This window comes from Rhinatrema bivittatum, chromosome 1 (assembly GCF_901001135.1).
Source record: "Rhinatrema bivittatum chromosome 1, aRhiBiv1.1, whole genome shotgun sequence".
Taxonomy (NCBI): Eukaryota; Metazoa; Chordata; class Amphibia; order Gymnophiona; family Rhinatrematidae; genus Rhinatrema; species Rhinatrema bivittatum.
In genome coordinates, this window is record NC_042615.1 from 315,931,082 (window position 1) to 316,075,260 (window position 144,179).

Here is a 144,179-nt window from a genome sequence, read left to right on the forward strand (position 1 = left end):
CTACAGAACTCATTTACTTAAAATCCCATGAAAACCCCTCAAAACCCACTTCAGTTCAATGTCTGAGTTCAAAAACATTTCAGAAGAATTTTAAAAGTAGCCAAAAGCTTTTTTAACACTTCTTTAGATGTTTATCAATACAGAACAGACTTTTCCTATGAATCTGTATTTTATAACTGGTCACCAGAACTTATAAATATAACTTTTTAAATACATTTTTCAGTCTCATTTTTACATGAATCACACTCTAAATAAATCTTATCATGACCACAACTAACAAAACTCTGAATTTTTAAAGTTTTATAGGTCCTCTGACCCCCTCCCACAACAAGTATTAAAATGAATGTGTAACCCTTTAAAACAAATTATGGGAGCCTCCTTAAATATTACATATTAAAAACGCTAGGTTTTTGAATTTTAAAATGTCTCAACTACTGTTATTTTTACTTAAAAAGAGAGCATAAGAACATAAGAAATTACCATGCTAGGTCAGACCAAGGGCCAATCAAGCCCAGCATCCTGTTTCCAACAGAGGCCAAACCAGGCCACACGAACTTGGCAATTATCCAAACACTAAGAAGATCCCATGCTACTGATGCAATTAATAGCAGTGGCTATTCCCTAAGTAAACTTGATTAATAGCCGTTAATGGACATCTCCTCCAAGAACTTATCCAAACCTTTTTTGAACCAAGCTACACTAACTGCACTAACCATATCCTCTGGCAACAAATTCCAGAGCTTTATTGTGCGTTGAGTAAAAAAGAATTTTCTCCGATTAGTCTTAAATGTGCTACTTGCTAACTTCATGGAATGCCCCCTAGTCCTATTATTCGAAAGTGTAAATAACCGAGTCACATCTACTTGTTCAAGACCTTTCATCATCTTAAAGACCTCTATTATATCCCCCCTCAGCCATCTCTTCTCCAAGCTGAACAGCGCTGCCTTCTTCAGCCTTTCCTCATAGGGGAGCTGTTCCATCCTCTTTATCATTTTGGTTGTTCTTCTCTGTACCTTCTCCATCGCAACTATATCTTTTTTGAGATGTGGCGACCAGAATTGTACATAGTATTCAAGGTGTGGTCTCACCATGGAGCGATATAGAGGCATTATGACATTTTCCGTTTTATTATCCATTCCCTTCCTAATAATTCCTAACATTCTGTTTGCTTTTTTGACTGCTGCAGCACACTGAGCCGATGATTTTAAAGTATTATCCACTATGATGCCTAGATCTTTTTCCTCGGTGGTAGCTCCTAATATAGAACCTAACATCTTGTAACTACAGTAAGGGTTATTTTTCCCTATATGCAACACCTTGCACTTGTCCACATTCAATTTTATCTGCCATTTGGATGCCCAGTCTTCTAGTCTTGCAAGGTCCTCCTGTAATGTATCACAGTCTGCTTGTGATTTAACTACTCTGAATAATTTTGTATCATCCGCAAATTTGATAATCTCACTCTTTGTATTCCTTTCCAGATCATTTATATATATATTGAAAAGCACCGGTCCAAGTACAGATCCCTGAGGCACTCCACTGTTTACCCTTTTCCACTGAGAAAATTGATCATTTAATCCTATTCTCTGTTTCCTGTCTTTTAACCAGTTTGTAATCCACGAAAGGACATCGCCTCCTATCCCATGACGTTTTAGTTTTCGTAGAAGCCTCTCATGAGGGACTTTGTCAAACGCCTTCTGAAAATCCAAATAAACTATATTTACCAGTTCACCTTTATCCACATGTTTATTAACCCCTTCAAAAAAATGAAGCAGATTTGTTAGGCAAGACTTCCCTTGGGTAAATCCGTGTTGACTGTGTTCCATTAAACCATGTCTTTCTATATGCTCTACGATTTTGATCTTGAGAATAGTTTCCACTATTTTTCCCGGCACTGAAGTTAGGCTCACTGGTCTATAGTTACCCGGATTGCCCCTGGAGCCTTTTTTAAATATTGGGGTTATATTGGCCACCCTCCAGTCTTCAGGTACAATGGATGATTTTAATGATAGGTTACAAATTTTAACTAATAGATCAGAAATTTCATTTTTTAGTTCCTTCTGTACCCTATGATGCATTTCATCCAGTCCAGGTGATTTTAGTTTGTCAATCTGGCCTACTACATCTTCCAGGTTCACAGTGCTTTTGTTCAGTTCGTCTGATTCATCACCCCTGACAGCCATCTCCGGAACTGGTATCTCCCCAACATCCTCATTAGTAAACATGGAAGCAAAGAATTAATTTAGTTTTTCTGCAGTGGCCTTATCTTCCTTAAGAGCCCCTTTAACCCCTTGGTCATCTAATGGTCTAACCGACTCCCTCACAGGTTTCTTGCTTTGGATATATTTTAAAAAGTTTTTATTATGAGTTTTTGCCTCTATGGCCAACTTCATTTCAAATTCTCTCTTTGCCTGTCTTATCAATGTTTTACATTTAACTTGACAATGCTTATGTTTTATCCTATTTTCTTACAGCTTACAGGAACTTTACCAGGCAGCCATTGATGCCATTAGTGATGTCACTTAGGTCCTCACTCCCCATGCACTGGGAGCTCTTCCCCAGTCACCAAGAAAATATTTATTTTTTTATCTAATTAATCTTTTGTAACTTCTGCAACTTCTGCAAGCTCAGGGCTATAGAGAAACCCAGAGCAGCAGCAGTGCTGGCTATCTACTGCATGCTCTGATCTCATCCTCTCTCATGCTGTTTTTCTTTTTTTTTCTTTTTACTTCCTCTGTGCCAGCGGGAGACCCCACTCTCTTGTGGCACTTTAAACAAATGCTGGCACTCCAGCGAGATCGGCGCGTGAACATCAAGATGTAATCAGGATCCGTGGAGCAACCATGACACTAAAAATAGCCACCTGCTCTGCTCCCGAAGCCTCTCTCCGCTCTCTTGCGGCAAACGCCGCTCGCTTGCTGCATTCTGGCAGCCATCCCATGGCACTCATGCCACCTTAACCCCAAACGCTGCTCGAGCCTCTGAAATACTCCTGTATACGTAGCACATGCCACTCTCATTTAAACAACGTAGCCACAAGCTGCTTCAAAAAAACAAAAAAAACATTGCGGCGACCATGCCACTGATAGACTTGTTTCTTTAGTGGCCCTTCCTCATCTAAAAGTGGTGATTAATCCACTGGAAGCCTTCATCGTGGCACTTGTTGCTTTCCTTTTAAAACACGGCAACTAGCCACTGATGCTCAGGGCATACTCCACTCCCACAGTTTTTTCCCTTCGCGGCTCTTCAACTGCCGCTCCCAACTTTTAAATGGAGCAACCAGCCACTGAAGCACCCTCTCCTGGCCCCAGACACAGGCATTTAATTATTATTTATTTTTCTTTCACCTAGCTACACATATTATCAATAACACACTGTAATCTGTATTTTATGAATTTTCTTCCTGAGCAGCACCTCATTACACTTGGGATGGAGTGAATGAAAGCATTGTTAGCTTGACTGAATGAGTAGATATATAGACATCGGCTAAAACTAGAATCTACACCAAAATAAGGACCTGTAACTCTACCTAAGAGAAGAGGTAGGAGGTAGGGATATACATTCGTTTTCAACGCATGGGCAATCCGCATCGCATAAGTCCCTATTCGTTGTATTTGTGGGTTCATGAAACGCATCGCGATCCCCCACGAATAAAACATATCATATTAGTTTCATTCTTTTGGAGCACAGTGATTTCTTAGTGGCCATTTGAAATAGGAGAAGGCCATGTGGAAGTATCCATAGCAAAAACCAGCCCTTTCCTGTGAGTCATAAGTGACCTCACAGCTCTGTCATAGAGTGGATCAGAGAGGTTGGCAAGGAGACGAGAATGCAACCTATCAGAGGTAAGCATTTTTCTAATGCAGCCAATCGCTGCTCTCACTCAGTGCTCTGTGATGCTATTCCTGATGATGCAGCACTATTTATCCCTTAAGCACGCGGCGTGCCACACACTTTCTTTGCGGGGATGGTCTGGGGAGGTGGTCTGGGGATGGTGGCTTTACTCATTGCTAGTCTGAGTGTCTCACATCTGTATTCAATTACTAGCTACTTTGATAGAATTATCCATTGAAAAAGAGTCCATTACCTGCTATTAATTAAGTTGACTTAGAAAATAGCCACTGCTATTACTAGCAACGGTAACATGGAATAGACTTAGTTTTTGGGTACTTGCCAGGTTCTTATGGCCTGGATTAGCCACTGTTAGAAACAGGATGCTGGACTTGATGGACCCTTGGTCCGATCCAGTATGGCATGTTCTTATGTTCTTATATTTGTTCGATTTGGCTGCAGTGCCAGCTAGCCATGTTTTTTTTTTTAGCACACTTTTTTTTTATTGATCTGAGATGGTATCTCTGTCTGTGCCACTGAGAGAAGCTACTAGCAGAGGCATTTTTCTGCTTATTTTACCCCCTGTGGTACGTTGCAAGCAGAATTTGGGTGTTGTGGGTGGGAAATATATTCAATTTCTAGCTAGTTTGATAAAATTGTCATTGAAAAAGATATTTCATTGTTTTTTCTGCTGTGCACGTCAGGCTTTTTATTTAACTGCAGTTTTTTTTTATTGTGCTTTTTTTAAGCCAAGAAGGTAGCGCACTGGGCATCAGTGGGCACTGGGCAGTTTTGCAGACTCACATATATTGGGACAGCATTCCACTTTTAAGCCAAGAAGGCAGTGCACTGGGCATCAGTGGGCACTGGGCAGTTTTGCAGACTCACGTATATTGGGACAGGGGTGATTTCTGAAGTCAAATCCCCAGTGGGCCTCTTTTGTACTTACAAGCTTGGTGTGTGCACATACAGCAGTCCCAGTTTCAGTATACATCCAGGCACAGCCTCATGTGCCTGTGGGCAGTTTTGCAGACTCACGTATATTGGGACAGGATATCTGGACTGCCATGAATGATGCACACTCTTACCTCTCCCTGACAGCTCACTGGTGGGACCTGGCTGAGGCAGGGGCAGACAGCAGCTCCATTAGTGAACAAGTATCAGGGTGGAGGTGGGCTTTACTGCACATCCACCTGACGGACGAGGTCCATACCTCAGCCAATATTCTAGCATGCATCAGACAGATGCTGGCAGGCTGGCAGCTACACCAGTGGATGAATATTCAGGCAGGATTCTTTGTCACAGACAGTGGTGCAAACATGGTAAAGGCAATATGCAACGGGCACTTTCAGAACATCCGATGTTTTGCACACTCTCTGCACCTGGTAGTGAAGTCAGCTCTGGGGTTGGAATCCAAGCACCAACAGAATGAATACCTGCATACGTTAATACAGAAGTGCAGGAACATATCAGCGCACTTCCACAGAAGTGTGAAGGCGGGGCAGGTTCTCCGTCAAAAGCAGACTGATTTGGAGATGCCTCACAAGCGTCTCATTCAAGACATTCCCACCCGGTGGAATTCCACCTACATGATGCTGCAGAGGTTAGTGGAGCAGAAGACACCCTTTCATGAACTTTCTGTGGCAATGGACATAGATGTGCAGAACCCCCTAAGGCATCAAGATTGGTTAGTCATGACTCAGCCGGTAAAAATCCTGCAGCCCTTCAAGCATGCCACGGAGGAGCTGATTTCCAGAAGTGCCACCTTGGCTGACATCATCCCTATAGTTAATTTTGTGGAGGAAAATTTGAAAGGCTTTAAACAGGAAGAGGGAATGACAGCAGAAGTGCTGCATTGTCTGGACTTTTTGCAGAAGAAGGTACAAGACAGATTAAGGCCTTTAACAGAAGACAAGGCATACATGCTCACCACAGTCTGTGATCCCCATGTGAAAGGGAAACTCACCCTACAGTCCAATTGTCTCACATTTGTGAAGGATCTGCTCTTACTAAAAGTCCGAGAACAGGAGCACCATATGCAGAGTCAGATTAGGCATGAAGCAAAGGAGGAAAAAGCGGGCACTTCAGAGAGTTGTGCTAGCCCAAGCAGGAGCAGCACTCTGTCAGCGACAGCTAGTACTTCCTCCTCCTCCACTTCAGTAGGCCAAAGCCTTATTGCCCTTAAAGAATCATCTGTTCTGCTACAGGCTAGAGAGAAAGGAGCTGGCATGAGTGACTCTCAGCCCACCCAAGCAATGGAGACACCAGCACAAATGTCAGTGACACGGTATCTCTCAGAGCTCACAGAGGACATGCAGACAGATCCACTGGCATATTAGGCACACAAGTCCACTGTCTGGCCACACCTAGCCAAAGTGGCTTAGTGATATCTGTCATGTCCACTAACCAGTGTGCCCAGTGAACATGTATTTTCAATGACAGGAGATATCATGAGCCCTCACCGCTCAAGGCTGGCCCCAGAGTTGATGGAAATGCAAGTGTTTTTGAAAATAAACATGCCTTTGCTTGGGTATCCAAATTTTCCCTGTGAATGGCAAGATGAATAAAAGCAATTGAAAGCCTATCAACAGCTCCAACTGCATCCTAAGCTCCATATAATATCAGCACATGTAGCTGATCTGAAATGCTGTGCCAGTCTGTCCACTGTCCAAGCCGTACATCCCTACAAGGGCCTGACTTCAAACGCTGTGCCTGTCCATCCACTGTCCAGGCCATACGACCCTACAAAGGCCTGACCTCAAAAGCTGTGCCTGTCTGAGTTTAGTTCTGGTATTTCTAATTTCAGTTTCATGTATCTGTGCATCACTTCTTTCCAGAATATTCTTTATCCTGTTTTGCAACATTTGGAATGTAAGAACATAAAAAGCTGACTTCAGATGTTTGGAGCTTGGATATTTCATATGCTCAATAGTTTTCATGACCTTCATAATATGGGCCATTTTCCTTAGATGTTTCTTAGGTGCCAACATTAATGTTTCTAGTGCTATAGAAAACTGGTGGTAGTTGCACTCTAGTTCATCCTCTGTGTTCCCATAGTTTACAGAGGCACTGTGTAAACTACAAAGTCAACATAGGTTGATATTGTAGATTTGGAATTGAGTAGAGGTTTTCTTATTTCTGAGAGCTCTGCAAGTTCCTTTATCATCAGCTGAAGTGCATAAGTACAGTTAATAGCTTCTGGGTATTTACAAGGGCCTAACCTCAAATGTTGTGCCTGTCCATCCAGGCCTTATGTCCCTACAAGGGCCTGACCTCTAATGCTGTGCCTGTTCGTCCAGACCTTATATCCCTATAAGGGCTTGACCTCTAACACTGTGCCTGTCTGTCCGGCCTTACGTCCCTAGAAGGACTTGACCTCTAATGCTGTGCCTGTCCATCCAGGCCTTACGTACCTACAAGGGCTTGACCTCTAATGCTGTGCCTGTCTGTCCAGGCCTTATGTCCCTACAAGGGCTTGACCTCTAATGCTGTGCCTGCCCGTCCAGGCTTTATGTCCCTACAAGGGCTTGACCTCTAATGCTGTGCCTGTCCATCCAGGCCTTATGTCCCTACAAGGGCTTGACCACTATCCTCTAATGCTGTGCCTGGCTGTCCAGGCCTTACGTCCCTACAAGGGCTTGACCTCTAATGTTGTGCCTGTCGGTCCAGGCCTTACATCCCTACAAGGGCTTGACCTCTAATGCTGTGCCTGTCCATCCAGTCCTTACATCCCTACAAGGGCTTGACCTCAAACACTGTGCCTGTCTGTCCAGCTTGGAGCTTGGATATTTCATATGCTCAATAGTTTTCATGACCTTCATAATACGGGCTATTTTCCCTAGATGTTTCTTAGGTGCCAACATTAATGTTTCTTTTTTTTTTAATTGAAATATTTTTATTAAAGACACATACAGACTTTTGGCATCATGTATCAAACTCTGTAACATATATACATAGCCCAGATTGGGTAGATTATCGGAAAAGCATGTATACCTCTCCTGAATCTGAAACATCAAGTATAAACAAAAAACAATGTATACAAAACAGTCCAGTATAATAAAGTAAATAAATGTATATATACCACATGTCTTTGTCTCTATTTATATTATAAAGTACTTAATCATCCCCCTAACCCCCCCCCCCCCCCCCCCCACTACCCTCTCAAATATTACTAGTTCTATGGGTGACTAATACAGAGACAAGATGCAATAGAGTATTGTTAATCCAAAGGGCACAGGAAATAAGCCCTGATTAACATGAAAAGTTTCCTCATGTGGCAGTAGCATGCTCACGCTCCTCTTTCCAAGTTCTGTAAACTGTCCAAATGTCCTGGAATCTCCGAAGTTGCTTCTGAAGCCGGGCTGTGATTTCTGCCATGATATAGATATGTCCAAGTTTGACTTGTACTTCGGTTAATGACAGTAAGATAGCAGACTTCCACTTCTTGGCGATTTCGTTCCCTGTGGCAGTACATATAAAATTTACTAGTCTATTATAGCCATCTTTTCTCGGAATCATGGGTAAACCCAACAGAACATGTTGTGGGAGGAGCCCAACCGAAACGCCACACATCTGTTGAATCCAGATTTCAACAGCCTCCCATATTGGGCAAAGTAAAGGACAAGCCCACCACATATGAAAATAGCTGCCTTCACTGTGACACCCCCTCCAACCTAAAGCAGAAATCTGTGGCGACATATGATGTAGGCGAATCGGGCAGTAGTGCCATCGAAACAGCACCTTCAAAGAATTCTCTATTAACTATGCAACTATTAACCCCTTACCAAGGCCCAAGAATATCCCCTCCCACTCTGTAAACAATAAAGTACAATGTAAGTCATGTTCCCAAGCCATCATGGCTGTGGTTTTCACCCAGGGTTCTAGTCCCAGCAAATTATACAGCACTGATAATAACTTGACCGTAAAATCAGCTTTTTGACAATTCGTCTGAAACTCATACTTCCCTAGTTGTAAATATGAGCACATATCTGAGAGGAACGTGCATAATGACACAATTGTAAGTAAAAAAAAAAATATCAGGCCCCTCTAAACCGAACCTCAATTGTAAGTCCTGAAAGGAGATAAAACCTTTGGGCCCCAGGACTTGTCCCCATTGATGAATACCCCTTTCCTTCCACCTATGGGAGGCCTGGCTCTCATAGCTTGGTGAGAAATCCTTATTAGCATATAAATAGGTGGAAGAATGATATTCACGAGTCCCAAGGAATAAGCTTTTTCTGCTATACCAAAGCTGAAGGGCTAGCAACATAGATGGAGGTAGAACCTCCTCAGGACATACCATCCAGGTACTCTTGGGCTGCCACAATAAGAACATAAGAAACATAAGAACATAAGAAAATGCCATACTGGGTCAGACCAAGGGTCCATCAAGCCCAGCATCCTGTTTCCAACAGTGGCCAATCCAAGCCATAAGAACCTGGCAAGTACCCAAAATCTAAGTCTATTCCATGATACCATTGCTAATGGCAGTGGTAGGGATGTGAATCGTTTTTTGACGATTTAAAATATCGTCCGATATATTTTAAATCGTCGCCTGAGAAGTCAATCTCTGATTTAGTGAGCGGTAAAAATCCACCTTTTGTGAGGTAGGTCCATAAGTAGACACCAGTGTATATACCTCCCCCCTCCCCCTATAGTTATTTTTACAATAAGGAATCAGCCATTAGGATCCTCATAAGTTTCTTTTAGTTCAAAAAGAAAATCCTTATGAAGCATAATCCCTACCCCGGAATATTTAGAAGCAACTGTAGCGGCTTCCCAGTATTGGTGAGGGTATTTAAGGTTGCTCATCAGCCGCTGATACCTCTTCCATAAATGTGTCTCTTGTAACATTACCACATCTACCTTTATTCGGTATAATTCTTTAAACAGTAATGTCCTCTTTCGTGGTGTATTGAGACCTTTCACATTTAAGGAAAGAAATTTAAAGGTAGCCATCATGAAAATTACAAATACCCTCCTCCCAGCATATACGTAAACAAACCCACAGGCATCTGCCCCCAGACCCAGAAAGATATAAACACCCATCTTGCATACTGCCACTGCTTACCCTTACCCCATACCCCATCCCCCCCCATCCCCTCTCTGTACATACTGGGCACATTCTCACTATGCCAGCGACCCATGGAGGAAGACAGAAACCACTCCCCATGATGCTCAGCCTCTGGGCTTGCTCTGTAATACCTCAACATAACAGGCCCAACAAAATTAGAATGCAAAACTTGAAACCCAACTACAGGTATTGCAAAAAGGATGTATTTTTATTTATTTATTTAAGGTTTTTTTATACCGGCATTCATGAAGCATTCACATCATGTCGGTTTACATAAAAACAGGGGTGCAATGAATACAACAATGAACATAAATAAATGTGATGAAGAGATGCAGTTACAATTAACAAGGGCTGTTGAACTGGGGTGGAGGAAATAAAGAGAGATAGAAGTTAATTATATACATGTATACAATATATACAGTGTACAAAATATACAGCTGCTGTGTAGAATGTTTGCTGGTGAAGCATATTAGTTGGAGTCAGGGAATGCTTGCCCATGGTCCTCCTGCTGTGTATCTAGTGCCAGGACATTCAAAGGAAACAGAATAGGCACCAAACAGTCAATCAGGCAGGGGCCTCCCCCTCTCCATCATCAGCCAAATTCCTTTGTAGTCTACGCCGGCCTTTGGGGATCTTTTGCCACCTTGGTTGTGGTGCTCTCCAAGAAGCGAGCCCTCCCTGTTCACCAGGCACTGCTGGGGAGGCTCAACAGTTATTCCTTCATGTTTTAAATCTCAGCGGCCTCCTGTACGGACTTAGTGCGATGGGTTGTGCCATGGATCGTAAAGGCCAACCCTCCGGGGTATAGCCAGCGATATCTGATGTGGGCTTCAGTTAACTTCGTAGTGACACAGCAAAACTCCTGCCTCTTCTTTAGGGTTGCAGATGAGAGATCTGCAAATATAGCGAGTTCATATCCTTCCCATTGCCAAGTTCTCTGTTTTCTAGCAAAGTTAAAGATTTTTTCTTTCTGTTGGAAGGAGTGGTAGCAGACCACTATATCTCTAGGCCTATTAACTAGTTTAGGTCCCAGTGTCCAATGAGCCCTTTCCACATGAATAACAGCCTCTGGTGTGGTGTCTTGCTCCTCCTCCTGGGCAAGAAAGAAGAAAGAAATTTTCCTTACCACCTCCATACAATCTGTAATGTCCTCAGATTCTGAGACCCCCCGGATCCTAAGGTTACACCTCCGGCTGCGGTTTTCAATATCTTCAAGTTTTTGTGACAGGGAGCTGTATGACTGTTGTAGCTGAACATGCTCCTTCCTCAAAGCATCCCAGCCTTCTCCCTGCGTGTCCAGGTGGATCTTGGCCTCATCCACGTGGCGCCCCAGCTCAGCCGTCTCCTCTTTCATTTCGGCCAGCATCCCAGCTATCTCTGATTTATATGATTTTAAATCTTGTCGGAGTTCTCCAAACCACCTCCGCATCTCGGATTTGGTCAGAGAAGAGTCATCTGCGGCATGCATATCGTCGTTTTCCTCCTCCCTTTCAGCGAGGGGGTCCGCCGTCGCCATCTTGAATTTCCCCAGGTCTGATTAATCGTCGCCGCGGGCATATGAATACTTGCGCAGGTCCGGCCATTTTTTTTTTAGAAGCCATCTCCCTATCTATTATTGAGCATGCAGGAGTTGTTGGATCAGCTTTTAAACTTGTTGGAGTCGGTTTATCGCGTTATAAGCCCCAGAAGTGTGAGGAGCAGTGCAGAGAGACTGCTTACATGGGAAGTGACGTCACTTACTCCTGACATTAAAGTTTCTAGTGCTATAGAAAACTGGTGGTAGTTGTACTCTAGTTCATCTTTTGTGTTCCCATAGTTTACAGAGGCAATGTGTAAACTACAAAGTCAACATAGGTTGATATTGTAGATTTGGACTTGAGTAGCGGTTTTCTTATTTCTGAGAGCTCTTCATGTTCCTTTGTCATCAGCTGACGTGCATAAGTACAGTTAATAGGTTCTGGGTATTCACTAGACGCCAACGGAACCACCACACTCTAGGGGCCAACCCATTCCAGGGAGCCCTTTCCTGTGCAAAGGAAAGGAAATTCTCCCTGGGTGTAGCCAGCCTATATCTTAGCACCCTCTGACCCATGTTGAACCGCTGTTCACATGGAAACCTCCTCCACATCGACTCGCCACATTTGAACGCTTGTGCTCCACTCTAGGGGCCAACCCATTCCAGGGAGCCCTTTCCTGTGCAAAAGAAAGGGAACTCTCCCCGGGTGCAGCCAGCCTATCTCTTAGCACCAGCTAACTCATGTTGAACCGCTGTTCACATGGAAACGTCCTCCGCCTCTGTTTTGAATATTCTCATTTGTATTTCTGCTACATCCACCAGATTTTAAAAGACCAGCGAGAGCTCACTAGACGCCAATGGAAACACCCCACTCTAGGGGCGAACCCATTCTAGGGAGCCCTTTCCTGCGCAAAGGAAAGGGAACGCTCCCTTGGGCCAGCCTGTCTTGCCCCTATCAAAACCACAGGGACCAGACTACCTCTGCTCTGCCAGCCTGTCTTGCCCCTATCAACTTTCTGCCACTCTGCCTTGCTGCCATACACCAGATGACTCACTCAACTCCTTGTGGTGTTCTTGCCACTCTCATGGTTCCTCAGTGTGTTGGTGTTTGCTAAGGGTGTGCATTCGTTTTCGACGTATTGTGAATCCGCAATGTATATGCCATATTTATTTTATTTGTGGAGGTTCTGAAACGTATGGCGAACCCCCACGAATACAACGGATCACCAACGAATAGACCCCCCACCCTCCTGACCCCCCAAGACTTGCCAAAAGTACCTGGTGGTCCAGCAGGGTTCCTGGAGTGATCTCCTGCACTCGGGCTGTCGGCTGCCGGTATTCAAAATGGCGCCGATAGCCCCTGTGACATAATAAGGGCAAAGGCTATCGGCGCCATTTTGAATACCGACAGCTGATGACCCGCATGCAGGAGATCGCTCCAGGACCCCGCTGCACCACCAGGGACTTTTGGCAAGTCTTGAGGGGGGGGGTCAGGAGGGTGGGGGGTTGTAGATAAATAACTTTAAAGGGTTGGGATGGGGTTTTTTGGGGGGAACAAATTTATTTTTGACATATGAACGGATTAGGGGCCTCCGAGAATGGATGCAATGGATTTGGGCCCCTACGAATCTGAATCCCGAATGGGACAAATCAGTCCCTGCTGCACATCCCTAGTGCTAGTCTTTCTGCTTCTATGTTCCCTCTTCATTGTGCTGTAGGATGTTGATGCCATTTGTCTTGCCACTTTGCCTGTCGTGCTGCATTCGAGGGTTCATGCGTCTGTTATTGGTGCTTTCTTTTGAAGCTGTGGTGTGTTTTTGACACTCTCACTGCTGCTTTGCACCTCTGTTAAAGCACTCTTGCCACTCCTGGTACCCCTTTGCCTCTTTAAATTACCTTAGGCTATTCATGCCACTTTGGTGCCACTTTGCCACTGTCTAAGTACCTTGGAGCTCCTTTCTTGTTCTGATGATTGCTCCCCAGAAGTTTCATCAGAATTGATAAGAAAACCCCAATTCTGCAGCCAAAAATAGGCTGCAAATGTTTCCCCCATTGACTTTAATGGAAAAACGGACAACGAATAAAACTAATCAATGAATTGGTTTTCCCCCTGTGAAACGAATGCAACAAATTTGGTTCCCGGTGAAACGAAAACCAAATCGAAACAATATTTTTCCTTCTGCACATCCCTAGTAGGAGGATTTTGGTAAAATACAGTGTGCTACAGTCACACTAGTACTATGCCAAAATTCTGTACAAAAACAGAATTTCAGCTTCTAAACTACAGTGTGCCCTATAATAGACTGTGGCAACGTATTTATTTGCCAATAGGTAGTTTTTCTTAATGTTTCATAATAGAAAACAATAAACCAACAATTGTGTGCCTGGAATATTTTCTATTATAAATCCCAGGTTGTTTAAAAAGCATGAAATCATCTTTCAAGGCCATGTCATTGACAACTGGAACACGATAAAGCTTTTTCATTGTTTGGAAATTTTCATTATAGAACGAAAACCCTTTGAATAACGCATCAAACATTATAAAAATAAATAACTTCCTTTGACATATTTCATGGACAGTTCAGAATTTCTCTTCTATGGCATGCATTTTTTTTTTTTAAATAATGTGGTATGAGGAAAGTAGTTTGACATATTAGTATGACCATGTGCAGTGCAAAGCAATAAAATTGATATTTACTCTCTGTTTCTTCATATTTTTCATATGAATGTCAGTAGCTTTCAGGTGTATATTGCATTCCCTGTGGAGATTTCAGGACACCATTAACAAATGGTTTACTCCAGTCAAGATCTAAAACAAAATTTTAAAAAAATTGACAGTTTTCAAACACCTACCCAGTCAATTGGTTGTCTGAAAATTGTTTTACTCTAATCTGGCTAAAAGTACACAGAGCTGTACAACTTGCTTAGGTTTAGCTGCATTTGTGGGAGGCATCTCGGGAGATGGAGGGGACATGTTTTGTCAGCATCCGAAATAAAGAGCACACACACATTGTATTATCAAAGCTGTGTATGCTATTTTCTATAGCAATTTTAATCACGCAAATCTCAGGTGTCAAAATCCGTACCCACTTTGCACCCACCGCAGTTTTCAAAGGATGATCACACAGTATATCCTTATACATTTTTTTATTTTTAAATGTCTGTGCAAAGTCTGAAGGAAAAAAAAAGTACCCATAGATTTTGCTTCTTTGTGGGCTCATTTGAAAACTGCCCGTTTATCTCGCATTAAAGTGACACAAATGCCCATTAATGCTTTTGCTTTAATATTAAAGCAGATTTCCCCCATAATGCAGATTTTATTTTGTAATTAAATGTAAAAGGGCTATTTTATCTATAAGATATCTTTAATCTATATTTTATGCTGATCTTATATCATATTTTTGTTTTGCATGTTTTGTATTTCATGTTGAAATTGTATTGCATTATTTTTCAATTCTGTAAACCACTCTGAAGCTTATTTTGACAAAGGACAATCTATATATGTAAAAATAAAAATGAAAAGTTGCACATTTATGCTAATCAGATTATTTTAATTGACTGCAACTTGCATGGACCCAAAAATCCATCTCAATGAGCCAATTAATGCAAAAATTAACTATATCTTAAGTGACTAGTGTGCTAAAGCACTGCAGTAATACACATTAAAATGTATGATAACATATGCTTGTAGTGAAAAAAATCTTTAACTAGAGATGCAGATGAAGTTTTATGTTAATGGCCACATTAAATCTGATTCAAATGCACTTTATTTAACTGCACTGCTTTGCATGATTTTTTTACATTGTATCTGCTCATTTAAATATTTTACATGTTAACATGCATGAATGGAAAACTCTCTATATTATTAATGCAAACCCATTAACAGTAGCAAAAAAAAAGTAAGACACTGAGAGCAAAAAATCATGGCACCTGTTCAGTGTAGCTGTGCAGTCAGTCCTCCTGCTACTCACATGGAAATTCAGGGAAACCAGCTTTCCACCAACTCTGGTGCAAGCAGTGAATGATGTAGATTCATGATGCCTCCTTCTGCCATTGAGAATACCCATTCACTAGACTTGCTGGTTGATGGGAGAGAAAGGACAAGCTATGTGACATTGGTGAGTCCTGGTCATAATGTGGCCTTTTTTACCCAGTATGCCAAGGAGTCTAGGGCAGTGACTTTGATGGGCTCTGCAAGGTACCATGTGACTGATATTTGTACAGGGGTCTCCTTTGGTGGGGCAGGATACTGCTGCCAACTGCTGCTGCTATGGCCTGTGTCAGGAGAGCCCATCCTGTAGTTGCCATGGAGGGTGGTAGATAAAGGTGAGGGAGGAAATGGTGGCAAAATGAGTGCTGCTGATGTTTACACTACTACATAGGGAGCACACTCTTTTTTTTTTCCTGCTGCATCACTACTGCCCCTCTGCCTCTTGCATTCCCATTACTACACTGTAGCAACCAGCTTCTCCTTTCAGTAAGTTAGGGTGTAAAACTACAGGGCAATGCAGGTTGCAAAGGGTAGCCAGCATATAAGTATTCAGCTGGATGAGAGGTTTGCTCACTGGCCGTCGGAGTGAGGAAACTCACTCCAAGAAGAGATTTGGGCTACGTTCTCTCCACCTAGCTTGTTGTTGCCCAGGTAGAGTGTCCATCAAGCTAGGTGGAGAGAATGTTGCCCAAATCTCCTCTTGGAGTGAGTTTCCTCACTCCGACGACCAGCAAATCTTCACTAGAGACCACTGTTCTTTCCGTACGTCTCATGTGGAATGCAAAAGTGGCCCCCAACCCCCGACGCTCATACCTAATCCCCACCTCGAGTTACTAGGTGGCCCTTCCATAGGGATACAAATACTTGTCTAGGGCATAGGCATTATAGGAAGTCTCTCTCTCTCTCTCTCTCAAAACATCACCACCAGGGTTTTATACTCTTCTATCACTGCTCCCAAATGGGGAGTAGTGCTTCTCCTTTGCACACTGATACCATGCTGGCAACACAGACATGAAAAGGTCTTGTCAGACACTCAGATCAGCTGAATCCATTTCCTGCATGCTTTTAAAAGGCATAGATACTGGAGCAAATTGTGAATGATGGTAACTATCTTGTCCTATGTGCACAATACTTATTTTAATAGCAGTGAAGATGAGAAACAGAAGAAAACGTTTTAGCACAGACCACCATCCTTGATGCTGCTGGATAGGAAACAGGACTAATTACAAGAGCTAGAAGACCTCTGAGTCTTTTCAGTTTCTAAGGGTTTTAAAACTTTCTCTTTATTATCTTATGCATAGATAAAATGACAGTCTTTGATCTTTCTTTTCCTTCTTCCTTTGTCCTGATGCATTTAAGCTGCTCAGGCTGACCTTCACACCTGAAAACTGGGGGAAGGATTAAAATCAGCAAAGCAAGTTCAGAGCTTGGAGGAGCCATTCACTATCCTATTTATATTTCAATATTACTTCTCTTAAAAAAAAAGTGATTTAATGCAACAGTTTCAAAACAGTAGATAATGCATCAATCTGAATTCTACACACAATCATAAAAATATTGTAAAAAGCCTACTAATAAAATATTTTCATACTATAACTATTTCTGCCAACCTAATCTATCCTTTGTTCATAAAACTTCTTAAAAAGCCAAGAATTTGTACCTTTGTTATAAACCAAATAATCTTGCTGCATTTGCAGTTCGCACCGGAATCTATTCCATAAATTACGGGCAATTATAGAAAATGTACATTCTGAAGTGTGAGTCAAACATTCTTCCTTTTTATCTCAGAAATACTAACAATTTCTGCTTTGAGGACCGAGGTTGGTGGTTTGGCCTGTATTTAATCAATTGTTCCTGAAAATGCAATGGTACTAACCCATGAAGAACTTCAAAGGTCATGATACTGACCTTCAATAAGATCCTAGCTGTGAGCAGGGACCAATGAAGACATTGAAGAGCTTGTGTGACAGACTCACTGGCTCTCCATCCAGCAATAACCCTTGCTGTTGTATTTTGGATTACTTACAATCATTTCAAATTTATTTTTTCTGGCAAACTAATCAAAAGGGGATAGCTAAAATATAGAATCTAACAAACTGGAGTATGCTTCCAGCCTAACGTGTTACGGTCTGGGCGTGGATCCTTGGGCCGACCGGCAGGATGAGACAGTCGGAAGGCAGACACACTCAGCGAGGGATGGATCTTCACCTGGAAACCCGTGACCCCACCAGAGGAGCTGTTAAGGCCCGGGTCGCTAGGATTTAGGTGGCTTCGCCCTGGAAGTCCGAGGTCCCCCCAGGAGGAGCCCGTAGGGACCCGGACCGCTGGGACTTAGGAGAGACACTGGCGTGAAGGAAAACCTGGAGCGGACTGGGGCCAGGACTGGCAGCGGAAGACGGGGACGAGGAGGCGTACCGGAGTCTGGGCAGGCAGCAGGAAGCGGATCCGTGAGACGAACCAAGGTCAGGACAGGCAGCAAACAGGCAGAATCGTGAGACAAACCAAGATCAGGACAGGCAGCAATCAGGCAGAATCGTGAGACAAACCAAGATCAGGAACTCAGGAACTCAGGAACAGCAACTAACTCTCTCCAAGGAGTGACCACGTTGCAAGGCAAAGCTGAGGAGCCAGGTGCCGGTTTAAATAGTCTGCCGGCGTCTGACGTCAAGAGAGGGGCGGTTCAGCACTTCCGGGTGCTGGACCTACAAAGGCTGGCTCTTCGCGCGCGCGCGTTCCCCAGCAGGGGGAGGGGCCGAGTACAGGACGCGACGGCGTCTCCACGAGGGAGACGCCGCTGCCATGCGGCCCGGAAGGCCTCTTGCCACGCGGCTCGGGGTGCGGTCAGGGAGCCCGGAGGCCAGGTAAGGACCCGGTCGCTGCGCAGGCAACTGGGGTCGCAACATAACGTGAAGTAAGTACATTAAAATGTATTAGTGATGTGTATGAAATGATGCGAAGCAATCATCATATGATTCCAAGTTTCATGGTAATTCCATGATTATATGCCTCTAAATGCAGATGATTAAGATAGATTGACAACTGTATAGTTATAAAATCAGTTAAACTTTTATGTATGTCTTGATTTAATATTGATCAGTTGCATGTAAATGTCTATTAGTTTAAATGTTCTTTATGAATGTACATTTGTAAACCACTTAGAAGTTTAGATAAGTGGTATCTAAATAAAAGTATAAAAATAAATAAATAAATTATAGTCTCGTGTTTTGTTATTTTTATGGATTTTCCAGCAAGATCAAAGAGTTCAACATACGGTACGGAGAAAGTTCCAGGTTAGGGGGAGCCAGCTTGTAACATCAGCAAGGTTTAAGCAGCTTTGACCTGGAGAGAAACTTTTAAGGAGCAGCAAATCTTTTATACTATATTTCTAAAATATAAACAGTTAAATAATCATTTTAGATATATTTTCTGACTATGAACAGCCTCATTTTGGTTTTTCTTATCAAAACTGGTAAAAATTCAGAGTCACAGCATATAGAAAGGTGACTATGAATAGAGAAGCAGATAAGCAAACAAAACAAATTATGAGATGTGTCTAAAAAGGAGTGATTTCATAGAATAGCATATCCCTAGTTTTAAACCTTCCCTGAGTCTAATATTTTGCTTTTTCCATCCAGCTGCATTTTACACATGTTTATTTTTTTATTATATATATATATTTTTTTATTATATATATATATATAATCACTTTAATGCATGGGAATATGGCAAAGAACAATACAGCAGAACTCCAACTAAAATAGATTAATCATGCTTATCATTACTAGAAAGCGGCAAGCATGTATTTTCTTTCATCATCTTAGGACACGTTTTATTCAAACCCCAGAGATCCTTTCCCTAAGCATCTGATATAATCTTCAGTAGGTTCTATCCTCATACCATATCACTTCTGCATTGCAATTTCCTTGCATATTATCTCCCCTTTGGTTAGGCAATAGATAGGCTAAATATGCTCATGATCCTGTAGTGATGCCCAAAAGATTTTAGCATTTTCCATGGTTATACACCTGCAGTTTTTATAGTTTTGGATATAGCTCAATTACAATCTGTTATGCTCTGAGGCTAGAATCAAGAACGCAACCATTTCTGGACCTGGAATGAATATCACTTATGGTGAACCATCAGCTATTGTTCTGCAATGAGCATTGTATGGAATTCACCTTTGTTTTTGTAATACCAGAGTCACAAAAATATTTATGTTAATACTGATTACTATTGTATTCAATATTTTCAATATCCAGATGAAGAGAAATGTCCAAGTGATTTTTTTTTATTTAAAATGAATATTTAAATTTCACTGAAAGATATATTGTAAGCATTATTGTGTAGAGAAGAAAAGCAGATTCTTAATATTAAGCAACGGACACTAGAAATGCTGTTGTAACAGAACTCTATTTGTATAAATGGAGAAGATTATTATCTTAATAGAAAACATTCAACTTTATACAGGGAAATGATAAAAAGTAAAGATCAATTTACCATAAAGCATAGCCATGTAGACTGGAATATATTCTTATAACCATTCCTTTGCTAATATCAGAAAGCTCTCTCTGAAGCTGACACAATCATTTGAATGAGTTATCAGAGATCCAGACACTGAACTTTCATTTAGATATATTTTTCAGAATCTCTTAATCCATTATAACAGAGATTAATAAAAGCTGATACAAGGTTTTTTTTCTAAAACAGAAGGGTATCTCTCTCATAAACTCCTTGATTTCAGAAAAAGAGATAAAAAGAAGCAAGGGAATTTCAAGAAAATAGTAAGGCTTGATTCACAAAGGGGGTAATATTCAAAACATTATATGTAGTTAAATTCAACTTTTAATCACATAAATGTTATTGATTTAAAATATTTCCTTGTGCTAAAAGAGAGGATAACTTTAAAACAATTCCATGTGAGCCCATATTCACAGGCATAAGGGCTTTCACACTCATACACATGTATTTTATATCATGATCATGCATTTGTGCACACAATATAAAACATACATAAATTTAATCTAGAAGTTGTATTTGTGTATTTGCATATGATCCTACATTTGCATGTGTACACTTCTGTGCCGCACAACTTATGGTTCTTCCAGGATGGGTTTCTAGTAGGGATGTGGAGACCAAAAAATTAATTTTGGTTCATTCATTTGTTTCATTGGGACCCATATTCATTTCATTAGTTTCAAAAGGAAAAAAAATATATCATTTATTCGTTTCATTTGTTCTCCATTAAAACATATGGGAAAATTATTACAGTCTCTAGAATAGTGAATTTTATATCAATATTCAAAATGGCGTCGGCGCTACCTTTGCCCTGTCACATGGTAAGGGCAAAGGGCCATCGGCGCCATTTTTTTTTAGCGCAGCTGTTAGCGTGGGAACGGGAGATCGCTCCCCGCGGCCCCCCTGGACCACCAGGTATGTGTAAAAAGTTTTTTTGGAGGGGTCAGGAGAGTGGGGGAGGCTGAGGGGGTAATTTTAAAGGGTCGGAGTGGGTTTTTTTTATCGGCGCGGGCCTCACTAAAAAAAATTAGTGATGTGAATTAGAATCGGAATGATTCCAATTCACATCTCGTAATGATCATATTCCCCCCCGCCCCCCCAGCCGAACCCGATCGTTAAAACGATCGGGCACACGATTCACATCCCTATTGGGGACTACTGCTGCTGGCTTGTCACCTTAATAGTAGAAGGAGCCAAAGTATTGGAAGGAGCTTGAGGAATACTCATCCCTTTTTCAAAGACTAGTGTCCTCTGTCTTGCAGAAAGGACCCTCTGACTATTACTACCATCCCCAGGTTCATATTGAAGGGGATGCTGCTTCTTCAGGTGATGCTCCATTCCAGCATTGTTTAAGTCACCCAGTTGCGTCCCTTGGCTGATGTCCTTTGCACAATAGTTACAACGAGCAAAGTGTGGGTCCTCCCTCATTTGAAATTGGCTCCAGATCACAAATTTCTTTAGTGATCCCAAGCCTCAGTCTGCATACTTTGGGGTGTGGTGCTGCTAGCAGTGAAGTGGGGGTGGTCACAGATGGAGCCTGAGGAACTGAAGGAGAGAATTCACTCATCCTCTGTTCCTGTACTGTCAGTGTGGCCTGATCTCCCTCACTACCATGTATCCCACCTCTCTCTCCTCTGTCAGTGAAGTTGAAGCTAGCACAGTATTGACTAATAGAGATGTGCGTCGTTTAAGGTTTTTCGGTCAGGCTGCGGTTTGGGCGCCTCATGGAAAATGTAGTTTTCCTGCAGCTCGTTTTTTTTTATTTCAGCGATTTTCCATGAAAAAAAAACTACCCCAATCCTTCAAATTTACTTAATTACAACACCCCCCCACCACCACCACCACCACCATCCTGATCCCCCCCCAAGACTTACTAAAAGCCCTGGTGGTCCAGCGGGGTCCCGGGAGCAATCTCTCCCTCTCGGGCCATTGGCTGCCACTAATCAAAATGGTGCTGGTGGCCCTTTGCCCTTACCATGTGACAGGGGCTACCGGTGTCATTGGTCGGCCCCTGTCACATGGTAGGAGAAATGGATGGCCGGCACCATCTTAGAAAATGGCGTGGGCCATCCATTGCTCCTTCCATGTGACAGGGGCCGACCAATGGCACCAGTAGCCCCTGTCACATGGTAAGGGCAAAGGGCCACCAGCGCCATTTTGATTAGTGGCAGCCGACGGCCCAAGAGGGAGAGATTGCTCCCGGGACCCCGTTGGACCACCAGGGCTTTCAGTAAGTCTTGGGGGGGATCGGGATGGTGGGGGGGGGTGGTTTGTAATTAAGTAAATTTGAAGGTGTGCGGTGGGTTTGGGGTTTTTTTTTAAATTAAAGTGCCCCTCCCCCCCACGCTAACCCGAAAAACAATTCTCCCCAAATTTTTGGGGAAAGCCTGATCATTTTTTGGGTCCTCTGATCCATGATGAATTGGACAATTTCATTGAAATTTTCCAATTCGGCAAAAACAAATGCACATCTCTCCTAATACAGGGTCTTCAGCTAATACTTCTCCTATCTCTGCTTCAGAAAATCCTTTGAAGGGAGATTCATCAAGCTCTGAACTAGAAGAGGATGACAAAACTGACCTTATTGCTTCTGTTGCACTAAAGGTTTGCGGTGCTGGTTTTGTTTTCACCATTTGCACTTGTACTTCTCTAGGCACTGGGGGTTGTACTCTGCTTCTACTAGTACTACTAGTGCCTTCCACTTTCCCTCTCCTCTGAGACGGCAGGATCTGTTTGAGACACTGATGGAACAACTGGAATATCCTTCCCAAATCTAAACTTCTTGCGCCATGACATGCCTGTCTCTCCTGCTGATGTTTGGGATTTGAAACAAATCCATATTTATCTTAGTAGGGGGATTTACTGTTGTCTGTCTAGCAAATCCCCTGCCAACAACTGTGGGCTTCCCACGTATTTGCCTGACATGATGGATTTTTCTTTCTGCTGCACTGCTGGTCAAAAGGTGTTGTCAATTAATCTTTATTTCTGAAAATTTAGTGGTTAATCACATTGACTCTAGTGTGATGAACTACTACAGTGATCCTTCTGTGAGTTTGATTGAACAAAACATAGAGAGAATATACTACAGTAGAACAATTTTAGTATTTTGATCTGCTAATGACTACAGTGCATGTTGATGCACACAACACACATAAAAAGCAAAGAATGATATAATGCTATACTATGTGTGTGAGCTCACTATTAGTAAAACAGAAGTAAAAGTGAGTGTACAAGTAATTTAAATGCAGTAGCAAAATTAAATAATCCACAAAGTGGTTGGCTGTACCTGTGATGGTAACTGGCATAGACCTAGGCACTCTTTTTGGATGTGCTGACGTATCTAACAGACACATACCCAGGTAAAGAGAGTTATTTATTTATTTATTTATTTATTTATTTATTTAGAGTTTTTCTATACTGGCATTTGCGATGAGAATCGCACCATGCTGGTTTACAATTAACAAGAGGTGAAGGAAGATAACAAATAATAAGAAACTTTAACAGGTGCTCAAAAAGATTGCAGTTACAATAAAACAAGGGAATTACAAAACTTGGGCAGTGAAAAGGTGAAAGGAAAGTTATAACAACCTCTCATACTTCTAGATTCATCAAAATTCTATAATATTGCATGCATAATGCCCACACTAAGAGAAAGGGGCATGTTTAGGGTACTTTTTAGAATTACCACATAGCACATAGTGCAGCAAAGTTTCTGCACCTCATGATACTTCTATTTTGCAGCTCATGAAGTGCCTAGACAGGCTATGAAAGAGTGAGAGTGAAAGAGAAAGCCTCGGGGAGGGGGGGGGACGGGGGACAGACTTTACAGATTCAACTATTTATATGACTATAGGAGGGCCAGCTGATAGCTTGAGGTAAAGTGTTGTGTTGGTTTAGGGTTTAGGGGCCTGTTTTACATGCAGAGTAAGATGTACAAACTGCACAGTTCACCTCGGTGAAGATTTGACATTATTTGGATTGAGGAAATTCTCATAAAGGTGAGATTTCTACAGTGTTCTCTCATCCTAGCTTGATGGAATCTCTAACAGGGTACTATCAAGCTAGGATGAGAGAACACTGTTAAAATCTCAGCTTTATGAGGATGGAAACAGTCCAGAGGAAGGCAACAAAAATTATGTGGGGTCTTTTTCAGAAGTCCTATAAGATGATATTAAAGGACCTAAATATGTATACCCTGGAGGAGAGGAGGTGCAAGGGAGATATGATATGGACCTTCAAATTCCTGACAGGTATTAATGATGCACAAATTTCAAACCTTTTCAATTGGAAAGGAAACAGTAGAACTAGGGATCACGGTATGAAAATCCAGGGGGGGGGGGGGGGGGCGGGGAATGACTCAGAACCAATATCAGGAAATATTTCTTCATGGTGATGGATGCCTGGAATGCCCTCCCAGAAGAGGTGATGATGATGAGAATAGTTACTTAATAAAAAAAAACATGGGACAAACCACTGTGGATCCCTAAAGGCTTAAAAAAGGGATGATGTAATATTTTTGCATGGAATAACATGCACAGAGCAGCAGTTACTATTCTTAACAGATTGGGGATAACCTGCATGGAGCGGCAATTAGCCAATTACTACCTTTAACAGAATGCATGGGGTAACCTGCAGGGAACAGCAGTTATTACTCTTAACATAAAGCATGAGGGTAACCTGAATGGAGTGGAAGTTACTATCCTTAATAAAACACATGGGGGTAACTTGCACGGAGTGGCAGTTACTATGATAAGCAAATTGTTGGGCAGACTAGATGGACCATTTGTTTTTTATCTGCCATCATTACTATGTTACTATGTCAATCTAACAGCTACAGTGCATACTCAACTTTGCAATCCTATTTCTTTCTATAGATTGACATCTGAAGAAGAAGGCCTGGGAGCTGCAGCAGAAGTAACAGAGGTGACTGGACCAGCTGAGAGTGAAACAGGATGGGGCCAGAGGTAAATTTATGATATGGCCATGAGGGAGATTTTCATAAGTTCTGTCTATGTCTTGTTTCCATCACCAGCCACACTATAGGCCTACTATACTGCCTCTAGCTTGAGTTTAAACAAAACCTCATGCAAGCATACTTGCAACCTGGAAATTATCTGGGTCATGGGTAGTACTGTCATGGAAGGTACCCTCAGGCCTAACTAGAAACCCTTCAGGGTGTTCCTGCCCACTACAGTATTTATGACTACTGCCTCTATCCTATACTACTAGGTGTTGCCTCATAGCCTTAGATGCCTTGCTATGTAGACCACAACTCAATACTTAAAAAACTCTGACACTGAGTCTAACTCTAGTAAAATACCACTGAAATACAGCTTATGTATGTCAAGGAATCATTCTATGGTCTTTCTACCTCCTATATGATGTGGGTGTCCCATAGTAGGACCACTTCCTTTTCCCTACACCTCTCCTAGAAAAGGAAAAGAAATGCCTCTAACTACTATATGATTGTGCACATCACATCCTAGAGCATATGAGCACACCAAGTGACACAAATTTGCTGTTCTCTGGTGAAAATGCCTCATTGCTGTCAGAAGAAAAAGAGCAGGAGGAGGAGAAAGAGCAGCAAAGTCCAGGTTCCTCCTGTACAGGCAGTCAATGCCATAGCTTGGTAGAAGTAGGCCACGTCTCCCTCATATACTTGGTAGAAGTAGGCCACTTCTCCCTCATATACTTTCAAGAAAAAACTGAAAACATGGCTCTTCCAGCAAGCTTACCACACATCACCCTCCATTACATAAACCCCCACTGTTTAACTAAAAATTGAGTAACTAAGAATTTGCTACATGACTAGGAATCTCTTTCTCGGAATACGTCTCATGCCCATCGATTTTGTACTTTGACTCGGCTACTTATGTACTTAGCTTTTGTAAATAGTTGTGATGTTGCTGTATCTATTTATTGATTTCACGGACGCTGCTCGGCATAGTCAGCTCTATACCCTATCCCAGTTTTAACCTCCTTGTTCTCAGTTACATGTAAGGGCCCTGCCCAAAAGTTAACCTGTTTTTTCAATGTTATATGTAAGGGTTCTGCCCAATTGTTCCTTTTTAACTGTAAACCGATGCGATGTGTAAACGGTCATCGGTATAAAAGAAACTTTAAATAAATAAATAAATATACTACATACCAGGGGACCCTGTGGTGGCTGTTCAGCCCTTCCACGCCCAACTGGCAGGCCCCAGGTCTGAAAAGAATATTATCCCTCTCCCCATCCTGATAAGGCCTCCTCCTTGTTCTGTCCAGGGATATAGGGATGCCAAGACTCAGAATGGCCAACTGAGACTTGGATCCCCCTCCACCTCTTCTACCATCACCTGCTGCCAGGCCAAGGGCTCCTAAATCAGACCCATTCCTGATCCATGTAATAAGCCTGTGCCTCAATGTGTTTTTGGGAAGGATATGCAGATGATGATGGAGGAGATGAGAGGGATCCAAGCAGACCTTGATATGGTGGGCTGCTTCAGTGAAAAACAGGGGTCTCCCACCATACTGATCCCACTCTTAAGTCTGAAGCACCTAGCTTCCCTAGTTCCCTGTTTTGTTTTGTTTTTCAAATACTTTGTACCCTAGATTGCTCCACCCTGTCCATTATATTTTTATATATTGCAAATAGTTTTTGAAAAGTGTTATATTTTTTGTTATATAAAAGTTTTATGATTTTCTCTAAATTTTCAGTGTGTCTCCATTATTTACTATCTACTGGTTTATTTTCTACTGCAATAAATACATTTTACGCATATTATATAGCCATGACTATTTGAGCCACACATAGCTCTGCATTTTACTTGGCATACTAGTTTGTCCAATAATTGTTAGATTCCTCTGATCTACCCTTACATCAACAAAGGGCCCTAGATGTGAGTGCAGCAAAGCCATAAGCAGGGGTTTTGTGTATAAAGTATTTGGTATGGTAGATATGCCCTTAAATGAAATCACAGCAAAAGGAGATAAGAAGTATACTTGAAGTGGCCCTTTCTGAGTCACTTCATTTTACAACAGAGAAGATGTATGCTATGCATGTGTTAGGATATGCCTTCACCTGAAGCAGGCAGCTGCTTAATGGTCTATTAAGTAATCTCAGTCAAAGTCTCATGGACTTCAAATGAAGCAGAAAAGAAATGCTATATTTCTAATACTACAGAGATGCAATGCTTAACTACCTTAAACCTGCTATCTGATTTAATGACCTGCATCCAGCCTACCCCTCTTCATGTTCACAGGGGCTACCTTACAAGAAAGCCCATGCTTTTTAGCTGAAGGTTCCCATTAGCAAATCACTTCAAAGACTAAAATAAATATTTACTCTCAAACATCTACCTTTCAAAATACATCAGCCTGCTGGAAGACTGCTATGCTTGTGTTCTACAATATATCTAGGATCTTGTGCTTTTTAGGACTCTTACAACAAGGCTCCTGGATGAGAGCAATCAGCCACTTCTTGGTGATCAAAATATTTGGCCCACTCACCCTCTTCCATTAAAGGTAAAAAGAATGGACTAGAACAATGGCCTGATTTAATGGAATCCTCAGAATTTGTCTAGCACCTGGAGATTGGTGTTAAGTATAATTGTCAGCAGCAGTTTCCCATTCATACTGATTTAAGAGGACAAAGTGATGGAAGGATAGAAGAAAAGAAGAATGGAAAGCATGGCCAGAAATAAAGGGGATAAAAGACATGTAAATGCCTAGGAGATACATACTGAGAAAGATAAGGTCCATTTGCAGATAGAGGGAAATACTGATTCACAGAGAATAAGGTCAATCCCAAATAAATATTCTTTCAGATCTCATTTATTCATTTACCCATTCCATGCTATCCTAAATCCCAAGATCTACCTTGTGATAGTGAAATAGCAGCTGGATGCTGCAGTTTGTCTCATAATGCAGGAAGTTGTCAGTTCCCCTCTCCCAAGTTTCCTGTTCTTTCTTTTACATTCTAAACTCCTTGCCCTAATGGGATCCAGGAATGGGATGTACTTCCCATAACAAGAGTGTTATTGGAGCACCTGCTTCTTTTTAGCATCCATCAGAAAAATCTGGTAAATCTACAGCAAGGTCCCTATCTTGCAAGTCACCTGCCTGAAATATATGAATGCCAAGGCTTCATCTCAAATTTCTACAAATATCTTTGGCCAAGTTTGTTGCCAATACTCCCAAATTGTCTGGTATCAACCACATCCCCAACCCCGTCAAAGCTCCTTAACCTGTTAGGACTGTACCCTCCTACAGGAGAAAAATTGGACTCTGTAAGACAATACTGCAAGGTTTGTTAGTGAACTCTTGCTGTGTGATCCTATTTTTCTCCAAAAAGTCTAGATCTTTGTAGCCTTTTCTTGGATGCCCCTTTTCTTGCCTCAATAGCAAAGTTTTATGTGTATCATGGTCATTTAGGTGACTCTGAGGATGCTGACATCTGATACAATTTTTTGCTAAATGTGTTCCTTGGTCACCAGCAATTTTACAGTACAGTCTCTCCCTAATAGATTGTGGAGGTTAAGAATCAGCTCCAGAATTGTGTTCTTTTTTTGTTGATGAAGTGAAATATCTATTGCCATGGTTATGCCCCTGCATCTGTAGTATTTCATCTTGGATGCCCCTTTTATTGCCTCAATAGCAAAGTTTCATGTGTCTCATGGTCATTTAGGTGACTCTGCGGATGCTGACATCTGATACAATGTTTTGCTAAATGTGTTCCTTGGTCACCAGCAATTTTACAGTGCAGTCTCTCCCTAATAGATAGTGGAGGTTAAGAATCAGCTCCAGAATTGTGTTTTTTTCTTGTTGATAAAGTGAAATATCTATTGCCATGGTTATGCCCCTGCATCTGTAGTATTTCATCTCACCTCTGGCTCCAATTCCTCTAGCATCACCTGCATTCTTTCCTTCTCCTTCTCTTGCTCCTCCGGTGTTGGGTCTGGTTGCACTTCTCTGGTCTTTTTTTTGCATCCTCTTGGTTGTCAGTTCTCTTTTGTTTCAACAGCTGAGCACTGACAACTAAGCGCCAGGCTTATTTTTATACAGTTTTAGATCAAGAATGAAGTGCTATGAGAAAAAGGGAAGTAAGAATGCTTAGCTTAATGCATTCATGTGCATTTTGTATAGTGTACTAGGGATGTGAATCGTGTGATCGATCGTCTTAACGATCAATTTTGGCTGGGAGGGGAGGGAAATCTGATCATCATGGTTGTTTTTGTTAAAAATCATCAAATCGTAAATCAGCGGCAAAACTGGCACACCAAAACAACCCTAACACCCACCCCGACCCTTTAAAACAAATCCCCCACCCTCCTGAACCCCCCCAAAATGTTTTAAATTACCTGGGGTCCAGTGGGAGGGTCCCGGCGCGATCTCCCACTCTCGGGCCATGGCTGTGTTAATAGGTGGCCCTTTGCCCTTACCATATGACAGAGCAAAGGTAGCGCCGGCGCCATTTTGGTTCCTGTCACCCGACGTCACGAGTGCAGGAGATCGCTCCCGGACCCCTGCTGGACCCTCAGGGACTGTTGACCAGCTTGGGGGGGGCCTCCTGACCCCCACAAGACTTGCCAAAAGTCCAGCAGGGGTCCGGGAGCGACCTCCTGCACTCGGGCCGTATTGCCAGTATTCAAAATGGCACCGGCGCTACTTTTGCCATCACTATGTCATACGGGTCGTATGTGCTAAAATGTATATACTAAATGTGCTAAAATGTATATGCTAAATTTTTATTTGTGTGTTGTCAATGATTTTTAGTTCAGGTTTTATTCCATAGGTCCCATAATTGTCAAAAGTGATATGCATGTATAATAGGTAATATGAGAAGGATGTAATATGATATAAGAAAGTTATAACTAAAAGAAGACAATTTTTGTAGATCACACTGATATCCTCTCACCTTCATGAGCAGAAGACTGTAGTTCTTGAGATGATGAGCATGTAGATGATGAAACCATTCCTACTTTCCAATTGCTAGGCATTAGGCAACTTTCGTCTACTTTATATAATATCTACACCAGCACAGCCCTCATCTTCCCCACCCTTTTCTTCCCAAGTAATGGATGACATGGTAACAAACATTGGTCCAAATGATATCACCAACAGAGCCTCTATAGAAGGAGAATCAATTGGAACTGCAATAGGCATCTGGTGATAGAATGATTACCTATGAACATAATAAATGTCCATAATGGGTCAGACGAAGGATCTATCAAGCCCAGCATCATGTTTCCAAAAGTGGCCAATACAGACTAAAAGTACTTGGCAAGTACCCAAACACTAAGTAGATTCCATACTATTCATGCCAGTAAAAGCAGTGACTATTCCCTAAGTCAACATGATTAATAGCAGTTAATGGACTTTTTCAAGAACTTATCCAAACCTTTTTTAAAACCAGCTATGCTAACTGCACTAACCACATCCTCTGGCACCAAATTCCAGAGTTTAGTTATGTGTTCAGTGAAAAAGAATTTCTCCAATTAGTATTAAATGTGCTACTTGCTAAATTCATGGAGTGCCCCCAGTCCTGCTATTATCCGAAAGAGTAAAGAACTGATTCACATTTACCCGTTCTAGATCTCTCTCTTCTCCAAGCTGAACAGCCCCAACTTCTTTAGCCTTTTCTCATAGAGTTGTTCCATCCCCTTTATAATTTTGGTTGCCCTTCACTGTACCTTCTCCAGTACAACTATATATTTTTTGAGATGCGGCAACCAGAATTGTACACTTTACTCAAGGTACGGTCTTACCATGGAGTGATACAGAGGCATTATGATATTTTCCGTTTTATTCACCATTCCGTTCCTAATAATTCCTAACATTCTGTTTGTTTTTTTGAGTGCCGCAACACACTGAGCCAACAATGTCAATGTATTATCTACTATGATGCCTAGATCTTTTTCCTGGGTGGTAGCTCCTAATATGGAACCTAACATCTTGTAACTACAGCATAGATTATTGTTTGCTATCACGTTGCACTTGTCCACATTAAATTTTAGCTGCCATTTGGATGCTCAATCTTCCAGTCTCACAAGGTCATCCTGTAATTTATCACAATCCACTTGTGATTTAACTACTCTGAAGAATGTTGTATCTTCAGATTTGATTACCTCACTCATATTTCTTTCCAGATCATTTATAAATATATTGAAAAGCACTGGTCCAAGTACAGATCCCTGAGGCACTCTACTGTTTACTCTTTTCCTACTCTCTGTTTCCTGTCTTTTAACCAGTTTGTGATCCATGAAAGGACATTGCTTCCTACGCCATTACTTTTTAGTTTTCTTAGAATCTTCTCATGAGGGAGTTTTTAAAACACCTTCTGAAAATGCAAATATACTATATCTACTGATTCACCTTTATCCACATGTTTATTAACCCCTTCAAAAAAATGAAGTAGATTTGTGAGGCAAGACTTCCCTGCAGTAAATCCATGCTGACTCTGTTCCATTAAAACTTGCAGTTCTATATGCTCTGTGATTTTGATCTTTAGAATACTTTCCACTATTTTCCCAGCACTGAAGTCAGCCTTACTAGTCTATAGTTTCCTGGATTGCCCCTGGAGCCCTTTTTAAATATTGGGGTTACATTGATCACCCTCTAGTCTTCAGGTATAATGGATGATTTTAATGATAGGTTACAAATTTTATCTAATAGATCTGAAATTTAATTTTTGAGTTCCTTCAGAACCCTGGCATGCATACCATCCAGTCCAGATGACTTACTTCTCTTTAGTTTGTCAATATGGCCTACTACATCTTCCAGGTTCACAGTGATTTGGTTCAGTTCAACTGACTCATCACCCCTGAAAACCATCTCCGGAACTGGTATCTCCCCAACATCCTCATTAGTAAACATAGAAGCAAAGAATTCATTTAGTCTTTCTGCAATGGCCTTATCTTCCCTAAGAGCCCCTTTAACCCCTCGGTCATCTAATGGTCCAATTGACTCTCTCACAGGTTTCTTGATTTGGATATATTTTTAAAATTTTTTATTGTGAGTTTCTGCCTCTACAGCCAACTTCATTTCAAATTATCTCCTAGCCTGCCTTTTCAATGTTTTATACTTAACTTGGCAATGCTTATGCTTTTTCCTATTTTCTTCAGATGGATCCTTCTTCCAGTTTTTGACAGATGTTTTTTGGCTAAAGTAGCCTTTTTCACTTCACCTTTTAACCATGCCAGTAATCATTTTGCCTTCCTTCCACCTTTCATAATGAGTGGAATACATCTGGACTGTGCTTCTAAGATTGTATTTTTAAGCAATATCCACACCTTTTGTAAACTTTTAAGTTGTTCAGTTGCACCTTTCAGTTTTTTCTATTTTTCTCATTATATCAAAGTTTCCTTTTTGAAAATTTAGTGTTAGAGCTGTAAATTTACATATTGTCCCCCTTCCAGTCATTAGTTCAAATTTGATCACGTTATGATCACTATTGCCAAGTAGCCTTACCAGTTACCTCTCTCACTGATTCCTGCGTTCAACTAAGAATTAAATCTAAAATAGCTCTCTCTCTTTCTCTCATTGGTTCCTGAACCAACTGCTCCATGAAGCAGTTGTTTATTCCATCCAGTAATTGTATGTCTCTAGCATGTCCTGATGTTACATTTACCCAGTCAATATTGAAGTAATTGAAATCTCCCATGCACTGCCAAATTGGTTAGCTTTCCTGGTTGCTGTCTGATCATTTTGACCAGATGGATGGTAGTATACTCCTATCACAGTACTCTTAGCCAACACACATGGAATTTCTACTCATATAGATTCTATTGAGCATTTAGTTCCTTCTATGACCTTTATCTTATGGGAATGTCCTTCAAGTGAACATGTTTTAAAATCTGCTTATCTGCACATGTTAATACCAACAAAGTCCTAAGGAATGTGAACTATGCTTGATCATGTAGCCACTTAAAAGTAGAAGCACACATATGCAGAATGGGTGTATTTTAAATCTTGCATGCAATTGTGTGCACAATTTAAAATTCTTCCGTATGTGTGCGCGTGTGGTTGCTCATTTTAAATTTATCATCCCTGGCTCTCTGAGGGAATGTTAAGGACTATAAATCTGAATAGTTGATACAGATGGGAAAACTAAATGGGCCATATGGTCTTTTTCTGCTATCAGATATCAATGTTTCAATTAGGGGGATGCAGAGATAACATTTTCATTCCGGCCAATTCATTTTTTTCAAAGGACATTTAGTTTACAAGTTTCAAATCACAAAAAATAGATATTTTTTTTATTTTACTAGTTCATTATTTTTCCATTAAAGTCAATGGGTGAAGAACTTCAGCCTAAGTTGGGCTCCCAGATTGGGGTTTTCTCATCAATTCTTTTAAAACTGGTGGATATTCATTATCAGAAGGCTGAAGGCATGCCAAAGCATCAAAGTTATGTCAATGTGGCAGTAAAAGTGGCATGAAGAGCTTAAGGCACAAAAGGGGGGCAAAGAGGTACAAGTAGCAGCAAGAATTATCAAAAGCATTGTCAGAAGAGCAAAGAAACCAGCAAGAGTGGAAGTATATCCCAAGTCTTCAATGCAGTAGCTGAACCCTCAAAGGCAGCATGAGAGCTAAAGTGGTACCAAGTATGATAACAATATTCTAAGGCACCATGAATGGGAAACATAGCAGAAAAAGTGGCAGGAAGGAAAACATCAAGGCATTGATAAAGGGATGCAATATCTCAAAGAGTAGCATGAACACACAAAGGCACCATGAGAGTTGCAAAGCAGCCCACCACAGTGGCAAGAACACCCCAAGGTATTGAGTCTGAGGTATGACCGTAAGGCAAAGTGACAGCAAGACCTTTAAGGTACAAAGTAGGGATGTGAATAGGGCTTTGGATGATTGAAAATATTGTCGATATTTTCAAAATCATCAGAAATCGGGGGCTCCCCCAAAACGATAGGAAAACCCCACGATATTGATTGTGGGGGTTCCCTTATCGTTTTGGGGGAGGGCAGGAAAAACGGCACACAAAAATAACCCCTAAACCCACCCGACCCTTTAAAACTAACCCCTTAGCTTTCCCCACCCTCCCGATGCCCCCAAAAACTTTTTACAGGTACCTGGTGGTCCAGTGGGGGTCCCGGGAGCGATCGACCTCTCCGGGCTGTCCTCCTGCTCCCGGGCCGTTGGCTACCACTAATCAAAATGGTGCCGATGGCCCTTTGCCCTTACCATGTGACAGGGTATCCGTCACATAATGGCACTGGATGGCACCAGCCATCCAGTGCTCCTACCATGTGACAGGGTCTGACCAATGGCACCGGTAGCCCCTGTGACATAGTAAGGGTAAAGGCTATCGGCGCCATTTTGATTACTGGCAGCCGATGGCCCGAGTGCAGGAGATCGCTCCCGGACCCCCGCTGGACCACCAGGGGCTTTTGGCAAGTCTTGGGGGACCCTCCTGACCCCCACAAGACTTGCCAAAAGTCCAGCGCGGGTCTGGGAGTGACCTCCTGTCACATGGTAGGAGCACAAGATGGCACCGGCCATCCTGTGCTCCTACCATGTGACAGGGTCCGGCCAATGGCATGGATACCCTGTCACATGGTAAGGGCAAAGGGTCATCGGCACCATTTTGATTAGTGGCAGCTGATGGCCCGGGAGTGGGAGGACGGCCCGGAGCAGGAGATCGCTCCCGGGACCCCCACTGGACCACCAGGTACCTGTAAAAAGATTTTTGGGGGGGTCGGGAGGGTGGGGGAAGCTAAGGGGTTCATTTTAAAGGGTCGGGTGGGTTTTTTGTTTATCGGCTCGGGTGCAGCCGATAAACAAAACCGCGATCGGGCCCGATGCAAAAAAACTCACATGTGAATCGGAACCGGAATCCGAACTGATTCCGGTTCCGATTCACATCTCTAGTACAAAGTCTGGATATGGTAGCAATACTGAGTAGATGAAGTATCCCTAAGGTGTAGGATAAAGGGTATAGTAGCAAGGCAGAGTGACATGGGAGTTATCTGTCTTCTTGTTGACAACACTATAATATAAACCTTGTGAGTGAAAAATACTAAGTACCAACAATATGATATCACTCCTACAGACAACAGTTAAATTGCAGTTTTATAATATATGGCCATCATATATGACACAGGGTCTGAACAAATTGACTTTATGACTTATGTCCTTTTAAATGCTCCAGTTGTTATAATCATGGGTCATTGTATTCTCATAAGAAATGCTTCCTTTCATTCAGTCTTTTTTTTTTTTTTTGTATTGCAATAAAAATCTCACATATAGTCCACAGTGTTCTTCTCTATGATTATCAATCTGCTCTCCCAATTAGGTAATTTACATGAATATTTCTTTAGAATTTGGTATTTATCTCAACTAACAACTTTTCATTGTCCCCACTGATAGATGGTATGAAGGACTTAGATATTCAAACTCAAAATTTCCAAACTCAAAGTCAGACCTAGGTCCATCGAGCCTAGTATTTTCTCTTGATCATAGCCAATCTGGGTCAGAAGTACCCATTAGATTTTCAATAGTTGTCTCTTCCTTATATTTCACTCCCAGGGTTAAGCATTGGTTTTCCCATGTGTACACGGTTAATAGCAGCAAGACACTTAAGGTAGTATATCAGGAGCATGGCAGATAGGCATTTGGCAACAAGAACCCTTAGATGGTATATCAGGGGTATGGCAGTTAGGCATTGTGGAGCAATAATATCTCTAATATGGTATATCTGTGGAATTGCAGGGAGGCAGAGCAGCAGCAAAGCCTTCAAGGTGCTTTCAGTCATCTTACCATTCACATGGTAATTCTAAAAACCCAAGCAAAGACATATTGATGTTCAAAAATACCAGCTTTTCAATCAACTCTGGCATCAGCCTTGAGTGATAAAGCCTCACAATGTTCTTTATAACTGAGAAGACACGTTCACTGGGCATGCTGGTTGGTGGATAGGGAAGATAGTGTTTAGCTACCTTTGCTAGGTCTGGCCTGACTGCAGACTTATGTGTCTAATATGCTAGTGCATCTCTGCCTATGTCCTCAATGGGCTCTGCAAGATAGCATATCACAGATGTTTGCCTGTTGTCTCCTTTGCTGAGGTAGGGCAAGGGTCTCTCTTGTCAGCTGCTTTAGCTAGAGCCTGTGTCAGGAAAGATGGTTATTTGGGGGCAATGTCACTTTGGTGTATATGGGAGAGGAATTCCTAGCTGACAGGGTGTTCTTCCAGCTTGCAAACTTTATGAGATGTCCACTTTTTCCTTGCTATACCATCACTATGCCTCTGCCTCTGGCCTCCTGTTTATATAACTAAGCTACCAGCATCTCCTTCATGAAAATGAGATTCTGGGATTGGAGGGCGAGAATCCCTTTAACCTGTGGATCACAAAGTGTATCAAGCATGTATGAATTGTTTTCTGTTAGAAGCTTCAGTCTCTCTTGCTCCTGCTGCTGCTGCAAGGAGTCCACAAATTGCAACATTTCTGCTTTCATTCCCTTGCTCATGGAAGTCCTACAACATTTCCTCCAGAATATTTACTCTAGGGATGACCCTACCCAGGGTGGCACTTCTGTAGCTCAGATCCTTCATAGCATCCTTGAAGTGCTTCAGGATTTCCATCAGTTGCCTCATCATTACTCAGACATGATGCCCCATTGGATGATGCACACCTATTCTGTTTCCAGAGACAGATCATTAAAGGAATGTCTGCTTCCCTACTAACTTCTGCAGTATTATAAAATTAGAATTTCAGCAGGTGCCACATCTTGACTCAGATTCCTGTAAGGCATCCCAAATTCTTCCTGCTTTTCATGGAGAAGCTGTACCAGCTTCATGCTTTTTGGCATGCCCCACTATTTTCCTGCACCTCTCTATCAGGTTCTTCAGAAATTGATTCCCACTGTTGTTTGGTCTCAGCTCCAGGGAATCCCTCACTGCCAGGTATAGGCCTCATTTGAATGGCTTGGGATGAAAGCATATATTTAAAGTCTTGATGTCCACATCAATTGGTACACTTTGTAATTTTTTAAAATTATTTCCACATGAGTTCCTGTACAATGATTGGAATTTCCTACGCTTTCGCACAGTTTTGACATTTAGAAATGGCCACTGTTCTGGCATTCATGTTTTTCAGCTGATTATCAAAGCACACTGGAAAGATGTCAGAGCATTCTTCTCGCTCGCTTTCAAATATAAATTTTAGAGGACCTGCACAAAGTAAGTTTCTGTGTTTTCTTTAATACATAAACATTTGCATTTGTGACTTTCACGTATTTTCCAGGTCCAGCTTAGATTCTGTTTTTGGCACATATTTCAAGTACCGTATTTTCCGGCGTATAAGACGACTGGGAGTATAAGACGACCCCCAACTTTTACAGTTAAAATATAGAGTTTGGGATATACTCACCGTATAAGACTACCCCTTTCCCAACGCATTCCAACATTTACAGCAGGAGGGAGTGATTCGAGGAGTGAGGGCGAGGGAGCGCAGAATGAACTTTTTTACTGCATCCGGTGAGGGGAGGGAGTGACTCGAGGAGCGAAGGCGCGCTGCCCAACTGATCGGTGCTGGGCAAAAGGGGCTTGCTTTTACAGCATCCGGGGGAGTGACTCGAGGAGCGAGTGCGCGGGGAATGCACCAGATGCTGTAACTTTGGATTACCGACGACAACTACGGTATATGCCCTATAAGACGATACCCACGTATAAGACGACCCCCGACTTCTGAGAAGATTTTCAGGGGTTAAAAACTTGTCTTATACGCCGGAAAATAAGGTATTTGTTAGCAGTGTGAAAGGTGAAAACACAGCTCAGTGTATATAATGTTTTTTAATTGTTTAATATTTTAATCTTGTTATTCAGATCTGATTTGCAGTTATAAAAATGGAGGACATTTATGGATATTCTTCATTTTCTGCTCTTGAAACATTGCAGCATAGGAGTTTATTTCATCATCAGCTTGCAAATTAATATATTCAAGCCAACATCATCCGTCTGAATGACCCATTTATTTGTCATCCGCAACAATCAGTATCTATCTTCAGATGTGCTCTCAGATAAGTGCCGATATTTCCTTAATATATTACTTTAAGTAACTTTTTATCTTAAGATTAAAAAAAAAAAAGATTTCAACTGCAATCTTGTTTATTTGAATGACCTATGATTACACTGCTCACACCGTTTTGGATATCAGTCATTAAACAATTTATGCAGTCCTGTAGCACTATTATGATGATCATTTATGCATAGAATTTTCAAAAGGATTTACACGTGTAAATATAAATACTATGAAATCAATTTTCAAATGTCATTCACATGTGAAAAGTGCAATTATGCACGCAATTCTATGGACAATTCAATGCATATATTATAGCAATTATCAAAATCCCACTTGCTCGAGTAAAGTGCATTTACTTGAGCAAAACCCAGTTTTAATGATTTAAATGCTTTTGAAAATCAGGACCATACTGTATTTAAAATTCTTCTTGAATAATTTTTTCTGTGTTTGCAAAATTCAGAGTTCAATTGCTTTCGTTTATTGATACATTAAATTTTGCTCTTAGATTAATTATTTTTGGCATATCAATGTTTGTCATATTTATTTATTTATTTATTTATTTATTTATTTATTAACTTTTATTTACCGACATTCGTGCAGCACATCATGCCGGTTTACAAAGAACTCAAGTGGGTGATACAATGAAACATTATAACAAGAACAATGTACAATGAATAAAATAAAAGTAAAGCTATAACGATGTAACCTTAGAACAAAATACTATTCCTTACAATAAGGACACATTAAGGACAATAAGGACACATTAAGGACAATAAGGACACATTAAGGACAATAAGCAAGTGGGACATAATGTGTCCTTACAATAAGGACACATTATGTCCCACTTGCTTCCTACAGAGAATATTTTGGGCAAAATATGGGCCCTCCCTCACTTTAAAGTGCCTCAAGAACATGGATTTATTCCACTATCCCTTCTCTACATCCTTGGAGACTGTGGCTAGCACTAGAATTGATATCGAGGGTGGACCCTAAGGAAAAATACCAGAGGCATCACTCATTCTCTCTACCTATGCTGCCTGTTCTTCCTTGGAGTTGATTAAACAATATTAGTATCATCTTTCTGTCCCATTACTTCACTGGAGGCTAAGACATTACTGACTTTACTTCCCAAATTCTCTTCAGCTACTAGCTCTTCAATATGTTCTGATTCAGAAAATCTCAGACAAGATTCTTTCTCAGATTCAGTTGGTACAAATACTGCCTTCACTGCCTCAGAAGCAAGAACCAAAGTGGATCATGCTGCTAGTTTTGGGCATTATAATTCTGCTACCTCTGCTCTGCTATTGCCAGTTTAGAGTGGCTCTTCTATCTTTTCCCTTTGTTTCAAATCAAGTACCTGATACAGTAAGCCTTAGGGGTAGATTTTCAAACCACGCGATTTGGCCTACTTTTGCTGGCGCATCAGGCGCAAGCAAAAGTACACTGGATTTTAGTAGATACGCGCGCAGCCGCGCGTATCCGCTAAAATCCGGGATCGGCGCGCGCAAGGCTATGGATTCTTTATAGCCGGCGCGCGCCGAGCCGCGCAGCCTACCTCCGTTCCCTCCGAGGCCGCTCCGAAATTGGAGCGGCCTCGGAGGAAACTTTCTTTTGCCCTCCCCTCACCTTCCCCTCCCTTCCCCTACCTAACCCACCCACCCGGCCCTGTCTAAACCCCATCCTTACCTGACATGATAGAATTTGCTGACATGCACTGCCTAATGAGGGTTTAGATATTATAAATGAATTTATTGATATTATACTACTCATTGTATGGAGAACTATGTCTCTCTCTCTCACACACACACACACCTACATACATGTATATAGTGCATGTGTACTGTGCTATGTGCAGTAGTTGAGCTAATTCCACATATTAAAAAATCTGTTAAATACTAACAGACAAGAAAGACTGGTAGCCTGGTAAGATTCTGTTCTTTAGTTTCTGAGCATGTACTACTCACCTCACTGTTGTCCAGACAGAGACAAAAAAAGAAAATCACTAGAACTGCCACAACAGCAAACATGCAATCATTTCTTTTTTGAAATCATTGCCTTCCACTTCTCTTAAAGGCTTTAAATTGTTCACAGAGGATCAAATAATTTTGATATCCTTTCCTGGTTCGGACTTGAGTATCATCACTGCAAAGCTGCAACTCCTTAACAAATTCTATCATGTCAGGAAAAGAAAGAGGAGATTTTGGGAGAATTGGCAATGTTGGCAGTGGCAGCAATAAAAAAGGCAGTTTTACACCTAAATTAAAGATGGACATTTGTGGATCCAGAAAGGCAGGAGAGGAAGGTTCAATTAAGCTCTGGAATTTGTTGTCAGAGGATGTGGTTAGTGCAGTTAGTGTAGCTGGGTTCAAAAAAGGTTTGGATAAGTTCTTGGAGGAGAAGTCCATTATCTGCTATTAATCAATTTTACTTAGGGAATAGCCACTGCTATTAATTGTATCAGTAGCATGGGATCTTCTTAGTGTCTGGGTAATTGCCAGGTTCTTATGGCCTGGATTGGCCACTGTTGGAAACAGGATGCTGGGCTTGATGGACACTTGGTCTGTCCCAGCATGGCAATTTCTTAGGTGTCTTAAAGTGGTTTAGGAAAAACAAACTTATTTTCGATTAGCTGATTCTCTTTCTGATCTTGAAGTACCTTATTGATTTTGAAAGGAAAGAAACAGATAATAGAAGTTTAACTTTTACAAATAATATTTTGAGAGTCAATAATGCCATGCATGTCGAACCGCCTCTTGGTGAAAAGCAGCACATATTCACGTGAATTTTAAAACCCTTCATGCGCCAAAACCTAGAGATACATGCACAAGTTGGGCCAGTATGTGCCAAGCATGGGCAGGGTCTAGGTAGGTTTTGTTGGAGCCTGGCCAAGACATGTGCACGTAAATGCTTACACATTCTTGCATATACCGGGGTCCCCTGCTATGTAAATTTACTTCTGCTATGTTTAGTGTGAAACTTTTAATACAAAAAATATAAGCAAGTCAGCAGGGTTTTAAGGGTCATGGCTAATAGGAGGGCCGGGAGGCAATTTAGGAGGATTTGCAGGTCCTATCCCTAAACTGGGCAAACTGGCAATGAACTAGGAAAATGGTAAATAGCGTTGGCATGCATCCTTTTAAAATTTCCCCACTTTCACAGTAGATGTGGTATTTGCACATATGTGCACACATCCATTTAAAGCTGTATGCACATGTACATGCATCTAGGCTGTTTTATAACATGTGCATATAAATGAGTATGTTATAAAATGGATGTGTCCTCGATGTCAGCTGGCAAATGTGCACACATGTGCACCCACACACCTATCTCAAAGTTACCATCATTATGCTGTGATCAGGGTCTAATGAATATCAATTTGGGAAAGGCAAATAACTATATGGCATGACTTAGAAAAAGAAATTCATGTTGTGCAAGATACTGAGCTACAACAGTTCAGTGTGCGATAACAGTCAAAAACCAAACAGAATGTTAGGAATTATTAGGAAAGGAATGGAGAATAAAACAAGAAAGGTTATAATGCCTCTGATTGCTCTTTGGTGAGGCCATACTTAAAGCACTATGTGTAGTTCTTGTCGCTGCATCTAAAAAAATATATAGTTGCATAGGGAAAGGTACATGTGACCAAAATGATAAAGAGGATGTAACAGTTCCCCTACGAGGAAAGGCTAAAGAGGTGTCTGTTCAGCTTGGAGAACAGATATCTGAATGATAATATGACAGAGATCTATAAAATCATGAGTGTAAAAGAATGGGTAAATGTAAATTACTCTTTTAAATGCAATTTACTCTTTTAAAAAATACAAAGACTAAGGGTACTCCAAAACTTTAGCAAGTAGCACATTCAAAACAAATCAGAGAAAATAATTTTTCACTCAATGCACAATTAAGCTCTGAAATTCATTACCAGAGGATGTGGTTAAGGCAGCTATCATAGCTGGTTTTAAAATAGGTTTAAACAAATTCCTAGAGATGTCAATAAATTGTTATTAACCAAGTAGACATAAGAAATAGCCACTACTTATCACTGTGCTATAGCAGTATGTAATTTACTGTTTGAGATCTTGTCAAGTACTTGTGAACTGGATGAACCACTGTTGGAAGTAGAATACTGGCATGATTGACCCTTGGTCTGATTCAGTATGGCAAGTTCTGATGTTTTACTTTTTGATACTCCATTTAGGTAGAATTATCAGAACTGGGATCCATGAGCCATAACTCATCCTTTGCCAGACCCTAATGAATATGCCACCAGCTTAGCATTCTTACTAACCACCATACATGCCCCTTATTATTCATATCTCATCCTGACATCCTCTCCCAAATTCACGCATTTCCCAGTACAAACCCAGGTAGTAAATTCAGTGGGGACAAGGAAATACATACAGTACCTATAATGTTACTCCCCTGGAGCTCCATTGAAAAGGAGCAAACTAAATCCAAATAAATACATACAAACCTACTTTGTACATATTCACCCACACTCCTGAACTCATACCCATCAAATTCTAATTTGTGTGTAGTATTTAAAGGTTTTCATGTAATTCTGAGTGTAAAACTATGTGTAGGGGAAGTAGATTGTGAGCCTGTATTAATTCTGCATGTAGTACTTAAAGGGTTGCATTTAATTCTGAGTGTATAAGTGCGTGCTGGCAAGTAGTCTGGATCAGCTTGGCAACAGTGATCATAATGTAATTAAATGTGACATAATCACTGGAGGGCAAATACTAAGGAAAACTACTGCAGTAGCATTTAACTATAAAAAGAGAGTCTATGATAAAATGAGGACATTTGTTAGAAATAAAAATAAAAGGGGCAAGCCACAAGGTTTAAAATGTATAGCAGGCATGGACACTGTTTAAAATGGCCATCCTTGAGGCCCAGTCACAATATATTCTGTGCATTAAAAAAGAACGAAAGAAAACCAAATGACTGCTGGTGTGGCTTAATAGTGAGGTGAAAGAGGCAATTAAAGCCAAAAGGGCATCATTCAAAAAAAATGGAAAGCAGACCCAAATGAGAAAACTAGGGAAGAGCATAAGCCCTGACAAATTAGATTTATAAAAAGTAATTAAGCATGCTAAGAAAGAATTTGAAAAAAAAAAATCCTTGCCAGAGAGGTAATAAACAAGTAATAAAAAACTTGTTCAAGTACATTTGAAGCAAAAGGCCTATGAGGGAGACAGTTGGTCTGCTAGATGACTGAAAGGGAAAAGGTGCGCTCAGGGAGGAGAAGGAAACAGCAGAAACACTAAAATGAGTTATTTTCTTCCGTCTTTACAGAGGAAGACGGAAGAATAATAACTATTGTTTCAGGTGTGAGTCATACTCACACCTGAAACATTTTGATGATTCTGAGTGACTAAACAAAATCATTGTGAAACTGGAGGACATAATAAGCCAGACTGATAGGCTAAAGAATAACAAAACACTAGGATGGATTATGTTCACCCAAGAGTGCTGAAGGAACTCGAACATGGAATTGCCATCTCTCTAGCCCCAGGCCTACTGCCCAGGAGATTAACTCCCTGCCTGTCCAGGTGACAAAAGATCAAGTGTGGCTGCTGTGGGGATGCCCTAAGCAGGGTCAAAAACTGCCTTTGGTGTTTTTCTTTCTCTGGACTAGGTTGATTTCTGGGAGTAGTGCAGGGGAAATAAGAGGCTGCTGGCCTGAGGTGTTTCCTCCAGGAAATGGGGGAGGGAAGCAGGAGCTGTATTTGGGGGGGGGGGGGGGGGGGGAGTAGCACTCAGGTTAAGTCCAAACAGACTGATCTAGTCCTGGTAATGCCTCATGGAGAAGCTGTCCCTTTTTTTTTTTTTTTTTTTTTACATTTTCCCAGAATTACAACTCAGAGCATGAAATGAGGCAAAAGCAGGGCTTGATCAGCCTGAGGTGGGTAAAATGGCAAACCTGCAGTGTTAACTTCTGGGCATCTTCTGTGACGCTTCTCCAGATGGCCCGCACAGCCCCAGAGGAAAATGAAAGAGAGCGAGGCAAATACAGTAGCTGGGTTTGCATGGAATTGCTGCCAACAGAGTAGGGGCAGGAGGGCAGTGTTGGGAAGTGGTAAATGTATTTACTTTTCCAGTCTGGCATTGCAAAATATGGCTTAATGGAGTTTCCATTTTAGTTTCTGTCTACACATTTTTATGCCTAATTTGTGGCTCATCATTCTTTATTTAGTGAGGGTCTGTCTGTGTTATATGTATTAGGGATGTGAATCGTTTTAGGACGATTAAAATTATCGTCCGATAATTTTAATATCGTCTTAAACCGTTATGGAACACAATACAATAGAGATTCTAACGATTTATCGTTATAAATCGTTAGAATCGTGAGCCGGCACACTAAAACCCCCTAAAACCCACCCCTGACCCTTTAAATTAAATCCCCCACCCTCCCGAACCCCCCCCCCCAATGACTTAAATAACCTGCGGGTCCAGCGGCGGTCCGGAACGGCAGCGGTCCGGAACGGACTCCTGCTACTGAATCTTGTTGTCTTCAGCCGGCGCCATTTTCCAAAATGGCGCCGAAAAATGGCGGCGGCCATAGACGAACACGATTGGACGGCAGGAGGTCCTTCCGGACCCCCGCTGGACTTTTGGCAAGTCTTGTGGGGGTCAGGAGGCCCCCCCCAAGCTGGCCAAAAGTTCCTGGAGGTCCAGCGGGGGTCAGGGAGCGATTTCCCGCCGCAAATCGTTTTCATACGGAAAATGGCGCCGGCAGGAGATCGACTGCAGGAGGTCGTTCAGCGAGGGTTCCGGCGCCTCGCTGAACGACCTCCTGCAGTCGATCTCCTGCCGGCGCCATTTTCCGTACGAAAACGATTCGCGGCGGGAAATCGCTCCCTGACCCCCGCTGGACCTCCAGGAACTTTTGGCCAGCTTGGGGGGGGGCCTCCTGACCCCCACAAGACTTGCCAAAAGTCCAGCGGGGGTCCGGAAGGACCTCCTGCCGTCCAATCGTGTTCGTCTATGGCCGCCACCATTTTTCGGCGCCATTTTGGAAAATGGCGCCGGCTGAAGACAACAAGATTCAGTAGCAGGAGCCCGTTCCGGACCGCTGCCGTTCCGGACCGCCGCTGGACCCGCAGGTCATTTAAGTCATTTGGGGGGGGGGGTTCGGGAGGGTGGGGGACTTAATTTAAAGGGTCGGGGGTGGGTTTTAGGGGGTTTTAATGTGCCGGTTTTGTGATTTTACGTTTTTTCGATTTTTCACGATTTTTCACGATATTTTACCCCCCCAAACGGCAACAATACGATTCCCTCCCCCTCCCAGCCGAAATCGATCGTTAAGACGATCGAGGACACGATTCACATCCCTAATATGTATGTGGCTAAGGTGAGATTTTCTGCTAAAGTGTAGTTTCTGTGCAAGGCTCTATGGATCTCTGAAGCTGTTCCTGCCTTTTGCGTCACTACCTGTACAGGGGCATTGAATGGGGCATGTGGTAGAACCATGGGCATTGGAATGGGGTGGGGGACCACAAGAGTCAATGCCCCATCGAATTTTGAGCCAGCTAATTAAATTATACACCCTTTGGTTTACTGTCCACTTGCTTGTTACGGCGGTTACTACCCCAAACCAAATAAGCCTGATACTTCACTTTCAATGCATATCCAGCATAGCTCTCTGCTTCAATGGCAGGGGAGAAAGTCTGATATTTCACTTTCAATGCATATCCAGTATAGCTCTCTGCTTCAACGGCAGGGGAGAAAGACTGATACTTCACGCATATCCAGCATAGCTCTCTGCTTCAACGGCAGGGGAGAAAGTCTGATACTTCACTTTCAATGCATATTCAGCATAGCTCTCTGCTTCAATGGCAGGGGGAATGAAGAAAAGTGGATCTATATACAGACAACAACCAACAAGGACTGAATTACATAGTCTGGGTAAACAAATAAGCATGGGTGTAGCTTGCTTATTGTGGAAGTTACTAACCCTAACTAATTAAGCTAGATATTTCACTAAGATGCAGTTCCAACACTGCTCTCTACATTAATGGTGTGGGTGGAAAGGAAATAGAACCAAAAGGTTACTAAGAGCCAAGAGTAACAGATAAGTATGAGAAAAAAAAAAGTGTGAAACTTGCTGGGCAGACTGGATGGGCCATTTGGTCTTCTTCTGCCATCATTTCTATGTTTCTATGTTTCTACTCTTCCTACCTGACCAAGTGCTCTATCCTCTCCCTTCTTTACAGGAATGTACAAGAGAGTGAGTCCTCCTGTGGCTAGAGTGCCTTGCTTGCTGGTCCAGTCCTGCCCCCTCCCTCACTCCTCAGAACAGGCTCTGCTGGTTCAGTCTCTTACCTCATCCCCACCCCCACCAACATCTTACCCTAGATAATATGATAAATAATCAAAAAATGGCAAAATAGCATATCAACTTATACAATCAAAAAAATAAATGATATTGCAATACACTTACCAAAACATTTATTAAATCTCAAATTTAATATATCTATATTAAATCACAATAGTATTCACTAAACACATAATTTATACAAAATTATAAAAAATAACCATAAAAAACTATTTACATTCATCAAATTCAACCAACCTGCAGAACACATGAATACACTCGCACACCAAACTTCTTTCATAATACTTATAAAAATATTCCCAACATGTTTCACGTATCTAAAGCTTCATCAGGGAAATGCCTTATATTCTTCTAAATCTTAGAATACTTTTTCCAGAAAATTGGTGAAAGTAAACCTAAGAAATCAGATTCATCATAACATCATAAGTGAATACATTATATATTCTCAAACAACAATATGTATGAAGGCATCTAAGCCTGTTGCTAACCCAAATATCCCCAAACCACCAAGCCAAAGTATGTATGATCAAATAGCTGAAAAGTTCATCACCACATATGCAGGCCCGGTATGACTGGGTGTGCATAACCGCAAATTTGCACGGAGCGGCACACCGGGGAGGCGGCGAGCTGGTGGCAACAGGAGAGGCTGTGAACCACTGGCGAAGCCTAACCAGCCGGCAGCTGGAGAAGGAGAGAGCATGGGCTTCTTGCTATCTTTGGGACATATAGCCCACCAATCTTCCTGCTTGGGGGGGAGGGAGCAGAGGCTGTGCATTGGTGTGCAGGTACCTAGGCCCATAGCTGAAAAGGCCCAACTTCCGGGTATGGGCATGCGAGAGTGCATGAACCTGAACAGCTTCCGCTCCCTCCCCTTCCAAGCAGGAAGATTGGTGTGCCATATGGCCTGAAGACAGCTGTGGTGGAGCTCATTCTGCCTTGGCCCGAAGACAGCACAGGCGGCCTGCAGGACCATGGTGGAGCTCATCCCACCATGGCCTGAAGATAACAGGAGACAATCAGGCCAATACAGTAAAATGCGCGGGAGAGCTGGCGAGCGCCCGCTCTCCCGGCGCACGTACAGGCCACTCTCCTGGGCACACGATTCAGGAGGGTGGCCTATGCAAATTAGGGCCCGAGGTAAAAGGAGGCACTAGGGACACTAGCGCATCCCTATCGCCTCCTTTTTGACAGGAGCGGCGGCTGTCAGCGGGTTTGACAACTGACGCTCAATTTTTCTGGCATCGGTTCTCAGCCACGGGTTCGGAAAACGGACGCCGGCATTATTGACCATCTGTCTTCCGACCTGCGGGCTGTGGGCCGATTTTTCTTTTTTAATTTTTACTTTTTTTTTACTTTTGGGGCCTCTGACTTAATATCGCTATGATATTGTCAGAGGCCCCAAAAGCAGTTTTTTCTGCTTTTCTGTACACTTCCCCGGCACCGGCAGAAATTAACGCCAGCCTTTGGGCAGGCGTTAATTTCTGAAAGTAAAATGTGCGGCTTGGCTGCACATTTTACTTTCTGTATCGTGCGGGAATAACGAATAGGGCCATCAACATGCATTTGCATGTTGCGGGCGCTATTAGATTCGGGGGGGGGGGGGGTGTTAGACGTGCATTTTCGACACGCTATTACCCCTTACTGTATAAGGGATAAAGCTAGCGTGTCGAAGATGCGCATCCAAACCTGGGCTAACAGTGCGCTCCACCGGAGTGCACTGAACTGTATCGGCCTGAATGTGTGTGTGAGAGCTTTTATGTGTAAATGAGTGAGATCCTGTGTGTGTCTGAGAGCCTCTTTGTGCATGTGTGTGTGTGTGTATGTGTGTCTGTTTGACTGTGTAAGAGCTATGTGTATGTCTGTGTAAGAGCTTCTATGTGTGTCTGTGAGAACCTGTGTGCCTATGAATGTGTCAGTGTGAGAGCTTGAGTGTTTGTGTATGTTTGTGTGCCTGTGGGAGCCTATGTGTCACATGTAGGCTCTCACAGACATGCACACTCACACATACACACATAGGGCCAGATTTTAAGATTTACGCGTGGGCTTAGATTTGTGCACGCAACCCGGCGCGTACAAATCTATGCCCGATTTTATAACATGCGCTCGCAGCCGCGCGCATGTTATAAAATCCGGGGTCAGCGTGCGCAAGGGGGTGCACACTTGTGCACCTTGTGCGTGCCAAGCCGTGCAGCCTTCCTCCGTTCCCCCACCTTCCCCTCCCTTCCCCTACCTAACCTGCCCCCCAGCCCTACCTAAAAACCCCCCTTACCTTTATCTGGTAAGTTGCGCCTGCCTCCGGGCAGGCGTAGGTTACGCGAGGCAGCTAACGGCTTGCGTTAATATCTGAGAGCAAAATGTGCGTCTGAGACGCACACTTTTTTTTGCATGTGGAGTAAAAATGAGTAATAGCCTCATTCACATGTATTTGCATGTGATGAGCACTATTGCATTAACTCCGCATCCGATGCAGGTTAAATAGGTGCTAATCCCCCTATTGCATTAGGGGGTGGATTAGCGCCTATTTAACCCAAGCCGGAGTGTGGGTTATACAATGCGCTCGGCTGAGCGCACTGTATTGCATCAGCCCCTTTGATAGGCTCAGGACAGGCACTGAATGAATCGGGGCGGGGTGCAGCACAGTAATTTTTCGACCAGGGCAGCAAAAAAACTAGCACTGGCCCTGACCATACGCTGCTCTCAATTTCAGAAAATGAAAGAATCCAACTCAAATCCTGAAGATCTACCTAAAGCACCAGACACACGGCATATAATTGAGTGGATAAAAAAGTTCATCAGTGCCACTTGTCGCTCTCAACTTCAGCATATGAGAGTGTCCAACTCCAATAATAAAGATATATTGAAATGTCTTTTATTCTCAGAATAAATCATTTCATTTACAGCATCCACTTGCAAAAAAAACAGCCTGTAAGACTGTCAAGATATTCACCATGTAAAATCTTCATGCCTTGGGGAATTCTAGCACCCGTTAGCCACAAGCGTACCAGAATAGGGATGTGAATCGTTTTAGGACGATTAAAATTATCGTCCGATAATTTTAATATCGTCTTAAACCGTTATGGAACACAATACAATAGAGATTCTAACGATTTATCGTTATAAATCGTTAGAATCGTGAGCCGGCACACTAAAACCCCCTAAAACCCACCCCCGACCCTTTAAATTAAATCCCCCACCCTCCCGAACCCCCCCAAATGAGTTAAATAACCTGCGGGTCCAGCAGCGGTCCGGAACGGCAGCGGTCCGGAACGGGCTCCTGCTCCTGAATCTTGTTGCTTTCAGCCGGCGCCATTTTCCAAAATGGCGCCGAAAAATGGCGGCGGCCATAGACGAACACGATTGGATGGCAGGAGGTCCTTCCGGACCCCCGCTGGACTTTTGGCAAGTCTCGTGGGGGTCAGGAGGCCCCCCACAAGCTGGCCAAAAGTTCCTGGAGGTCCAGCGGGGGTCAGGGAGCGATTTCCCGCCGCGAATCGTTTTCGTACGGAAAATGGCGCCGGCAGGAGATCGACTGCAGGAGGTCGTTCAGCGAGGCGCCGGAACCCTCGCTGAACGACCTCCTGCAGTCGATCTCCTGCCGGCGCCATTTTCCGTACGAAAACGATTCGCGGCGGGAAATCGCTCCCTGACCCCCGCTGGACCTCCAGGAACTTTTGGCCAGCTTGTGGGGGGCCTCCTGACCCCCACGAGACTTGCCAAAAGTCCAGCGGGGGTCCGGAAGGACCTCCTGCCATCCAATCGTGTTCGTCTATGGCCGCTACCATTTTTCGGCGCCATTTTGGAAAATGGCGCCGGCTGAAGACAACAAGATTCAGGAGCAGGAGCCCGTTCTGGACCGCTGCCGTTCCGGACCGCCGCTGGACCCGCAGGTTATTTAACTCATTTGGGGGGGTTCGGGAGGGTGGGGGATTTAATTTAAAGGGTCGGGGGTGGGTTTTAGGGGGTTTTAATGTGCCGGTTTTGCGATTTTTAGATTTTTAGATTTTTCACGATTTTTCACGATTTTTCACGATATCTTACCCCCCCAAACGGCAACAATACGATTCCCTCCCCCTCCCAGCCGAAATCGATCGTTAAGACGATCGAGGACACGATTCACATCCCTATACCAGAATGTCTTCCAGCAGTTTGCTTGTCAATGATGGCACATCTTCAAACATTGACGTAACAAAGCACATGAAGAGAGAATAACCTCAAACACACCACCATCACTATTTGTCGGGCATGTGAACTCCCGGATAGAAGCCATAACATGAAATTTAAAGTGTTTAGCCAGAGACCTGAAAGACATAGAAAAAAAGCATGAAGGATCAATTTTTGATACAACTATTAGAAGAGTTTCATACAACTATTTGAAAAGAAAGAAAAATAACTTTATTCTTTGGGGAAAACTGGTTTTCTTGTTTGCTTCAATAACAGTTATCCAATAAACAGATGTTTATTGGATAACTGTTATTGAAGATTGGTTAAAGACAATAGTTATTATTCAAATATCTGAAAAATAATTCCTAGAGATTGCTAATTTAATTGTTTGACAGTTTTTAACATGAACTAATTATTATCCATTCACAGCAACTTACCGAAAGAAAGAAGAATCTGCCAACTTACTTTAGAAATAAAATATTTTACATTCTTCTGAAGTGTCCTTATTTTTTATTATTCATTTATTTTACTGTGCATTCATCTTGAGCTTTGTTTCCATCTGGTAAGCTATTTCTATTAAGCAATTTTTAAACAAAACCCTGTAAAGCCAGACACCATCAGACTACCTGTATGACAAGTTCCAGGAAATAGCTTGCCCAGCACAGGTGTTTACATTATTATTAAGCCCATCTACAAACCACCTGATTAACAGGGTCATTCATCAAAATGTATTAGGGTGTTAACGCCCATGATAATGCTATAACACATGCATTTTTTTTCACATTGTGCAATGCATATACAAATTTCAAAATTTAGGCAAAGGGGAGGAGTTTGATAGCACCCAGGTAGAGAATGCATCAAGCTAGGACAAAAGTACATTGTAGAAATCTCATCTTTGTGTATCTTTCCTCATTCCAAATCACATCAAATCTTAACTGACGTGTACTGTGCTGTTTATACGTCTGACTGTGCATGTAAAACTGCCTCCCAAACCCTAGACAACCACCAAAACCTCACTTTGAGTTACTTGATGACCCTTCTATAGTGGTATAAATAGATGATTAATATGAAAGAGTTTTATAAAGAATATTCTCTCCCTCACTCTCTCTCTCTCTCTCTCCTCACTCATAAATTTTTTTTTTTTAAATTTTATTTTTATTGAATTTTAAACACTTATACAGAACTTTAGTTCAGGAAAAAACAGATAATAATATCTAATTAGATATACAAGTAATTATTAAAGAACATTTTCATATCTGAACAATCATAGGAAAAGGGAGTCCTTGATCAAATTGAGCAGTCACAGAAGAAAAAAACATATACTTCCTAGCAAAATGCATGCCCTTAAAGGGAGTACCTGAGCTTAACTTATTGCCATTGCCTGGGGCTCATATCAGGAATGTGAGTCCAGATATACACGTAACTGTACCGGGTCTAGGAAAATATACCTATTTTCTTGAAATATCACTATACATCTACACGGGAAGCGTAGTATGAATTTTGCACCCCTGTTTATCACTTCAGATCTCATTTGCAGGAACTTCCTTCTTTTTTCTTGAGTCACTTTAGTAACATCTGGATAAATCCAGATTCTGTAACCGTGGAATACTTTGTCTTGATTTCTAAGAAAATTTCTTAGAACAGCGTCTCTTTCTGATATAAACAAGAACGTTACTAACAAAGTTTCTCTTGTTTCAATTACTGTTTCTAAAGTCATTTCCAGGAGTGCAGAAATATTCAAAGATTCTTCTTTTCTTACTTGTAATTGTGGATTATTTTCTGATGTCTTTTCCTTTGACCCAGGTAGATAATATATTTTAGATAGTGCTGGCATACCCTCCTCTGGGAACTTCAAGATGTTATTAAGATAGCTTTTGAGTAAATCTCGTGGTGATTGTCCTTTCATTTTAGGAAAATTAAGGATCCTTAGATTCACTCGTCTATTTTCATTTTCCAACCTCTCAAGCCTATTATAACAAATAGTCTCAGATCTTATTAAGTTATGCTGAATCTCCTTAATGTCCTTGATTTTTTCCTCATTCTCAGAGACTTTTTTCTCTAAAGTTAACATTTTTTCATCCATACTCCTTGTATGTTGCAAATTTTCCCTTAATAGACTTGACATTGATTTTATAGATGTATCCATTGAAACAAACATACTCCAAATACTTTCAATAGTTATTTCTTGTGGTTTTACCAGAGGAAGAGTTCCTAAAATATGTATTCCAGTCTCACTCCTCCCTGAGGCCTCCAAGTCCCCGGTCTTACCGTCAGGCAGTTGTTCCATGGCCGCCCGGCCCCTGGAGCCTCGTTCTCCTTGGCTCTCCGAAAGGGGTAGATCACTCTCCTCCTTTCTCGGGGCAGTAATCTTCACGGGTTCCATTTTCCCTTCCAGCTGTCCGGTTGTAAACTCTCCGGACGAGCTGAAGATCTCAGTCGGTTGATCCGGGTTAAGTGGCGCGCCGGGACTGAGGGATGCCTCTTCCACATGGGTTACCATTGCCTGCTCAGCGTCGGTTAGTCCCGCGTTTCCTCCTGCCGGCTGACTTCTCGAGGTACTTGCAAACATCGTCTCGATTCGTGGCTGAAAGACATCCGTTATCGGCGTCGAAGTAAGTGAAGGCTTCAATTTTGCCTTTCTTTTAGTGTGGGGCATTATAGGCAAAAAGGCAATACTTTGCAAGAAAGGCAAAGAAGAAAAAATCTCTCCACGGAGCGAGATTTTCTGCGTCCTCTCTACCGGGCAGCCATCTTGGACTCCCTCACTCATAAATTTAATATGCATTGAGTAAATTAAAATAGCATCTGTGGTAACTCAAAAATTACCCTAGCCATGGGTATTATTAATGCAAAACTTATAGCAATTTGATAAATGTTGGGGTTAGTTCCTTCCTACTTTAAACCTTCTCTGTCATGGCTTTGCTTACTGCAAAACCTCCTATAACATTTTGCGGTGTGCCCTGTCTGTCTGCCTTGAATAGATTATAAGCTCCAAGGAGTAGGGGCTAACCATTGTGTGTCTCTGCATAGTACTGTGCATCTGTTGTGTGCTATACACATTGGGGTAGATTTTAAAAAAGAGCGCAATCGCGTACTTTTGTTCGCGCAGCAGGCGCAATCAAAAGTACGCTGGATTTTTTAAGATACGCGCATAGCCACACGTATCTTATAAAATCCTGGATCGGCACGCGCAAGGCTGCCGATTTTGGGCAGCCTGCACACGCCGAGCCGCGCAGCCTTGCTCCGTTCCCTCCGAGGCCGCTCCGAAATCGGAGCGGCCTCGGAGGGAACTTTATTACGCCCTCCCCTCATCTTCCCCTCCCTTCCCCTACCTAACCCCCGGCCCTATCTAACCCTCCCTTACCTTTGTCCCTCGATTTACGCCTGCTAGAAGCAGACGTAAATCTACGCGCGCCAGCGAACTGCTGGCGCGCCGTCATCCGACCCGGGGGCTGCTCTGGAGGCCTCGACCACACCCCCGGGCCAGCGTCCCGCCCCCGAAACGCCGCGTCATTCGGCCCCACCCCAACACGCCCCCGACACGCCCCCTTAAAAAAACCCCGGGACTTACGCGCGTCCCGGGGCTCTGCGCGCGCCGGCGGCCTATGCAAAATAGGCGTGCCGGCGCGCGAGGGCCCTGCTCGCGTAAATCCGGGCTGATTCACGCGAGCAGGGCATTTAAAATCCGCCCGATTACTAATAAGAATGAATGGCAGGTTTTCATGATGTGAAGCACTTGCATATGAAGGAACATAATGGAGTGATAGAGGTGTTAAAGGTGGAATGTTTATTTTTATTACATAGATTCACTACCAGGGGATGGAACAACTCCATTGTACCCAGCTGAGCCAATCCTGGTTTTTCAAGACCTGTTTCAAAGCAATCTGTGAAAAACACAGACAGGAGTTGACAGGTCAGAGTTCATTGGACTATTGAGAATCTAGAGCTGCAAGTGAAAATGAATTGCAGATCTGCCAGTTCCTGCAGGGAGTTTAACTGAGTCCTGGTTTTTGAACTTGCAACTCAATGCATGCTGGAACTTGTAGTCTCTGTTTCAGAATAATCCAAAAATAATAATTATAAGGTTCTGTAAAATCACTGTATAGAATATAAGTAATAGATATCAATAATAAAGAAAGAGCTTAGGGTGTCAGCAAGCCCGACGGCATGCCCTGATATAAATGGGCCACCTGGTCTTCTCATTCATTCATTCATTCACCCCAGAGGCTCAATTGGCCACAAATTAGTGATTAAATGTTTTGATTATTTTTCAAAGCAAGTAAAAATAAAACACAACATTTCCAATTGTCTCTAAACAAAATTAGTATAGAGCCCATGAGATATGTTCACATTTTTCTCATGTATATTCAATATGGATATCCTGAAATCCTACTGGCTGTTGGGTCCCCAAGAACAAATTTAGGAAACCCTACCATTGACAGCAGTGCCTATTATAGATTCTATATCTGGTCACAAGGTATCATCCTTAATGATAGCCATGACTTCCCCCAGGGCCTGTGAATGCTGCCTTGGCAGCATTCTAGCTCCAGTCAACCCAGGGCATACACCTAGCCAGTTGGGTTTTCAGAATATTAACAATGAATATGAATGAGGTAGATTTGCATACAATGGAGGCAGAGCATATAAACTTATCTTATGCATATTTATTGTGGATATCCTAAAAACCTAACTGGCTAGGTGTGTCTTGTGAATTGGGTTGAGAACCCTTGTTCTACCTGACAGCATGTCACACTGCTACTAAGTTATCATGCCAACCAAAAATTACATTTTAAACTAAAGTGAGGTAAAACAATAATCCATTATTATGCAAATTGTCACTCCATTAAGAAATAATAATATTTGGTAGCAGTACATCAAGATATTGAAATTATTCTTGAATATCATGGATAAAGGAAAAAATAGTTTATTTTGTTACCTCGGTTTATTGAAACCAGCAAATTAAAAAAAATAACTTTAGTAGTAATGTTAACACTTAAAATGCTAAAACAGCTGTTCTTTTACAAGGTCTATAGATTCAAAATTTGGAGTAGAGAGAATGAATTGTTTCAGATTAAAGATAGATTTCCTAATCCTCTCTCATAAAATCATTTTAGCAATAATCACAGCCAAAGGATACTTCAAAACAAGACTTGATAACTGTGAAATAGCACCATGTGCTATATAATTGACTTTGCTTCTAAGGCTGTGTTACTACTGATTTTATGTTTTTAAAGAAAAACAGACTCCTGAGCATTATTGAAAGCAGACACATTCTGGGAAGGTATTAAGTTTCTGCTGGTAGGGGGGTGATGACTTGCTTCATCAATAAATGTGAACAGCAGGAGGACACTAATGAATAGATACCACATACCCACATACCAAATTTATCTCATCAGAAAACAAATACTGAAACAAATTCAGCTGTAATTCATTGTCAAGGTGATCAATTTTACTGAAGGAAGCTTTCCAAATCAATTGTAAATGTCTCAGAAACTTTAATAAAGCAGTACATGCCTTTGAAAACACCCTCTTTTCCCCATTATTTTGATCCTCTATCTTTGCAGGTCTAGCTGGTCATACACTTCTGTAGAGTATACTGCCTATATATATTTTTTTCTTTATTTTTTAAAGATGCTTAACTGCAATCTCAGACTGAATAGTAGAGTCATGTAGACATTTCTCTTTGAAAATTATCCCATGAAGTCTGTCCACACAAACAATTATACCTGATAATTTGGGTGCAGACTATTGTTTAGGGGTGTGCATTCATTTTCGACGTATTGGCAATCCGCAACATATATGTCCCTATAAATTGTAGGGATGTGAATCGTTTTTTGACGATTTAAAACAATCGTCAGATATATTTTAAATCGTCAAAAATCGTTAAGAGTAGCGATACAATAGAAATTCCCCTGATTTATCGTGAAAAATCGTAAATCGGGGGAGGGCGGGGAAAACCGGCACACCAAAAAAAACCCTAAACCCACCCCGACCCTATAAAACGAATCCCTTACCTTCCCCCACCCTCCCGAACCCCTCCCAAAACTTTTTACGAGTACCTGGTGGTCCAGTGGGGGCGCGAGGACCGATCTCCCGCTCTCGGTCCATCGGCACCATTTTGGCTGCCACTCAAAAATGGTACTGATGGCCCGACAAAAAAACCCGCCTTCATAAAGATGGCCGCTGCCGTATTTAAAGATGGCCACCGCCATCATAAAGATGGCCGCCGCCATCTTTAAAGATGGCGCCGGCCATCCAGTGCTCCTACCATGTGACTGGAGCCGGCCAATGGCATGGATACCCTGTCATATGGTAAGGGCAAAGGGCCATCGGCGCCATCTTTATGAGTGGCAGCCGACGGCCTGAGAACAGGAGATCGCTCCTGGGACCACCACTAGACCACCAGATATATTTTGAGGGGCTCGGGAGGGTGGTGGAAGCTAAGGGGTCGTTTTTAAAGGGTCGGGTGGGTTTTTTTTTAATCGGGCCATCGGCGCCATTTGTGAGTGGCAGCCAAAATAGCGCCGATGGCCCGAGAGCAGGAGATCGGTCCCCGCGCCCCCACTGGACCACCAGGTAATCGTAAAAAGTTTTGGGGGGGTTCGGGAGGGTTGGGGAAGGTAAGGGGTTAATTTTAAAGGGTCGGGCCTCACTACAAAAAAAAATAATGATGTGAATCGGAACCAATTCCGATTCACATTACCCACATCACCCACGATCAGATTTTTTCCCCCCTCTAGCCGAACCCGATCGATAAGACGATTGGGCACACAATTCACATCTCTAATAAATTGTATTCGTGGGGTCACGAAACATATGGCGAACCCCCATGGCCGGTGCCATCTTGTGCTCCTATCATGTGACAGGGGCCGACCAATGGCACTGGTAGCCCCTGTGACATAGTGAGGGCAAAGACTATCATCGCCATTTTGAATACCGGCAGCCGACAGCCCGAGTGCAGGAGATCATGCCAGGACCCCTGCTGGATCAACAGGGACTTTTGGTAAGTCTTGGGGGGGGGGGAGTCAGGAGGGTGGGGGGTTGTATTTAATTAAATTTAAAGGGTTGGGATGGGGGTTTTTTTGGGAAACGAATACATACATAACTAATGAATGAATCGGAGTCCCCCGAGAACGGATGCAACGGATTTGGCTCCACACGAATATGAATACCAAATGGGACGAATGCGTCCCTGCTGTAGATCCCTACTACTTATTTATTTATTTTTATTTAAAAACTTTTCTATACCGTTGCTAAGTTTAAATACCATCGCAACGGTTTACATGTAGGCACATATTTAATGTAGGTAAGTGTACTATAGTACATTCTAACAGGTGCCGTCAAAGGTTCGGTTACAATATATCATTAGACATAGTTATTTAGCAAAGTAGTTCATGAGCAATTGTACCAAGGTACTTACACGGCTAGTTTATCACACATAGATTTATAGTTAAGCTTATTGTGGTGTAGAGTTCATAGACTAAACTACTGTAAAGTTCTAAGTACCCTGGGTCGGTGCCTTTCTGTCTTTTCCTGAATTATTTCTCTCTATTCTCTCGTCTCTTTGTAAAATACTTGTTTAAAAAGCCAAGTTTTTAAACTTTTCTTGAATGCCTTGAGATCACTTTGAACCCTCCTGAACCCCCCCAAAACTTTTTATTGTTTTCAGGAAATTGTGTCCCATGTTTTTCAAAATGCAAATGCATTAATCTAAATGTAAACCTCTCTACACCGCTGCCCCCAGGGATGCCTCTGCTCAGTTTGGGTAAACTTACATGCATATATGACATATACATTTAAGTTTAACCTTATATTAGGCAAGCAATTTTGTAAAAGGTCATTTCTATGGCTAAAGCATGAAAATGCCTTCAAAAATGACCCTTCTATGTCTACTCAAAACCAAGTACCAGCAAGAATATCATTGTTAGGAGACCCCCTCTTCTTCATAGGTTTGATTCAACCCCATTCAGGAGCTAGAACAAATGTTTTGACAAAGTTATTTGCTATAGGGATAGGGACTTCCGATTATGCCGTAGGAGGGGAGCTAGCAACTTGCCGGAACTCCTACCATTCTCATCCTATTTACTTCCATCCTGTTACACAGTAAGCCTTATTTTTGGAAATGTCATTAAGTAAAGATGCTAGCAAGCGTTCCTTGCCATCACTAAGGGCAAATCGGGCTGTAGCGGTCAAAAAAATCAATAAAGAAGCCTGGTGCTGCCAAACCGGAACAGGCCAGTGATTCTGCCTCCAAGGAGGAAATAGCAGGCTTATCTTCCAAGGTGAGTGATAAGGCAGCCTCTATTCGTGCGTGGATGGAGGAATTTGCCAAAAAAATTTCCACCAAGCTAGATGATCACCTAGTCATGGTTGTGAACAAAATGGTCCAGCTAATGAAAGCGGTACAGTGAAAGTGGTACAGGATAAGTCCACTAAACTTGAGGAACAGGATGGGAAAGTACTGGACTTCAAAATGTTGCTCACTGCAGCAAGTGCCAAAATAGACCAGTTAGAGTGGCGATATACCTCTGACCTGGAAAAGATGGACAATCTTTAAAATCGTTCAAGGTAGTGCAATATCAGAGTACTTGGAGTCTCCAAAAAGGCGGAGGGAAGCAATGTGGTAGGGATCTTTGAAAAATGGCTTCCTCGAGATCTCAAGCACGAGGGTGAGCGGCCTCATTTTAAAATCAATCATGTGCATTGTACTCTGGTGCTGAGTCCGGCAGTGGGAGGTCAGTCCCAGGTGATTATTATTAAACTATATAACTTCTGTGACATGCAGACAATTAGGAATGTGGCCAAAGAACTTTGGAACATTAAATTTCAAGATTTACACATAATGATTTTTCAGGACTTATCCGCAGACCTGCAGTGACGATGACAGGCCTTTGGAAAGGACAAGAAGCAGCTGCAACGTTTGAACTACAAATATAACATGCTGTACCCTTCTTGCCTCCAGGTCATCAGGAACAGCTGGCCAGTCATCCTGGATATGTTGGAAGCAGCAGAGAAATGGATTTAAGATGTCGAGTGCTCAGGCTCAATGGAGCGCTGGAAGGGGGCCTGTGAGTGCTCTACCATCTCTGCAGCGCAGCTCTTGGCTTTTAATGGGAGGCTTGCAGGGGCATTCAGCGAAGTGTCATCCCTTTCCCCAGATGCTGCATCTTCCCATTATGGAGATCAACCTGATATCGGACCCTTTTTTTTACTTTCTTTCATCGCTGGGCCACCATGGGGTGTTGAGTTTTTTCTTTTATCTGTTTTGGAGCTGTATTCTATATATTCTTTCCCTGAAAAAGTTTCTATGCTTTGGATTGAGCCTTAGCTTGATTGGCAGAGGTATCCCTGGGCTTACTTACACTGAGGGGCCTACGTGCACCGCTGGTTTCAGCAGTGTATTTTTTTCCCTAAATACTGATTGCCAGTTAGTGTGATGGTTCTAGGCTAGTTTTTTCAGTACCTGCACAGGTCTCTTTTTGTATTTTGCCTGTATTTAGGGACGTTTTGCCTGTAGCACTGTTCCTGCAATGTGCAATGTTCTCTGCACTGGCTTTAATCTACAGCAGGGGATCTCTCCTCGTAAGATGGTGGTTTTATCTCCTTGCCTCTGTTTTTCTACCTGCTAATTGGCTCCATGCTCGCTCTGTTTTAATTTATTGATTTTTATTTATCACCTAAATAGGGTTGTTTTTTTTACATGATATCAGGGTCTCTGTTAGTGAAGTAGCCCTAGTATACTCTCCTGTTTGGTGAGGTGACTTAGCAACGATTGGGATGTTTGTCTATTTTCCAATTATTGCTACTACAGGAATTTGTAGGATGAGATTAAGGGGCTGGGGTGGTTTCTGGGAAGTAGGCAATGTAAAGATGGGTGGACTGTCTTCTCAGTCTTGATTTTCTTTCCACCGAGAGGCCATAAGGTCTATTGTTTGGGATTTGAGGGTTGCTTTGCGTAGGGCACTGAGTTTAATGAGGGTGGGTGGAGAATATCGAGTTGGTGCAGGGTGGTTTTTGTGGTTGGTTTTGTGGGGGGATGGGGGACAGGGGACTGGGGACTGGGTTTATTAAATGTTCTGATGGTATGTGGGGATAGTGTGAGGGGAGGTACAAGGTACAAGGCATGCACTCTTTTTCTATTTAAGATGTATGAGATGTTATTGTCGACAGCTGGATTGTCTCACATCATTCTTTTAGTGGTGGACTTGCTTAAGTTACTCCATCAGGCTAGGCCCTGATGCCCTGGTCTTTATGTCCAAGTGCCACATACACAGAATCAAATCCTCCTCCAGATGCATGTTTACTGTTTGGAATTATGATGATACGTTGTCTCTATCTTAATGTTAGGGGGTATCCTCTCCTATAAAGCGGAAGCATATTTTCAATCTGGCTAAATGGTATAAAGCTCAAATTCTGATGTTAAAAGAGACCCATCTTACTAATCAAAAGCATGAAAAGCTTAGGGTTGGCTAGGTGGACCAGTTCTTTTATTCTTCATATAACTCCAGGAGTAGAGTGATCCGTATACTTCTTCATAAGGGACAGCCTTTCATTGTCCTCCAGATGCTGGCGGATAAGGATGGCAGATTTATTATGGTTGAGGGTTTATTACATTCTATCCCTTTCACGCTGATCAATCAGAATGTTTTTCATGATCTCTCAGATAAGACAGCAATGTTTGGGTTTGACCATTTATGTATGGGCAGTGATTTGAACCTTAGTCCCAATCCGTCGGTTGATAGGGCTTCTCAGTCCAGATATCACATTCCCACTAACTTGGGATTCCGGGACCTTATCACTACTTTAAAACCTCACAGACACCTGGTGACATTTTCATCCCAGATACAAGGACTATACCTTTTACTCTCCCAGACACAGCTCCAATAGTAGGATAGGGGTGTGCATTCATATTGAACATAAATGTAAAACGCTACTTATTTTTATTTTTAACTTAAAAAAGTGATAAGACATAAACGATCGGATTTCCAACTTATTCAACATAGCTATGTTGAATAAGTTGGAAATCGCGATTGTTGATCCAAAATAAAAATTTAAACCCCTCACCTTCCTTAATCCCCCCCCCAAAGACTTACCAGAACTCCCTGGTGATCCAGCGAGGAGTGAGGACGCCATTTCTGAAAGCCTTTCCGAGGAGCACGTGATGTCGGCGCCACGTCGGCATGACGCGGCGTCACGTGATTCCCCGTGGGGTCGCTTCCGGGATCCTCGTTCGGCCCAAAATGAAGTTTTGGCCAGCTTGGGGGGGTCCTCCTGACAAATTGCAGACAATTTCTTCTCAACTACTCCTCTCTGGCAGCCCCATTCACGGTGATAACAAAGAAAGGAGTAAACAACAAAAACTGGACCACGCTAGTCATCCAAGTCTTCAAACGACTGAAGGAGGAGTACATAATAGACTCATGTTTGCACCATCAAGACCCCACCAAGCTGTTCATTCTAGAGATAGATGGTTCATTCTAGAGGTAGATGGTTCCTCCCATAGAGTAGGCACTGCCCTCCTACAGCATAATATCAAAGACACACTGGTGACTTGCCCCTACTTTTCACAAAAATTCTCCTCAGCAGACAGGAGATTGAAAACTCCTAGCAATCAAGCTGGCTTTGGAAGAATGGCGGTATCTACAGGAAGATGCTAAATACCCAGTGACTATCTACACAGATCATAAAAACCTTGAGCACCTGGCTCAGGCACAGAGACTAAATCCCCAGCAAGTTCGCTGGTCTCTGTTTTTTAACTGGCTCAATTTTGAATTGTGGTACTGACCAGCTGACACGAATTTTCAGTCCTTTGATGTGGAATGGAAACAAGAATCACTACAACCTATCATCGACTGGCCAGAATCTTGGCCACAACCACATATACTGTTCCATCTGGTAAAACTGTGGTTCCCATATGCCTACATCAAAAAGTCCTGAATGAGCACATGAATCCCATTTCTCTGGTCATTCTGGCATCACCTGGACTTTGGATCTTCTCCTGTGATACTACTGATGGCTCCAGCTATAAACAGTTGTACAGTACCATGTGGGGTCCTGCGATGCACAAGAATGTCAGAGCATGAATGCAGGGGCTGTTACAGCCTCTGCCAGTCCCCATGGAATCCTGGACCTATGTAGCTCCAGATTTTGTCTGTGACCTTCATCTCTCTAGCGGCCACAACACTATATGGGTGGTTGTGGACAGATTTTCTAAGATGGCCCTTTTCATTCCCCATCCTGGGCTTCCATCTACTCCTGAACTGGCCAAACTATTTGGACAGCATATTTTCCGCCTACATGGACTACCTTGCCATATACTTTCTGACTGTGAGTTCCAGTTCATGGCCTGTTATTGGAGAGCTTTGTGCCAAAGGTTTGGAATTACCTTAGATTTTACCTCCACCTATCACCCACAAAGCAACGGGCAAACTGAATGGGCAAACCAAGAAACCAAGGCCTTATTATGAACATACATCAATTTGAGACAAGACAACTGGGCCATCCTATTCCCTTGGGCAGAATTTGCACATAATAATCATATCAATGATTCCACTGGCTCCTCTCCCTTTTAACTTGTCTTTGGACACCACCCCAGATACCCAAGCCTCTTCCTACAACAGATACTTGTCTGGCAGCTACTCTGACGAGTCTGTATCTCCATGCCTTATGGTAGAAGACTCATCACCTTCTATTCCAAGCTGCCATTCACTTCAAAGCCCAAGCAGATAAGAAACAATACCTGGCATCAGCTTTCCATCCTGGAACCCTGGTGTGGTTAAGCACCAAGAACCTCTGGTTAAGGGTCCCCTCCTTAAGGTTTGTGCCTAGAATCATTGGGCCTTTCCCTGAATCCAACAGCTGGGTCCAGTTACATACAGGCTTTGCTTACCTCCATCTCTCCAGGTACATGATGTGTTTCACATCTCCCTGCTAAAACAAGTCTCCCTCTCATGGCCAAGAAAACCAGCATTCTTGATTCCTCAGCTTGAGGCAGAAGAAGAAGATACACAATACGAAGTGGAGGAGATACTAGATGCAAAATGAGTCCATAACAAACTCTAGAATCTACTCTTGTGGAATGGATATGGCCCAGAAGAGAATTCTTGAGAACCAGCCTCCAATATCCAAGCCCTCGCAACTGATTTGAGAATTTCATTGTAGGTTCCTCAAGAAATCAAGACCCAGAGGATGGGGGTGTCTTTCAAGAGAAAGTAGTGTCATGATTGGTGACTCATGGGCTGGTCCCATGAGTTGCTGCACTTAGTCCAATGCCAGCAAACAGTCTTCGTAGAAGAGATGACACCAACCAAGCTGCACACCACCATCCTGTGAGGCTCCTAAACCCACTGCTAAGATGCGTGTGACCCAGTATTCCACCTCTTAAAGGGGCCATGGTGGAAAGTCCCCGTAATTCCCTGTGATTACATTTTGGGCCTGACCTATATCAGTCTGCTTCAGAAGCCCTTCAGACACCTCAGCAACAGGTCCCCTGGCCTTCTTGTTCCAGTGCGTGCGTGCTGCTTTGATCATTGCCTCATTCCTGGTTCCTTGTCCTGTTCCTTGTTCTTTGTCTTCTCCTTTGTTCCTGGTCTTGTACTTTTTTTTTTGTCTCCTGCCTTGCTTCCTGGTCCCTGCCTTGCTTCTTGTTCCTGATCCTGTGCCTTGCCTTGTTCTGCTGGATTTGTCCCTGACTGCCTTGTCAGTCCATCTCCTGTTTCTTATTTATTTATTTAGAAGCTTTTATAGAAGTTTTTAAGAAGTTTGTTTCTTGTTTCCTCGGTTTGCCTTCTTGAACTTTAACCTTGTTCTGGGCTTTATGGTTCTGCTGTTATCTAACCGGACTCATGCATTGCCTTGGATTCTTCTCAGGACTGCCCTAGGGACCCACCTAAGACAAGCCAGCAAAAGAACACAAGGGCTCAACCTGCGCGGGAGGCGGCTTGTATAGGCAAAGCTCTAGTTGATCCCGCCTCCAGGTCTCTCTGCTAGTTAATGGTATGCACCTAGTAGACCTCCCTACTAGGCTGTACCGACCACACCTCAGCACCAAGCATTCACAACCCCATTGAACCATAAGAGCAGCATACTGTCAGCTAATACTTCTTCATCCACATCAAAACTCCAAATCCACATTGCTTTCAAAGAATCATCTTTTCTGACACAGGCCATAGCTAAAGCAGCTGTCAAGAGAGACCTTCAGCCCATACCAGAAAAGGAGATCCAGCAGATATTTTTGTGACATGCTATCTTACAGAGCCCATATAGGACATTGACACAGATGTGCTGGCATAATGGGCACACTAATTTGAAGCATGGTCAGGCATAATCAAGGTGGCTATGCACTATCTTTCCTGCCCACCATCCAGTGAACCTAGTGAATATTTCTTATCAACGACAGATAATATCTTGAACACTCATTGTACAAGACTGGCATCAGAGTTGATTGAAACTCTGGTCTTGTTTCAATATGACCTCCTTCCATTTACTTTATATATCACCTTATGGGTCTTCCTTCTACTGCTGTGCTGTGCCTACCTGCTAATATACCACCTGTGAGTCATATTGTTAATATGCCTATCTGCCATGCTTATTATGTTCCAGCATGGGATTTTTGGTGCCTTTTGTTGTTTGCTGTTTGGATCTCAGCCTAGTTCTCCCATCCTGTTTGTTTCTTTGTTGGTAGTATGATGGTGTTTTGTCCCCTCTTTTCCTTTTTTTGTTTTAATCCCAGTCTAGTCCTTTGATGGTTATACTAGCATGTATTGTCCCCAGATAAAAAAATGAAAAATACAAAAAGGTTTTCCTCTCACATCCTTTACTTTTCTGGTTCTCTACTTTAATGACTTATTGTACATCACTAGGATCTCAGCCTAGCTTTCCTACTTTTCTTCTTTCTTGCTTAAACCAGGGTGTGTTGTTGTCCCAAACCCTCAGTCAGAAGGAAGAAATACAGGCACAATAGAAAAGATGTATAGGACAAACATTTCACATGGTCTGAATGTGGTAATGCTTCAGCAGGAAGAGAACCACGGGAGGAAACTGTGTTGAGTTACAGAATATGGGAAAACCTTTGTTAATAAAGCAAATCTCACAAATAATCAGGAAAAACAAACTGATGAGAGACCATTGTAATGTTCTGATTTTGACAAAAGTTTCCATCAGTAAGCAAATTTCACAAGAAACCCAAAATGTAACCCAGCAGGAAAATTAATTTCAAGTGGGGAATGAAATAAAGTTTATATTACAAAAGTGATACTGATGACAGATCATTCTCTTGTACAAACTCTAACAAGTAACAAGTGCTTCAAAAGGAAGACAGACATCTTTCATGTCACTCTGACTTGCTGGTATAGCCCTAATCATACATCTTAGGTGTCTTTCTTCCACCCAGCATTGCAACCATATTCAGACTTTGCACCTTGAGGGTTTTGCTGTCACTCTGTCTTGCTATCATACAAAGACTCTGCACCTTGGGGTGTTCTTACCACTATGGAAGGATGCTTTGCTTCTCTCATGGTGCCTTAGTGTGTTGATGTCACTTTTTGAGCTGCTTTGTCCCTCTATCACTGCCTTGGGGTTTTCCTGCTATCTTTTCTGCTTTGTACCCCTTCATGTTGCTTTAGGATGTTGATGCCACTCTTGGTTCCACTTTGCCTCTTTTGCTGCCTATCGGGCCAATACAGTAAAGTCCACGGGAGAGCGGACGAACACCCGCTCTCCCGGCACATGCACCGGCCCTTTGCCGGTGCACGCGATTCTCTATTTAAATTAGGTGACGCGGTAGATCCGGGTAAAAGGAGGCGCTAGGGACACTAGCGCGTCCCTAGCACCTCCTTTTTGACAGGAGCGGTGGCTGTCAGCGGGTTTGACAGCTGACGCTCAATTTTGCCGGCGTTGGTTCTCGAGCCCGCTGACAGCCACGGGCTCGGAAACTGGATGCCGGCAAAATTGAACGTCCAGTTTTCGGCCCGACAGCCGCGGGCCGAATTCAAATTTTTTTTTTTTCTTCCTTTTTTTACTTTTCGGGACCTCCGCCTTAATATCACTATAATATCAAGCAGTAAAAACTGCTTTTCTGTGCACTTTCCCGGCGCCGGAAGAAATTAGCGCCGACCTTTGGGTCGGCGCTAATTTCTGAAAGTAAAATGTGCGGCTTAGTATGTCTTCACTCATCTGATGATATTTACCGAGCAGTTTTATTAGAATTCATGAGAAAACCCCAATTTTACAGTCCAAAATATATTGCAGTGCTTCCCTCAGAGACTTTAATGGTAAACCAGTGAATGAATAAAACAAATAAATGAAGGGGGTTTTTTTTGTTTGTTTTAATAATTTGAAGCCAATGAACCAAATGGAGGTGGCCTACAAAATGAATAAATAAACTTAAAGGTTTTTCTTCTGGACACATCTACCATTATTATATACCTCACTAAGTATATTATGTTTAATCAACCAGTAAATAAAATTAACAAGGCAAATTGTGTTTCATAACATTGTATTTATAGCTCATATCTTCGAAGCATAGATGTAGGCACTGGTTTTGAGCTCTTCACAATGTGCTTCTAATGCAGGCAAGTGAGATCAGCACTTTCCATGAAAGCAAACTCAGGGGAAGGGCAGACTAAACCCTAGCCTGACATAAAAAATTCTCATTATACCACCTTCAAATGTCAAATGCCAATCACACATTTACTGATATATTAGTGAAGTCAGTAAATAATAAATAGAAATGCTAATACAACTAGAAGAGTCTGAAAAAGGGTGTTTTGCTCAGACTGTGTTTTTGAGCACCACTGAAAAGGTTAACCAACCAAGTTCCTCTTTGAATTAGGTTATTTTCTTCATTGTTGGCTTACTAGACTAATACAAAATTGTTCTGTGAAACTAGCATATATTATAACATTTAGATATTCCAAATATTAGATAGCTAGAGATGGTTTCTTTTTTGTTTCAAATCTGTGAAAAAAATGAAGGAATTTACTTTTCCTGCATTTTTTTTGTTACTGATACAACAAGGTAAAAAAGACATCTTTTCAGATATGATGAGTCATTTGTAGTCTATTACAATGGTTTCTATGATTTTTTTGTTTTGTTTTGTTTAATACTTGTTTTACAATTGACAACCAAGAACTGGAAAGAACAAATCACAGGTATGCTTGGTGAGACAGCATACAACATTCTGAAATACCATTATGTTGCATATACTGTAGTAATTTAGAAAAAAAAACACCTAAGAATAAATAAAGGTCATTTCATTTTAAGCATTGTGGTAGATTATTATGTAAATGGCTTGTTCTTCAAATATCAGACAAAATCTTAGCAGTATTATAAATGAACATTTACTTTTATAGCAATCTAACAATCTGTAAAAAGTGAACTTTTCAAATTTATAGTCCCTGGAATGGGTTTTCATGAATGATTTACTGCAATTGCCTTGTAGTAGTGGCAATTTTCATGAAAACAGCATGGGCCCATTTTAGAACTCTGAAATTTAGGTAAAGAGAACAACACAGAGCCAAAAAATTTGTGACAGTGGCAGAAGTAAATATAGTTGGCTTACAGTCCTATCAGAGCAAGGAAGATGCGATATCCAAATAAGGGTAAAGCTGGTTGGGTTTTCAGGATACCCAAAATGAATATGCATGGGATGCATTGGAGGAACTGCAGGTAAATGCATTTCAGGAATATTCAGTGTGGATATCCTAAAAACCCAACCAACTTGTAACTCCATAAATAAATATTTTCATTTTATCTTTAATTGAGATACAGATATTTACAAATAAATGAATACCTCCTCATCCAGACACTTTTTAGTTAAAAAAAAATAAAGTTAGGTTCCTGCACTCAACAATTACATTTCTCTGCATATGAAGACTGGAGAGAGATAGAGGAAGTTATAGATTACCCACCTTTTCACCACAATTTCACTTATATGGCTCAGAAAGCCGAGTCATATACTTCCAACATTAATGCCTATCAAGACATTGACTCTATAAATCAAAAGATAGTTGCTGCAGATCTCAAAAGGACTCTATTCATCCAAAATACATTTGACTTCTGGATGGCAAATAGCAGTAAATATTTAATTATTTCCAAATGACAACTGTAAGAGCAGATTCTCAGAAATATTTGATCTAAAATAAATATCATCCAATCATGGCTTGAGAAAAGGTATTTGAGGAACAAAAGAGGAACAGCCATCATAACCATGCTATTAACATGCTATCTCTCTGATGGTAGCTTTTAAACTGGCATGTTGGTGCACATATGCGTGCATTCATCAGCCTGCGCCCAGGGATGTGGTCATTTTATATCATATGTACATATATGCATGTATGTTATAAAATCACCTGACCATGTACACACGTGCATGTAATTTTAAGTAGAAGCACACCTGTGGGCACAAATGCTGCTTCTGCTTTGGAAGTGGAGGGATTTTAAAAGGCACGCACACTGACATGATTGCCAGCTTTCCCAGTTCATTCACAATTTGTCCAGGTAAGCAAAATGACTTCCAAACCCTCCTAGTTTCATTCCATACCTTCCCCCCTCTTAGGATTAAATGGGCAATTTTCTCAGTGGAAGGGAGTGGACAGTGGAGTGCCTCAGGGATCTGTATTGGGACCCTTACTGTTCAATACATTTATAAATGATCTGGAAAGAAATATGACGAGTGAGATAATCAAATTTGCAGATGACACAAAATTGTTCAGAGTAGTTAAATCACAAGCAGATTGTGATAAATTGCAGGAAGACCTTGTGAGACTGGAAAATTGGGCATCCAAATGGCAGATGAAATTTAATGTGGATAAGGGCAAGGTGATGCATATAGGGAAAAATAACCCATGCTATAATTACACAATGTTGGGTTCCATATTAGGTGCTACAACCCAAGAAAGAGATCTAGGTGTCATAGTGGATAACACATTGAAATCGTCGGTGCAGTGTGCTGCGGCAGTCAAAAAAGCAAACAGAATGTTGGGAATTATTAGAAAAGGAATGATGAATAAAACGGAAAATGTCATAATGCCTCTGTATCGCTCCATGGTGAGACCGCACCTTGAATACTGTGTACAATTCTGGTCGCCGCATCTCAAAAAAGATATAATTGTGATGGAGAAGGTACAGAGAAGGGCTACCAAAATGATAAGGGGAATGGAACAACTCCCCTATGAGGAAAGACTAAAGAGGTTAGGACTTTTCAGCTTGGAGAAGAGACGACTGAGGGGGGATATGATAGAGGTGTTTAAAATCATGAGAGGTCTAGAACGGGTAGATGTGAATCGGTTATTTACTCTTTCGGATAGTAGAAAGACTAGGGGGCACTCCATGAAGTTAGCATGGGGCACATTTAAAACTAATCGGAGAAAGTTCTTTTTTACTCAACGCACAATTAAACTCTGGAATTTGTTGCCAGAGAATGTGGTTCGTGCAGTTAGTATAGCTGTGTTTAAAAAAGGATTGGATAAGTTCTTGGAGGAGAAGTCCATTACCTGCTATTAAGTTCAGTTAGGGGCGGATTTTCAGAGCCCTGCTCGCGTAAATCCGCCCAAAACCGGGCGGATTTACGCGAGCAGGGCCCTGCGCGCCGGGAAGCCTATTTTACATAGGCCTCCCGGCGCGCGCAGAGCCCCGGGACTCGCGTAAGTCCCGGGGTTCTCGGAGGGGGGTGTGTCGGGGGCGTGTCGGGGGGCGGGCCCGGTCGTCGCGGCGTTTCAGGGGCGTGTCGGCAGCGTTTTGGGGGCGGGTACGGGGGCGTGGCTACGGCCCGGGGGCGTGGCCACGCCCTCCGTACCCGCCCCCAGGTCGCGGCCCGGCGCGCAGGAGGCCCGCTGGCGCGCGGGGATTTACGCCTCCCTCCGGGAGGCGTAAATCCCCCGACAAAGGTAAGGAGGGGGTTTAGACAGGGCCGGGCGGGTGGGTTAGGTAGGGGAAGGGAGGGGAAGGTGAGGGGAGGGCAAAGGAAAGTTCCCTCCGAGGCCGCTCCGATTTCGGAGCGGCCTTGGAGGGAACGGGGTAGGCTGCGCGGCTCGGCGCGCGCCGGCTATACAAAATTCATAGCCTTGCGCGCGCCGATCCAGGATTTTAGTGGATACGCGCGGCTCCGCGCGTATCTACTAAAATCCAGCGTACTTTTGTTTGCGCCTGGAGCGCAAACAAAAGTAGGCTGTTCGCGCTCGTTTTAAAATCCGCCCCTTAGAGAATAGCCACTGCCATTAGCAATGGTTACATGGAATAGACTTAGTTTTTGGGTACTTGCCAGGTTCTTATGGCCTGGATTGGCCACTGTTGGAAACAGGATGCTGGGCTTGATGGACCCTTGGTCTGACCCAGTATGGCATTTTCTTATGTTCTTAGACCCAACCCTTAAAACCCTGCTGATCTGTGTAGACTTTTTGGTTTTATATGTTACATAGCATCCATAGCAGAAGTAAAATTATGTGATAGGGGACCCCAACGCTTGCCAGTGCACATAAGTATTTATGTGGAAATTTCAGGTTTAAATCTCGCAACACCTACAGCTCACCCAGACCATGCACACACCCCACCCCTATTTTGAACTTTTCATTTGTGCATGCAGTGGCAGGTATGCGCGTATCTGGGTGGCATTTAAAATCCGCTCAGCTCGCAATGGACCGATATATTTGGCATCCCCTAATTTTGGCGCACGTCTGGATTTTAAAATTCATCATAATATTTCTTCAGCTAAATACGTAACATTTTATATTAACCTTTTGGAAACCCAACTATATAGATAGAAGGATATTTATTTATTTATTTAGATTTTTATATTCTGCTTTTTGCACTTTTTTCAGCACTTCAAAGTAGATTACATTCAGGTACTATAGGTATTTGCCTGTCCCCAGAGGGCTTACAATCTACCAATTCATCAAAAAGTATTAATAACACGTGTTATGAAAAAAGGGCATATGGAAATGTTACAATTACTGCACCACATGGTAATTTATCACTTTGTATTGGTAGTATTGTGTGGTATAATTTAGCACACGCTGTGATAATCCCTAATTTTCACAAGACCCTCATAGTAGTTAAGTATTTATATCTCTATATCTTGATCCTTCACAGAAGACCAAAACTGTGAAGGATTTCAAAGGGGCATGGAATAAACACTGTAAATCCATAACGTCTAGAGCATGTGAATGAAGAGAAGAGGCATGGAGGTGGCTTGCGGGAATGACAGCTACTACCTGGAGATTAATACCCTTATGCAATAAACATACACACTGTTAATGCGACTCCAACATTGCTCTATGCTTCAACGGCAAGAGGAATGTTGCGTCTGTCGGTCTCAGACTGCTTTGCCCGACATGCCTCACCTCTATTTCAGCCTTCTCCACCAGCCTCAGGAGAATGGCGTCTGTAGCGTCTCCTTGCCGCACCCTCCATCTTCCCCGGAACGGCTCTGGTGTGGAATCCTGCCATGTTGACCTGAGGCCTCCTAGAGTGTGCGCGTGCACACGCCTCATGACTTGTAGCAGTGTTAGCGTGAACCTCAGGGGCGTCTCCTTCGAGTGACGTCACTGCTTCCATATTCAAAAGGTTGCCGAGTTAGCAACAGATTGGATTCGCTCTGGTCTGAAGCTGCTCTGCTGCTTCTACTCTGCTGGAAGCCTCGCTCCTCGAGGGCACTTTGTTTATTTCCAGGTGCCTATCCTAAATACAGGTACTCGCTCCTCAAGGGCCTGTGTGTCTATTCTGGTGCCTGCTAACTATTCTTCAACCTGCTGGAACACTACCTATCAGCTACAGAGAGTGAGTACAACTTCTCCCAGTCTGTCCATCTATAGCTCCTTGCTGCCCATCTGCATCGGGCCCTACACCACCATTGTGGAATGGGTCTCCTCTGCCAAGGATTACAGACTAATACCTATCCTCTCTTTACTGTTCATTGGGAACTCTATATACTCAGCTACCAGGGAGTGTATTATAACATCTGCCAGTCTGTCTCTCCTACAGTGCCTTCCTGGACATCTGCATCGGTGCCTTACACCACCATTGTGGGACAGGTCTCCTACGCCAAGGATCACGGACTGTTGCTACCTAATCTACTCTCTACTGCCACCTCTGGTGGACCATACTAGCTGTATAATAAAATATATATTCTCTGTGTTTGTGCATCTGAGTCTAGCCTGGTGCTTCAGTTCCCTACGGGGCTCCTCCCCATAGGAGATACCATCACTGTTGCCCCTGAGAATCCACAAAACACCTCAATATCATAACAGATTGCTAACTCCATGGATTCAGCTCAGCTCACTGCGTTGCAGGCCATTCCAGGCCTGGCCCAGCGAATCACCGCACAACAGAACTCGCTGGATAGCTTGACTGTAGCCATTAATCTTCTGCACTCACAGATGAATGCTTCTACTACCTCAGGTGAAGAAGAAACACCGCCAGAAGTGACGGTTAAAACAGCTGTACCCCTCTCCGTTCCTATTCGCTTCTCTGAAGAAGCCTGGAGATGCAGGGGATTCCTCAACCAATGCTGTATGCATTTTGCGCTTCAGCCTAAATTTTCCTACAGCCTATGCCGACTACGTATATCCTGTCTTATCTGGATGGAAGAGCACTAACTTGGGATTATCCACTGTGGGAGCATGATGACCCCATCCTGAAAGACCTAGCTGGGTTTTTGGAATTGTTCAAATCTGTATTTGATGATCCTGCATGGTACACAATCACAGGATCCACATTGGTTCATCTACAGCAAGGTAATAAACCTTTACCAGACTTCGCCATCGAGTTTAAGACTTTGGCTTCAGAGTTGAACTGGGACTCGAGATGCCTGAAGACCCTTTTCTTTGAAGGCCTGAACTCCCAAATGAAAGATGAATTGGCGGCTCAAGAAATGCCTAAGACCTTGAAGGACCTGATAAAGTTAGCCACAAGAATTGACCAATGACTTCGGGATAAGGTTCAAGAGGTTAAAAGTTCCAAGAGGCCAAGCCAGGGAGAAATCCGAGTCAAGACTTTACCGAAGCCTATTCGGTCTAAAGCGGTTGCTGGCAAAGAAGAACCTATGCAACTGGGCCGTTGTCACCTGACTTCTAAGGAGAGAAGAACGCGGAGAAGATTAGGCCTCTGCATGTATTGTGGTCAAGCAGGTCATGCAGTACAAACATGCCCTATCTGTCCAGGAAACGGGAAGACCTAAATCCTGTGGGAGGACTCTTCTTTGGTCTAACTGCTCCTTCTCCTCCACTCTCTCTGCCAGGCTCCTTGATAAACAGACCACTTGAATTCCAGACTCTTGCCCTAGTGGACTCCGGGGCAGGAGGACATTTTATACTGAGACGTCTAGTGGAACATTTGTGAATCCCCACTACAACTATGAAGCTTCCGCTTCTGTTATCCTCTATCCATGGGGAGCCCTTACCGGGTGAAGTAACCCTACAAATGGAACCGGTCAGTTTAAGAACTGCAGCTCTTCATACAGAATCCATTTCCTTCTTCGTGCTCAAAAAGGCTATGCACCCCTTAGTACTCGGGTTACCATGGCTACAAATGCACATGCCTCAATTCAACTGGGCTACACTGGAGCTTTCACGTTGGGGCCCAGATTGTCATGGCAAATGCCTGAAGGAAGTTTCACCACTACCCTGTATGCCTACAATTCCATTGATGCCTGGTTTACCACCTCAATACGCTTCGTTTCAAGATGTGCTCTCTAAAGAAGCCGCTGATATAATTCCTCCACATAGATCTTTTGACTATGAGATCAATTTGAAACCGAATACCAAACCACCAAAGGGAAGAGTGTACCCCCTCTCAGTGGTGGAAAATAAAGCGATGTCGGAATATATCCAAGAGAATCTACAAAAAGGTTCCATAAGGCTATCCAAGGCTCCTGCAGGAGCAGGGTTTTTCTTTGTGGGGAAGAAGGACGGAACCCTACTTCCATGCATTGATTATCGTGGTCTAAACGAGATCATGGTCAAGGACCGCTATCCCTTACCACTCATCTCTGAGCTGTTTGACCGCCTACAAGGGGCTAAGATCTTCTCCAAGCTGGATCTTAAAGGAGTGTATAACCTTGTCCGCATTAGTTCAGGTGATGAATGGAAGACAGCTTTTAACACCAGGGATGGACACTTTGAGTATTTGGTGATGCCCTTCGGCTTATTTATTTATTTTTATTTAACAGCTTTTTTATATCGACATTCATGGGTACATCATATCAGTTTACAATGAACTAAAAGAAATACAGTGAACAGGGGGAGGGGAGCAGGAACAATAGGGGGAAAACAAGACAAATAACAAGAGATATCAATTAACTACTAAGAACATAAAATAATAAACTTGATAATAGTAAAGATAATAAAAACATAATGGGGTTAGCTGAGGACAAAAATAAGGGATAATAATAAATAAGGTAATAAATAATAAAATGGAAGAGAAGTTGAAAGGGAGCTGGAAGACCTATGCTGGGAAAGCCTGCTTAAAGAGCCAGGTCTTTAACTTTTTCCTAAATTTGACCGGTGCCATCTTGTGCTCCTACCATGTGACAAGGGCCGACCAATGGCACTGGTAGCGCCTGTGACATAGTAAGGGCAAAGGCTATCAGCGCCATTTTGAATACTGGCAGCCGATGGCCCGATTGCAGGAGATCATTCCAGGACCCCCGCTGGACCACCAGGGACTTTTGGCAAGTCTTGGGGGGGTCAGTAGGGTGGGGGTTGTAGTTAATTAGATTTAAAGGTTTGAGATGGGGGGGGGTTAACTTTAATGGGAAATGAATACCATACGTAACTAATGGACGAATCGGGTTCCCCCGAAAATGGATGTAATGCATTTGGGTCCCGACGAATACGAAAACCGAATCAAACGTATCCGTCCCTACTGCACATCCCTAATATAAATAGTTGAATACTATAAAGGCCTTATAACTAGTTTTTCTCTCTCGCTCTCTCTCTCACATAGTAATTCTAAAAATTACCACTTTCTCTTACCATGGGTGTTATGCATGCAATATTATAGGATTTTGATGAATCTTGGGGCAAGTTAGGTCAAAGAACATTGTGACATCCTTGAACTGGTTTGTCCTTGCTTAATGCCCATAGGACTCCATTTTATTTCAGATGTGATGAATCTTAAGTAAATGTAATATTACCAGCAGCTGCCTATACAATGTCAATTGACTAACTGTTGTGGAAGATGAATGGTGTTTTCTAGTAAACTAGGGCCAAAGAACTATGGAGACTGGCGCAGCAAATTGGGAAAAGATAAAAAGATGTAGTGAGAATTACAATGGTAGAACAGGGAGAAGGAGGAAGGAAGGAGTAGGCAGTACAGTAGTAAAAAAGGGACTATGAGAGAGGGAGGGGAAACATGCAAGGGCAACTGATTGAGACCCAGGAAGGAGAAAGATAGAATGTGGCAATTATAGCAGGACCCCAGGGCCAGGGAAGGATTTTCATATATTGATAAGTCACAAAATGAAAAATGCCCTCTTTCTGATGAAATCATTAGAAGAGAAATGTAATAAAATCTGGGATCTACTTTTTTTGTCCTTAATTGCATAGTTTTAAATATAGCACATTCCATACAAGGAGAATCAGGGAAGTTGATATCTCAAGAAGGTCAGAGCACATTGTGATATCATCAAGATTTGTAAAGCTATTCTGCCATTATTAGTCATAACCATATACAAATTTCTATATCACAGAAGGAAACTAAGCATCATGAAATTGAAATGTTCATACATCTGAACTGCAAGATGACAGCTGGATACAGATTATCAAAATCGATAGAATCTTCACCCCACCTTCCAGTGATGGATTGGTAATCTTCATGATGGTCTCTGTGCAAATAATGCACTGGTGGACAGGATCTAGTTGCCTGTTAAAGAAAAAGCTAAAATACTGGGATTCTGGGACCACAAGTCCCATAATTCCCAGTACCCAGTATATCAAAGCATGAGCTAGAGTGGGCTGGGCCATAGTGACACAGCAGGTTTTCTGTAATTGGTGGCCAGGTGCTAAAAATGAGGGAGTTCCTTGACATGAAGGAGTTTCAGTTCCAGAATTCCAGTGCAAACAGCAGTCCCACTGTAGAGAGCACATGGAAGGAGAGGAAGAAGAGGAAGTCGAGACAGATAGGGAGCCATCTGCAGACAGAACCTTCACACAGAGTTAAGTTAGAGTTCTCTGCTTTCTTCTCTCTCTCTCTCTCTCTCTCTCTCTCAAGTAGTTTAGCAAAAAAAGAATTGAAAAGGGAGCAAGATATAGGTGGGGTTATTTAATGTTTCTCTGCGTTATATATTTTGATTTGGCAATGTTAAAAGCTCTAGTAATCTATGAAAGATTTGCCTTGAAGCTGCAAAGAGTTCATTTAAAGTTATTAAGTTCACTATTGAGTATTGAGAGCCAATCACTGCCCTGCTTCTATATTTGGCTGCATTAATTCAGTCCCTGTAACTTTAAGCTTTGGAAAGGTGAGTCTTTGTTCAGAAGCTGTGCTGGGAAACTACTTGAAGGGTTGATTGCAGTAATTAATTCCTGGCAAATTTTAAGGCAGCTAGTAAAAAGTCCTTTCTTCGATTTAAAGTGGCAAGGACAGCCTAAGCCTCACTAGTACTTGTACTACTAAACGTTTCACACATTTGTACTTGTTATGTAGTCAGTTTAAATTGCAGTAAACTTAAAGTCTCTGTGGCAGTTAAAACTGGGAGGAATTAAGCCCTGGAAGTTAAGCCAGGAATCTTTATAAGAATGTGTTTTGTAGTTGGCAGAAACTTAAGTCTAGGCAAACAAGACAGTCACCAGTTAGTGAGCCCTAACAGTGATGAATACTAAGATAAAATACTGAGAACAAGGAGAAGGGCTCTCTAAGGAAAAGCATTGTAAGCATTGGTGTGAAAATAAGTAATTAGGACTAAAGAACATGGTGTTTTGTTCTGCATTTTTATTGTTTTAAACCCCTGGAAACTTGTTTTCTGAAATTATAAAATCTTGTATTAAACCATAGCTTGCTTGTCATGTTGGTTTTTTCTTTCTCTTCTACATGAACGAGTCTGCCTCAGGCTTATCTACGGGGCTATGTATTTTAAAGTGGGAAGCTTTATAAGTACTAGGCTGAAGGTACAGATGAGGGAATAGATCAAGTCTTCACTTTACAACTTTCCCTCCGCTGGTAGTCCGCAGCCTAGTAAAACTTAATTACAGCCCCTGTATTTTTGGAGCAGGCAGAAACAGTGCCATCCACTAGCCAAGAGCCAGTGTCCATTGCTATAACACCATACTTCCATCGAGCAGAGACTCCTATATTCAACCCTGAAAGTAGAAGTGGAGAAACCATCCCAATATGAAGAGGATCCAAGCTCATGAGTCTCATAGCTGCAGGATCAGCAACCTCAGTGTCTAGAAAACAAGGGACATGGTGGTTAGTGAGTCTCTTCTGAGGAACACAGACATATCCAAATAAAATTTACCAACCAGGCATGCTGTTTGGGGAGCAGGGCTGCTGGAAAGACTAGGTGCCCACCTAGGGTACCACCAAGTGGGGGCGGCATTAGCATGGTCTCTTCTACTGACTATCCATGTGGAAAGAAGAGAAAGTGCCATGGTGTGGTCCCATGCTGGTAGGAAGGAGAGACCATGCCAATGCCAATGCAGGTGATAAGAAGAAGAGCTCATCCTCACTACAAGAAGGCGTACTGGCATAGGCCACACTACAATGTAAAACAGGAAGAGCAGGAGTAGTAGCCAAGCAGTGTGGCTACTACTGCTTGACTACTACATCCCAGGTCCCTTCTCAGCTGTAGGAAGCTGCTCAGGAGGCAGGGAAGCATCAGCTCCCGCAGGGCTGAAGAAAGAGGAAGAGCACCGTGGGCTACGGGGGCTGAAGGACAAGGCAGAGTGTGTGTGTGTGTGTGTGTGTTTGTGTGTGTGTGTGTGTGTGTGTGTGCATATGAGAGAGAGGGCATGTCTGCATGTGTGTGTGCCTGTATGAGAGACAGAGCACATGTGTATATGTATGGGAGCAAGCATGTGTGTAAATATGAGAGAGAGAGGATAACGTTTAACAACTCCTCTCCTCTCCCACTGCTCATCCACAACAGTCTCAGGACATCTGCAATTCAAAAGATCCCAGCAATGGACAGCAGGAGATCTTTTTAACATTAATTTTAATTATTGGGTGCTGTCTGTCTCTGTTTTTAAATAGTTTATTGTTTGGGTGTTCTATTCATCAGCTGTAATGAAATATTTATTCTTCTTATTGTATGGTTTTACGCTATTGATATATATTTCTTGATTGTATTATTATTTGTTTAATGAAGAATGTTTCTGTTTTTCCATTGCTGCACTGCATAAAGAGTCTGGCTTCTTGTGATTTCCAGTTTAGTTTTTGTCTACATGTTTCTATTTATAGTTTATGGTGTTTTTATTCTGTATTTGGTGAAGATCTGCATGTATGACTAAAGTGAGGTATTCTGCTAGCTTGTAGTTTCTGTATACGGATCTATAGAAACCTGGCTTGTTCTATTTTCCTAATAGGAAGTGTATTGGTGTTTTAGGGCCTGGTATAATATTTGCAGTGTTGCTTCTTCATAGGTAGAGTTATCACTGTTTAGGAGTTGGTAATTAGTACTGTTTTGGTATGGGAGGTTCATAATAATAATAATACAGTTTATTCATGACTTTCTGAAGGCCAAACTTACACCCAACAAACAGTACAGTAAGCCTAATATAAATTCCAAGTGTCCTTTTTACTTTTTTTGCAGGCTTTTCTGGTTGGCACCACAGCTGTGCATGTAAATATAATTAGTAGTGAGCATAATTTTTTTTTTATTGCCATTTTGTTTTCGGGTCGGGGTGGGCCATTTCTCCGGCTCTCGGGCTGTCGGTTGCCAGTAATCAAAATAGCGCCGGTGGCCCTTTGCCCTTACCATGTGACAGGGGCTACTGGCAGGACTGTCCCATGGTAAGGGCAAAGGGCCGCCGGAAGCCCGAGAGCAGGAGATTGCTCCTGGGACCCCTGCTGGACCTCCAGGGACTTTCGGTGAGTCGTGGGGGGGGGCACATTGTATTTAATGAAACTTGAAGGTTTGGGGTTTTCTTTTAGTAGATGTGCCCTTCCCTCCCCCCCCAAAAAAAAAAAAATAGGAAAAACCACATGAAATTTTGTGGGTTTTTCTTTGTTTGTTTGCTTCCCAATTGCAACGAAATAGGAAATATCATCTTTATTTCCTATTTCATTGCAAAGGATATTTTTACTTCTGAAGACTGTACTTTGAATGCCTTTTTAACGTTAAATCATTATAAATGCATAATTGTATTTGTGTGTAGGGAGGGTGTGACCCCAGGGCTGTACGTTTTGCCTAGGGTACCTAATAACCTTGCACCGGCCCTGTTGGGGAGGTATACTTTCTGCCACATGTCAAGATCTGAAACATCACAGAAAAAGTTGCTGAGAATCATCAAGCCTACTATTATCTGATGCTGTTCTTCCATGTTGACATGAATGATACTGCTTGTTATCCCCTGGAACATATCAAAAGTAACCATGGCTCTAGGAGAGAGGTGAAGCAGATAGGTATACAGATGATTTTTTTCCTCAGTTCTGCAAATCGAGGATAAAGGCCAAGGCAGAGAAGCTCACATTGTAAAGGTAAAAGAATGGTTGCATAGATGGTTTCAACAAGAGTATTTTGGCTTCCTGGGCCATGAGATAACATTGCAAGGATTACTGAGCAAAGCTGGTGTCTGCCTATCAAAGGAGATATGACTTATCTTCCAGAATAAACAAGAATAGTAAAAGGGGCAAACTTACTGTGGAGGGCATTAAGTTAGGATCATCAGGGATGAGTGAAAAAAGCCCTCACTTATGTATAAGTCCACAAGTAAAAAAACCTTACTTGTTTTGAAATGAGAAAAGAGCAGCATTTGGAAAGCTATGTATACTAATGCCCATAGAATGGGAAATAAATCCCAGATGCAGAGACAGTCATAAAAGACTGATTTGCATGTAGTGGCTGTCATGAAGAACCATGAATGCGATATTGTTAGTCTGGTCTACAATATATTCATGATGGACAGGATTAATAAAAGGGAGGAGGAGAGGTGTTATACATAAACATTAATATTAAAGCAAAGAGCTGCAGGGCTTATGAGGTAAGGAGGAGGCACACTGGATTAATCTGATATTGATATGATATATAGACCTTATTCACTGGCAGAAGAAATAGATTATTGAGGAGATTCACAAAATTGCTATGGAAGGGGAGATGCTAGGTGATTTCAATCTGCTGGATGTTGATTGCACCAAGCTGGCTGCAGTATCTTCTAGAAGCAAGGAAATCCTGGATTCTCTGCAAGAACTGTTCTGTCAGCTGGTAACAGAACCCATATGGCAGGGGTGTGAGTGAATGTAGAAGAAACACTCTCAGAACACCTTAAATGACTAGCCAGTTATCTAGCCCAATCCTCCTTAAAAGGTCACTTAGCAACAGATTCTGGGTCAGGGAGGCTCCCTTCAGCTAGGGATAAGAGAGCAGGGCCCAGAGGGGCTAGGCAGGCCCCTGGAGAAATAAGGAATTCTCAAGAAAGAGAATTGCACTGAATTGTAAATGGCTTTGTCACATTTTGTTTGTTGCACTGCATAGAATAGCAAAGTTGCTTTCACTCGTGACAAATAAAGAGATTTATATAAGATCTTGCAGAGTCTAGCTTGAAGTCTACTCTCTGACTGCTTGGTTCCACAGGGGTGATACTGAACCAGTTGTTTATCAATGGGAAAGGTGTATTGATGTCATTGTGGATGATCATCTGGGATCCAGTGAACAGCGGATGATGTGGTTCAGTATTAGAGCACTGTGATGGTTCATTCTAAAGTGAGAGTTCTAGACTTCAGGAAAACTAACTTTGTTAAGATGGGAAAAGCCTCAAGGAGTCATCAGCTGGATGGGAAAATCTCAGGGCAGTAGAAATGTAGTGGGCACAAATAAACACAGGTTTTGTAAAGGCAGCCCACCCTTTGTTAGAAAAGTAAATACATGTAAAAGGAAAAAGAAGTCACTAGGATTTATGAAAAAGTGTTAGCATTCATATACGACAAGATTCTTCAGAAAGAGCAAGAGCAAGACTATGGAGTCAAAAAAAAAAAAAAGAGAGAGAGAGCAAGTCTACTTTTCCAGCTTCTTTTAACTGAAAAAGTTAAAAGAAACTGGGAAAGTAGTCAGGAGAGCAATGATATAAATGGAAGAAAAAAAATTAGAAAATAGGGTTACATAAGGGATAAGATTTTTTTTTTTAGATATGTTAGAGATGGAAACATTTTTAAAAAATACTGGGGTAGATTTTCAAAAAACGCGAATAGGCGTACTTTTGCTGGCGCATCAGGCGCAAGCAAAAGTACGCTGGATTTTAGTAGATACGCGCGGAGCCGCGCGTATCCACTAAAATCCTGGATCGGCGCGCGCAAGGCTATGAATTCTGTATAGCCGGCGCGCGCCGAGCCGCGCAGCCTACCCCCGTTCCCTCCAAGGCCGCTCCGAAATCGGAGCGGCCTTGGAGGGAATCCTCTAACGCCCTCCCCTCACCTTCCCCTCCCTTCCTCTACCTAACCCACCCGCCTGGCCCTGTCTACACCCCCCACTTACCTTTCTCCGGGGATTTACGCCTCCCCGGAGGGAGAAGTAAATCCCCGCGCGCCAGCGGGCCTCCTGCGCGCCGGGCCACGACCTGGGGGCGGGTACGGAGGGCACGGCCACGCCCCCGGACCGCCCCGGGCCGTAGCCATGCCCCCGTACCCGCCCCCAAAACGCTGCTGACACGCCCCCGAAACGCCGCGACGACCGGGCCCGCCCCCAGACACGCCCCCCTCGGGAACCCCGGGACTTACGCGAGTCCTGGGGCTCTGCGTGCGCCGGTAGGCCTATGTAAAATAGGCTCACCGGCGCGCAGGGCCCTGCTCGCCTAAATCCGCCCGGTTTTGGGCGGATTTAGGCGAGCAGGGCTCTGAAAATCCGCCCCAATGTTTTTAAGACTCAAAGGTAAAGGGAAGGAATATGAAGAGGCTAATGAGGAAAAAGCAACATTGTTTAACAAATATTTCTGTTTAGTGTTCACTGAGGGGTAGATCTTAAAAAAATACGCGATCACGTACTTTTGTTCTCGCACCAGGCGTGAACAAAAGTACGCTGGATTTTATAAGATATGGGGCGGATTTTAAGAGCCCTGCTCGCCTAAATCCGCCCAAAACCGGGCGGATTTAGGCGAGCAGGGCCCTGTGCGCCGGGAAGCCTATTTTACATAGGCCTACCGGCGCGCGCAGAGCCCCGGGACTCGTGTAAGTCCCGGGGTTCTCAGAGGGGGGCGTGTCGGGGGCGTGTCAGGGGCGGGCCCGGTCGTCGCGGGGTTTTTGGGGGCGTGTCGGCAGCGTTTTGGGGGCGGGTATGGGGCGTGCCTACGGCCCGGGGCGTTCCGGGGGCATGGCCGCGCCCTCCGTACCCGCCCCCAGGTCGCGGCCTGGTGCGCAAAGGTAAGGGGGGGTTTAGACAGGGCCGGGCGGGTGGGTTAGGTAGGGGAAGGGAGGTGAAGGTGAGGGGAGGGCGTTAGAGGATTCCCTCCAAGGCCGCTCTGATTTCGGAGCGGCCTTGGAGGGAACGGGGGTAGGCTGCGCGGCTCGGCGCGCGCCGGCTATACAAAATCCATAGCCTTGCGCGCGCCGATCCAGGTTTTTAGCAGATACGCGTGGCTCCGCGCGTATCTACTAAAATCCAGCGTACTTTTGTTTGCGCCTGGAGCGCAAACAAAAGTAGGCTATTCGCGCTCCTTTTAAAATCCGCCCCTATGTGCGTAGCCGCGCGTATCTTATAAAATCCGGGGTCGGCGCGCGCAAGGGGGTGCACATTTGTGCAACCTGCGTGTGCTGCCTGTTCCCTCCGAGGCCGCTCCGATTTCGGAGCGGCCTCGGAGGGAACTTTCCTTCGTCCTTCCCCCACCTTTCCCTCCCTTCCCCTACCTAACCCACCCCGGCCCTATCTAAACCCCCCCCCCCCCTACCTTTGTCGGCAAAGTTACGCCTGCTGAAAGCAGGCGTAACTTTGCGTGTGTCGGCGTGTGTCGGCCGGCAGCCCCGCTCCGTCCTCCGGTCCCGGGGGTTGGTCCGGAGGCCTTGACCATGCCGAAACACCACGGCCCGTCCCCGAAATGCCGCATCGTTTCGGGAATGCCCCCGGACACGCCCCCTCCCGCCCCTTTTCGAAAGCCCTGGGACTTACGCGCGTCCCGGGGCTTTACGCGCGCTGGCGGCCTATGCAAAATAGGCGCGCCGGCGTGCGAGGGCCCTGCACGCGTAAATCCTTCCGGATTTACGCGTGCAGGGCTTTTAAAATCCGCCCCTGAGGAAGGGCCAGGAGTAGGACTGGAGAAGAGGGACACAAATAGGATTGAAAGTGAGATAAACCTCATATGATTATAAGAAGAATGGGTTAATGAGGAGTTAGGTAACTAAAAGTAAAAAAAAATGATGGGGTTGGATGGGATACATCCAGTCGATAACTGCTATTATTCAAGTTGACTTAGGGGTAGATTTTAAGAAATTGCATGCGGGGGTCCATGTGTGATCGCTACCCAGCACGCACACATAGATGCCCAATTTTATTACATACACACTCAGGATTTATGCGTGCAGGGCTTTTAAAATCTGGCCCTTAGGGAATAGCTACTGCTATTACTGGTATCAGTAGCTTGGAATCTTCTTAACATTTGGGTACTTGCCAGGTACTTGTAGCCTGGATTGGCCACTGTTGGAAACACGATGCTGGGCTTGATGGACCCTTAGTCTGACCCAGTATGGCAACTTCTTATGTTCTTATCCAAAACTTTTAAGTAAGTTCTCTATTCTAATTTCTGGCTGAGCTTTTCAATGCTTCTTTAAAGCTGGAAATGGTTCTGGAGGACAGAAAACAAGTGCTTGTGGTTCCTTTTCACAAAAGTGGAAGGAAAAGGCTCAGAATTACAGGAAGTTTAAATTGACTTCTGGTTACTAAATTAATTGCTTCATTGCTAAAACAAAGGATAGAGTAGTTTCTGGAATCCAATGAATTACAAGATCCTAGGCAGCATGGTTTTACAAGAGGTAGATCTTGGTAGAAGATTATAACCAATATCTTTTATTGAATGACCAGATAGTTGGATTGAGGAGAGTGCTAGATGCAGTGTTCTTGGATTCCACTAAGGCCTTTGACACAGTTGTGCATGGACAACTTATAAATAGACTGAGCACCCATACATGTGCATTTTAAAAGTGTTACTTGTTCAAAAATGCCCACATACACACTTATGTGAGCTACGTGCAAGCAAACGAGATTTTAGAAATCAGCAAAATAAGTGTGTATGGAGCCATGCACACATAATGAATAAGGGGACGGAAAAAAAGGAAGTGGCATGGGAGTTTCAGGGTGGGGCCAAGACTTATGCATGTAACTGAAAACCACAGAGTACTTTACTGCCCCTTCTGATCAGGAGGAAGTCTGCAGATCTTGAGTTTTAGGATGTAAAGAACAGGGTGAGGAGTCCGGAACAACTTGGGGGCATAAAGGATGAAGAACTAGAGAGTTTTGAATTACCTCACTATTAACTGGGCAAATTGGTGAAATAATTGCAAAAATGGGAAGGTGCCTTGCGCAAGTATATTTTAAAATTTGCTCACATTCAAACATAAAAGCTGACAAGGTCCTATAGAAGACATGCATGCTAGCTGTGCTCAAGTAACCTCTTAAAATTAGGAGCATACTTATGGGCGGTTGGTGCATTTTAAACATACGCTTGCAAGTGCGCGCACAATTAAAACTTCCAGTGAATCCTCGCTTGTGTGTCGATACACACGTTTATAAAATCAAAAGGACACACCCAATCAGAACAGTAGGTAAGGGGATTTTCCAATCCTCCCCTGACCCCCACCCACCCCAAGATCACCACAAATGACAATGGCTACTCAGTCATTTTAAACCAAAAAGACTGTCCAGCTGCTGCAATGTCCCCTGTAGTCTCCACTCATACTGCCTCACTGTGTGCTGGAGCCTCCCTGTGAGCTTCCTAAATAGCTCCCGTAGTCATAGCTGGCTGTAGCTTTGGCTGTAACCTTGGTTATATCCACTGTAGTTCCCATAGCTGTAATTCTGATTGTAGCTACTTCCTCCGCTGCTCTGACTGTAGGATGCCTGGTTATAGGTGCATGCCTGGTTATAGGTGCATGCCTGGTTATAGGTGCACGCCTGCTCATTTTAAAATTGACTTCTTAGTATGGACTCTAGTGACTGACTGGGTTGCAAACTGGCTGAGTGGGAGGAAACAAAGTTAAGTGGAAAATGGAATTCACTGCAAGGAGAGAGATGTTACTAAGGGTATGTCACAGGGATAGATTTTTGGATTGGTACTTTTCAACATTTTTGTAAGTGATATTGTGGAAGGCCTATTGATAAATGTTTATTTTTACAGATATTTCCAAAATCAGCAACAGGGTCAATACTGAAGAAGGTATGTAAAACACAAAGAGGGATCTAGTTGAGGAATGATCTAACATCTGGTAGCTAAGACTTAATGGTAAAAATACAGGGTCATCCATTTAGGCTGCAAAATCCTAAAAGAGAGGATCTGTATAGAGGTGAAATCCTCCTATGCATGATACAAGTGTGGGATCTAGGGTAATCATTATCTAATTATCTCAAGATGGACAAAGATGAACGAAGCAGCAGCAAAAGCCAAAAAGATACTTGCGTGCATATGGAGAGGATTGTTCATAAGAGAAAATGAAGTGATATTGCCCCTTTATGAGTCTCTGGTGAGACCTATCTTGGAGTACTGTGTACAATTTTGCAGAGCACATCTTCAAAAGGACATAAACAAGAAGGCATCAATCCAGAGAGTGTGGAGAGACTTTAAGATCTAAATGTGTACTCTTGAAGAGAGGCAACATAGGGGAGATATCATTGAGACATTTAAATATCTCTATCATATCAATGCACAGGGGGCAAACCTTTTTTTTTAATGTAAATGAGGAGTCATTGGATAAGGATGAAAGAGGGTAGAATTAAGAGAAATCTAAGGAAATATTTCCTCTCATAAAGGGTGGTGGATGCATGGAATAGCTTTACAGTATTGATAGTAGAGACGAGGACATTATTTGAATTCATAAAAACATGGGACAAGCACAGGAGACTTCTGAGGGAATGGTAGACATGACAGTGTTGAGCAGTTGGTGTGGATATCATGTTTCTGTGTTTTCTTGTGTTTGGCCTTTTTTTCATTGACATTTATACAAGACAGAAATCACTATTGTGTTGGTGTATCATTGTAACATAGAACACAACCAATATTCAAAATTCATGCTTATCAAATATCTAAACATTCAAAGCCACTGTGCATTTAAATTTGTAATTTTTTTTTAGTTTCTACCTGGCCATTCTAATGTTTGTGGATTATTGTTCATTCTTTTTGAAGCTATCATATAATTAGTATGTACAATGTTGCTATTGGGGGTGGGCCCTTGTCCTGAAGCAGTGGAGAATGGCTACCTGGTAGGGATCAGGAAGCAATTGCCCCCAGGAGGTGGAGCACTGGAGGAGACAGAGGCTAGGATGAGCTTCACACTGGAAGCCGGAGGTCTCCCCCGGGAGGACCCCATAGGGACCCGGGCCGCTTGGACTTAGGTGGGCCTCTCAGGGTCTCCTGGAAGGATGGAAGTCCAGCATGCCCACAGGTCAGGTATGAGACTGGAGGTCAGATCGAACAAGGAGGGCCAGACTAGCATAGGTGATGACAAGACTAGGAACAGAGCCAGAATCTAGAGATGTGGTCAAGCAGGCAGAGGTCAGAGTCCGGGGGTCAGTCCGAGGAGTAGTCAGAAAAGCAGAAGTCAGGCTCTGGAGGTCAGACGAGGTCACAGGCAGGCCGATGTCAGAAGGCAGGCAGCAGATAGACGAGTCTAGGAACAGGCAGATGTCCGAGGCCAGGCAGCAGGCAGACAGGTCAAGGAGCAAGCCAAGGTCAGTACCAGTGAGACAGTCCGGAGATACTACCTGGGGAGATGGACAGACGAACAGGAACAGAAGGACGCTAGAGTACTAATATGTAGGAACAAGGCAGGAACAGAACTGGAACAGAAGGATCCTGGAACGAGACTTGGAACAAGGGTGGAACAAGGTTCAGATGCAATGACAATCTAGCAAAACACTAACCTGATTGCCAAGGCAAGGAAGTAAAAGCAGGAACTTCCTTATATCAGGGAATCAGGACACGCCATGGAGCTAGGACCTGCCCCTGGTCCTACAAGAGGCCGGGCGGTCCACGCGCACACATGTAGGGCGCGGCCAACACTGCCAAGGATGCTGAACTCTGGCGTGAGGTCTGGTGTGCAGTGGAAGGCCCAGCAAATGCCGCCGCCAGATGCCAAGGTCTGGAAGCACTTGCAGCTGCTGCTAGGGAGGCCGACCCTGGACTCGCCGTGGAACCATGGAGGTGAGCAGGCCTGTGCATGGGCCAGGTGCGGACGGGGTGCGTAACAGTACCCCCCCCCCCCCTTCTAGGCCTCCCCCTACATGGCCGTGGTTTGTCAGGGTGAGTCCTATGAAAGGTTTTCAGGAGTTCCTTATCAAGGATATTGTGGGACGGTTCCCACAAATTCTCCTCGGCCCCATAAACTTCCCAGGCTAGGAGGTATTCCCATTTCCCTCGATGCCGCCGGACGTCGAGGACCTCTCTTACCTGGAGAGAAGAATCAAGTTCTATAAAGTCCCGTGGAGGAGAGGGAACTCTACGTGAGGGCCAGGAGAAGAAAAATGGCTTCAATAAGGACACATGGAATGTGTTATGGATACCCATGGCACGAGGTAGCTGGAGTTGATACGATACAGCTCCCACTCTTTGGATTACAGGGAATGGTCCAATGTATTTTGGAGCCAAGCGATAAGAGGGAAGTCTCAGTTGTATGTGTCGAGCGCCGGACGTCGAGGACCTCTCTTACCTGGAGAGAAGAATCAGGTTCTATAAAGTCCCATGGAGGAGAGGGAACTCTACGTGAGGGCCAGGAGAAGAAAAACGGCTTCAATAAGGACACATGGAATGTGTTATGGATACCCATGGCACGAGGTAGCTGGAGTTGATACGATACAGCTCCCACTCTTTGGATTACAGGGAATGGTCCAATGTATTTTGGAGCCAAGCGATAAGAGGGAAGTCTCAGTTGTATGTGTCGAGCGCTTAGCCACACTTTCTAGCCAGGATGGAAGAGTGGAGCAGGACGTCTATGGGCATCAGAGTTACGCTTGGAGTGTTCAGCAGCTTGTGAAAGATGCTCTTTTACCTGGTTCCATACTTGATGAATGGTATGAGCCATGGATTGCTCTGCTGGAGAGGGAACAGTCAGAAGAACTGGAAGAGGCAGCCGAGGCTGCTGTCCGAATACCACGGAGAACGGAAATATATCGGTGGCTGCATCAACATGAGTATTGTGCAACAGCTCAGCCCAGGGAACAAGATCACACCAGTTATCCTGCTGGTCATTTACATAGGAGCGAAAGAATGTCTTCAGAGTCCAATTGGTCCTTTCAGCTTGACCATGGGCCTGTGGATATAAGAACATAAGAACATAAGAAAATGCCATACTGGGTCAGACCAAGGGTCCATCAAGCCCAGCATCCTGTTTCCAACAGTGGCCAATCCAGGCCATAAGAACCTGGCAAGTACCCAAAAACTAAGTCTATTCCATGTAACCATTGCTAATGGCAGTGGCTATTCTCTAAGTGAACTTAATAGCAGGTAATGGACTTCTCCTCCAAGAACTTATCCAATCTTTTTTAAACACAGCTATACTAACTGCACGAACCACATTCTCTGGCAACAAATTCCAGAGTTTAATTGTGCATTGAGTAAAAAAGAACTTTCTCCGATTAGTTTTAAATGTGCCCCATGCTAACTTCATGGAGTGTCCCCTAGTCCTTCTACTATCCGAAAGAGTAAATAACCGATTCACATCTACCCGTTCTAGACCTCTCATGATTTTAAACACCTCTATCATATCCCCCCTCAGTCGTCTCTTCTCCAAGCTGAAAAGTCCTAACCTCTTTAGTCTTTCCTCATAGGGGAGTTGTTCCATTCCCCTTATCATTTTGGTAGCCCTTCTCTGTACCTTCTCCATCGCAATTATATCTTTTTTGAGATGCGGCGACCAGAATTGTACACAGTATTCAAGGTGCGGTCTCACCATGGAGCGATACAGAGGCATTATGACATTTTCCGTTTTATTCATCATTCCTTTTCTAATAATTCCCAACATTCTGTTTGCTTTTTTGACTGCCGATGTGTAGCTTAGGGTAATATTAAACTTCTTATATAGGGAACGCCAATACTTGGCAGCAAACTGTTGTCCCCAGTAGGAAATGATCTCCTTGGGGAGTCCATAAAGGTGAAAAATGTTCTTCAGAAACAGCTTCGCCAATTCTGGGGCTGAAGGAAGACCCGGCAGGAGAATGAAGTGACCCATTTTTGAAAAATGGTTGATAATGTCCAAAATCACAGTATTGTTCTGGGATGGAGGCAGGTCTGTAATAAAGTCCATCGAGATGCTAGACCATGGCTTGGTAGGTGCTGGGAGAGGATTTCCAGTAGCTGCTGGGAGAGGCTTTCCAGTAGGCGGTTTCTGTTGGGCACAGATGGGACATGAGTCCACATAGTTTCGGGAATCTTGCACCATATTGGGCCACCAATAGTGTCTTCGCAACATCTCTAAGGTCCTGGCATGACCCGGATGTCCTTCCAGCTTGGAATCATGAGCCCGTTTCAGAACTCTTTCACGTAATCTACGTGGAATGACGGTTTTCCCAGTAGAGACTGTAGTGGTCACAGCAAGGGATATAGAGGCGGGATCAATAATGAAGCTAGGAACTTCAGGGACATATTCAGGTTCAAATGATCTGGATTAGTGCATCAGTGCGGAGGTTCTTGGAACCTGGGCGGAAAAAGAGGACTAAGTTGAATCGTTCGAAGAAAAGTGCCCATCAGGCTTGACGGGGGTTCAGGAGTTGAGCCGTTTTAAGGTGCTCTAGGTTCTTATGGTCAGTGAAGATGGTAAACTTGTGTTGTGCCCCTTCCAACCAGGGGTGCCACTCTTGGAGCGCCAACTTGACTGCAAGGAATTCACGGTCACCAACGTTATAACGCTGTTCCATAGGAAAAAACTTATATGAGTAGAAAGAACAGGGTATCAGTTTACAATTAGGGGAAAACTGGCTCAAGATGTCTCCTGCGCCGATTGCAGAGGCATCAACCTCAATGACGAATGGATGTTTAGGGTCCGGATGCTGCAGGCAAGAGCTGGAACAGAAAGCCTCCTTGATCGTCTGAAAGGCAGCTAGTGCTTTAGGTGTCCACACCTGAGTGTTGGCCCCTTTCCTAGTCATGGCGGTGAGCTGGGCAACTAGGGAAGAGTAATTAGCAATGAAGCTCCAGTAATAACTGGTAAAGCCAAGGAAATGTTGTAAGGCTCGTAGGCCTACTGGCTGGGGCGAATCGCAGATCCCCTGGACTGTCTCTGGATCCATAGAAAATCCTCGGTCAGAGATTCGAGGTCTTTGGAAAAGATCAGGATGTCGTCAAGATATACAACTACGAAGGAATACAGAAGATCTCGGAAGATTTTGTTCATAAGGCATTGAAATACTGCTGGGGCATTGCATAGCCCAAAGGGCATCACAGTGAATTCGTAATGACTGTCCCTTTATTAAATGAGTTTTCCAAATATCTTCAGGTTGAATGCGTACCAGGTTGTACGCACCTCTCAGATCCAACTTGGAGAAGATCCATGACCCTTCAAGGCGATTGAACAGTTCACTAATAAGGGGCAGCGGGTATCAGTCTTTGCAGGTTATGGCATTGAGATCCCTGTAATCAATATAAGGGCGTACACCGCCGTCCTTTTTCTTAACGAAGTAGAATCCCACACCAGCAGGGGAATCAGATGGATGGATGAATCATTTTTCTAGATTTTCTTTAATATACTCAGACATAGCTTGAGGTCAGGTTCTGGAGGTCAGATGAGGTCACAGGCAGGCTGAGGTCAGAAGGCAGGTGGCAGGCAGATGAGTCTAGGAACAGGCAGAGGTCTGAGGGTAGGCAGCAGGCAGGCAGGTCAAGGATCAAGCCGAGGTCAGTACCAGTGAGACATTCCAGAGGTACTACCTGGGGAGATGGACAGACGAACAGGAACAGAAGGAAGCTGGAATACTAGGATGCAGGAACAAGGCAGGAACAGAACTGGAACAGAAGGATCCTGGAACGAGACTTGGAACAAGACTGGAACAAGGTTCGGACGCAGTGACAATCTTGAATCTAGCAAGACACTAACTCGATTGCCAAGGCAAGGAAGTACAAGTAGGGACTTCCTTATATCAGGGAATTAATCAGGGTGCGCTGCGGAGCTAGGACCCACTCCTGGCCCTACAAGAGGCTGGGTAGTCCGCGCGCACGTGCACGTAGGGGCGTGGCCAACACCGTCGAGGACGCTGAGCTCCAGCGTGAGGCCTGGTGCACAGTGGAAGGCCCGGCGACTGCCACTGCGGGATGCTGTGGCAGTCGCCGGGAGGCTGACCCGGGACCTGCCATGGAACCATGGAGGTGAGCAGGCCCATGCGCGGGCCAGGCGTGGACAGGGTGTGTAACACACAAGGGGGAAAGCCGACAGTCACTCAGCAGTGCATGTTCAGAGGAATGTAAATTTGAAGGATACTAATGAAACAGAATTAGGGCAACCCAACAGAGAAGTTACAATAAAAGCAAAAGCAGTCCATGTGCCTATAAGTAAAGAATCACCTGAGCTAAAGAATTCCAAAGTAGCCAAATCAACTGAAAAGTAGGTTGTTATTACAAACAAAAAACACACTTAGGCTTCTGGCATTGGCATACAGACATTTCAAAGATGGAAGAGTTAGAATGATGAAACAGCTATAATTGGCATCTCAGAGACCTGGTGGGAGGAGGATAACCAACGGGACAGTGCTATATCAGGATACAAATTATATTGCAATGATAGGGAGAATCAACTTGGTGGGGGTGTAGCACTTTATTTCTGGGAGAGAATAGAGATGATAAAGATTGTACAAGAGACTAAATGCACAGTAGAATCAATATGCGTAGAAATCCCATGTGAGTTGGGTAAGAGTATAGTGATCGGAGTATTCTACCATCCACCTGGCCAAAATGATTAGACAGATGATGAAATGCTAAGAGATCATGGAAGCAAACCAATTTGGCAGTGTAGTAATAATGAGAGATTTCAATTACCCCAATATTGACTGGATGTAACATCAGGACATGCTAGAAACAAAATTCCTGGATGAAATAAATGACTGCTTCATGGAGCAATTGTTTCAGGAGCCAAGAGGGAGCTATTTTAGATTTAATTCTTAGTGGAACGCAGGATTTGGAGAGAGAGGTAATAGTGATGGGGCTACTTGGCAACAGTGATTATAACATGATCAAATTTGCACTGATGAACTGGAAGGGGGACAATATGTAAATTTATACTTCTAACACTAAATTTTCAAATGGAAACTTTGATAGAATAAGGAAAATAGAACAAACTGAAAGGTGCAGCTGCAAAGGTTAAAAGTGTACAACAGGCATGGACATTGTTTAAAAATACAATCTTAGAAGTGCAGTCCAGAAGTATTCCACTCATTAAGAAAAGTGGAAGGAAGGCAAAACGATAACCGGCATGGTTAAAAGGTGAGGTGAAAGAGGCTATTTTACCAAAAAAAAATCTTCAAAAATTGGAAGAAGGATCCATCTGAAGAAAATAAGAAAAAGCATCAGCATTGTCAACTTAAGTGTAAAACATTGATAAGGCAGCCTGAGAGAATTTGAAATGAAGTTGGCCATAGAGGCAAAACTCATAATAAAAATGTTTTTAAATATGTCCGAAGCAAGAAACCTGTGAGGGAGTTAGTTTGACTGTTAGATAACCAAGGAGTTAAAGGGGCTCTTAACTGCTAGCCCCTCCCTGGAATGCCCCTAGACTTCCCCCTTTTTTACATACATGTGTGTGCACACGAAAGTGTATATATGCACATATTTTCAACTTTTATAAATATGGAATACTCGAATAGAGGCTACTTATACACATAAAACATAGCATGTAACGTTTTGAAAATTAATTTTTAAGTGAGATTTATTAAAAAAAAGCACTGCTATATCTTGCACAAATGTGGTGAATCAAAGAAAAACAAAATATATCTCAGTAAGCATGTAACGGTCCTTTTTTACATTCCTGCTCTCTCAGGCCTCTATTAGGGCTGATCTGTGTACATCAGCTTAAAAAGGCTGGCTCAAACCTCTCTTACACAGATTTCATGCTGGCTTTACAAGGTCTTTTGTTCTCTACTGCTTGCCTCCAGTCCTCCCCTGCTTTGTCTGCCTACCTGGAAATTCTCATGCTGGGGCTTTCAATTTTCAGTTCCATCTATACTTTCTCACCCTCTGTTTTTTAGGGGATGTTATCCTATACAGAAAAGTCAACCCATTTAAGTCGTCAAAATCCTCTAGTTACTCTTAATGTGGACTACTTCTACAAGTTGTCTCCTTGGGAGGTGTTGTTCCTTACAATCTCACTTTATTAGAAATAATGAAATCGGCTCCCAATTTATTGGTTAGAATGATAAAGGCACATGCTTACACAAAAGATTACAAGTAATATGCTGTGGAAGTATGAGGAATGTTTACTTCAAAGCATGGACAGTAAAGGTGTCTAAAAATGAAGTCTACACTATGGCATATATGCAATTTTTTTTTTTTTGTAGTAAAGCTGTACAACTTTACAGAGCTTTGTTTTGGTGAACTTGGAACAATTTATTGTTACATTTTTCTCCTCTTATCTCTTTTATGGATGCATGTTTATCTAGGAACAAACCCCGCAACACTTGTCATTGCTGTCTCTTGCCAGAATCCAAATGCTAAAGATATCAAAGAAAAATGTACTTCTATATATTGGATACAAGGTAGCATAAATTGCAAGGCAATTTGCTTGGATAATTAAATAGAAAAATACAGAAACAGAAATATGATGGAAGAAAAAGATGGTCCATCTTGTCTGCCCATCCACACCAACTGCAATCCCTACCACTGCCTTAGTGAGCCCTTGTGCTTGTCCCATGCTTTCTTAAATTCAAATATTATTCTTCTTTCTACCACCTCCACTGGGTAGTTGCTACATTTATCCACCACATTTTCCGTAAAGAAATATTTATTTAGCCTGTTCCTGAGTCTACCCACTCTCACCCTCATCCCATGGCTGCCCAGTTAAGTAGCCAGGTTGAAAATGACCTTCCTCTCTGAAACTATGTGTGCTATTTCACAGTAGGCATACTTTTAGCAGTAGGGAAAAGGGGTGGACACAAGAGTGGGGTGCAGAGATTTAATTTTTTAACCCCCCACACATTTATCACGTGTATTTTGTACCACTGAATTTTCAAAGGGAAACACCACAGGTAACATCAATGCGAAAACAAGTTTGCAGGTCAATGAGTGCAAAGTACCTATGAATGTATAAGTTGCCTCGGTAATTTTAAAATTGTACATACAAAGGTGTTGAATCAATATATGTTTGTAACTTGTAATCAGCTTCAATCATAGATATCATAAAAAAAGATCCAGGTTTCTCCTACCAAATGGAAAAGTCACATTGATATAGGCAGATTAGAGACCATGATTGGAAGAAAACCATAGGAGTTAGATTCCCATGTATTCTGTGCACCTGTGGTTGAATTTATCTACCGGCAATCTACATAAAAAAATACATAACAAAATCAAATTTCTCTAAAGGTTTGAATTAGGCCCTAACAGGTCCATAAAACAATTCCAAGGACTGTTATATTGCTATCTCTTGTTTCCATAACTCTCAAAAGGATTGTGTTGCATTATTATTAGATTATAGCTGCCATGTTTTATATACAATACAATTGCAATTTAATGAAACTGAAGGAGTACCATGGAGTCTGTTTTATTGATATTTTATATTTACAAGACCTATGTTGAATAAAGACATTGAATAGTGTAACAGGTCAATTAACTTGCTGTCCACATACACAGCACTCTATTAAGTAGAATAGAGTGCTGAAAGAGTATTGTCTAATTTTGAATTAAATTTGCACTTGAATAGTAGGAAAAGTAGAATTTAGTTTATATTGTACATAGGGATGGCAACTTTAAAACGAGCATGCATTCGCTCACATACACTGGAAATCTAAACTGTTTGCACTAGTACATGCATACTATTTAAAATTAGCCTAGTATGTGATGTGTGCTCCTAATTTTAAGTAGTTACATGATGAAAGGTTATATACATATCTTTTCTTAGGATTGTCAGCTTTTACACACATAAGTGAGCACATTTTAAACCAAGCACCATGAAAGAAATAACCAGTTTGACCACTTAGTCCGCCAGTTTGCCCAGTCTATCTCTAAGTTATCAAGACCCCTCTGGTTCTTCAGTCTGCACTCTCCCAAGATTATCCAGACCCCTCACTCAGTCAGATTTTGACTATGTTTTTTTTCATTCTTAACCTGATAAATAGCATAAATAAATATGTGCAGGTAACAGCCTGACACACACTACATTATCCGGTTTTAAAATCAGGATTTACTAGCATAAATGATGGTCCCTCCCCAGAATGCCCCTTTTTCTTTTCTTTTTTTCAATCATTCTGTTGCTCACACATTTGATATGCCACATAATTTTTAAGTGTTAACATAAGAGTTGCTCGAGCTCGTCCCATAAATTTGTATACAACTCTATTAAAATTCATCCATGGGTAATTTTAAAGGCTTTCCCCAGGTAATACAGAACTTTGCCTGTAGAAATAGCCCACCAATATGCTGGCAAACTTATGTGTGTTAATTACCGATGGGTATAAATGTAGGTTTACTCAAACTGAGTGGAGGCATTCCCAGGGGAAAAATCAGGGAAGGATTTGCACTTATACGCATAAACTTTGCATGTTTAAATGCATATATGTAAATTATTCTGAAAAAAAAAATCTGTGCACAAATTAGTAGGTCAATATTTAAAAATAATCCAGCTAAGTAAGGCCTGGATTTATCGAAATGCATTAAATATTGCGTGTGATAGGAAAAGGGGTGTGTTTTATGGTAATAGGCAGTTTATCACAATTTGTGCTAATATCTATACTGGGGGGACCATGAGAGAAAGGGCGAGAGAGAGAGAGCACCTAGCCATAATGCCCTCACGCTAGATAGGAATTTATATCTCTATGGGAGGCTCACCTAGTAACTCGAGGTGAGGTTTAGGTCCTGATGCCTAGACATTGATACAGACCCAGACCCGGCCTGGAGTCTGGGGTCCCAATTCCTAGCCCTCAGTCTGGACCCAGGCCTGAAGCTGGGGCCTCAGCCTCTGCCTAGTCTCAGAGGCAGATGACCAAGCCATTCATGTATCATCCTCTTTTATGTTCATTTTTCTTTATAATGATGGCGTCTGCTGGGGACATGCCTGAGTTAAGGAACTCTGGTGCCTCCCTACTCAAAAGAGGTCAGCAATTTGTTGTACAACAGTTTAAATGAACTGCCATATACCTCTGCTGAAGAGTGAGGCACTGGGGTAAACTGTGGTGTCCCCAGTGGACTCCGTCATTGCAAAAAATAATGAAGGAAGAAGAAGATGACTTGTGCAAGGCCTGGGCTGAAGCAGAGGATGAGACCCAAGCATCAGGCTGGGCATTGGCCATGACCCCAGCCTTGTAATCTGGCCACAGGATCAGCTCCTGGCATTGAATCTGGGCCCAAGCCTTCACCTATGCTGAGGTACAGGCATCAGGACTTTGCCTCTAGACCAAGCCCCAGCATCAGGTTTGGGCTCAGGCCTTGGACTCAGCCAAGACCCAGGCTGAGGCCCAGGAATTAGGTCCTGGCCTCTAGACTGGCTTCTCTTGTTGGACTAGGGTCATGCCCAGGCATTGTGACCTACTTTTCAGGTTGAGCCCCAGGCTTGGGCCCAGGCCCAGACATTGAGACTTGGCCTTCCGTCTGATCCTTGATGTCGGACCTGTGCTGCAATGTGGGATCCCAGACTGGCAAGGTAAGTGGGAAAATTTTTGGGGGCCTGAACCTTTGTTCAGGTCTTGGCTGAGGCCCCAACATTGGGCCCGGGCCTAGGCTGAGACCTTGTCATTGCATTTGGCATAGGCTAAGGCCCCTGCTTTGGGCATCAGCCTATTCCCCAATTGGGGCCCTTGCCTTGTGCCTCTGCCTAGGTCCAATGGGTGATTTTGTATTTTTTTTGTTTGTTTTTATATGTTTTTGCAGTTTTCAAAATGAAACCTGAAAACTCACAAACTTCAACAGATTTTCAATTGTGCTTCATATTGAGAACGAAATAATAGTCTAGACCTAGACCATGGGTAAACAACTTCCTGGAGTACCACAAACAGGTCTGCTTTCAGGATATCCATAATGAATATGAGATATATCTGCATGCACTGGCTCCACTGCATGCAGATATATCTCATGCATATTCATTTTGAATATCTTAAAAATTAGACCTGTTTGTGGATTCCAGGAAGTTGTTTACCCATGGTCTAGACCATTACAAATCTGAATTTAGAGAGTGCATAGAGCTGAATCCACCTTGCTTGTCCTGTCTGGCAACCTTTGTCTTAGTACAGATAAGATACTGAATGTTCAGAGAGCACTGATTATACAATGCCCAATGCCGCAAAGTGAAACTGCAGTACATGATGTGGTGTATATAATTGTAAACATTGATCAGTGCACAATCCTTTAAGCTTTTTTCAATAATTATAAATAAAAAGAATTAAAAACATGACGGGTGGATTTTAAAAGGCCTGCTCGCGTAAATCCGTCCGGATTTACGCGAGCAGGGCCTTGCGCACTGGCGTGCCTATTTTCCATAGGCCGCCGGCGCACGCAGAACCCCGGGACGCGCGTAGGTCCCGGGGTTTTCGGAAGGGGGCGTGTCGGGGGCGGGGCTGAACGACGCGGCGTTTTGGGGGCGGGACGCGGTGTTTCGGGGGCGGGCCCAGGGGCATGGTTTCGGGCCGGGGCGTTCCGGGGCGTGGCCGCGCCCTCCGGAACCGCCCCCTGGGTCGAGTCTCGGCGCGCCAGCAGCCCGCTGGCGCGCGTGGATTTACGTCTCCCTCCTGGAGGCGTAAATCCGTGGATAAAGGTGGGGGGGGGTTAGATAGGGCCAGGGGGGTGGGTTAGGTAGGGGAAGGGAGGGGAAGGTGAGGGGAGGGCGAAAGAAAGTTCCCTCCGAGGCCGCTCCGATTTCGGAGCGGCCTCGGAAGGAACGGTGACAGGCTGCGCGGCTCGGCACGTGCCGGCTGCCCAAAATCGGCAGCCTTGCGCGCGCCGATCCAGGATTTTAGAGGATACGCGCGGCTATGCGCGTATCTTATAAAATCCAGCGTACTTTTGTTTGCGCCTGCTGCGCAAACAAAAGTACGCGATCGCACAGTTTTTAAAAATCTACCCCTAAGAATTTACCTAGCATCATGTTTCCAACAGTGGCCAAGCCAGGATACAAGAACCTGGCAAGTACCCAAACATTAAATAGATCCCATGCTACTAATGCCAGTAATAGCAGTGGCTATTTACTAAGTGGGCTTGACTAAAAGCAGTTAATGGACTGCTTCTCCAGGAATATAACCAAATCTTTTGTAAACCCAGCTATGCCTTTACCATATCCTCTGGCAATGAATTCCAGGGACATTGCCTAGATAAGTGATGCCACAACAATTTATTTGTAATTTTTGAAAAAAGAAGCTTAAAAATATGGCTGTGCACTGACCAATGATTACAGTTATTAGGGATGTGAATCGTTTTCCATATCGTCTTAACGATAGAAATCGTGTGGCAGGGCAAGAAAATCGTCTTAGGCACGATTTTTTAGTTAAAAAATCGTTAAAAATCGTTTTTTCCGATTAGTGCGCACTAACTCGAGTTAGTGCGCACTAACTGAAAATGATACAATTTGACACTTTTCAGGTCAGTTAAGGTCAGTTTAGGAATGAATATGTATTCCTATTGGCTGCCCTCTTATTTATTCATGTTACCAAGTTTCCTACTGACAGTATATGGGGGATGGGAAATGGAAACAGTTGGTAGCTTGACAAAACAAGTAATGTGATCAGTCAATGTGACTAGAACTTGTGCCCTAACCCTGATACCAGGGGTATTGTGATCTTCCTGCACACAGTGCCCTATCCCTAATACCAGGGGTGTTGTGATCTTCCTGCACACAGTGCCCTATTCCTGATACTGGGGGTGTTGTGATCTTCCTGCACACAGTGCCCTATTCCTGATACCGAGGGTGTTGTGATCTTCTTGCACACATCCCGATATCAGGGATAGGGCACTGCATGCAGGAAGATCACAACACTCCTGGTATTAATAGGGATAGGGCACTGCATGCAGGAAGATCACAACACTCCTGGTATTAATAGGGATAGGGCACTGCATGCAGGAAGATCACAACACCCCTGGTATCAGGGATAGGGCACTGTGTGCAGGAAGATCACAATACCCCGGAGGAGTGAGGGTCAGGCAGCTCCCCCCTGTCTGTGAAGCCAGCCTCTCACTAGTAATGCAGGGAGGGAGCTGTCTCAGACTTCACCATCCTCCCCCCCCCCCCTTACCCACACACCATTCACTAGCCGGGACATGGGGGAAGTCAGGAGTGAGGGTCAGGCAGCTCCCCCCTGTCTGTGAAGCCAGCCTCTCACTAGTAATGCAGGGAGGGAGCTGTCTCAGACTTCACCATCCACCCCCCCCCCTCACCCACACACCATTCACTAGCTGGGACATGGGGGAAGTCAGGAGTGAGGGACAGGCAGCTCCCCCCTGTCTGTGAAGCCAGCCTCTCACTAGTAATGCAGGGAGGGAGCTGTCTCAGACTTCACCATCCCCCCCCCCCCCCCTCACCCACACACCATTCACTAGCTGGGACATGGGGGAAGTCAGGAGTGAGGGTCAGGCAGCTCCCCCCTGTCTGTGAAGCCAGCCTCTCACTAGTAATGCAGGGAGGGAGCTGTCTCAGACTTCACCATCCTCCCCCCCCCCCCCCTCACCCACACACCATTCACTAGCTGGGACATGGGGGAAGTCAGGAGTGAGGGTCAGGCAGCTCCCCCCTGTCTGTGAAGCCAGCCTCTCACTAGTAATGCAGGGAGGGAGCTGTCTCAGACTGGTATCAGGGTTAGGGCACTGTGTGCAGGAAGATCACAACACTCCTGGTATTAATAGGGATAGGGCACTGTAAGAGATGACTGTAGTAGATTGAATAAAGATCTGATGTTTCTGCTCTCCTCACACCAAACAAAAACAACACACAAGCAGAGAAGCCCTTCTTACAAAGCTGAGCTAGTGAGTTAAGTAGGAGGAAAAGTAAACATACTGGTGCCAGTGTGGCTACTTAAAAAATACACTTACCAACAATCAATTACATATATTTGAACTGTGTACAGTTCCAACCAGGACCACCTTTCTAAAATGCACAGTGATTGGCAAATTCAACATGCACTAGCATTTCAGGTGCCTGCTAACAAAAATAATAAACAAACAAGTTCTAGTCACGTGAGTGCTGATCATTACATTACTTTTTTTGTCAAGCTTCCAACTGTTTCCATTTCACATCCCCCCAACCATATTGGTAACATCAATAGATAAGAGCACAGCCAGCCAATAGGAATACATACATACATATTCATTCCTAAGTGACCTTTACTGACCTGGGAAGTGTGAACACTTTGTTTCATTTTCTGTTGGTGTTCGTTAGTTTCCAGTTCCATTTCCCATCCCCCCAACCATCACCTCAGTGGTAACCTTGGTAACATCAATAGATAAGAGGGCAGCCAGCCAATAGGAACACATATTCATTCCTAACTGACCTTCAGTGACCTGGAAAGTGTTTTATTTGTATCATTTTCAGTTAGTGCGCACTAAATCGAGTTAGTGCGCACTAACTCGAGTTAGTGCGCAGTAACACGATTTAACGATTTTTAACGATAAATCGTTAGAATTTCTATTGTATCGTGTTCTATAACGATTTAAGACGATATAAACATTATCGGATGATAATTTTAATCGTTGAAAAACGATTCACATCCCTAACAGTTATATGCCTCACATTATGCACTGCAGTTTCACTTTGCAGCATTAGGCTTTATATGATGGTCACTCTTTAAACATTTATTTGTTTCATCGAATTATAGTGTGGGACTGTTTTTGGTATTTATTATTTTGTTTTCCACACCTTTCTTTATATTGTACTAGTAGAGAGAGAGGTCATAATAGCGTTTTAGTCCTTTATAACCTTTAATCAGCTTTTGATACAATTAATCATGCCATCCTTTTTTTTCAAGTAGTTTGGCTGCCAAGTTAGTCCATTTGAATGCACAAAAATTAAAGGTTAACCTTGAAATCCTATTGCCAAAATAGAGATCCCTGGTTATAGGCAGGAAAGTACATACTTGGTTCACATTGTTTTTGTCAAAATGAAGATGGTTTGTGTCTGACTGTCTTCCACTCCAGATTGTCTCCAGTGACATATGGGTGTCCTCAAGGTTGCATCTTCTCAGCACTTTTGTTTTTTAATTTAAGGCATGAGACACACATCATACAGCAAGAAAATACTGAGGAACCAAACAGTCTTCAGCATAGAGAAAACATTTCATAAATAATACAGTAAACAACATTCAACTTCGGACTCGGACTGACAGGTGCAGATAATTAGGATACAATATTAGAATACAAGAGTTCAATGGGCATTTTGCCAATAATCCAAAAATTTCCCCCCTGATAGTCTCATATTTATCTCTTTTCTCATGTAGAGAATATGTAATTTTCTCCAGTAAGGCAAAATCCATCAATTGTTTCCACTGATCAACACAGGCTGTACTTTGCCAAACAGGGCAATAGTCTGTCTAGTAGAGATGAGAATCGGAACCGGAATCGGTTCAGATTCCGGATCCAATTCATATGTGTTTTTGTTTTCATCGGGCCCAATCGCAGTTTTGTTTATCGGCTGCGCCCAAGCCAATAAACAAAAAACCCACCCTGACCCTTTAAAACTAATACCTTAGCTTCCCCCACCCTCCCCGACCCCCCAAAAAACTTTTTACAGGTACCTGGTGGTCCAGTGGGGGTCCTGGAGCGATCTCCCGCTCCTGGGCCATCGGCTGCCACTAATCAAAATTGCGCTGATGGCCCTTTGCCCTTACCATGTGACAGGGTATCCATGCCATTGGCTGGGCCCTGTCACATGGTAGGAGCACTGGATGACCCGCACCATCTTGTGCTCCTACCGTGTGACAGGGGCTGACCAATGGCACCGGTAGCCCCTGTGACATAGTAAGGGCAAAGGCTATTGGCGCCATTTTGATTACTGGCAGCCGATGGCCCGAGCACAGGAGATAGCTCCCGGACCCAGCTGGACCACCAGGGGCTTTTGGCAAGTCTTGGGGGACCCTCCTGTCCCCCACAAGACTTGCACTCGTCCATGTGCGCATGCTACCCAGCGTGTGCATATGAACGTGTGCAAAGGGGTGCACAATGGGCAACTTGGCATTTCAGAGACATGGTGGAATAAGGATAACCAATGGGGCAATGCTATATCAGGGTATAAATTATATCGCAATGACAAGAGGAGCATCTGGGAGGCGGGGTGTCACTTTATGTCTAGGATGGCATAGAGTCCAATAGGATAAAGATCCTTCTGATACTAAATGCACAATCAAATCTTTATGGGTAGAAATCCCTTGTGTGATGGGGAAGAGTATAGTGATCGGAGTATACTACCATCCATCAGGCCAAGAGGTGAGACGGAGAGTGAAATGCTAAGATAAATTAGGGAAGCTAACCAAATTGGTAGTACAGTAATAATGGGAGATTTCAATTACCCCAATATTAACTGAGTCTATCATCGGGACATGATAGAGAGATAAAATTCCTGGATGGAATAAATGACAGGTTTATGGAGCAATTGGTTCAGGAACTGATGAGAGAGATCCATCTCAGTGTAGCACAGGGTTTGGTGAGAGAGGTAATGGTGGTGGGGCCACTTGGCAATAGTGATCATAATATAATAAAATTTGAATTAATGACTAGAAGGGGGACAGTAAGCAAATCCACAGCTCTATTGCTAAACTTTCAAAAGGGAAACCATCCAGTAAGAACATAAGAACATGCCATACTGGGTCAGACCAAGGGTCCATTAAGCCCAGCATCCTGTTTCCAACAGTGGCCAATCCAGGCCATAAGAACCTGGCAAGTACCCAAAAACTAAGTGTATTCCATGTTACCGTTGCTAGTAATAGCAGTGGCTATTTTCTAAGTCAACTTAATTAATAGCAGGTAATGGACTTCTCCTCCAAGAACTTATCCAATCCTTTTTTAAACACAGCTATACTAACTGCACTAACCACATCCTCTGGCAACAAATTCCAGAGTTCAATTGTGCCCCCTAGTTTTTCTATTATCCGAAAGAGTAAATAACCGATTTACATCTACCCGTTCCAGACCTCTCATGATTTTAAACACCTCTATCATATCCCCCCTGAGCCGTCTCTTCTCCAAGCTGAAAAGTCCTAACCTCTTTAGTCTTTTTTCCTAGGGGAGCTGTTCCATTCCCCTTATCATTTTGGTAGCCCTTCTCTGTACCTTCTCCATCTCAATTATATCTTTTTTGAGATGCGGCGACCAGAATTGTACACAGTATTCAAGGTGCAGTCTCACCATGAAGCGATACAGAGGCATTATGACATTTTCCGTTTTATTTACCATTCCCTATCTATATGTTAATCTATATGTTAATTTATCTAATAATTCAGCAAAGTAACAATTCTGTCTCCATTTCATGACTGCCATATAAATCTTAATCTCTTTACCTGCCAATTCTAAATATCAGGAAAAAACAATAGGAGAGCTTTGGGTTTTTAGTGAGGGGCATTTTAGGAGTCATATCAGAGGTAGGTTAGAAAGCATTTTCAGTTTTCTTTCTCCAAACTTTTACTTTATGATCAATAATTGTGAAGTTGCAGAAATTCTTCCTAGTAATAGGGGAGAAATCAGTTTGCGTCAAAATCAGTAGTAATAGGGGAGAAATCAGTTTGCGTCAAAATCAGTGGGACCTCTATTCCCTCACTATGAGCTCTCTCCGATTGGAGCCATGCACAGGAAGAATCAGGGTCAAATCACTCCTGTACACAGAAATGAGGTAGTATAAATTTTTGTTAGTCACTGTGCTAGATAAGAGAGAATAAACAATAAGAAAGGACATTCTGGCATTAAAATAACTTGAGTAGACTCTAAGGTGGCTACTTTGACAGCTACTATGCCTATAGTCCCTTGCAGTTGCGGGTTGAAAGGCAAAGCACAGAGCAGCTGTGCCACAGTGATTCAGAATTACAGTGATTGGCTGTCCACTGCTTAAAGGAGGTGTGGTTCAGACAACAAAGGGGGAGATCATAGGAACTGGAGGAATAGGGGTAACAGAACACCTGAACCTTCCCAAGCAAAGCCATGGAGGAAGCCTCTGAGAGGAGCCAGAGCCAGCTTTATAACAGCTTCAGCACTAAATTTAAGTCCTCTTCCTTTGAAAAGCAGTAGGTGATTAGAAACCATCAGTTATTGGGGAGCTTAGAAAATTAAGCATGAGCCAGAGAAGGGTTTCTGAAGGATTAGGTACCTATGAGACACCTACATGCAGAAAGAGGGCAAATTGAGCTGAAGTGTTGATGCATTTTTTTTTAATAAATCATTCCTGCAAGTTTGAGGATTGTAACTCAATTAAGGAGCGGACTGGGAGGGAACTTCCCTAACCCATTGCCTCTCCTCCCCACCCCCTAAAACTAACCTACCTGCCCTGAATTTTTTTATTTCACTACTTGCTGTTCCTCGGGAGCAGAATTAATCTATGCTGATTGCCCGGCACACACTTCTCTGGAACAGCGGCTAATGGCCGCTACCCCTGCCAGCCTCTGTCCTGCCTCGACCCTTTGATGAGGCCCGGCACTTGTGCACATACTGGGATTTATGCACGTGGCCAGGCCCCTTTGAAAATTTGCCCAGGATGCGCAAGGCCCTGCCATGCGCATAAACTCCAGGATTTATGCGCACAGACTTTTAAAATCCACCGTTATTGTTTTGTTTTAAGACACTACTGTCTTAAATTGAAAGGGGAAGCTGGAGTAGCCAGTTGTTTGCATTCTGTATGTTCTCCTAAAAGTAGTGTTTTGAATGATTTCTCTTCGTTAAAAGACAATGATCCTCTGATGAGCAACTGAAAAATGAGAGAAAAAATGTATTAAGGGAACTTAAGACTTTGAACTGCTATTTGAAGCTGTTCAAATAGCAGTTACTTTGTTGTATTTTCCAAGCCTAAATACTGAAAAGATTTGTGTGTAAAAGGGATGGAGAAAACATGTGGGGAATTGTTCTGGTGTTAACTAAATGGTTTTGGATTATGAAAAATAAAAATTGCTATGGATTTAATTTGAGCTGCACTGGTGATTATAAGGAAACTGTAGACAACTAAGAGTTGTTTTGATTTGTTTCCTTTTTGGTGTTAGTTTATAACTAGAATAAACCTAAGGTAAATCATAATTATCTGAGGTTAAAAACCCTGACTTATAGGTCAGTATCCCAGATACTGAGAGTAGTTTAATAGTAGTCCTAGACTAGGTCCACCTGATCTACTGAAGAGATAGAGGAAAACTGCAGGCTTAAAACATGGGGTCTTAATTGATAGTGAGTACAGACAGCTGTTAGCACTATGAGAGCTATTTATGGCAAAGGGTCTTAGGCTCAGAATTAAGGGGAGAAGGATTAAGATAGAGGCCTGAGGACAAAGAGTGGTAGGGAGCCCTGACTTGAAGCTTTGATGGCACCTATTTGTGCTGGCATAGGCTACTGTCCACTTGAGCCAAAACGTAATAGCCCAACAGATTACAATGCACCGTTGTAACAGGGGCTAAGCCACACACACAAGCCAAATAGCAGCCCTATAATAGCTACGTATATTAGGCAAGCCCATACCACCCTGACTCTTAGATCAGCAAAAACTAGCAAAATTCATATGTACCACCTTGTTGTGTCAAGTAAAATCCCCTAGCTGTCCATTAAGAGAAGTAAATACATGTTAAACAAGTAACATGTTGAAATAGGTATAATGGGGCAGATTTTACGCGCGGGCGTAGATTTCTTCGTGCAACCCGGCTCACACAAATCTACGCCCGATTTTATAACATGCACACACAGCCACATGCATGTTATAAAATCCGGGGTCGGCACACGCAAGGGGGTCCACACTTGTGCACCTTGCATGCGCCGAGCCCTAGTGGAGCCCCGATGGCTTTCCCTGTTCCCTCCGAGGCCACTCTGAAATCAGAGCGGCCTCAGAGGGGACTTTCCTTTCACCCACCCCCACCTTCCCCTCCCTTCCCCCTACCTAACCCGCCCCCCAGCCCTATCTAAAACCCCTCCTAACCTTTGTTTTGCAAGTTGTACCTGCCTCTGGGCAGGCGTAGGTTGCGCGTGCCGGCGCACGATCTCCCAGCCTAAAGGCCCTACGGAGGCCTCTGGCCACACCCCGCCCCACCGCCCCGCCCCTTTTTTCAAGCTCCAGGGCAAACGCGTGTCCCGGGGCTTGTGCGCGTCACCGGGCCTATACAAAATAGGCTCAGCACACGTAACCCCCCTACGTGCTTTTAAAATCTGCCCCAATAATTTTGGTAGGACTCACATCTTAATTAGATTAATGTTCCCTGCCCATGAAATGAGCAAGTCCAACCAATCCTTGAGATCCTTATGTAGAGTAGCTAATATTGGGACATTATTGGGGAAATATTTATTCCTAAATACATAAAACAATTCAGGACCAATCAAAATTGTCTGCGGCTAATAGGAATATTAGTTTTGGTACCTAGGGAAAGGATTTCAGATTTATTACAATTATTTATCCTGAAGTTGCCCCGTATATCTCAAGCAAATGTATCAAGTGAAGAGATGATTTACCTGAGTCAAGAAAATTAAAGCATTATCAGAGTACAGAGTTATTTTATATTTTACCCCATCAGCTTTGATCCCACTAATTTTGTCACAGTCTCTAATAGCTAGAGTTTCAATAACCAGCTCAAATAATAAAGGAGATAATGGGCACCCCCTGATGTGTTCCACGGAAGATAAAGGGATCTGTTAGTCTTCAGTTTACCAAAATATATGCTTTAGGATATGTATACATGGCATGTATCCAATGATTTAATTGTTCTGGGAATCCAAATTTGACCAAAACCCAAAAGAGATATGTCCACTGAATTCTGTCGAAGGTCTTGTTTACATCCAGAGCTAAAATTGCTCCTGTTATCTTTCACATTTTAGTGAAATGAAGAATATTGAAAGGTCTTCTAGTATTATACACACACCATTACCCTTTTATAAAGCCTGTCTGATCTGGATGCACAATTTAAGGCCGATATGCTCTATACATAACTATAAGACCTTTACCAGAATCCTCATGTTTGAATTGATTAAAGAAATAAGTCTATAAGACCCAACCTCCAGCTCATCTCTCTTCTTTTTATATATCAGCATAATGTGAAAGTTTAGTTTTTGTACTGCTGCTGGATTATCTCTCAAATAATTATAAAGTTATTTAAACAAGGGCAATAACACAGTCTGGTCTTGGAGTCTTGCCGGATGCTAGGCTAGTTATTGCTTTCTGTATTTTTAATTCAATTATCTGGGCTTTCAGCCTGTCAACAAACTTGTCTGCAATTCTAGGAAGATGTACTTTAAAAAAAAAAAAAAAGAAAGAAACCTTCAATGGTATCTGCATTGAAGATAGGAGAGCTACTATATAGAGCTTTAAAATATGAACATACTAAATTGCCCATATCTTTTGTGTCTTAAATTAAGTCCCCCTTTATCATTGCTCTAGTTAGCAAGGCACCACTGTTGCCATTTTTATAGTATCTTGTTTAGTATATCTTAATTCCACCTCTAGTCTACCAGCTTGGAAACACTGAGACCATCCTGAAGTTTAGTTAGCTTCTGCAGAGTTTTGATTAACAAATCTGTTTATGTTCCATTCAAGCTCTATCTCTTTTTCAGTTTGGACCTGCTCAGCCAAGGTGACATTTTTGACATGATTTACATAGCTTATAATTTTGCCTATTAGCACAGCTTTGAGTTTGCCATCTCAAAGGATTATACCCACCTGGGTTATGTGAAGAATCAAATTCAGAAATAGTTTTGTGCACCAAGTCCAGGAAACATGTTTTACCAAGTAAGTGCATATTCACCTCCAAAGCCAGGTAGGCCTAGAGCAATCTGTTAGATCTAAAGAAAGTGAGAGAATATGATGATCAGAAATATAACTAGATAATATATTGCAATAAGAAATGTAGTCTCAGTATTGTATCTGAACATACAAAGATATCCATGCAACTATAGTATATAGTAGCACTGGAGAAGGTATAGAGAAGTGGAACCAAAATGATAAAGGGGATGGAATGGCTCCCCTACAAGGAAAGGCTAAAGAGGTTAGGGCTGTTTAGCTTGGAGAAGAAATGGCTGTGGGGGGGGGGGGGGGGGAGCATATGATAGAAGTCTATAAAATCATGAGAGGACTAGAACAGGTAAATGTGAATTTATTTACTCTTTCGAATAACAGAAGGACTAAGGGGCACTTCATGAAGTTAGCAAGTAGCACATTTGAAACAAACTGGAAAAAAATTATTTTTCTCTCTATATACAATTAAGCGCTAAAATTCGTTGCCAGAGGATATGGTTAGTGTAGCTGAGTTTAAAAAAGATTTGGATAAGTTTCTGCATGAGAAATCCATGAACTGCTATTAATCAAGTTGACTCAGGGTACAGCCACTGCAATTATTTGCATTGGTGGCATGGGACCTATTTAATGTTTGGATACTTGCCAGGTAATTGTAACCTGGATTGGCCACTGTTGGAAGCAGGATGCTGGGCTCGATGGACCCTCGGTCTGACCCAGTATGGCAACTTCTTATGTTCTTATGATTTGTTCCTAGAGGAAATGAAAGTGAAATTGTGAGATGTGGGATATTTGTATCTCCATATATCAGCTAAAGAGAACATTTGCATCAGGGCCATTAATGAACCAGATACTTTGTATATCATAATCTAAATAAAAATCCAGAAAAGTGTTCCAATCCCTTCCCAGAATAAAGGGAAGGCAGGGTCTCTCCAAACCTGCATAGAAAGAATTAGAGTACATATTTGGGTCATACTTATTAACCAGAATAAATACCAAGGTCATGATGTGGTGATGTAAAATGACATTTTCCCTCCTCATCATATTTACTACTCTGTATTTGTAGAGGGTTGATTATAGACCAAAATACAAACTCCTCTACTCTGTGTCATGTAGGAAGATGCTCAGTCTCTTTTCAACTTTTTATGCTCAGTACACGAAAGATGGGTTTCTTCCAAAAGGCTATCAGAGCATTCAACTTAGGAAACTGTAGCATCCTTACCCTCTTTATTGAATTGGAGACCCATTTGTTATTCATAGATATGTTCTTAACTAGGCCAACTTTTATGAAAAGAGGTAATAATAGTGAAGGAGAATATATCAGACAAGTATCAGCTAATGCATCTACACGGACCCATCCCAAGACCATAATCATATCATCCAAAAACTAAAATGCAGTCATCTGGTTTTACAGTATTAAGTCCCTCCCTCCCTCCCTTCTACCTCCTCGAAAGCAACCCTTCTAAGACTAGGGATGTGCATTCATTTGAAAAGACATGGGCAATATCAACAGCATTGTCTGACATTTCATTTTTGAAATAATGGAAAAAAACACAAAGCTTTGTGGTTTTGTTCCTATTGTTTTTTTGTGCACATTATTTGCAAATAGTGCATACTGCTAATCCCCCTGACAAATGGTACAACCTGGGGATCCCCATGGCATCACTACCCAATGGCACTGGTAGCTTCCAAGCAGCTATTTTTTAACAAAGTGGAGGGGCTGGGGATGGTCAGAGTATGTGACCAGGGATTTTTTTTTTAAATACTATTTTTTTCAGAAAATGGCCATCTCCAGGGGTGGTGGGGGGATTGGATACTCACAATTTGCAAATTGCATGGACTATTTCCTGAAATCAAAACCTCCCCCCAAAAAAGATAAAATGTTTAAAAAAAAATGCAAAATGACATAAAAACTAAATGATGATTTTGCTTTGCACATCTTTACCTCAAACTAGATAACTCCAAACTCTCCCAATACAGCTGCATTAGTAGTGATATAAGCTACTGCAACTGCAAAAACAGGAAAAGAAAATATGCCAACTCTTAACTGAATCTTGGCTGGCACCCCACCCATATAGCTGACCCAGTCAGATGTCCCCAAGAGGGACTACAATCAAATCTTGAAGACCTCTGCAAGAAGAGAGAAAACATAATCATTTCTCCTAACCAACTCTTCCCATCTGCATAAATTATCCAATCAACCACACCCCCAACCCCTGCCAATAATTAGCTGTAAAAATCCCCTTCCTATAAAACATTCCCCCATCCAAAAGCATCCCTCTGCCCCCCATCCCACCAGCATTGATCTCTCCCCCCCCATCCATGTTCCCAAGAAGAGTTGAAAAAAAAATAAAAAGACAAACAATAGATTATGCCAACAGAGTCCAGAGAAAAAAGCCAAGTAAACTGGCTGCGTAATCGATCTCTCTTGTAGAGAGAGTATCACGCAGCTTGAAAAAGTTTAACTGTCCATCACATGTCTTGCATATTCTTCAGCAAGCAACAGGGCCCAACTGAAACTTCCAGGTATCAAAATCAGACAGAGGAGCAGCGAATTTGAAATGAAGACATGTAGACAGTCTGAAAATCGTAGCAGTAGAAAAGAAAAAGTGAAACAAATGAGACGCTCAAGTCCTAAAGGGAACAGGAAGCATAAGACTTCTCTAGGAATGCCTGATTCCCTGACCCCTGAGGTAATAATTTTCCATTCTCCCCTGTCTAACTATTCTTTTTCAATCCCCCAAGTTCTAGGTTGCGGGACTCGCCTCTTGCCCCCACCCTCACCCCTGCCTGCTCTGTTTCTGCATATATTACCCCGAATCATCCCTCTTTTTCGTCAGATTGGCTGAACAGAACTGCACACAATATTCAACGTGTGGTTGCACCATGGCTCAGTACAGAAGCAATATGATCATTTTATTTTCCATTCTATTCTTTTTTTTTGTTTGTTTGTTTTTGTTTTAAACTGTCGTTGCACACTGAGTTGAGGATTTCATTCTATTGCCCACAAGGACTGCACCTATTGGCTTTTAATACGGAACTGATCGCTCTCTGCCTGTAGATGGGATGGTTTTTCCCTTTGTGCATCACTTTGCACTTTTTCACATTAAATTTCATCTCCATTCAGATGCCCAGGCTCCAAGTACCAAAAAGTTGTCCTATAGTTCCTAATAACCACCTGCTGCTCTTTAACAACTTTGCATAATTTTGTGTAATCTGCAGATCTCATCACCTCATTCATTGTTCCCTTTTCAGAATCATTTATAAATATGTTAAATAGCATAGGTTCCTGTAGAGATGCCTATGTTTCTCTACTAATGATTTTTCTCTATTTGGAAAATGTGGTGGAGTTCTCTGTTTCCTGCCTTTTAACCAGTTATCAATTCGCAATAGGATGCTGCTTGCTATCCCATGATCTTTTTTAAATTTCCCAAGGAGTGGTGGATTTTGTCAAATACTTTCTGAAAATGCAAATACACTGTATCAATAGGCTCACCTTTATCTACATGTTTGTTTTTTCTATAATATATTTATTAGTGCGATGGAGATGTCATAAGGCAAACCCAAGAGCATCAGAGGAAGCACCAGAAGTGTCTGGTGGGAGAAGGAAGTGCCCAGAGCAAAGCAAAGTAAAAGTCAGGAAAACTGCAAACCCCAAGATGGACAGGGATTGGGGGTGGGGCCTTAGGGAGATGGGAGGGCCAAGGTCCTTCCCACCTGAGTGCAGATAAAGACAGAAAAAAAGTGTGGTTCCCTGCGTTAGAACAAAGAAGCCCAGAAGCAGGAAGAGCCAGAAAGTCCTGCCCAGGCAAAGCTATAGGGAGGTAGGCCACTTGAAAGTGGTGTGAGAAGAGAAGCCAGTACCTAAGAACATAAGAACATAAGAAAATGCCATACTGGGTCAGACCAAGGGTCCATCAAGCCCAGCATCCTGTTTCCAACAGTGGCCAATCCAGGCCATAAGAACCTGGCAAGTACCCAAAAACTAAGTCTATTCCATGTAACCATTGCTAATGGCAGTGGCTATTCTCTAAGTGAACTTAGAGAGGCTATTCTCTAAGTGAACTCTAAGTGAAACCTTCCTCCCATCCTTTGGATACTATCCCCACCAAACTGCTCCTGGCCATCCCTGACTCCATCGCTAAAACATTGTCGGACATCATAAACTGCTCACTCTCCCAAGGACTATATCCTGACGACCTCAAATTGGCCTCCATCAAACCTCTACTCAAGAAACCCAACTTGGATCCTAAAGACCCCAACAACTTCCGTCCTATCGCCAATCTCCCATTCATAGCCAAGATTCTAGAAAAAGTTGTCAATACTCAACTCTCCGAATACATAGAAGAAAACAAAATCCTATTCCAATCACAATACGGATTTCGCAAATCACTGAACACAGAATCCCTCCTCATCTCCATGTCTGACTTCATATTAATGGGCCTTGACAAAGGCCAATCCTTCCTCTTAATTCTACTGGACCTATCAGCCGCCTTTGATACGGTCAATCATTCCATTCTCACTTCCATTCTGGCTTCTATAGGTATCTCAGGCACCGCTCTCTCATGGTTTAAATCTTTTCTCTCCAACAGAGGCTTCAAGGTTAAGATACAGAACAAAGAATCTTCACGAAAGGACGCATCCATAGGAGTCCCTCAGGGCTCCTCACTGTCACCTACACTCTTTAACATTTATCTTTTACCTATCTGCCAACTCCTCTCCAACCTTAACCTCAAACATTTTCTCTACGCCGACGACATCCAGATCGTGATACCCATTAAAGAATCTTACACAAAAACATTGGTTCACTGGGAAAACTGTCTCTTCGAAATTAAACATCTCCTGGCTAACCTAAACCTAGTTTTAAACTCCTCTAAAACAGAACTGCTTCTCATCTCCCCAGATAACAATGCCATCTCTAATCCTCCAACTATCCCAACTACTACACAGGTGAGAGATCTAGGAGTATTAATTGATAACCGGATGAACCTTAAAGCTTACATCAACAGAACCACCAAGGACTGTTTCCACAAACTCCAAGTTCTGAAAAGAATTAGACCACTCTTCCACACTCAGGACTTCAGAACCATTCTACAAGCTATCATTTTTTCTAAGATCGATTACTGTAACTCTATCCTACTGGGCCTACCTTCCTCCTATACTAGACCCCTCCAGATGTTACAAAACGCTGCGGCAAGATTACTGACAAACTCCAGGAGGAGGGACCATATATCTCCAATCCTAAAAGATCTCCACTGGTTGCCTGTTCACTTTAGAATCCTCTACAAATCTCTTTCCATAATATACAAAACCATCCATCAACACACCCCACTCGACTTACAATTCCCATTCCAAATTTATAACTCCTCCAGACCAACAAGAGACACACTCAGAGGATCTCTTCAAGTGCCCCCAGCCAGAACTACCAAACACATTACCTTGAGAGATCGGGCCTTTTCAACAGCCGGCCCCCTTCTATGGAACTCCATCCCACCGGACCTTAGACAGGAGCCCAGCCTCCCAACCTTCAGGAAGAGACTTAAGACCTGGCTGTTTAAAAAAGCTTTCCCGGACACCGATTAATTCTATTCAGCCAGATTCTACCACTTCCACATGTAAAAATGTTATTACTAATGTAAATACCTATACCTAATGTTATTCTCTCCCTTTCCTTCTCTCCTCCCAGTTCTTTTACCTTGTTATTTGTAACTGCTTCCTTCTACACAAATAGGTTATTGAATTGTTCACTGTACACCCCTGTTATATGTAAACCGGCATGATGTGTTTGCAACATGAATGCCGGTATATAAAAATTTTAAATAAATAAATAAATAAATAATAGCAGGTAATGGACTTCTCCTCCAAGAACTTATCCAATCCTTTTTTAAACACAGCTATACTAACTGCACGAACCACATTCTCTGGCAACAAATTCCAGAGTTTAACTGTGCGTTGAGTAAAAAAGAACTTTCTCCGATTAGTTTTAAATGTGCCCCATGCTAACTTCATGGAGTGTCCCCTAGTCTTTCTACTATCCGAAAGAGTAAATAACCGATTCACATCTACCCGTTCTAGACCTCTCATGATTTTAAACACCTCTATCATATCCCCCCTCAGTCGTCTCTTCTCCAAGCTGAAAAGTCCTAACCTCTTTAGTCTTTCCTCATAGGGGAGTTGTTCCATTCCCCTTATCATTTTGGTAGCCCTTCTCTGTACCTTCTCCATCGCAATTATATCTTTTTTGAGATGCGGCGACCAGAATTGTACACAGTATTCAAGGTGCGGTCTCACCATGGAGCGATACAGAGGCATTATGACATTTTCCGTTTTATTCATCATTCCTTTTCTAATAATTCCCAACATTCTGTTTGCTTTTTTGACTGCCGCAGCACACTGAACCGACGATTTCAATGTGTTATCCACTATGACACCTAGATCTCTTTCTTGGGTTGTAGCACCTAATATGGAACCCAACATCGTGTAATTATAGCATGGGTTATTTTTCCCTATATGCATCACCTTGCACTTATCCACATTAAATTTCATCTGCCATTTGGATGCCCAATTTTCCAGTCTCACAAGGTCTTCCTGCAATTTATCACAATCTGCTTGTGATTTAACTACTCTGAACAATTTTGTGTCATCTGCAAATTTGATTATCTCACTCGTCGTATTTCTTTCAAGATCATTTATAAATATATTGAACAGTAAGGGTCCCAATACAGATCCCTGAGGCACTCCACTGTCCACTCCCTTCCACTGTGAAAATTGCCCATTTAATCCTACTCTCTGTTTACTGTCTTTTAGCCAGTTTGCAATCCATGAAAGGACATCGCCACCTATCCCATGACTTTTTACTTTTCCTAGAAGCCTCTCATGAGGAACTTTGTCAAACGCCTTCTGAAAATCCAAGTATACTATATCTACCGGTTCACCTTTATCCACATGTGTATTAACTCCTTCAAAAAAGTGAAGCAGATTTGTGAGGCAAGACTTGCCCTATGTAAAGCCATGCTGACTTTGTTCCATTAAACCATGTCTTTCTATATGTTCTGTGATTTTGATGTTTAGAACACTTTCCACTATTTTTCCTGGCACTGAAGTCAGGCTAACCGGTCTGTAGTTTCCCGGATCGCCCCTGGAGCCCTTTTTAAATATTGGGGTTACATTTGCTATCCTCCAGTCTTCAGGTACAATGGATGATTTTAATGATAAGTTACAAATTTTTACTAATAGGTCTGAAATTTCATTTTTAGTTCCTTCAGAACTCTGGGGTGTATACCATCCGGTCCAGGTGATTTACTACTCTTCAGTTTGTCAATCAGGCCTACCACATCTTCTAGGTTCACCGTGATTTGATTCAGTCCATCTGAATCATTACCCATGAAAACCTTCTCCATTACGGGTACCTCCCCAACATCCTCTTCAGTAAACACCGACGCAAAGAAATCATTTAATCTTTCCGTGATGGCCTTATCTTCTCTAAGTGCCCCTTTAACCCCTCGATCATCTAACAGTCCAACTGACTCCCTCACAGGCTTTCTGCTTCGGATATATTTAAAAAAGTTTTTACTGTGAGTTTTTGCCTCTACAGCCAACTTCTTTTCAAATTCTCTCTTAGCCTGTCTTATCAATGTCTTACATTTAACTTGCCAATGTTTATACTTTATCCTATTTTCTTCTGTTGGATCCTTCTTCCAATTTTTGAATGAAGATCTTTTGGCTAAAATAGCTTCTTTCACCTCCCCTTTTAACCATGCCAGTAATCGTTTTGCCTTCTTTCCACCTTTCTTAATGTGTGGAATACATCTGGACTGTGCTTCTAGAATGGTATTTTTTAACAATGACCACGCCTCTTGGACATTTTTTACTTTTGTAGCTGCTCCTTTCAGTTTTTTTCTAACAATTTTTCTCATTTTATCAAAGTTTCCCTTTTGAAAGTTTAGCACGAGAGCCTTGGATTTGCACACTGTTCCTTTTCCAGTCATTAAATCAAATTTGATCATATTATGATCACTATTGCCAAGCGGCCCCACCACCGTTACCTCTCTCACCAAGTCCTGTGCTCCACTGAGAATTAGATCTAAAATTGCTCCCTCTCTCGTCGGTTCCTGAACCAATTGCTCCTTAAAGCTATAATTTATTCCATCCAGGAACGTTATCTCTCTAGCGTGACCCGATGATACATTTACCCAGTCTATATTGGGGTAATTGAAGTCTCCCATTATTACTGCACTACCAATTTGGTTAGCTTCCCTAATTTCTCTTAGCATTTCACTGTCCATCTCACCATCTTGACCAGGTGGACGGTAGTATACCCCTATCACTGTAGTCTTCCCTGATACACAAGGGATTTCTACCCATAAAGATTCAATTTTGTATTTAGTATCATGCAGGATGTTTATCCTGTTGGACTCTATGCCATCCCGGACATAAAGCGCCACACCTCCTCCCGACTGCTCCTCTCTGTCATTGCGATATAATTTGTACCCCGGTATAGCACTGTCCCATTGGTTATCCTCTTTCCACCATGTCTCTGAGATGCCAATTAAGTCTATGTCATCATTTACTGCTATTCATTCTAATTCTCCCATCTTACTTCTTAGACTTCTGGCATTAGCATACAAACATTTCAAAGTTTGTTTTTTGTTTGTATTTTTATTCTGCTTTTTAATTGATAGGGATAAGTTAGAATTTTTTAGCTCAGGTGAGTTTTTAGTTACAGGCACTTGGACTACTTTTCTAATTATTGGAACCTCACTGTCGGGATGCCCTAATTCTAATGCATCATTAGTATCCTTTAAAGATACATCTCTCCGAACCATGCGCTGCTGAGCGACTGTCGGCTTTCCCCTTTGTTCTAGTTTAAAAGCTGCTCTATCTCCTTTTTAAAGGTTAGCGCCAGCAGTCTGGTTCCACCCTGGTTAAGGTGGAGCCCATCCCTTCGGAAGAGACTCCCCCTTCCCCAAAAGGTTCCCCAGTTCCTAACAAAACTGAATCCCTCTTCCTTGCACCATCGTCTCATCCACGCATTGAGACTCCGGAGCTCTGCCTGCCTCTGGTGACCTGCGCGTGGAACAGGGAGCATTTCAGAGAATGCTACCCTGGAGGTTCTGGATTTAATCTTTCTACCTAAGAGCCTAAATTTGGCTTCCAGAACCTCCCTCCCACATTTTCCTATGTCGTTGGTGCCCACGTGTACCACGACAGCCGGCTCCTCCCCAGCACTGTCTAAAATCCTATCTAGGTGACGCGTGAGGTCCGCCACCTTCGCACCAGGTAGGCATGTTACCAGGCGATCCTCACGCCCACCCGCCACCCAGCTATCTACATTCCTAATAATCGAATCACCAACTATGACGGCCGACCTAACCCTTCCCTCCTGGGCAGTAGGCCTTGGGGAGATATCCTCAGTGCGAAAGGACAATGCATCACCTAGAGAGCAGGTCCTTGCTACAGGATCCTTTCCTGCTACACCTGGTTGGTGCTCTCCCATTATGAGACCTTCTTCCTCCAAGGCAGCACCAGGGCTGCCAGTCTGAAGTTGGGACTGGACTACTATGTCCCTGAAGGTCTCATCTATATACCTCTCTGTCTCCCTCAGCTCCTCCAGGTCTGCCACTCTAGCCTCCAGAGATCGGACTCGTTCTCTGAGAGCCAGGAGCTCTTTGCATCGCATGCACATGTACAACTTCTCACCGGTGGGTAAAAAATCATACATGTGACACTTGATGCAAAAGACTGGGAAGCCCCCCTCTTGCTGCTGGACTGCTGCCTTCATCTCAATTTTGATCAGTTCCTAGTTAAGTTTTAGGTTGCTATGGGAGTAGGAATGTGTCTAAGTTCCTTTAAATGTATTAGTGAATTCACTATATGTCTGGTAGTGGCCTACTGGGGTCTGATCGAATTCTCAATAAAGTTTTTGTTGATGGGTTTTTTTGTTTTTGTTTTTTTGTGCAAGTGGCACCTGCCTATAAATTAAGGGATGCGCTTGGGGTGGGTGGGCGAGGGGTGGGAAGGTTGGGAATTACAAACAGTCTAACTTTAGTTAGTCAGCCTGAGTGACTCACAGCTCCCTTGATTAACAAATGTTGTTCCCTATTCAAACCTAATCACAGTACCTCAACACCTTTCCAAGGTGAGTAACTGAGCTGAACTATTCAACTTTTTTACTTTGGTATATACTGCTCCTAGCTTATTTCTAGCTTCTGGCTACTTTTTTGTGGGTTTTTTTTTTTTTTTTGTGGTTTTTTTTTTTTTTTTGTTTTTCAATACAATGCACTCAGTTATTATTAAATAAAACACTTAGCTCTTTAAAAGTCTGGAGGACACTTTAATAGTCAGGCAGACTTTTAAAAAATAAACACACTACCTACTGCTACCTTATTGACTGACTAAATACAAACAGTCTAACTTGTGTATTCACTGCCTACTTACTGCTACCTTATTGACTGACTATTTAAAAATGCAAACAGTCTAACTTGTTTATTCACTGCCTATTAAAGGCACAAACACACAAACACACTAAATAATATTCCCAAATAGTTAACTTTGCCCCAATACTTTTAAAAAAGTCAATGTCAATGTCCCAAGCAAAAACTTACTGATTCCTTTCAGCCACCAGCAAGGTGATCCTCTCCTCTCAGTGTTTCCACTGAAGTGATCAAGTTGTGTTTTTTTGTCTTTTTCAGTATGGGGGTGGGTGCTAATTCAGGAGAGAAAACTATAGCACTTAAGCAACTTCTGTGTCTGAGACTGTGTAAAACTGCCACATGGGAGGAGGGCAGCATAGCCCATACAGGGCTGAAGCTTTGCAAGAGCCTTGAGCTTTTTTTTGTTTTCCTTTTATTTTTTTGCCATTGTGTGAATGAATAAGACACTAAGAAAACTTGAACTTTCGATATAAGGCCTGGGCCTTTTTGCTTTGTAGCAACCAGGACCAACTAGCCTCTACACGTTCCTAAGGACTTTCAGAGACAGATAAACTCAAGTCACACTGATAGCTCTATGCCTCATCCCAGGAGTATGTTGGACATTGCCATACACAGACAGTAATGAATGTGAAGAAACAACGGGCAACCAGTGATAAATTATCCCTTGTCCCTCATGGGGTTTTGAATTGAGAGTGTCAACGAAGAGAGGAGAAGAAAGAGAAAGACTAGCAAATAGTAAGAAGTATAGATGTGCATTTGTCTTAGACAATTTTTTTGACATGGCCTATTTGTTTTTTATTTCATCTTGTTTTAGGAGAGCAACAAAACTACAAAAAAATGAAATTTCATAAAAATGTATATTCCATGTTAATGTGCTCCAACAGGACTTAGTGCACACTAACTAGATGTTAGTGCGCACTAGCTAAAAATGTAGTGAATAAGTTAAAAAGTGTCAATTGGGGGAGCAATTCATTAGCTAGAGGTAAGGTTCTGCATGCCCATTGACTGTCTCCTTAGTTACTTGTTAGTCTTGCGAAACCTAGGCCCAATGCTGGGGCCCATGCCTCAGTTCAGGCCCAGGCCTCACGGCTGCTCCCTCGTAGTCCTCTTCTTTCTTCTGACTCTGTCCGCTGGGGTTGCACTGGAGTTAATTAACTTTGAATTCACTCAGCAGTGCCATATATCAAAATGGTGCCATCCAGTGGAGTGAATGTGCCAGAGTTAATTAACTCCAGTACAACCCCAGTGGACAGCATTAGAAGAAAGAAGAGGATGACGAGGGAGCAGCGGCAAGGCCTACTGTGTTTTTATTCATGAAGCTATGTTAGAAATAGTCTGTTCGGGGTTTTGAAGATTAAGGGTGGAAGAGAAGGGTGGTGATATATGTGGTGGGTGTTTTTGGAACATGAGAATGTGGTGGGGTAGGGAAAAAGTGGAGAGACAGAAGGGTGCTTAAGGACAGAAGGGGTAAAATTTTAGGGCAAGTACATAAGTCAGTGGGGAAAGAGAGAGGAGAGTTGGAGCGAGTGGATGAAAGGAGCATGATATGAACTATTTCAGGGGTAATGAGCCCTAAAATAAGATGAAAGGGTTATTTAAGGAATTAATTATGGGAATAGCATATGTAAAAGTGAACTATTGAGATGCTAGTAGGAGAACAGGATACATGAGAGGCAACTCTAAAGGACTGTACATGACAGGCTAATGTGTAAGGAAAAGCAGTGAAGAAGATATGAGTAAAGAGCAGAGAAAGGTGACGTCTGTAAAAATGAATGATGGATTACATAATCCTATGACAACGTGGAAGAGCAAATTGAAAAATGTAGTTCAAAAGAAAAGAGTTGAATGGCAAAATGTTGAGGTCACCTGGGGACAAAAGAGATTCTATTGCGTGGGAAGCCAGGGAGAAGACCCAGGAAATGACAGAATAATTCTCATTGACATCAATGTGGCTGCATGGCTGCAATCAGCAGATAACTGGATTTATTATGGCGGCACCTATGTAGCAGGCTGGAGGCACAGGAGAGTTTTGCAAGATACATCTTTTTCAATTCATTGCTGAGGTGCAGATTTGAAAGCATGTGTAGAATATCTACAGTAGACATTCCCACTGGGGTTAGCAGAAGAAAAAAATTCACTTTTCGGTTCATTTTCAAGAGATTTTTTCCCCATGAATTTCAGTTCATGGAATGTTTCATTGCATTCATGTGAAAAAAATAAATCAAACATTAAAAAAATATGGAAAAAAATGAAAACAAGGCCTCCCACCAACCTAGAAAAATGTCAGTGCCAGGATCTCCCCTGGCCCCCTCTTACCTGGTGCAATGGGGATCTGCTACCTGTGAGGCCTAGCCCCTTGACATGGCTTTGGGCCTGGACTTGGGCCCGGGCTCTGGCCTAAGCTGAAGCCAAGGCTTCACAACCAGGCCTTTGAGCTGGGCCCCGTTGTGAAGCCTGGGTGCAGGCCAAGGCCCCAGCATCATACCTGCCCTTTGAGTTGAGCCACAGTGTTGGGCCTGGGTCCTGCTCTGGCCTAGCCTGAGGCCCAGGTATCAGGACCCAGCCTCTGGGCTGGGCACAGAATGAAACCTGGGTCTGTGTCAAGGACACAGTGTTGGGACCCAGTATCCTGGCAAAAGACACGGCATTGGGCCTAGGACCAGGATCTGGCTGGTCCGAGTCCCAGGCTTCGGGACTGGCCATCAAATACCTGATGTATCAGGTAGGTGATTGTTCTTGGGGAGGAACTGAGATTCCTGTGTTGCGCTTGGTCCTAGTCAGTGACCACCTTCTTTAGGCCTCAACCTTACTAGATGAGGCGCCAGCTTCATGTTGTTCCAAGGAGCCTGTGTCATGCTTAGGACTAGGCCATGGCACCTGCTTTGGTCCTCGGCCTATGCTTTAGGCAAAGCCCCAGCCTCAGGCCTAAGCGTAGGCCTGAAGCATTCCTTTCAAACAAATACAGTGAATAATGTTTGTTTCAGGGGCCCCTAATTAATTTCAGAGGTCCTTGGATAAAATAAATAGCACACTTCATTGCAGATGCAAGGAGTTTTGTTTATAACAATGTACAAACAGATTAGCACCCTCTCATATAAATTGCATGCTAATTAGCTATTTCTCCCCAGTGCAGAGAGCTGCACTGGCTTACTTCTTGTTTTCTTACAGGCCGATACATTTTCGACGCACTATTTTTACCCCTTATACAGTAAGGGGTAATAGCGTGTCGAAAACGCACGGCCAACCCCCCGAAACTAATAGCACCCGCAACATGCAAGTGCATGTTGATGGCCCTATTAGTTATTCCCGCGCAATATAGAAAGTAAAATGTTCAGCCAAGCCGCACATTTTAATTTCTGCTGGCACCGGGAAAGTGTACAGAAAAGCAGAAAAAACTGCTTTTCTGTACACCCTCCGACTTAATATCATAGCGATATTAAGTCGGAGGCCCCCAAAAATTAAAAAAAAAATTTAATTAAAAAAAAAATTTTAAATGTGCCTGCGGTCCACGGGTCAGAAGACGGACGTTCAATTATGCTGGCATCCGTTTTCCGAACCCGTGGCTGTCAGCGGGCTCGAGAACTGATGCCAGAAAAATTGAGTGTTGGCTGTCAAACCCGCTGACAGCCCCCTCTCCTGTCAAAAAGGAAGTGCTAGGGACGCACTAGTGTTCCTAGCATCTCTTTTTACCGCGGGCCCTCATTTAAATACTTGATCGCGCGCCCAGGAGAGTGGCCTGGGCGCACGTTGGGAGAGCGGGCGCTCGCCTCGGAGTGCCGGCTCTCTCGCGCGATTTACTATATCGGCCTGTTAGTGCTGGAACTTAACTCCTGGTCTGAGGTGGAGTAAACTTTGCCAGGCTAATGTTAGCCTACGGGTGGAAGCTGGAGTTCTAGTGCTGAGTCCTGTCATTGGGATTTTGTGCACCAAATTTACACTATGTTCACATCAAGCATGTTTTCAGTTAATAAAATATCATGTGCATAAAAATTGGTTTCAGAGCTGAAAACATTTTTCATGTGCATAAATCAGATGCATGGAAAACATAATTTGTGCACATCGACCATGTTCTGCACATAGCGGTGGTATCTTTAAAACAACACACATACACTCACATAAATGCGTATGTTGGTGCAAGCACACATACTTTGGAATTTTAAATCACCCGTGCAAGTCCATGTGCAGCATTTAAAATAAGACTAGTGCACATAATTGTGCTCCTTATTTTAAGTGGTTACATGAGGAAATGCTATTTGACATGTCTTTCCTTGGACTTGTCAGCTTTTACACGTGCAAGTAAGCACATTTTATAACATGTGCACATGAAGGAAATTCCAAGTTTTTTACCATTTATGACACTAGTTTTCCAAGTCTCTCTGGTTCTTCAGCCTGCACTTCCCCCAGTTTACCCAAACCCCTCACCCAGCCAGTTTTTAGCTATAATGATTTTTTTGCAGATGTACATCTGTTAAAGAGCAGAAGTAAATATGAGCAAGTAACAGCCTGAAGGGTGCTGCGTTCGCTGGATTTAAAATCAGGATTTATGCATTTAAATATTTGTCCTGCCCTTAAACATTCCTGATCTGCACCAAATCCACCCCTTTTATACACGTGCTCTGTTCCATGTGCTCTCACATATAGGCCCGCTATTTGTCACTTTTAAAATAAGAGTTACTCACAATCAGCACCAGGTATATGGGCCTTTTACGGCGAGCAACTCTTTTAAAATGCACCTCAAAATATGATTTATGTACACTAAAATGCTTTTATGTGCACCAAGCATTTCCTTTTTGTACTTTTTATGGGTCTGTGTGCATTTTTTAACTACTCATGCATTAGCCTACTGCACAAGAAGCTTAAAAAAATTAGCGAGTGCATTTAGAAACTGTGTGTGGAATTTCAGCCTACAGTTTTAACCCATAACTTATTACTTCGGCCCCCTCAATGCCTTGCCATCTTTGGAAATGTCTTCACTGGACTCCTCATTTGACTGCATGACCTAATGTTTAGATGGCTCATTACTTGACACATAGAAAACAAAGATAAAATCACACTGCATCCACAAAATACAGTGGAAAGTGCATGAAAAGTATAGCTAGTGCATTTAAATGTAACAACCAACATTAATGCATTTGTCAGAAACACAATTGCTACTTTTCCATTTATTTAAAATGCCACAAATAATGCATTCTCTCTGACCAATTCCATTAGAACATTTCTCCTGTTTGCATTGGAAGTCTAAGCCAGTTTTGAAGAAGTATTATCAGTCTGCTCACGTATCACTTTCATAACTCTTTTGATTAGAAGATATGCCTTAATGATCCTTTTATACAATAAAATGTTTTAGCTTATTATATATTATAAACATTTCATAGTAGATTAAAATTATTATGGCTATTAAGCTCTTCAAAAGCATTATGCAAATTATTTTTCAACTATAAAACTATTTCATGGAACCAGAAAAAATGAAAGATTGGATAGTTTAATTGTAAAGAAAGGAACAAAACTTATTTTATTCAAATAGACAAGTGCAACATGCTTTTATTTTTTTTCAATTTGAGTAGCAGGAGCTGAAGAAAGAGATTATCAGGCAAAGGATCACATTAATGTATATTATTATTTATTTATTTGAAGAAATACATATTGCAATGATGATATTTCATGGACCTAAATAACAAGGAAACTAATAAAAGTAGAAAAGTTTACAACTGAAATTAAGAGGAGCATACTGTTGCACTGGAGGTGGATCCTTGGCCTGGTGCAGGATTGGTATGGCCCTCTGGCCGGACCCAGAGAGCGCCTGCCACCAGGAGGCGGAGCACACAAGGAGACAGAGGCTAACTAGAGCTTCACCAATAACAATTTGGGGTTTCCGCAGGTTGAGCCCTTGGGTACCCAGACCGCCTGGACTTAGGTGGGCCTCCGGTTGTCTCCCGGAGAGGTATCGGAGAAGTGTGCCCACCACGAGCAAGGGTGCGCGGCTGATGCAGAGTGGATGAGCTTGACCTGAACTGAAAGCTACGGAGACCTTGGGAAGGCAACAGTTCAGAGAGGTCCTCCGGATGAGACAGGCAGCGCTTGCAGGATTAGCCACGTGGACGCCGCGGTTGTTATCCAAGTATGTTGGCCCAATGGGGGCCAGCAGAGAGTGTCCGAGTAAAGCACAAGGGTCAGAACCAGAGTATCAGTCCAAGAGAGGTCAGCCAAAGCAGGGTCAATACCAGAATCAGTCCATGCGTAGTTGAGGCAAGCGAGGGTCGGTTCCAAGTGGCAGACAGTAGAGTGGTCAGGTAGGCCGTGCTCGGTTCCAGGAGGCAGGCAAGAGAATGGTCAGGCAGGCAGAAGTCAGTACCAAGAAGTCAGTCCGGATGGGTACTACCTGGGAAGGACACAGGAACAAGGAGACGCTGGGACTGGAGACGATAGAACAGGAGACATTGGAACAGGAGACACTTGGAACGGAGGCAAACTATCACACCAACAGTGTTGACCCAATTGCCAAGGCGAAGAGGAGTTGTTTGAGCCCTGCTTATATACAGGGCTCAGGTGATGTCATCGGGGTGTGCCGTGCATGAGTTTCCCGCGCTTGGCCCTTTAAATGTCTGGGAGCTCTGTGCGCGCGCACACGCACTAGGGGGCAGGGCCGACGCTGTGGAGGATGCCAAGCCCCGATACGAGGAGCACTGTGAGGAAGAAGGCCCCAATGGGCCTGGAGATGCCCGGAGATGCCGTGGACGAGCAGCGCTGGCGGAGACTATGAGTGAGGAGCTGGTAGAAGAGTACGCCAGGTGAGCGGTCGGGAAGTGCAACACATACAAAATGCTAATGTTTAGAATCTGGTAAACAAAAGATGGTAATTGAACATGGGGAATCTCCTATAAAGTGAGTAGGGAAATAATCCTTAAGTCTAACACTATGGGCCGTTTTCATGTCTAGAGGCAAATTTAGGGGAAAATTTAAAAAATGTATACAGTTGTGTTCCAACTTTTCTTGAGTGTCTACATCATTTTTGTTATTCTTTTTCACATTCACTTCTTTCTCAATGTTTGTTCCAACTTTTTATATTTTCATTCCTTTCTTCTCCCATGTTCTTGAGTACTCCTTCTTCTTTCTTTTCTCTTACATCCACCTGCTCATTCTTAACAGTTCTCCCCTCCAGCTTCTCATATCTCCCTTACAAATCTGTTCTTTTCAACAGCTGAAAATGCAATTCAATCTCTCTAATAGTGACTTCCTTGAATTCCTACAAGTCCAAAATTATTTGTGTACTACTTTTGTCAAAGAAAAAAAAGCATATCAGTCGGAGGCACTGACTAATGTGCTTATTGTCTCACCTGCCTTGGCAGTGTAGCCTTTTTTCACATCTGCTTAATTCTCTTAGGACTTGGAGCTTATCTGAATATGCTTTTCAACTAACATCTAAGTGGCAGACAGAATCTAATAACATTATTTTTTGAAATCTAATTCAAGGTAGATTCAATGAAATTAAATACCCTTTGAGGAAAATGCATTTCAAAATTTTGAACCACTCATACTTTCACCTTGTTAGAACATTTAGAACAGGCATTGCTATCATTAAGGCATGTTCAAAATGTATTCACAAAGAAAGGCACATAGTATCACTAAATAATGACATTTTAAAGCCTTCCTTGCATAAAAAAAGGCCATATACGCACTTGTATATGGGCTAAAAGTGTGTAATCTGTATTTTAAAAAGTGATGTCAGACATGTGTATATGCACATGGGTGAATAAAAGTACAATGCAAAAAAGGGGCATGTTGTGGGCATGTTAAGATGGGGTTATCACGCATGTACATGGTGAGATTTTTTAAAGTGCAAACGTCAACACAAATACACATGTTCATTGGCTACTGCTCATTTTATACACATAAGAACATAAGAAATTGCCATGCTGTGTCAGACCAAGGGTCCATAAAGCCCAGCATCCTGTTTCCAACAGAGGCCAAAACCAGGCCACAAGAACCTGGCAATTATCCAAACACTAAGAAGATCCCATGCTACTGATGCGATTAATAGCAGTGGCTATTCCCTAAGTAAACTTTAGGGGTGTGCATTCGTTTTGAACTTAAATGTAAAACGCTACTTATTTTTTTTTTTAACTTAAAAAAGTGATGAGGCAAAAACGATCGGATTTCCAACGTATTCAACATAGCTATGTTGAATACGTTGGAAATCGCGATTGTTGATCCAAAATAAAAATTTAAACCCCTCACCTTCCTTAATCCCCTCCCCCAAAGACTTACCACAACTCCCTGGTGGTCCAGCGAGGAGTCAGGACGCCATTTCTGAACTCCTTTGCGAGGAGCACGTGACGTCGGTGCCACGTCGGAGTGACGCGGGGTCACATGATTCCCCGTGGGTTCGCTCCGGGACCCTCGTTCGACCCAAAATGAACTTTTGGCCAGCTTGGGGGGGCCTCCTGACACCCCCAAGCTGGCCAAAAGTTCCTTTTGGGTCGAACGAGGGTCCCGGAGCGAACCCGCGGGGAATCACGTGACGCCGCGTCACTCCGACGTGGCGCCGACGTCACGTGCTCCTCGCAAAGGAGTTCAGAAATGGCGTCCTGACCCCGCTGGACCACCAGGGAGTTTTGGTAAGTCTTGGGGGGGGGGGGGGGATTAAGGAGGGTGAGGGGTTTAAATTTTTATTTGCACATATGGACATAGACTCAACATGGAATTCTCCATATGTCTATATTGACCGCAAATGACCCCCCCCTTTCGACTTATGGACTTATGAACATAAACTTTTGGTCTGCACATCCCTAGTAAACTTGATTAATAGCAGTTAAAGGACTTCTCCTCCAAGAACTTATCCAAACCTTTTTTGAGCCCAGCTACACTAACTGCACTAACCACATCCTCTGGCAACAAATTCCAGAGCTTTATTGTGCATTAGGTGAAAAAGAATTTTCTCCGATTAGTCTTAAATTTGCTACTTGCTAACTTCATGGAATGCCCCCTAATCCTTCTATTTAAAAGTGTAAATACTCGTTCAAGTTTTGTTTTGTGTTTTTATTTTTTGACTTGGCGTTTCATGGGTTAACTTTTCTGAGTGATTGGACACAGGAGCAAACTAAGGGGTAGGGGGGAGTATATCTAGGACATAGTGGGATTTACTGGGTGGTAACTGGGATACCAGTTTATACTGGGGAACACTGGAACAGATTGGTGGAACAGGGATGTACAGGGCAGTAAAGGGGGGTGGGAATGTGTTGCTGGGACATACTGAGAGGTGGGAGTTGAGAATCCTTTTTCAATGTGACTGTAATTGTCAGATGGATATGCAGGTCACTATGGCTGAAAAAGAAGAGTGAATGGAGGAAGAGGGACAGGGAGAAGGTACTCTCTGCATAGAATTATTCCAGACTAGGACACAGTTTTTGGATCTGTCTGAGCAGCAAGTCATGGTCAGGTTCAGGTTTTATAAGAAATCTATGCCAGTATGATTGGGAAACCCATTTCACAAGAAAATCCAAATTCCACCCTGCACCTTGGGGGTCTTTGTGCCATTCAGCCTTGCTTACATCTTGGAGCTCTTTTGCCACTGTGTCTTACTGACGTACTCCAGACCCTTACACCTTGCCAGTCTGGAAGGGGGGAGGGGGCTGCTTTGCACCTCTCATGTTGCTTAGGAGTCTTGAAGCCACTCTTTGTGCTGCTTGGCCCCTTTATCTGTGCCTGCCTTGGAGGTTTTACTGTCACCTTTTCTGCTTTATTCTCCCTTTTTACTGTCTTACAAGTTGATGTCACTTTTGGCGCCAGTTTGCCACTTGAGATGCCATCAAGGTTTCTTGATACTGTTGCCGGTGCCCTCTTGTAGAGCCTGGGGGTGTTCTTCCCACTTTTGCTGCTTTTTTTGCTCCTCTCACAATGATTCGGAGACCTGCCAATGCTGGTACCCCTTTGCCCCCTTTATAGAGTCTCAGGCTATTCATGCCACTTTCATTGCCACCATGTAGTAGTATCCACAGTCTTTCTAGGTATCTTGGATTTCATTAACCCTTCTGATGATTTCGTCCCAGAATTTCTAAGACAATTCATTAGAAAACCTAAATTTTGGAGTCCTATATTGGGCAAACAAAAAATGAATCAAATGATTTTTTTTTTTTAATTTTGAATTAAGTAATTAATTGGGGTCCCTATGAAATGAATTTTGAAATGAAACAATTTATTTTCTCCTATTCTCTACAGATGACAGAAGATATCCACTCAAAACCTGCCTCTTGTTCCTAATAGCTAACCCACAGACCATTGTAGAGGTTCATTACAACAGAGCCCACACACAGACCAGGGAATTCATTGAAAGAACCTTTGGCCTACTCAAAAATCATTTACACTGTCTGGAGAGATCTGGAGATGTCTTCTCTATACCCCATCTAAAGTCTGTGTCATATTTCTAGCCTACTGTGTGCTACATAAACTAGCCAAAACCAAATGCATGCTTACTCCATAGTGATTGGAAAAGAATCTGATGATGATGAGGAGGATAAAGAGCTGAGGCAAGAGGATTTGCAGGAGATATATTGCATGAGTCAAAGCATGCCATAGAGGGAAAGAACACTCTGATCCAACTACATTTTTTAAGGTGAATGTACATTTATTTACATGATGTGCTCTATATGATGAATACCTTGGCTTGCCTAATTCTGGTCTTCCTCTGCAGTGTGTTCTGTTATTTCTGATGTTATCCTAAAGAGCATAGGACCTGGGGGATATAGCACATCAGCATAGCTGCTGGAAGGTTCTGTATGACTTTGCGTGAGCTGACAAGATAGCCTAACAGCTGTGGTAGGCCTTGTCTCCTAAGCCACCTGTTACCTAGCACAGGTGGGAGCATCTCTGTCTGGTGGTGGCATTGCAATAGGTGGTAGCATATGTTCAACAGGCAATGGCACAGGTACAACTTTGGCCTAGGAAGGTGCCATCCAGGTGCTTAGTGATGAAGAGTTGTAGGACGTGCAATCAGCGAGCCATGACAAAATATAGAGCAGGTAGGGGCTGTGACTGGAAGGGGGGACATCCTTTGCAGTATCTCCCTCAACATTTTAGACTGGATATTTATTGCCTCACAAATGCCCAGCATCTCCTCATACAAAACATTCCTGAGGCTCTGAATATCCTCCCTCACAGCTTTTGGTAGGCCATGCAGATCCATGCAAATTTCCACTATCTCCTCTACTGCTCTGGCATTCATGTTCATCAGATGCTGTGCTGCATGAATAAACCTGCACCTCTTTTTCTTGAGTGAAGATAAACTCCTCTGCTGAGTTGCCCTCCAGTTAATCATCTGTAAGCTGGCCTCGATCAAGAGACTCTGCAAGAATAGTGGCCCACTGGGTCTTCTCCTCCTCTTCCTCAGGCTTTCATTGGTCCTCTTCTACTCCCTGTTCTACCTCCATGTCCTCCTCAGAGGTTGCAGGCTACACCCATGCATTATGCTTTCTCCTTTGGAGGCTACTCAGACCCAGCACAATTGAATTCTCGTAAGTCTGCTCCCCTGTAACATTGAAAATACTGTATACTTTAATAACACATGCAATGTGAGCATTTTTCTTCACACTCAATTGACTTTCCTTTATGCCTAAGAAAAAAGCTCCATGATCCTTCATATAGCCCCTCCTGCTTCACCACCAACAGTCTAGAAAGCATTGCTGTGGTACAGATATATACCCTGCAAAACACTAGTCAAGCAACAGCTTGCGGTGCTAAAGAGACTGGACATAATAATGGTGGTACTCTTGAAAAGGGTTGCTTACTAGAGATGTGCATTCATTTATTACGAATTAGGCAATTTCAACGATATTGCCTCATTCGTTGTGGTTCGGGGAGACCTGAATCACAAAACGGATTTTCCATAAGCTTTGGGGAAAATTTGCTTTTCGGGTTAGTGCAGGGGGAGGGACACATTTATTTAAAAAAACAAAAAAACCTACCCCCAACCCTTAAATGTTACTTTCTTACCACCCCCCCCCCCCCCACCATCCCAATCCCTCCCCAAGACTTACTAAAAGTACCTGGTGGTCCAGCGGGGTCCTGCGAGCCATATCTCCCTCCATGCTGTCGGGCCTGCTATGACTCAAAATGGTGCCGATAGCCTTGCCCTTACGATGTCACAGGGGCTACCAATGCCATTGGTCAGCCCCTGTCACATGCTCCTACCATGTGACAGGGGCTGACTAATGGCACCGGGCAAGGCTATCGGTGCCATTTTGAGTCATAGCAGGCCCTACAGCCCGACGGCATGGAGGGAGAGATCTCTCGTGGGGGTCCATGCCCAGTGTTGGATATGGGCCTGGGCCAAGGCTCAGGTGTCAATGTTCGGCCTCCAGACTAAGCCCCGGCATTGAGCCGGGGCATGGGCTATGCTGTCGTTGGCCTGGACCGAGGCCCAACCAATGGGACTCTGTCTACAAATTGAACCCCAGCATTAGACTTGTGCCCAGGCTCTGGGCTAGCCCCAGCACCAGGCATCAGGATGTGGCCTCTGGACCTGGCCCCAGCATCAAGTCAGGGTTGCGCTCAGGCCCAGAAGACAGGATGTAGTGTCTTGACCAGACCCCAGCATTGGGCCTATAACCTTACTCTCACCTAGGCCCAGGCTTCAGGACTCAGTCTCTGGTCCAGGCCTGTGTTTGGCCAAGGCCCAGACATCAGTTCCAGGCCCCTGGATCTGTTCTTGGCATCAAGCTTGGGCACAAGCCTTGGCCAAGGCCCAGGAGTAGATACATAGCCTTCGGGCCGGGCCCTGGCATCAGGCCTGGGTTTGATCCAAGGCAGAGTCATCGAGACCCAGCCTCTGGAACGGGCCCTGGTTTTAAGTCTGAGCGCAAGTCTTGGTCTAGCCTAAGACCCAGGGATCGGGATCTGGCCAGGCCTTGGTTTTGGATTCCTGATGAATCAGGTAAATAGGATCTGGAAACCCTGGCAAAATTTTCTGGGGAACCTGAGCTTTTGCTTGGGTCTTGGCTGAGGCCTGGCTTCAGGTCTAGCCGTAGACTGAGGTGTCAGTGTTGTGCTCAGGCATAGCCCAAGGTCACTGCTTTGGGCCTCAGCCTATGCCCTAGTTAAGACCCCGCCTTGGGCTTTGGCGTAGGTCCAACCAGAGGTTTAAAGCAAATTAAACAAATAGGATTTGTTTAATTTGGTGATGAATGGTGAGCCAAATGAACCTAAGTATCTTTCTGGCTTTTGTTGTTGCCTTATCCACCTGTTTAAATATCTTGAAATCATCAGGCATGATCACCCTCATATCCTTCTCTTGTTTCATACATAGAATATCACCCCTTATGCTATCCTGCTGCCTTGAGGTTTTGTAGCCCAAAAGCATAACTGCTTGACTGCATTTTTTAACATAAAATCTTATCTGTTAGAGTCTAGACGATTCCTCAAGCTTTACTAGATCTATCCTCGAGTATTTCACACTTTCCTGGGTATTGACCCTGTTGCAGATTTTGATTTCATCTGCAAATAGTTATCCAGATAAATGTTGATTTTGAATAGTACAGGCATTTATCTGTCTACATTTTAACCAGATAAGGCATCCAGCTAAAATTTCGATGGATAATGCAAGCTTTTCTGGAACATTCTTTGGAGAAGCACAGATAGCCAAATAACTTATTCGGCTAACTGATTTTTAGAGTTAAATTAATTATTTGGCTGTGTGCAGACATCCACAGCAGGAGGTTTAAGTTGTCCAGGGATGAGTTCCCGGATAATTTACATTTAACTGATGATATTCAAAGAGTATTGCCAGTTAACTGTTGGGGAAAAAAAGAAAAGAAGCGGTGTGAGGGCCAAGGATCCCAGAGTCCCCTCAAAAGTAAACAAGTTGCAGGCCTTTAGGCCCGATAATTCTTCTGACCCTTCCTCCCTATTTACAAAATTACCTATAAAAATACCTTTTGCTGCAACATTTCAAATTTTCCTTCCTCTCCCACCCTAGAAATGTATATTCCTGCACCCAGCCCCCACCATCCTCACCCCAGGTTTTCAAATTGGATCAGGAGTTTGGATCTTGAATCCTGCTTCTGGCGCATTCCGAGTTCCTCTGACAGCCACACTGGTTGCATAAGCGACCAGCACAGAGGTCAGATTATTGTTTTGACCACTACACTGATAGTTTAAACAACTATGCAGCCGTCAGAGCATCACAGGTTGTGCTGGGAGCTGGATGCAAGATCTGGACTTCTAGCCCAGTTTATACATTTGAGGTTGGCATTGGTGGCGCGGGGGGAGGAATGGATACTTCTAGGATAGGAGAGGCAAGGGGATGTGAAAAGTTATGGCAATAAGAATTATTTAATTTATAATTTTTTTTTTGGTAGGAAGGGTCTATAGGCCTGCAACTTGCTTAACTTTTTGAGTGGACTCATGGATGTTTAGGATTGGTGGGAATTGGCAGATTATGCCTTGAGGCATTTCTTATTTATTTATTTATTTATTTAGTGATTTTTATATACCGCGGCACGTAAAGATATACATCACCTCGGTTTACAGTAAACAATAAATTAGCAACAGGCTTTACAGACAACAGGCTTTACAGGAAGTAAACAAATGACAGCAACAGGCTTTACATAAATAATGGAATTCAGGAGTGCCTAATATAACTACTTTAACTATTAAGAACAAATGCATATTCTAATTCAATAACGAAGCAGGAGAGCAATATATGCAATTAACCTGCTACAGGCCTATTCCAATAGTTAATGTCAAGACACAAATATTGCAAATAGGCATAGCAGGCGTAAATGGAGAACAGATAAATTAGCAGATTGAATCAAACATAGGGGAGAGAATAGTAACAGGAAACTAGTGAAACGTAAACAAGAAAACGGCATTTCAGTTTAATCAATGATCATAGTGTGAAAGCTTGTTCGAACAACCAAGTTTTGAGGGTTTTTTTTAATGTTTTATGGCAGGATTCGAGATGCAAGTCCATGGGCATTTTATTCCAGATGTTGATACCAGCTATGGAGAAAGAATGGTCTCTTGTGGTCACGTGTTTCATGTGTTTAAGAGGAGGAGAGGCAAGTTTAGCTTGGTGGATATTTCTTATAGGTCTATTAGATGTACGGAATATAAACTGATCAGAAAACCATTGCATCTCTTGGTTATGTATAGATTTATGAATGAGGGAGAGAACTTTAAATGTAATCCTGTATGCTACAGGAAGCCAGTGCAGGAACATAAGAGCTGGAGTGATGTGTTCGTGTCGGCGAGTATTGGTGAGTAAGCGAGCAGCAGAGTTTTGTAGCATCTGCAATGGTTGAATAGCGTTTTTGGGAGACCTAGTAGTAAGGCGTTACAGTAGTCTAGTTTCGGCAGAATTGTGGCTTGTAACACAGTCCGGAAGTCCTGTGGGTGTAAGAGAGGTTTAATTCTTTTTAGCGTATGTAGCTTGAAGAAACCATTTCTGATTGTGGCCGAGATGAAATTCTTTAAGGAAAAGTGATTATCAATCATAACGCCAAGGCTGCAGACTTGCTGCAAATGAGGATGGTCTGATGTTGATATAGGTGTGGTGTTAGCGGAGGTGTTCTTGTGTGGTGTGATGATGAGGAGTTCTGTCTTGGTAGTGTTTATAGCAAGACAGTTTTCTGTGAGTAGATTTTTTATTTCAGCAAGGGCCGAATCCCAGGTTTTCATGGCATTAGCGAGTGAATCATAGATGGGGATGAGGATCTGTACATCATCGGCGTATATGAAATGACGGAGATCCAGTTTCACCAGAAGTCGACAAAGAGGAGATAGGTAAACGTTGAATAGAGTTGATGATAGAGAGGAACCTTGCGGGACACCTTGAGATAGATTTCTGGGTTTCGAGGTTTGGTGTCCCATCTTGACACTGTATGTCCTGTCTTTCAGGAAAGATTGGATCCAGCATAAGACGGTGCCAGTAATGCCAATTTGTGAGAGGAGAGAAAGCAGGGTATTGTGGTTGACAGTGTCAAACGCAGAAGAAATATCAAGTAGCGCCAGTAAATAAGAGTGACCAGTATCTAGAGTTTTTAGTATAGAGTCTGAGAGGGACACAAGCAGGGTTTCAGTGCTATGGTTCTTCCAGAAACCATATTGTGAAGGGAAGAGTAATCGGTTTTCGTCTAGAAAGTCTGTGAGTTGTTTGTTAATGACTTTCTCTAAGATTTTAGACAATAACGGGAGGTTCGAGACTGGCCGATAGTTGGCAGGTTCGGAGGGATCCAGGTCAGATTTTTTGAGTGTGGGCTTTATTATTGCGTGTTTGAGTTGCGTAGGAAAAACACCATCCGTTATGGATTTGTTGATGATGTTAGAAATAGCAGGGGCAATCCTAGTAGGAATGGCAAGGAGTGTTTTTGTTGGCATGATATCAATGGGGTGCAATGCAGGTTTGATTTTTTTTAGAATTGCTTCAATTTCTGATGCCGTTGAGGTTTCGAAATTTGAGAGTGTGGGTGATGAGCTCATGGAGCTTGTGGGCAATAAGGATACCGGCTGAGAAGGAGAGGTAAAGCGAGCAATGATATTAGCAATCTTGTCGTGGAAATAGGAGGCTAGTTTCTCACATTTATTTTTATCTTCATTATCAGGGTTGATGTTTATTGGGGGGGAAATTATGTTAGAAACATATTGGAAGAGTGCGTGCGGATTGAACTGGTATTGATGAATTTTTGCTGTGTAGAAGGTTTTTTTTGACTTCATCAGTTGTTTTCCGATACTTGTGGAGTAGGGATTTGTATTTTTGTAGATGTGTTGAGTCTTGGTTTCTACGCCACCTCTTTTCCAGTTTACGGAGTTCGCATTTCATATTTCTAAGGTCCGTGGTGTACCATGGTTTTTTATCTTTCTTATCTGTGCTGATCTCTTTTGTTAGTAGGGGGCAGAGTCTATTTGCAATGCAGCTGGTGAGTTGATGCCAAGTGAGACAGGCCGAGTTGGCATCAGTAAGATCTAATTTCTGGAGATCTTCTGTGAGCGCCTCAATGATGTCTTCCATTTGGATTTTTTTTCTGAATTCTATAATTCTTTTTTTAGGGTGTGTCGCATGGTGATTACAGTTGAATGTGCAGTGAGTGTCTACTCGGTAGTGGTCTGACCATGGTATGGGGGTGCATTGGGGGTGGTCAGAGAGGATTAGAGAGTTTGTGAAAATCACATCCAGGGTATGGCCTGCATTGTGAGTTGGGCCTGAAACAATTTGTTTAAATCCGATGGCATTAAGAGTAGATCGTATGGCTTCACATGCTGGTGTTAGAGGGGAGCGGTCAAAATGGAGGTTTAGATCTCCTAGGATGATGGCGGGTATGTTGATGTCAATGTGTTTTGTAATATATTCCGCAAGGGGCGAAGGGTTTTTTTCCAGTATGCCCGGGGGTGCATAAATTAAACAAATTTGAAGGTCTTTTGATTTAAAGAGACCAATTTCAATCTTGTGTGGGGGTAAGCTGGGTTGCAGGGTGAGATTGAATTTCTTTTTTGCAGCCAGTAGAAGACCCTCCTTTCTTTTTAGGTCTCGGAATGGAGAACATATCGTATAAGTCTGTTGGTAGTTGGTTTATTATGGAGACGTCAGTGCTTTTGAGCCAGGTCTCTGTTATTGCACATATGTCAGGGGACTCATCAGTAAGGATATCACCTAATAGTGTGGCTTTTTTTAGTAGTGATTGTATGTTCAGAAGAAGGATGGAGAACGTCATTAATCCCATGATTTGAGTGAAGGGGGAAATCATAATAGGAATGAGAGATTTGTAGTATGAGTTAACGGTCTTCATTCTCATTATATTGGTGGAGAAGTTAGAGTATTTTAGAACTGGAATGTGGGAGGTGATCATGGTGAATGTGTTTGTTCTAGAAAAATCGATTACTGTAAGTGGATGTTTGAAATAGGACGATGCTGGTTGAATGCTGAGAGCGAGAGTACACTTTCTCTGGTCAATCTGCAGTGTAGAAGCAGGAAGTAGAGTTGTAAAGGAACCTGTGGCAGGTTACAGCGGCTCCCAGTTGGAGGGAGAGACTGAAACGCAATGATGTGGGGTGGGGAGGTTGACCGGCTTGAGAACCGTAAGGGGGCTGAGCAGTTTCAGAATTCAAGAGAAGGGCTGACCTGCGGGGCTGCACTAAGGGGCGCACAAAGGGGCAGGCCCCTTTGTCACACTCCTTTGGCGCACGACGCCCGGCGCGCAGCGCCTGGGAGCGGCTCCGAAGTTTAAATCCCCCTAGGTCGAGGGGTGATGACAAATCAATAATGTCTCCAAAAAATGAAGAGGTTATAAAATGCAAATTTAGAGCGATAAACCATAGTGGGCACTATGTCGGTATATCATCAATGGACTACAAATACAGTAAGTGCCAAGTTGATTTTGATGATATACCGACATAGTGCCCACTATGGTTTATCGCTCTAAATTTGCATTTTATAACCTCTTCATTTTTTTGAGACATTATTGATTTGTTCTCATAGACGCTGAACTCCAGCCCTTGCGAAACAATGATGAGCGTTCGAAACATGGTCCCATGTCGGGCGTGTTGACAATCTATGGCTTCAGCGATGTTCACAAGTTAAGTTTTTGGAATTATATATACTGCATGATTTTCACATTGCATATTAAAAATATAAAAAATGGGACTCTGACCGATGATTAAATATAAGGCTTATCATCCAGCGATCCTGCTTATAAGATGAAGCCTATTATGACTGGTCAATAATACCTTAAGCGTCTTTACTAATATTGTAAAGTACTATTGGCATTCTGGTTGGTTACATTAGTTATCTGCCACTGTACTTTAACCTGCGACAATTGGGATTCACGTGAGTTATTATTGATTTAATTGACATTTTTACACACATTGGCTTTGTCTACCAATTGTTCTTCATGTATTACAATTTCTAAGACATTTCTGGGGGGGGGGGGGGTTTCTCACTGTAGTAAAAGGTATACTTAGGTTTTCCCCTATTGAATCCTATGGAGCTGAGTCAAATATGTGTTAGAGTTTTCAAATAAGGCAGTTTGGAGAATGAGATGTGGGCAGGCAATTTTAATTCTAGACTTGAATTCATACTTTCCCAGCAATTCCTATCATTTTCTATAAGAGTCCATTGTTGTGGTCACCACAGCTACTTTACATGTCAGAAAGGGTTAATAAGAGTCAAGAATAGTGCCATGAGGTTGTATTGCAACTTCACAGTCAGATTAGCCCTAAATGCTTAATTATATTTTTATTGGTTTCCAATTTACCATTTATTGGCTTCCGGTTCAACTTCTCCTCAAAGTTTGAATCCTATTTTTGATTGACTTAGTCTTTTCAAATAACTTTATGCTATGGCCTCCTTTCCAGACACAAATTGGATGAATTTACCACTAAGTATTTTCATATATAAATGAGTACTTTAGATTATCTGATATTCTTAAGTAATTTAATTTGCTTGTTTTTAAATAAATAAATAAACAAATAAATAAATTTTATATATATATATATAAACTTTACCTCTGCCCCAAAATTAAACACTAATAGCAAAAATCTATTTTTTTTAGTACTCAGCACAGAACATGAATATTTTTTCTCCACATATATAATTACTTATGTTTCTAAATTACTGTTTCTCTCATTTAAATTTTATTGATGAGACAATAGAATGTAATAACTATTTATCTCTGAAAATATCTGCATCTGTGAAGAAGCAATAGAACTAGCATACTAAAGCAGTTCCTTGGGCTATAAAGCTGCAGGAATCTAGGTATACAGGAACAATGCTACTGACAGGAAATCTACAATAATAGTGGAAGTCAGGGAACAGCATTTCTAATTATTTATAGTAAATTCATAAAATATTTAAAGAAATCTTGCTAGATGCTTTTCTAAAAATCATGCTTATGTAAATAGGGGTTAAATTATATAAATTACCTGCTCTGGATTGTGTGGGTCTTGGGCTTTCTGGGCTGCTCTGGGGCCTGGTAAGATCCTGACAGAGGCTTGTGATAGGCCATGGTATGGTCTGAGGCTGGAGGGACTGAAGAGTGGTTTCACATGTTCTGGGCTCAGATCATGCACACTGGCATTCTATCCAGGGGCTCTAAACCAGGGGCTAATCTCATAGGGGTCTACACTGGGAGTTACCTGAGGGGGAATGTCACTTCCATGCACACAGGAAGGGTGTTTATCCAATGTAAACACACACACAATTAGTGGGATTATATCTGGGGGCTTGAACTCAGGAGCTTATTCCCCACATAAATACTCACATTCTAACTCAGTACATCATGGTTCTGGAGATTTATGAAAGTAGGTTTATTTGAGAAATAAGAGGAAATAACAGAATAAATAAAATCAGCAAATACAGAAGAGTTATATAAAGCTTATATTTTCAAGGGATTAGTCTTCTCTATCACGTCCAGAAGCAATCTCTCTCTCCTCTAGCTATTCAGTTCAATTTTTATATACTAAAAAACTGGCAATTTGCTGGGGACAGAAGCTTTGTTCCTTTCCTCTGAGTTTATCAGTTCCAAATGCAGCTGTGTGGCCTTCACTCTCTCAGACTTTAGCCTTGGTTAATTACTTACTTTCCCATTTGGAAACTACTGGCTCTACAGTTCTCAGAATCCTGCCTGTTTGTAAGCATTTTTTTTTTATCATTTCACAGTGCAAAACAGTAAATATGAATTCAATTAGAGGTTGGCTTGTGGCTTTCAAACTACTTTGTGTCTGGTTGAGAACTTGGAATCCACCACTGCCTTATCTCTAAATACATCCTCAAGTAGAGTAGTCAGAAGAAATTCCATTACACCACAGAAGAGAGGTCCTAGCAGCTGATAGTCATGATGTTGCCAAACTGCAGGAGCCTGGGGAGCTTCCTGCAGCAGTGAGGAGTTGGATCAGGTGGGGAGGCAGAGTGGGACTGAGGCAGCCGAACTGCTGGATCAGCTCTAAGGCTCCCCAAGGTGATTCAGAACGTGAATGGGAGTGGAGCTGAAGCAGTGTAGCATGGTTCTATTAGCTGCTGCTTTCTCTTCTTTGGGTGCCATCAGAACCTCAATGGTGAGTACAATTAAAGGGCAACTGCAGGGTTAAGGAGCAAAGGCATCAGGGGCCTTTGGAAAGCCCCCACTGTGATGGCGCTGTGCAGGCCGGGTCCCAATGATATCATCAATGATGTTAGCAGGCACTATGGTCCTGGGCCCAAGGCAAATCTTAAATATAAAGGTAAAACAATAAAAATTAAATTAAGAGCCATAATTTCAGGTGGGGAGTCCCAGGAGAGGCTCCCTATAAAGTCACAGCCACAGGATTAGGGGACCCTCCATGAAGTTAGTAAGTAATATATTCAAAACAAATCAGAGAAAATTATTTTTCAGTCAATGCACAATTAAGCTCTGGAATTCATTGCCAGCTAATGTAGCTGATTTTAAGAAAAGATATGGACAAGTTCCTGGAGGAGAAGCCAATGAACTGTTATTAACTGTTGCGGTGGCCAACTGCAGAATGCCACGACCTGCCACACTTACCCTTCAACCGGGCCCGGATCCTCCTTGTCTCTCCCCGAGCTGCGGCCCTTGTCCTTCCTTGGAGCTGCAAAGAGCCAGCACTACCGCTGCCGCACCACCGGCCGTGGCCCCCATTAGACACGCGCGACCTCCCCTAACCTTAAAGGGGCCGTGCTGGAAGAAACCTCCCGTGGTCCTGGATGTGTGCACCGCCCCAGGATCTACATAAGGCAGCTCCTGTTGCCTCACCTCTGCCTCAGTGCATGGTCTTGCTCTGCCTTGAGCTGCTAGTTGCTTTCTGTTCCCACTTCGTTCCTGCTCTGTGTGGTCTTGCTCTTGTTCCAGCTCCATATGACTCCGTTCCTGTTCCGGCTCCTCATCCCCTCAGGTTGCTCTTCTGGCTCTTGACTTGACTCATCTCTGGATTCTGCTTTTGTCTACTGCCCACCCCAACCGCTTGCCTGCTCACCGTTTCTTCTGCTAGCCACCTGTCCTGAACTCTGGCTCGTCCCTGGATCCTCCTATCTCGCCACCAGCCCTGACCTCTGGATCACCTGACTTTGCCTTCGCCTTCGCCTTCCATCTTCAGGATCCTCTTCCCTGGAGGCCCGCTCCTTAGTCCTGCTGGCCCCGGCACCCAAGGGCTCAACCTGCGGGGAACGTGGGTTGGTATACGTGAAGGTCTGGTTGGGTCTCCGCCGCCTACATCCGCCCCCCGATGACGAGGGCCTATAGGAAGCCTTCTATAGGTAGCACCAACCTCGTCTCGGCCAATGGTCCATCTCTCCGCATTACATTAACAAAACAGACTTAAGAAATAGCCACTACTTATCTCTGCATGATAGTAGCATAGGATCTAGTTACTATTTCAAATCTTGCTAGATACGTGTGATCTGGATTGGCCACTGTTGGAAACAGGATACTTGTCTGACCCAGTATGGATAATTTGTATTTTCTTATAAGCAGAATCTATGTAAGCTAGAAAAAACTAGTGGTACCCGGCCACACGTTGCAGTGGCAGAGTCAGGTTCTTTACCCTCCCTCCCCCTTCCCCTTGCTCATTTACCTCAGTCACTCATCCTCCTCCCCCTTGGTCACTCACCCCCCCTTCCCTCCCCTGTCCCCACTCCCCCCTCACACTCACCTCTCCCCTCATTCTCCCTCCCCTGACACTCACCTCCCCCCTCATTTCCCTCCCCTCACTGTCACCTCCCCAAGCCTACTTGCCTACCCTTCAGATCATAAAACCTTTGTCTTTCTATTTCTGTGGGAACCCCCCCCCAATCCCAACCCTTTAAATCAAATAATAACCTCCCACCCTCCTGGCCCCTCCCAAGACCTGGGAAATTAAAATTGTTGGTGCTACATGTGGTCTGTCCCTGGGCATCTGTGCGCGTTATGTAGCCAAATAGGGGAGTGCCTAACCAAATTTGCACTTCCAAATTTGTTTTGTGGTCTGGGGAGGGCTATTTTGGTGCGTTCCTGAGATCGTGCAAGTTAAGTGTATGTATTTGTGTGTGAACCTCCCCCTTCCCCCAAAAAACAACCCTGTGAGAAAAGTTCTCTTAAACTAACCACCCCACACTCTCCTGCCCCCCTCCCCCAGCCCTGTGAAAAACAGTAGCCCACCCCCTGCCCCCCCCAGAGTTGCTGAATGAATGAAACCTGTCCCCCCCTCGTGACCCCTCCCCAAGATGTTCGCAATAAATTCATTACCACCCCCCACCCTCCAGACCCCCCGAGACCTGATAAAAATGTCAGTCAGTGGAGCGGGCGTTCAGGAGCGGTCCGGGAGCGAAGTATTGGCGTTGGTCCATTGGCTGCAAGCACTGAAACGGGTTCCGACGGCCCTTTGCCCTTACTATGTCAGTGGGGTGGAGCAATGGCAGCGGTAGGTCCTCTGACATAGTAAGGGCAAAGGTCCGCCGGCTGCCAGTCCTGAAAATGGCACCGAGGAGCCCTCGCCCTTACTATGTCACATGGGCTACTGCAGCCATTGGTGTCCCCGAGTGGCATAGTAAGGGAAAGGGCCGTCGGCGCCATGTTGATTGCTGGCAGCCGACGGCCGTAGTGCAGGAGATGTGTCCCGGACCAGTCCTAGCCCCCCACTGGAGCCTCCCGGACTTCTGTCAGGTTTTGTGTGTGTTGTGAGGGCCTGGGAAGTAAATAAATTTGGCATGTGTGTGGGGGGTGTGAGGAGGGTGGTTTTATGTGTGTTGGGAGGCTGTGGGAAGTAAATCAATTTGGCATGTGTGTGGGGGGTGTGAGGAGGGTGGTGAGTGTATTTTATCTATAAAGGAAATAGTTATCTTCCGGCGAAAAAAGTGCACAAATGTGTTAAAATTGAAGTGAAACGTGGACCTGGACTGGCAAAATGATTAGTGTAGCGTGTGTTAGTGTAAGGTGTAACAGATGGCGCTTACGTCCAGCAGATGATGCTGTTTTCTCGAAAAAAAAATTTAAACCTATTTTACCTGTCACAGGTATGACATATCTGTAATGTAAGTACAGAAGAACCTTCCTGTATGCGAAATGAAGGTTGTGTCCAAATTTGAAAGCAATCAGTTCAGTGGTTTCTGAGATTTGCGATTTTGTCCAAACTATTTAACATTTTTATTTATATAGATAATGACAAAACCTTCTACCATTAAAACGCTAATGAATTTATAATTCCATTCTTGTCCTCACAAAGAGGCAGAATCATGAAAATAAAATTCAGTGTATACCTCAGCGACTATGTACATCATAACATGTACAGACTGAAAGATTTTATGGCCATTTTACCTTTCTAAGATTCTCCAATGTGCACTAATTCAGATCTGCTTTTAAAGTGTAATGTATGCCAATCTTTTAACTATTTTACCAGTAACTGAGGCTACTGTATATTACACCTAGCTTCTTGATGAAAATAGTGCTGTTTTTCTCTTTCACCAGAATAGCAGCTCTGAAATCATAGCACTGTGAGTAACATTTTACTCCAAGACAGCTTGATTGCATCAGAGTTGTATGTTTGAGATTCTATAGAACAACCTGTTCCTGAATGCAAAATCAGCCTGACGTAAACATCTGTGGCTCCAAGCCAGCAAAGTTAGTCTACAAGAAGGTGTACTCTGTAAGATATTTAGTGATGGAAAGGAGACAGTTGCAGTTCAGCCTGTGTTTTGTATTTTAAAGAAACTTAATGTATATAGAGAGAGTATCCAATATCAGTCAATATAATTGAACTTAGTGCACCTCATTGAATTATATAATACATCCTGATCCCTTGCTCTTCCTTGGCCAATTGCAGTGACCTGCTGCTGTCCAGTGTAAAATCACAGAAGATTAATGAATGGCACACTATTAGAAATAGATACCGTAAATCATTTTTTTAAAATATATTTTTATTAAGAGAAAAGAATAATACAGTAGTAGCAGGTGTTATGGCATACTACTCAGTAACTGGATTGAGAAGTACAGTGTAATATAACATAGCTGGAGGCTATTG